Source organism: Dermacentor andersoni, chromosome 9, assembly GCF_023375885.2.
Source record: "Dermacentor andersoni chromosome 9, qqDerAnde1_hic_scaffold, whole genome shotgun sequence".
In the NCBI taxonomy this organism is placed as follows: domain Eukaryota; kingdom Metazoa; phylum Arthropoda; class Arachnida; order Ixodida; family Ixodidae; genus Dermacentor; species Dermacentor andersoni.
Window position 1 is genome coordinate 124,975,048 of NC_092822.1, and position 144,179 is coordinate 125,119,226.

General features: G+C 46.6%; 1 protein-coding gene across 1 annotated transcript; it reads right to left on the minus strand.

Annotated features, from left to right (window-relative positions):
• Positions 1 to 13,633: 13,633 nt before the first annotated feature.
• Positions 13,634 to 121,246, minus strand: Gdi (GDP dissociation inhibitor). The gene is made up of 7 exons (XM_050177240.3): positions 121,058 to 121,246; positions 85,386 to 85,927; positions 74,442 to 74,573; positions 58,578 to 58,737; positions 40,190 to 40,301; positions 23,796 to 23,995; positions 13,634 to 15,525 (listed from the first exon to the last, which is right to left on the minus strand). The coding sequence occupies exons 1-7, from the start codon at positions 121,100 to 121,102 to the stop codon at positions 15,385 to 15,387; spliced, it is 1,332 nt and encodes a 443-aa protein (XP_050033197.1). The 5' UTR covers positions 121,103 to 121,246; the 3' UTR covers positions 13,634 to 15,384.
• Between the last annotated feature and the right edge of the window lie 22,933 nt (positions 121,247 to 144,179).

The following is a 144,179-nucleotide window of genomic DNA, read 5'->3' on the forward strand; positions in this document are numbered from 1 at the left end:
CAGTGCATTGTATTGATTGCCTGACGTTTCCTGCCCACTTTATTATTCTTATTTTTGTTCTGCTTTTTACGATCTTTTCGACTTTGTTCTCTTTTGCATTGTATTGATTGCCTGACGTTTGCAGCCCACTTTGTTATTCTTATTGGTTTGCGTTCTGCTTTTTATGCCTATTTTTCTGTATGACCTACTTACACCGATGTATCCCCCCTTATGTAATGTCCTTGTTGGGATCTTTAAGGGAAAAGTACATTTTTTTAAAATATTCCGGCGTGGTGTACAAGGTCACCGTGTTCAGTGCATTGTATTGATTGCCTGACGTTTCCTGCCCACTTTATTATTCTTATTTTTGTTCTGCTTTTTACGATCTTTTCGACTTTGTTCTCTTTTGCATTGTATTGATTGCCTGACGTTTGCAGCCCACTTTGTTATTCTTATTGGTTTGCGTTCTGCTTTTTATGCCTATTTTTCTGTATGACCTACTTACACCGATGTATCCCCCCTTATGTAATGTCCTTGTTGGGATCTTTAAGGGAAAAGTACATTTTTTTAAAATATTCCGGCGTGGTGTACAAGGTCACCGTGTTCAGTGCATTGTATTGATTGCCTGACGTTTCCTGCCCACTTTATTATTCTTATTTTTGTTCTGCTTTTTACGATCTTTTCGACTTTGTTCTCTTTTGCATTGTATTGATTGCCTGACGTTTGCAGCCCACTTTGTTATTCTTATTGGTTTGCGTTCTGCTTTTTATGCCTATTTTTCTGTATGACCTACTTACACCGATGTATCCCCCCTTATGTAATGTCCTTGTTGGGATCTTTAAGGGAAAAGTACATTTTTTTAAAATATTCCGGCGTGGTGTACAAGGTCACCGTGTTCAGTGCATTGTATTGATTGCCTGACGTTTCCTGCCCACTTTATTATTCTTATTTTTGTTCTGCTTTTTACGATCTTTTCGACTTTGTTCTCTTTTGCATTGTATTGATTGTCTGACGTTTGCAGCCCACTTTGTTATTCTTATTGGTTTTCGTTCTGCTTTTTATGCCTATTTTTCTGTATGACCTACTTACACCGATGTATCCCCCCTTATGTAATGTCCTTGTTGGGATCTTTAAGGGAAAAGTACATGATGATGTTGACTTTGTCTACAAAGCGCTCCCCTTATGTAGCGCGCTTTAAGACAAAACGTGTGCATGAATCGCGAATTATACAGGGTGTCTTTTCATAAGTCAATTTTTTAAAATTCCTGTTGCAGGTACCAGCGTGCCCTTCATCTGGGTTACATTGAACAGGTGGACATTATTTTCGAAATGAGTAGTGCACAAGTTGCCAATTAACAATATCATGTCAATTATTGTTTTAATAAAAAAATTTTGTGCACATGTTGCAATGGTGTAAATGAGTATGTTAACATGCAGGGCCTATTCAGGTGGAACTGACCAGTTTCAGGGTACACGTCAAAGTATACTGCAAAAAATGCCCTTGATGTCATAGCTACTTGCTGCACAGTGAATGTGTGCAATGCTCCAGGGAAGTAATCAGGACACCAACTCACTTTGCTGACCGACTTCGTATATTTCAAAAGTGGTGCTAGTTACAAAATTGGTTCCGATTGAACAGGTCCTGCACGTTGACAGCCATTCTGCCATTACGCATGTATCCTGAAGTGATTAATTAAAGATATAGTTAGCACGATTTTTCAGTTAAATACTCCTGCACTTGCGACTTATCCATAATGTAATGACCACTTAAGGTAACCCTGGTTGTTGAAGAAGCGGAACACACTTCTACCTGCGACAAAAGGCCTTAAAAGAATTGACATAAGAAAAAGCACCTGGTATACGTGACTTAAAAAATAAAATGAAGAAAGCATAAAAATGAATATCGGCAAGAGAACGCTGGCCGCAGAAAAGCCATGCTGTGGCCGTTGTGGGGAAGTCGCCGGCCCGTGTATCGACCTAAAGCGGTCGCGATGATTTACCGGCGGTCATAACGCCGGCCCGGTTTAGTCTGCCGACAGCCAGCCGCTCGGTGGTCGGCAAACGGACAGGCCGTGTTCAAAAACCAAGCTCGGCCCGACTCAGCCGAGATCGCACCGTCTACTTTTTAAATGGCCATGGGCGTCGGCCGGCTCTTTCACCAAGATCTTTTTTTTTTGCTTGGGTTGGTGTTGGCCCGCGTGGATGGATGTTACGAGCGTCCCATTTGGAACGTAACGGTGGGTTGCGCCACCAAGCGCTTGCTATTATAATCTCTGATGTCCATAGTGTCTCCGGGGGCACTATGGACGGAATGCATGACTTCCCTGCTCAGCCCTGTCACCCTCCCTTTTTTTCTTTACTTGTCAGTATCCTTAGGTGCCGCAGCTAATCTTTCCCCTTCAATGCGTCCTTTTGCAAGTATTGCTGCTGTAACTAACCATTTTCTCCTAAAATGGTTAGTTAGTTTTCAAGCCTATTATCAGAGGTTGGCCCCGCAGGGGCGTCTGCGTCAGCAGGCGTTTGATGTGTTGCGACACCACGTACCCGAGCACACGAGGGTTGGACCCTCCCGCGTGTAGCCGTGCGAGGCTTAGCCGTGTCTGGGGAAAGGGGGATCCTGGAGGTTGAGCCGATGCTGGGTGTTTGGACCTTTAAGGCCCCCCGGCGGAGGCAACAAACCTATTTGGCATCTGCTTCACATAGACGGCAACCCCGGACTGACCCACCCGGGGGAAATCGGCAGTTGCCTTTTCCTGTCTCCTTCTACCTACAACCTTCATCTTTTCCTTACTTTCCGCCTTTCCTGTCTTCTTCTGGCTTCCTTTTCTTCCAATTTTTCCAGGCAGCAAGGGTTAACCTTGTGTGAATAGCCAACCTAGGTTATTTCATATTTGGTTATAGTGGTAATGTACAGCTGGCGTTTGCAGGCCGTTTTTCACAGGTCCTGCAGCATCCCCTTGTAGGATTCCACGGTGGGTGGCTGGCGTTACTGCCGAAATATCACATATATTTATGGATAGCTCCTTTCCTCAACTCCCTGATCGCCCTCAGAAAAGAGGGCGCACCGATGAAGTTTTTCAGTTTTTCGGGCGCCAAGTCCACAACTTCCCACGTTTCCATGTAGTTCACTCGGAAAAACCAGGCAAACCAGTGCGCACCATTTCACCTTTCCTTGTATCGAAGACTCTGACTGATGTTTTTGGAGCCGGTTATGAGCCGACCAGGATGGCAAGCGGTGATCTCCTGGAGCTCCGCGATAAGAAGCAATACGAGAAACTGCCTAAGCTAGTGTCATTTGGGGATAACCAACTAACAGTAACCCCGCACCGTACTATGAACACCACCCGCGGCGTTGTGTCGGACGATGACTTGCTGGAGCTCACTGAGGCTGAACTCTTGGAGGGCTTCAGTCAACAGAATGTAATCAATGTCAATAGAATTTAGATGAGGCGCGATGGCAAAGAAATCCAAATCAAGCACTTGATAATCACCTTCGGATCAAGTGTCCTGCCCGAGTCAATCGAGGCAGGGTACATCAAGCTCCGTGTTAGGCCATATGTGCCAAATCCGCTCAGATGTTTCAAATGCCAACGTTTCGGCCACAGTTCGCAGAGCTACCGAGGCCGTCAAAGTGCAGTGCCCATGAACATACTTCTGAAGCTTGCAAGAACACTCTCCATTGTGTAAATTGCGAAGGGGAGCACGCCGCATACGCGCGGTCGTGCCCATCCTGGAAAAAAGAAAAAGAAATTGTGACGATAAAAGTAAAAGAAAATATTAGTTTCAAGGAGGCATGCAGGCGGGTATCCTACCTGCCCAAAAACACATTTGCCGAAGTGGCGCGTCAGGGGGCAGCGCCACAAGGGTCTCTGGCGGCTGTCGGACTGACACCCAGTGAGGCGGCAGAAACGCCATACGCCCCCCCCCCCCCCCCCCCTCCGGCGGCTGCAGCTAGCGCTGCTACGCCAACCCAGCATAAGGGGCCATCTACCTCCGGGCAGGTGACCTCAAAGGCCTCGTCCAACGTGCCGAGGCCTTCACGCCAAACAAAGCGCTCGGAAGAGCGCCTGTCCAGCGCCTCGCAAGAGGCGATGGACACAACCACCAGCAAGACGGCGCCACCAGCGCCTAAGGAAGGAGCGGCGAGGCATTCTCGATCGCTCCAAAAGAGACAAAACTCCCGTCACGGGGCCTGGAAAAGGCCCGTGAGCTAACTCTTCTCTATTAAACACACAGCACCCAACACGTTTATCATAATGGAAACACAAATACTATAGTGGAATGTACGAGGACTTTTACGTAACCTCGACGACATTAACGAACTGTTACACAAACATAATCCAAGGTTGTTGTGTGTTCAAGAGACACATCTGAAACCTACAAACACTAATTTCCTTCGTAATTATTCTATCTTTCGGAATGACCACGACAAGGCTACCGCCTCTGGCGGTGTAGCAATGGTAGCCCACAGATCTGTCACTTGCCGACCCGTCGCCCTTAACACGCCCCTCGAGGCAGTGTCAGTTCGGGCCATTCTTTTTCACAAATTAGTAACAGTGTGTTCCATTTATATACCGCCAAACCAGCGTCTAGAAAAAAACAGACTTTTATAACCTCATTGACCAGCTCCCCGAGCCTTACATACTCGTGGGAGATTTTAACGCCCATAACCCCATGTGGGGAGACTCACGATGCGACGCGAGAGGTCGACTCATTGAAAATTTCCTTTTAAACTCCAGTGCGTGCCTCTTTAATAAGAAAGAACCGACCTACTACAATCCACAGCATAATTCATACTCCTCAATAGACCTGTCTATCGGTTCTGGTTCTATCTTCCCTGATTTAGAGTGGTCTGTAATTAAAAATCCATTTGGAAGTGATCACTTCCCATTAACGTTACAAATCACTTTGCTTGCTAGCTAGCAACACAATATCGTCCGCATAAAATAAACCTGGAAGCTGCTACTCTACTACTGTATACTACCTCTTTGTATGAGACTAAACCCATATTACTTCCTTCTAGCGCCTTCTCCATACTCACCGTGTACATCATATACAGCAGCGGGGATAAAGGGCACCCCTGCCTCAGTTCCTTGTTGATATCAACTTTCTGCTCGCTCCTCATCCCTTCCCATTCAACGCAAACGGTATTTTCTAGGTAAATATCTCTCAAAAGCTGTAGACAATCGTCACCTAAGCCTTCCGCTTCCAGAATATCCCACAAAATGTTGCGGTCTACGTTGTCATACGCTCCTGCAATGTCTAAAAAGGCCATAATAACAGTCTGCTTTCTGCTCTTGACATGTGAATACATTGAGTAAGAACAAATAAGTTATCATTCAAACCCCTACCTATTTTTGAAGCCATTCTGCTGAAGTTCTCCCAAAATGCCGTTATTCTCTGTTCATGCTTGCAGCTTTAAAATGTTTGCCTGCATTGCAAACCTGTATATTAACGATGTAATGGTCAAAGGTCTATACGAGTGAATGCTACCTTCCCCCATCCTTACTTTTACAAATTAAATTCATTCTACTTTGTAGCCAACTATTTGGTATTCTATCTTTTCAAGTTTTTTCCTCTGCTTTCACCAAAGCTTCCTTACTTTTTGGTCCTAGTTCATTAATCAGCCTAACGGGAACCTTGCCTAGCCCTGTGGCTGTGCGCTAACGAATTTTTTCTTCGGCTTTCTTGCAATTGAAATTTGTCAGCACCAGCTCCTCTTCCATCTCGTTCTCTTTCATGCTCTTCACATACAACCTCGTCATTGCCTTGGAAAGATTTGGCTATTATTTTTCGGATGTAATAAAGCCTTTCCTTTCTGTTCTCCATCTTCGTCTAGGATATGTTGTTGTATTGTTGATTTCCTGCCTAATAATTTTATGAGGTTCCAAAACATTCTAGGAGCGGCCTTCTTTTTCTCGCGTATTTCTGACAACCAACGTTCACTTTCATCTTTGCTTGCACCAGTATTTGAACCACAGACTTTCTCGCCCGCTATAAGTGTCATTTAGCGGCTACTTCATCCTGCGGCAACTGTGCTTTCTTTGCCTGCCTGTGCTCTCGGGATGCTTTCTGTCGTTCGGCAATCGCTTCTCAGGGTGTCTACCAAGTTGATATTTCCAAATTCCCTGAGCTTTCCAGGTTTTTCCCGAGTGCCTTTGCAAAATTACATGAGTGATGCAGAACTGTTTTATGTCAAGACGGGCTGAAACCACATCGCCCGATGCTGTCACTCTCTAGAAAGCACATGAAAAAAAAAAGAAAACGACTTAATCCAATTTGAATACTAAGGAGTAGTGCTTGTGTTATTCAAAATGAGATAAAAGGGAGGGGTTAGTAAAATGCACAGCAAGTAAAATGTCTTCGAAAAAAATTGCAAAGCGAGTCAGACATTCTCAAATACGAATAAAAAGGAGATGCTTACAGAAGCAAATATTCTCGAATGTGAGCTACTTCTATCAACTCAGTGGTACGAGGCCCGAACTTTGTCACAATTGAGATTCTCTCTCAACAGTTCGTAAGTCAACCTCAACTGTCCTGACATACTCGCAGCCTGGGCACGAAGCCTTAGTGTTGTGTTTCACAGCTTTAAAGAGTTTATTTTGGTTTGGATGAGGGGCACCTGCATCTCGGCATCAGCCAACACTTTGTTTTTTGAGCTCAAGCTCCTTCAAAACGGCGGCAGCACGCTTCCTTTCCCGTTCATTCCTCAATGCGTAGGTCCTTTCTGTTCTTGTCCTCCTTCCGCCACTCGTTAACACCACGGTCAATTTGAAGAATCTTCTTGGTCAGTTGCACAGTCCACGTCCGATTTTTCGAACTCCCTAGGGGCTGCGAAAACGTCCGAAAAATCGCCCAGTTGGAAAAAATAGATGCACGTCATTTACTGCCCTTAAGGGCTCAAACTGCCACAGGCACATTCGAAAACGCTCTGAAGGCCTGTCGATACACGTATTAGGCATATCGGTGCTCGTACTGTGACACGAGATACCGGGTGCACGTGTGTATAATTAAGGCATACTGTGTCTCGTGGCAATAGCCCCTTCCCACGCTTGTTATGCTTCACTGCAATACTTTTGCGTATGGTTCACCAAGTTACATTGTTGTACAAAGGCGAAGCTGACTTTCGGGAACCAACGTTATGCAACGCACCGTGCTTTCCAAGCTTCTCAGCCAATCGCGAGGACCACCTAGGCGGAGTACGTCGGTGCCATTGCTGAGAGCAGCGAATTCTTTCAATGAAAAACAAGGCACCCAACAGCAAGAAGCTAATAGCGAACGTCGAAGCAGTTAGGCCTAGCGTTGCCGCAGTGGTGGCTACGGCTGCCAGCGGATCTGGGTGCGAGAGCGCCGGTTCGAGGCGGCGAGGTAATCAAAACGGCAGCAGTGGTGGCTTTGATAAATGCACTTTCGGACCTGCGGTCACGGCAGAAAGTCCGGAAAAGGGACGGCGAAGGAATCTTGCGTCTGAAACTTCAGACTTTCTGATACATTGACTCTATGGCTACGTGGTGGTGCCGCGAAGCCGTCCAAATTATCGGGCATCCGGAAAGTCGGTCGTTGGCTGTACACTGGCAACTCCTCTAGCCGACTACAGGGCGTCAAAGACGATTCATTACAATTACTGTCTGTTACTCGAGCCAGCATTACCGCAACTTTCGACCCTCTCAATAAAATGACAGCTAATTTCCCCTGATAGAGGCACAAATTCCCCCCGAGTTTTCCCAGATTACTCAATATCCCTGAGAATTTCCGGTTGGTAGACACCCTGGCTTCTATCTCCCTATTCCACCAGCTTTTCGTTTTTTTTTCCTTTCCAACGAACATGTTTCTCTTTCCGTATTTCTGTCGTTATTACACTTAGAAGCTCACCATATTCCCACTCTTGGCCATCTGGCAAGTTCTTCCTTGACTCTTGAGACTATATTTGTCATTTGTTCAGCGTTCGAATTTGAACTGGCCATTTTGCACTCCTTGTTCTCTTTCCCAATACATATCCCATTTTCAAAATGATATGTTTATGGTCACCCCTATGCTGGTATACTTTTCCTCATAAATGACCATTTCTCTAAACATATCATGAATTCCTTATGTCATGAGACAGTAATCAATAGTTGATTGCCGGTTTCCCACTTCCGTGATCAGCCCTTCACACTTATGCCTTAGGTATTCAGGGTAACAAGGTTATGTTGCTAACAAAGATCTAGCATCGACTTCCCATTGTTGTCGGTATAGCAATCTAAATCCTGTATATGAGCACTCATGTCACCTAACAGGATAATTTTGGCATCATTCTCGAAACCTTTAATATCAGCACTTATGCATTCCACTAACTCTTGATTGGCTGGGAGTAACAAATACGTTACTCCCAGCCATTTTTTTTTTCATTCATTGTACCTGATAACCAAAGATGCTTTCGACATTTTGAATTTACTCTTTTCCATTTGGCTCCCTGATGGATGAGCATTCCGATTCCCCTCTTTCATACCGACTTAGTTCTGTTGCATCCTTTCCAAACATAATTCTCAATCACTGGCGGCTCTTCAGAGTCTCTAAGGTGCGTTTCTGTAACCGCATACACCCCTATTTGTTCTCTATTTAACCGTTCCTCAATCGCTGCCCACTTTTCCTTTCTTCTGCCGCCCTGCATTTCGATGAAGCCTATTGCATGGCAAGCTCTCTCGTTTTCTTCCTTTTTCTGCTACTGATGGCGATGCTATTCTGAGATTCCCCTAGGGGACCTTTATTACTACCTACTCTGGCCTCCCGTGGGCCCCTTAAAAGAGCAACAGCGCGACCAGCAAGTCGCCAACCCACTTCTCGTCCAAGCCTGTAATTGAAGCGAATCCCGTCTCGTTCAAAACCACCACACCTCACTTCGACAACCTCTCGAAACCTATCGGCTAATTTTCCATATTGCCTCATTAGCATCCATTATGGCTCTTTGTACGCGACTGTAATGAACAAGTACCTCCGGTACCGTGCACACCACGACCTGCACCCGAGGGGACAGCTCGCGCAAGTCGTCTACCGCTTCACCAAACGCTGTGCCTTTCCTGTTCGGGACGTCATTTAGCCCACCTGCTACTACGACGTGGGCATTTCCACTAGCTTTGCTTTTACTCATTCCACGACAGAACCCAGTATCCGCCCTGGAAATGTCCCTACCGCCACCCTTATCACCTTTCACCCTCTCCAGAATTGCTTCCGAGCACCTAGCCAGGTTTCAGACGCCAGCGATAACCACCATTTCCCTCTCCTTCCTCGCCTCTTTGTCCTTTTCCGCACGATTTGGACTTGACAAGCAGCAATGACCCCTGTGCTTTTTTTGCGTGGCGGCCTCAAGGTAGATGCCGCTCTTTCCAGCTACCCCCTCACCACATTGCACTCATTCCGCGGGCTCTGCTGGCACTCCTCCTGTCACGTCGGGGGACTGCATTCCATTGTCACGACCATTCCCGTTCACAATGACAGCCCTGTTCATCTTTTCCTCGGCTGCTTGAAGTCGTTTTTCCACTACCTTCCGTGGATCACGCTCCATATTTAGCTCATTTTTGAGCTCTTCGACTAGTTTGACAAGCTCATCCTGGAAAGCCTCCATTCAGCCTAGCATCAACATCAGTGTGTGCAAATCGACTCAATTCCCTCTCCATTCTCATCCGTCCTGTCTGCCCTTGAAGGACCCCCCCCACACTGCACGCTTTCTTGCCATTGCACGGCTTTTTCTAATGCAAATACTATAATAATGCACAGCACGTGCCTTCTAGCAAAAACCGATATGCACAGAATCTAACTCTTTAAAATGCCGCAAAGTAATTCTGACCAATGTTTTAAAAGCACTCAATGTCGCAGACTTAAGGTACGACATGTTTTCGCGCGTGTTCAACCATGCGGCCATGCTCTCACTTTCCTACCAAAGCAATATTCCCGATACCAAACCACACACAGTAAAACCACTGATAGCAATTAGTCTTACCACTTCCAAGCTACTATTTAAAGGTTAAAGACTTAACGTCCTGCCCGGTTGGACCAAGTGGCACAAAAGGATGCTCCGACTATCCTGCAAAACCAAACATACACGAAATACACCCGCGCAAAGGAGAAATGGAGAAAAAAAAGAGGAAATACCCAATTATTTAAAGGCTAAAAAAATCAGCAAATCAGAAACAGAAGCAAGTTCAAAGCATGCACAAAAAAAAAAAACAACTTGCGACTTTGTTGGAGCCACGGAGCCCTGGAAAAGCATGTCCATCCGCCACAAAATCTCACTGCAACATGAGCAGGTGTGGTCGACGCGCGCCCCCACTCGGGCGGGCATCGAGGCACCTCTCTTTACCAAAATGGCTGCCTCCAGAGACATGTTCTCGACCACACCATGCACTTCAAGCACGCCTTTGTGTTCGTCTGAGCAGCGCAAGCCACAGAAGGGATTTCGCATAGACCAAGATAGACTATAGACGTTTGCTAAATGGAAGTTGCAAGTGTTGGCCTATTTGTAAACCCCCCTGCGAAGGAGGATGTGGTGCGCACTGTGCAACGCGTTGGAGTGCGGAATGAAGGCTCACTGGCTATCATGTAGCATTGCTCAAGACGGCGCTTAATTTTTCGCGGCATAAAATGGACCGGTAACGCATTACAAGCACACGTCTAGATACTTCATGTTCGTTTTGCTTTATAAAAGTGACCAATGGATACTTTTAATTACCCTGAATTTGGCCAGAGGGCACTGCAACTATGAAAGGTCTGCTCCGCTATGGTAAACGCATAAATAAAACATGAGAATCACCCGCCGCTCCGCTGTGGCTTTAGCAGGGCAACTTGAAGAGGGGCGGACTGCAGACAACTAAAACACTCCAATGACAGTTTCCCTTAACTTTAGTTGTATTAGTGTTCTCGTATATCTGATTAACGGCAGTGTTTCAGAAAATGCGTTATAAATTTACCTCTTAACGTTTCATGGCAGACTCGCGTCAATTGCATAACCAACAATGTCAATCGCACACTTGGCTATCTACGAAATCTTTTCAAGGTGGCTTCCCCTCTAAAACTTTGGTAGGACATTTTCGCTGGCTGGTTGGTTCATACCTGGAGAAAGATTAAACTGCGCGGAAAAAAAAGAAAGAGGACAAGCGGAAGGAACACACACCACAAGCACGGGTAGTTCCTTCTGCTTGTCCTTGTTTTTTCCATCAGTTTTAACCTTCCTCTAAAGCTACCTAATGAAAGGGTTGAATGTTGGGTTACTTGGTATCTTGACATGACAACTATCTTGAAATAGCGTGCAACGGGATGGCACAACAGACAGATCACTCCCGTACAAATTGACTTCCTCTAAGATAATTAAGAGAGGCATTGCAACACTCCGGAAGTCGTGTATACACAATGTGGAGGCTAGTTTTGATCAGTTGGGAAGGATTTTTTCAGTTGGTTTCCCTGGGTCTGTTGTGCCAGCAGCGGAAATGCTCAAGAAAATGAAGCGTTGTGCTTGCAAGGATGCAGCGGAGACCCTGGTGGGCACTCAGAGGCTGGAAGTGTTTCTGTGCATGCACAAGGTGACACATTGCGTGAGAAAAAGTGGCTGTTTGGTTTAACGTTCCAGTGGTTTCTTCAGCCTCCAGGAAGCTTGCCCTGCTGAGCAGTCGCATCACTTATGCAGACAAAAAAGTAGGCTGTAAATAAAAAATCATGAAAAGCATCTTGTTGAGTGCAGCAACGTTGTGTCGTCTCTAGCCTGCGGAAAAGTCTACATCGGCCAGACAGGGCGATGCCTCACATGAGCGACTCGGAGAGCATGCAAGAAATCTAGCTTAACGAGAATGCACATATTGCTGAACATTGCAGTAGCTGCCCCACTTGTGAACCACACTTCCGTAGCGTGAAAACCCCAGGCAAGAGTCTGCAAAACACTGCTCCAGAAACACTGACGCACTTGCAGGTCAGGACTGTGCAAGCGAAACTTCGATTGCACTGTACAATGCCGAAATAAAACTCCCTTTTTTTGCCTGGTTTAATCACTTCCTTTTTGACAAATTCAGTTTTTCCTTGTAATGGTGAGCCTGAGTCGGGCTTAAACAAAATCGGTTGTTTGCGCCTGTGTTGGTCTTCAGTCCTGTTGCACACTATTTCAAGATGGTTCTCTTACTTTATGATGTTCGTTCAAATCTCAAGTATGCTAGTTCTGTGTGGGATCTCGGCATTGACACTCTTATCATACCTTGGAACCTGTCCAAAATCTCAGCACACATTTCATTCGAGACTATGCATGCAAATCTAGTGCATCTATCATCTATAAAAACAGCTTTAGGGCTGCCACCTCTTTATTCACGTAGGAAGCCGTCTCATTTAGTTCGTAAAATTTATCACAATCCAATTAAAACATGACCTTTCAAACATACAAAGCTGTTTTGATTCCTTTATTCCAAGTACCTCATATGACGAACCACCTGCCCACTTCTATTGCCCAACTGCCAGATGCAATTGCATTTAAAGCTGCAGTGAATATTGTTTATACTCTTAGGAGCTGCATTATTTTATTCTGTTCACTGTGTATATTCTTCCCCACTCCCTTCTGTTCTGTAATGCCTTTGGGCCTTGGAGGTATTGAAATACAGTGAATTAACCAAAATTTGCTACATAGCCTGGTGAGGGGTGCTCTTTGTCATTACGCAACTTGCTGTACTTGTGTTCCATGGGAGTGGCCCAGACAACAGGCTTTTGTTGCTCCCACACAGTTTGAGGGAATTTGAATGGCAGGAGCTCCTTCCCAAGAACTCCTAAAGAAGGCAGAGCGACGGGCTGGGGCTGCCTGTGACTACTTAAAGGGACACTAAAGCGAAACAATAAATCAGTTTAGACTAATGAAGCATTGTTAGAGAACCCTGCAGGCAGTCATTTTAAAGAAATAGTTTATTAAATGAGAAAATGAAGGTCCAAGTATCAGTATTTGAATTTCGCACCGAAACCCCAGCGTCAGCGTGACGTCAGGGATTCCAAAGTAAGTTTTCGCATTTGGCCAGCATCGGCTGAATAAAGGTTCCCGAAACTTGCCATGTTTAATATATGGTTCCTTTAGAACACAATGTGGTTGATCTGTACCGCTATATATATATTTAGTAGGCCCTAGAAGATGCGATCAAAATCCAAGACGTCACGTCACAACCCACAGTTGTGGGAACTCAAGTAGGCGTCGCCACCCGTATTTCGTTCTTGCACTTTTACTGGCTCACCAAAGGTCTTATCGTTGTAAGAGCGGTGTTTTTGATGTTGTAGAACGGTAATTTACTGATGCAGAAGAGATCATTTTTCACTTTAGTGTCCCTTTAAGCAACCAGTTGCAGCATGTTCTTGAAGTTGCATCTTCCTGCAGTCGAGGTGGTACTATCCAGTCTATTGCATCTTGCATAGCCCATGTTGTAGGCATATTGCATTTCAGCATGATGGTAAAACATGCAATGATTGAGGTGGCAGGACCTCTTAGATTATCTGTCCCAACAGTGTCTCAAGGTGGTGCTTTCAGCCAGTGAGCGTTGTATATGCAGCATCTCGGGCAGTCCAGGACTACAGATCGAAGAGGCTTAATGAAAGAGCAAAAGAAAAAAAAAAAATGTGCTGGCCGACTACCAAAATGCAGCACTTGATGGGTCCACCCTACAGGCACACAATTAAACTGCATTTTATTTTGTAGTGCCCTCTGTTCACTTTTTGAACATGGTGCAAAAAGCTGCTCAGTTGCCAGCCCTTGAGCCAACAAAGATGCTCCTCTCCATCTAATTATTACAATGGTCGAAGAAATATAATGGCCTGTTGGCTGGTTTTCTTTTGACTTCGCAACACATCATTGTCTCTAGCATCCTCAGCAATGTTACTGCTGTGCAATGAAACTACATTATAGATAGCAAAAACTTCAGTGTTGCATTCCTAGCCACAAGTTAGGCCACCTCCTCTGGATCAATCTGCATGCTTAGCATTGTGGAACAGCCCACAAACTGAACTGGCCACCATGTTTAGTGACAGGGTTCAAAAGCACTTTACACAAGCTGCAGCAAGGCCTGGTCAGCAAATATAAACAGCAGCAACAGGCAGCAAGAGGCGAAACTCGTGAGGTGAATTTTAAGCTGTATTTCACAAACCTTCAAAACATCTTGCAGGGCCCCTCAAGTTTCGTCCGGAAGCCCATGAATATTTCTACATGCACATCCAAACAGCCAATTCAACCATTCAAAGAAGGTATTTAATTAGTGGTCTTTAAGTTGCACATGCTCGCAAGCATGACATCGGTATGTGAAGCACACACAGAGTTGAAGGCATTCATGTGCCGCGTTAACCAGACCCAAACGGTACTATGTGTGACAGATGTCTGAGCGCCTGATCAAGCTGGGTGCATTCAATAAGCAGCGTTAGCACTGAAATGAGCTAAGAGCACAAACTGCATACCACCAGACGTTTTTCATGCACCACGTACTTATACGTGAAAAGTAATCGCACACACCGCTGCATACAAGAAAATCTTGCAGCAGGGCTGCAGCTTCTGCCGTGAACGAGACAAATTTATTAAGTGCTCCTTGCATTTGGGAAATGCCAATATGTGCAACTCCTCCTCAGTGCTCTAAGCCAGCTAGCGCAACACACCAGCCTCCACCATTTCTCAACCAAGCCAGACCCGAGTCCAAGGAATGTTTTTTTTTTAATCCTTCACTTCATGTTTGTTCCGCTGTCTGCAAAAAAAAAAAAAAAAAAAGGTTTCTCCGCAGGCCCATGCCAAGCCATCCAACATAGGAACTACAATCACAAGACACGAGATAATGAAAAGGGGGTGGGGGGAGCAGCAGAGATGGAAGAACAATACAGAAACTTAATTTACGGCACAAAAATAAACATGCTTGCCAGTGGGGGCAGACCCTGAAAAGACCCCGGCAAAGAGTGGCCAGCAGTAAGCAACAGGGACAGGATAACATTGTCAGACCACTGTGCCACTGACCCAAACCCTCACTTCCAGACCAGCCCAGACGCAGAGCACAGAAGAAAAAGGAAGGAAGGTCGGCAGTGCGATGAACGCTCTTCACTTTGCTTGCAACAATGGTTGCTGGTGATGCAACTGAACCGAGAATCACAGGTCATGCTGAGCGAGCACAATGCCACATTCCCTTCTGAACAAAACAGCACCCCCTAACATTTTCGCTGAGAAACAGTGGTTCAGTTTTGTCAAGGAGCAGTGCCGGCAAAAACAGCAGCAGCTGCGCAAGGGGGCATGCGCACTGCTCACCACCCAGCAAGCTACACATGCACACACTCGGGAAGCCAGTGAGTCGACGTTGGGGCAAGGGCTGGAGGCAAAACTAAGAGATGGGTCCAAGCGGTGCCTGCAGTGGTGGCGACGGCCATCTTCAGTCCTGCACACTGGTGTCTCTACTCCTGCTCATCTCCAAGGTCGTGCTTCACCTTGGAGAAGTCAAAGTCCTCGCCGGTGCCACGGCGGAAGATGTCCAGGACGTCCAGGCAGGTCGTCTCAAAGTGGGTCGTGGCATCGTACGACTGCGAGATGAAGATCTGAAACAAAAATGGCCAGACTATGTCAGCCCAGCAAGCATTGTTTCACTTCCCCTCACTTGCGGCGAGCCATCAAAATCAAATGCCTAGTACTCCTGTATGCATTGTATGCGTTCTGGCTGGTAAATCTTCACAGTCCAGTAATGATCGTGCCACAGGTTCACTCTCGGAAACCTTGTTATGACTTTTACTTTCTTTAAACAATCAAGTATTTAGATGGGTAATGTACTAGTGCAGCTCAAGTAATTTTTTTTCTTTAGTGCTAATTTAAAGAGCCCCTGAAACGGTTCGGACAAATTTTGTAGACGCGTAGGGTACAGCTTAAGTAGAATTTGCACCACCATTTAAGTGAAGCGTTACATATTAATGGAGCTACAAGCGATTACAAGTTACCCTCCTCCCTAGCCATGCTTTTCCTCCTCAACTCGTTCGCTGAGCAGTCCGGGCTAAGCTCAGCCTTCACTGCTTCTGCGTCACGATGTGACGTCACATCGTCCACTTCCGGTTGTTTTGGAGCCCGCCCCCACCCGCGCAAAACGTGTCCCCTGGCGGCTTGACCGTCAACCCCAAGCGAGAGCTATCGAAGCAGCATGCGTTGCGAGCATTCTGTTGTAGCGCCGAACGTGTCTGGTATTTCGGTAATCGCACACTATCACGACGTTTCGACGGAATGGTGAAGGCATCAACTCAAGCTGGTGAAGGAACTTTAGCGTAGACATACGTGAGCTGCCTGGTCGGTCTCCACGGTCCAGCCTTCCGTTGGCGCAGAGCTTAACCAGCCAAAGAAAGAGCTAATATTGCTCTAACTAAGTGTAAAACATTTTAAACATCTACAAAAACAATGTGTTAACGATTACACCCCTGCGAAAAATTTACACCAGCAGCAAAGAAGAATACATTTTGTTACTGCTACTGTGTGTGGTTGAGCTCTATGTCACCAGGTGGCTGCACCGTGCAGACTATTCATATTTGAGCTTCCTGTTCATCCCCTGAAATGACACGCAAGGGGACACGGCCAGGCCCTGTCCCCTTGCGCTTGCGTTTACCCCAATACCAGACTCGCGAAACGCTATTGCGTTAGTAATATTCCGGTGTAAAGTGAGGGCCAGAATCGCGAAAATCCTGGCGCCCATCGGATGGCGGCTGTCCAATGCGCTGCAGCCAGTTCACTCGTCTACTGGCTTGCAGAAGGACACGATGTCACAGCTTGAGATATTGCCAGTCGCTACGTTTGCAGTCCACAACGCAACAAAGTCTAATCATAGCACTCGCAAAAAGACAGAACGACACTGACTGCGGAGCTCTCGTCAAAGACAGAGCACTTTGTAACATAAGCAGATGACACTTGCTGTGTGCCGGAAATACTTAAGTGTACTGAAAAATTGTTCTTGTGCATTCTCTTTATGTTACTTTCTTTTTATAAAAACAAATTAACCAACATTCCAACTATTACAAACATCATTTGTTTACCATAAAGTTGGAAAAATTATCGATCACGCGCCCTGGTCTACCAATCGGATAGCTCGAACCCACTGACGTCATATGGGTGATCTCAGTCATATGGGTAGGGGCGGCTCAAAATTCCGCCAAGCAGTGTGCTGCGATCGACAGCGATGTGCATTTTTAAAACCTTATGATAAATTACACGCTTTACGCGGAGCGCTTAGATGTGTCAATGATCAGAAGGACCTACTCTAACGACACGGTACGTTTGTAGAAAATCGTCAAAATCATTTCAAGGTCCCTTTAAGGAAGGACAGCTTCGTAGGTTTGATATTCTGCACATCTAATTTTGTTTTTGAACCATAATCAGTGGTGCGAACACGTAATCTTTATTCTGCCACTTGCTCGTTTCCATTCAGCTGTCTTACCAAGAGCTTTACCAAAGACATACTACCAATGACATAGTTGACAAAGTGCATGAACTGTGGTCTAGTACCCAATCGCCACGCATCCAATGCTAAATTCAATGACCTAAAATTCTCCGTAAGAAAAAAATTTGATACGGTGAAATTAATGAAGTTGCAAACAAGTAAGAGGAATAAGTATTTAAGAGCTGTAATTTGGGCAGGTTTGCGAGACTACATACTTGACGACGTGCAAAAAAACACGAGGACAGAGGAAAGGAACACCAGACAGGATGAGCGCTCATCTTGTCTGGTGTTATTATCCTGTCCTCGTGTTACTTTGCACTTCAAGTGATGTATGGAATAAGTATGGTCACATTACTTTTGAAGTGTAAGCATTCTTTGGCAAGCTCCCCAGCCATGCCACACGAAAAGTGTAATGCCTTGTATATGCGCAAAAATGTGAAATTAGCGAAGTTAAGACATTTAATCCTTACGATAGTGTAAATGTAGATGACTGGCAGCTTTTAAGCAATAAGAAACAATGAAAAAAAAATAATATAAGAAGAGAATACCCATAGATACACAGGGCTCCGATGTAATTAGAACATGCATGGGGAAGTTATAGTAGGGGTGGGCCAACTGAAATTTGGAGTTGAGTCAATCTAAAATTTGGATGTGGGTCAACCTGAAGTTTGTGGGTGGACCAACTTGCGATTTGTGGGACAACAAAATTTGGACATAGGCCAACTTAAATTTGGGGGTGGGCCAAGTTGAAATCTGGGTGTGGGCCAACTTGAGATTTTGAGGTGGCCCAATGTCCAATTGAATACTGCTGAGTTATGACCACCTCACGGGCAAGTGAGCACGTTTTCATTGGGCCTTACCCAGGTGCAATCAGAATGCAAGGTGACAGCTTGCGTGGAGAAGGGACGCATGTATTTGTGACAGTAAGGGTGGCATGGCATGGCGCAACTTGAAACGTTGAAAAGTGAAAACGTTGAAAAGAGTATGCTAAGCAATGCTTTCAAAGTGAAAAAACAGAAGAAGATCGGCGACTATTTCTCGCGCTAATATGCTCGTGGTGCATGTATTTAGAAAGTAAAGAACACCTTTTAATGAGGTGCGTTTTGTACATTGTCAATTTCCTTAAACGTTCTATATCGAATTACACGATATGTTGAACTAATTCCAGTTTTATTTTAGAGTTCGAGATATGCGGGTTTGACTGTACTTGATCGTGTTGATAACACTGCTGCCGGGACAAACAAGATGCTGGCTACATCTGCTGAGCATTCATTTGCTGAAAACTTGCAGTGGGTGCTCAGAAGGCATCACCGTAGTGACACTAGCTAGACAGACTACATTCCTGGAGGCTACTAATGCATAGCACTTGTATATAGTCAAATATTTTATGGTGTCCCGTTATGAAAGAAGCTCATTTTGTTTCTTCAAGTTTTCTCAGAATCTCATTTTAGGTGTTTAAACTTGCCGAAGCGCTATCTTGGTCTTCAGGGCACATCGAACCATAATTTTAACAGCGGCATGTAGCTACCTTTGTGTACTACGCAATGCTAGGAGCAGATTTTTTAATTTCACTTTTGTAAATTTTAAAAACTGGCTAATAATTGGGTCACATGATTGCCATGTCTGGAGATTGAACTTTATATTGCTGTAAAACTGGTAATAGCTGCTATTTTTAAAAAGTAGTCCTACAGTTGTGTTGCTTACACTTTCTAGTATCCAGCCATATATATGTCTTTATAAACATTCTGGCTGATTTTGGCTGATAAACAGGCGATTCATTTTAATTGTATCTGGAACCACTCAGTCAATTTAAGAATTATATTCTTGAAATCAGCTTGAAAAACTGTCTGGGTGACAATTTTTTATTAAATTTAGTCAAAAAATAAAAAAAAAAATACTTCTAAACCCCTCTTGCTCCCTTAAGGAAGGGGTCCGACTAGTTTCAGGTGAGAAAAGAAAAAGCAGCCCACGGCGCCACTTCGCCACGGGATATCGGGCTGGTAGGCAGGCCGTCGACGATCAGCATGACATCGTATTGTATTTTATATGTGCAGAGTATAAATCTAAATGCGAAGTTAATAGACCTAACTGTTCGAATGGTACTTCTCATCGTCTTCATACCTGCGGATCATCACTAGCCCCTGCCGGAGCTCATGCCCCCTCATTGTCGTCTCCATGGTGAGCCCATGCTTCAGAACACACACACACACATGAACAGCTGCGTCACTTCGCTACAATAAGCGCAAAATTTAACCATGCTACAAAGCTAGCATCAGCAGTTACAATTTGGCATCACTTTGGTCCGAAAACCAGATTTTCAGAGTCATATTTATTCCTGGTGCATTCCCGCACTCAGCTGCAAACTTGCGTTAGAAACACCCATTTAAAAAACAAAATGCGGCGTCCTGTAGCTCTTTCAAAACAGCGCTTGATTCTGATTACTTGTCATTTCAAAATTGCAAGTGCAGTCATTTTTTATTCAAGAGCTTGATATATTTTACTACCAGTGGGACTAGACTGTATTCTGCACACAAGAGCGAAGCATTCTGGTTGGCCGGAAGCGGAAGCTTTGCAAATGACAGTGGCACACTGCCATTCTGCGAAGCTTGTCAGCATAGTGAGTGCACGACAGCCACAATAGAGCCATGAAATTGCGTTCGCTCTGGGTGAGAAAAAAAAAAAAAAGATGTTCGAAAGGTAAAACGTCACTGCCAACAGTTATCAGTAATCGGCAATGCATAAATGAAGCACCGCTAAACTGTCTCCCGATAACAGCCTAGTAACTGCCGGTCCTTTGCAACCTTGGGTAGCGGCAGCGTTCTCGGCGACAGGAACGCTTGAGCGGCTGTTCCCCTGGTCATAGACCCTTGTTCCACATCAGTGAAATAGGTGTAATGCACACGGTGCCGCACGCGGACAATTGTGGAAAAACGAGAGTGACGCTGTCGTGGCATCCGGTATTGCACCGCCCCACACCGTGCTGTTTATCCTGTGTGCGGCACACCTCCGTGCCTTGAAAACTCGTGACCACGCGTGACATTCTTCGCAGCTTCCAAATTCCGCACGAGACAGTTGCTCGCTCATCTTGCAGGCCGTATCATTGTCGCTGTTGGACTGGAGCAAGTCACGCATTGCCGGACACTACTACGTGCCCAATTTGGTTGCACTTCCATGCTTCGGCACTTCGCGTGTGCCTTTTTACTGTGACCGGGTTTGAAGCATTCGTTATTGCACTATGGCAATTTAGAAGACGTCATGTTTCGAACCAGCTTCCATGGGGAGGGTGGGAAAATCGTAAGTACACTGAAATGTGGTCGTTACAACCGATAGATCGTCATATCCAAGATCGTTATAAGTGGGTTCAACTGTACACCACCAAGCATGCCTTGTAATGGACCTTCGGCTCAGTCAGTGTTCGGCGCTAACATATACCCGAAATAAAAGATGAACAGCGAGAGCTTTCTGCTCTCGTTGCTGATCTTTTATTTCCAGTATATGTTAGCGCTAAAATATTGGGTCAGTTCCAGTTGAAAGTATCAGCTGCATGTGCTTTGCTGTGTCGCTTACTGAAAGCAACCGGGCTATGCTGTTGTTTTCTGTTCTCCCTTTCTATTTTTCTTATTTATACAGTGAAAGCTCGTTAATTAGACTTCTGTTAATTCGGAAAATCCGATAATTCGACCTTCGCGCCTGGTCCCTGCAATTATATATAGGAGTCTATGGGACAAAACTCTCGTTAATTCGGACGGATTCCAGCCCACCTCGGATAATTCGGACGATTTCGGGCAGCCACCGAGGCTCAAAAACGAAAGTACGGCAAACGCGGCACAAAAGTGATACCCAAACCAACGTCTCGTTGCCCAAACGCAGCATCTCCATTGACATCAAGTGGTTTAAAATTGGCCAATCCAATCCAATTGGCACGACTTGTGGCAGGATGGGTGCTTTTCCTTGTTTTTGCATGTGTTGGCTTTATCAACGGGGCCATTTTGTCGCTTTGTTGCTGTTGGTGCGCTACATCCTTGCACGCTGTTTTGCCGAGGACCGCTGGATTGAGCGCAGCTCAGTTATTGAACTTTATTGGTGCTTTTCTGTTGTGCGCCCGTGTCACTGCATTCTCCACCGATGGCAACGCCGGCGAAGCGGCCGAAATATGAGGCGAAGGACTTGGCTACCAAGGTGGAAATTTTGCGGGCCCTGAAGGACGGACTCTCGACAAGAAGCCATGAAGAAGTACGTCAAAAAAAGTAACTTGAGCACGTATGAGAAAAATGAACAGATTCTTCAGGCGTTCGAAAGCGAGAAGTTTTGAGCGTCACGAAAGCGTCTGCGAACAGCAGCTCATCCAGAGTTGGAAGAGGCTTTGCTTCGGTGGGTGGTCGACTCGTGTAATGCAAATCTGCCATTGAGTGGACCCCTCATCATGGCGCAAGCCGAGAGGTTTGCACTGATGATGCATATCGATGCATTCAAGGCATCGGAAGGGTGGTGTGCGCGCTTCAGAGAGCGACATGGCCTCGTTTTTAAGACTGTGTGCGGCGAAAGAGGCGCTGTCAACGAAGACGTTGCCAACAACGGGAAGAACGCTCAGCTGCTCGAACACATCGCCGCCTACGATCCAAATGACATATTTAATGCTGATGAAACAGCACTTTTCTTTAAGGCTTTGCCAGACAAGACTGTGACCATGAAAGGAGATCCGTGCATCGGTGGCAAAAGATCCAAGGAACGCGTCACCATTCTTTTAGCCGCCAACATGACAGGAACAGAGCGCTTGCCGCTTGTCGTCATTCGAAAGGCACAAAAGCCACGGTGCTTTAAGAACATGCCTGCTCTTCCGGTGGAATACCGAGCGAATAAAAAAGCCTGGATGGCGTCGGAAATTTTTCCTGGCTGGATGCAGAAGTTAGACCGACAGTTTTCCGCAAAGAACCGCAAAGTGTTAATGGTGCTGGACAATTGTAGTGCGCATAACAGTGTCACCGGACTTGACAACATAGAAGTTGTTTTCTTGCCGCCGAACACAACACCGGCCCTCCAACCAATGGACCAAGGCATAATTCAGTATGTCAAGACCAAATATCGCAGGCGCGTGCTGGAACGGATGCTCCTGTGCCCTAAGTCTGCAAGCAGTACGACGTGAATCTTTCGAGTGCGGTCAACATTCTTGCCTACGTTTGGCACAATACGCCCGCGCACGTCGTCGCCAACTGTTTTAGACACAGTGGCTTCGTTGTACGTGAGCCTGGCGATGATGCAGTGGCGAAAGTGTCGCTAGATGACAATGGAGATGACTGCGAGGATTTTGGAGGAGTTCTGCCGGATGCGGTGACACTCGCTGATTACATCAGCATTGATGACGGCGTTGTTACAGCCGGTTCGCTTACCGAAGAAGAAATTGTCAGGGACGTGCTGCACGGCAAAGATTCTGAGGAGGAAGTGGAGCCGCGAGAGGAGGAGCCTCGGCCCCCTCGCACTGTGAAGGAAGCCGCGGAGGCTCTCGCTGTGTTGGAAGAATTTTGTTGGGACACTGCAGACAGCATGCCAGCTGCTAAGCACCTGGAAGCACTTGAAAAAATAGTATCCGCGCGGGTTTCTGCTCGAAAGCCGACGAGCATCCTTGATTACTTTGCAGAGTAAAGGGTTGTTGATGAAAGTAGTGCATTTATTGTTTTTGTTGTCCGCTCGATAATTCGGACATTCGGTTAATTCGGACATAATTTACGGTCCCTAGAAGTCCGAATTAACGAGCTTTCACTGTATATTTATTCCATTTTTCTCCCCCACAAGCACCATTTCCTGCAGCTTCTTTTATTCTCTCTTGCAGAGAGACAATTTACTGACCTCCAGTGAAGCAGATAACCCCCCCATCGTCGTCCAGGCCCCTTCTACAAAAATCTACAGTGACACGTCAACTGGCTGACACACGGGGATTCTTCACATTCCTCCACCGACGTTCGTTGAATAGCACACCTTTCTTTTCAATTCTACACCCTCACCGCTAACACACCCTAGGTTGCACACCCACGTTACCCCTTCTCCCCTTTATAAGAACCCTGTGCCGAGGAAAGCACCTAGAAAAAGACAAGTTCACTAGTTGAAACGTTGGCTTTTGCGTTGTTCTCGGTTTGCTCATTGTTTTGACTTCCCGCCTTGTTTTTCCTGGATTACTGAAAACAATGCAGACTCGGGTGTCAGCGGCAGAACTCCTTTTGGCTCGGGGTCCTTTAACGTAATGGAAAAAGGTTTAAATCAATGGACTTAAGTTCACCCATGTAAAGGGTATAAATGAATGTCTTCCAAAAGGGACATACAGCCAATGGCAGCTCAGATGAAGTGATTAATGCCAGGGGCAACAAAAAATTGCTGGCAAGCAAGATCAGATGCCCTTCTCACCTGACTGTCAGAGCCCAGGTCAATGGGCCGGTACACATCACTGACGCTGACAAACTTCTGCGCAATGGGTCCCAAGAGGTCAAGGCCTGGCTTGATCTCGGCTTCCGGATTGTCCGTTTCCACAGTGCTGCTCACCATGGCAATGAACCAGCCCTTGGCTGCCACCTGGTGGGTGTGCGACACCAGGGACACGTAGATGTCTGCAAGACGTCAAAGATGTTTGTGCTCAGCAATTTTTCAGACCATCATCTGGACTTTCCTGTAGAGCAACTTGTCAAACAGTGAAAACAAAGAAATGCACTCATAATGTGTCACAACACTGCAGTTGGGCAATTCGTCAGCTGTTTGGATGTTGAGCCTATGAAAGGCCAACTGCAATGAAGTATCACTTGGGCTAAATTGGGTACACAGTTAAATCTCTATATAACGAACTTGAGGGGAATGCTGTGGCAAAGTGTTCGTTATTCTGAAAGGTCGTTATACAAGCTCCAAAATTAATCATTTCAGCCATCAACGCAAGAGTTTAATAGTCGTCACTGAATGAGCTACCCATGAAACACTCTCTGCTGGCTCTCTGCCTGCACTGCTGCTATTTTCCATACATTCCACTGCCACACACTAAACCATATATAGAGTGGTGCAGGCAAGAGACGCACTGATGCTGAGAAAAACGCCGACAAAGAAGAAGCTCCATGTCACCTATTAAGCGTAACATTTTCTTTTAATAAAGGGAAAATGAGACATTAACCCAAGCGTAGCTAATTGCTACAAAGGAAACCCATACGGCTTCCTCGAAAGAAAAGCCTCGCAGTTGAAAAATTTGTCCGGGACTTGAACCTGGGACCACTGCCTTTCCGGGCAGCCGCTCTACAAACGTTTTTGCTTGTTTTTCACATTTCTTGCCTTGAACACCATAACTGTCTCACTCCAGGCAGTCATCTGAACTAGTGCAAGTGCGTGCAAACGATGCCATCTGGAATGTGCAACCGTGTGGCATCCTGCGAGCACGTGCGTAGCTGGTACTGTTGAAACAGCAGAACGATGACTGCTTCGAACAAGAAAGGGTTATTGAAGAAATAAGATGTTAGTCTTCGAGCGCCTTGATGATGATACCTTACAGGCTCTCACCAGCCCAACTTGCACTGAGATAGGCTCTGGTGGGCTATTTGAAGCACCCTTCAAAAATGTTAGATGATGTTCACAGATCTTCTGAGAAATTCTTTGTTGCCTGTCTGAAGTAGACAAGCTCCTGTTATTCCGTTGCGTCCAGGGTAACCTTTTTCAATTTCGCACATTTTTCAACATGATCCCGAACCCCGGTTTTCAATTAACACAACATCACCTTTGGACAATGATATCACTTGTTGCGTCTGCTTCACAGTAGCTCCAATTTCCTTGAGATATTCGCAATGAGAGTCTGCGTCCCATGTCTGCGTGTACTTCGCCACACTTCAACGTCTGTTGTATGGCCTCGTCAGTCTTGAAGCTGTTGCCATCAACCTATTATGTCTGCAGGCGTCAGTGGCATGGGCTCATTAGGTTCGCCATACACCTAAGTTAACGGTGCATTGTTAAGCGCTCCTTTCACTGCTGCTACAATTGTGCATAGTTTCTCAATTGAAGTTGTTTTCTTCAGATGATTTTTTGCAACAATGTCTTTTGGCTTCATACGAGGCACCTTTAAAATCCTCCCCACCACAGGGCACACTCGGCTATTGTTTTCCATTGTATTTAGTGTATCCGGCACTTATTACTTCACCCGTTCAGACCCAACAGCTTCAAGCATTCCATCGATTTTCTTTTCCGCCTTCATAGAGGCCCTGGCATTGTCAGAATATATTATAGCAGCTATACCCCGTCGTGTGTTGAATCGCCGGAAAGCTTGTAAAAAAGTGGATGTTGACATGTCGAATATCTCCAAGTGTACTCCTCTCGTTACTGCGCAGGTGAATATTACTACGTATTGTTTTACAATCTCAAATTTGTTTTTCGTATAAAATGTTCCAATGAAGTCAAATCCTGTGACTTGAAACGGCCTCAATTCGTTGACGCTGTCTGCCGGCAGAAGAGACATGATTTGAGTGGCCAGTCTTCTGTTGTGCCTCTAGCAGACTACGCATTTGTTTAAAGCTCATTTACAGCTTGGTGACCTTACAATATCCAAAACTTAGGCAGCAGTTGCACTAGCGTTGCTTGAACCTCAGTGTGCAATATTATTTGATAAACGTGACCTATCAGTAGTTTCGTGAAATACCCGTCCCTCGAAAGTACAATGACATGCCGGCTTGATTCTTGGCTGTAGTGCAAGCATCCTTTCTGTCTTACAAGTCCTTTGTCGTTACAGTAGACTTCTTGTCTATTTTAAAGAAGAATTTAGTGCTTAAATTAGCATCACCACTTTTTTGCCTGAATAGTACTTGTGTTTATCGTGTCCAATATGTCTATGCAGTTATATCTTTCCCTGTTCATGACCCCTTGGGATGTTCTTGCGTTTTCTATGAATCTGAATACCTAAGCTGTTACTCTTAGAAGCCACCCGTATGATGAGTAATTTTCTATTTCCTAGTAATTTTCTATTTCCTGGATTGGTTTATTCTCTCGTTCCTGTTCAGGTGTGACATTGCACTTCGTGTTGATCGTTTATCTGTACATTCATGTGAGTCATGCTTGCGCTTTCCAGCTCCAGAGAGGTAATCTATTCGGGTCCATGCCACCATATTCTCCAGTTCGTCTTTGCACTCATACCACGTGCGAGTAATCGGCTGGTTTGTCTTCTCCTCGTATGAATGACCAGCTCATTTCTAGTGTTTTCTTTCTTATTTCAGCGACTCTGCAGGTGACAAATGTATTCCTTTTGCTTGTCCCTTTGATCCAATTAAGTAAAATCATTTGAGTCGGTCCAGCTTGCTGCTTCTTGAATTCTTTCAGTGAAGAGAGTTTTGATGTAGTTGCTTAGCTTAAGTCTTGCTAAACTTAGCTCTTTGAATGGAGCTAGACGGCTTTTCACCATCAGTAGACTTGATTATTTCGTTCCGTCGTTGTACACTACTAGTTTAACTCGTATGCTGCCAATCCGTATGTTGTTGGGACTTGTGTCGGCAAACAGATGCAGCTTGTACTATTTGATCCTTGCTTCCGACAACAGGTCCCCCCATTTGTCATTCTTTCGGGAGTGGATCACCCACGTGACGCCCACCTTCCAGTCTTCAAAAACCCATCTTTGCGCATATTGTAAAAGATGACAGCAAACCATGAGGATCAAATATCTTTGCCTGCCGCTGCTTGCAACACTGTCCGGTTGGTTAAGTACATCATTGCTGGCAAGGACACCCACTTGTCCACAGGGAAATATGCACGTTCTTTGAGTGCGTCCACACCATGCCAAGAAGCACTGCGTGTCCTTTAGATTGAATCTCCATGTGAGCTTTGTCCTTTGAGTTTTTATCTATTATTTTGTTTAATCTCTCTTCACTGGATGTCCATTTTCATTCATTTTGTACAGCTTGTTAGCACCATGAAATGTCGGTGCCCCTATCCTTGCTGTCAATTGCTTTCTGTAGCATTTCTACTGTATCTGAAAATTGCTCAGCCACTTGTTTCAAATGGTGTGCAATTGTACAAGAAGAAATGTGCTCGATGTTGTAGAGAAAGTTATTCTAGTCATGCGCCAGGTTTGTACTTCATTCAGCAGCTTTTCATCAACGTTATGCTTCCACCACAGAAATCTCATAGCATCTCTATCCTCTTTGTGGATTGAGATTTATAGGAATGCCTTTCCAACGTCTCCTACTAGGGTCACCTTTCCCTTTCGACAGTTGATTAGCAGCAACAGCATGTCTTCGGTTAAATTAGGTTCTGCCGCCAGATTGCCATTTAATGACATGCCTTTCTGCACGTGTGAGGAAGCGTCGAATACTACACGAACCTTTGTCGTGGCTTGGTCCTCTCGAATATCTGCATGACGTGGCATGTAGTAACACAGCCGTAATCACAGTGGTTTTGAGGATTCCTGAACCTCTTCCACAACTCCCAAGTGCATACATTCCGAGATTGCGTGATCGTGGCAACGCAGTATGCCTTCGTTATTCTTCAACGTTTTCGTCAAGGGTCCTTTCATTGCATTTTTCTTGGCGATTTCCAAGTTGACCTTTTCTTTCCACAGCAAGCTGACTTCATAGCGAGCGTTTAGTTGTAAAATCTCATTTTTGAATTCTACATTTTTTGCTTCTGTAGTATTCCAACTATGTTTTGTGATCCCCATTGATTTCAAGCTCCAAAACCTTCTTGCTGAAGTGTTGCTTCCGCAGCTTCAACCTTCAGAACCATGACTGCTTGATTTTGGGCTTGATTCAATTTTGTTTCGCTACAATGGACCTTGGAATACCCAACCCAGTATTGATTTGACAGCCATGAGTCTGCTTTCAATTTTTTGTGTCCTATGAGTGAATAACTGCCATTAATAATCTGAGCTGATGAGCAGTCCTATGACATCTGTTGCAGTCGTTTCGGTTCCATCATCTGCCACTCGTAGCTTTGGTTGTTTCATTTTCTCATTCCATTTCTCGTTTCCGACTTGGAGCAAGTAGACAACAGAGATATGATGTTGACTTGTAGAGCGTTGATTACCCGTGGCCGATTTGTTTTCTTACGTTGCTATAGTTACTTGCAGAGCGTTCATTAGGTAGAATTTTTAGTCTCCTCCGAACGAACCAATCGTCAGCCTTCCCTTTCGTATTATCTTCGCACCTATTTCTTTTCTAGTCCAGCTTCAATAAATTTCCGCTGACTTGCGCTGACTGCCACGGCAATGTCTGCCACCTTTTTCTCCCCCTATCCAAGCTACAGCTGTCTAGAAAAATGCAGTTATGGTTTAGATCTTCAGTTGCATTGTAGAGCAGACGTCGTCGCTTCCACTTGCCGTGTTGTGACCTGCTCAGCCTTTTCTTGCCACACCATTCTACACACTGATGTAGCATGCCATTCTTTGCAGTGCTTGCATTTCACTCTCAGTCTACAAATAGATGCAGTGTGTTTTGGCCGCGTGCATCTGAAACATGCTCTATTCTTGTCGAGAATGGCCTTTTTTTCCTTCGCTAGAATGTTCCGACGACAGTCCTCAGTTGCATGGCTGTTTCCCTTGAATTCGCAACTACCCTCTCCTGTTTGCACTCTGTTTCTTCCCAAAAGGATATTTGCTCTTGCAGAAATGACAAGTCTGTCCAGCTTTACCTCACTAGCTTTGCGCAGTTCATCTTGAGCCGACCTCTCCAGGCTGAATACCTTGTTCAACTGCAGCTCCACCGATTGTTCACAATTTCTGAACGTTGTTTGTAGCATTTTTATCACTTCATCTTAATTTTCATCTGGAGAGTACTGAAGCCCTTCTAGAGTAGACGCTGCCTTTCCGGTTAGAGATGCTAATAAAGAATTAACTTTTGTCCCTTGCTCATGTTAGGTCTGAGGTGCACTGCTGACTCTTAATGAGCCCAGAAGCATTTCCACTCCAAAGCTCTTCCGCCAAACTTTGTCATTTCCAGCTTAGGTAGTTTAACTAGTTACCTCGCGTTTTGTTCTGTACTTGATGTCGCCTGCCTTGTTCTGTTGTTTGAATCCAACTGTACAGACTCAACTTGTGAACTCTGGTGTAGACAAGATCTTCATTACTTTGATGTCATACTCCAATTCTTTCGAATTCAGTGTCAGCAATATCTTCTGTTAGAAATTTCTCTGTCGGCACTCTTGAGGTTTTTGCTTATTCCCTTAATCTGCACCTGCATTGTAAGCAACTGTTCTCCGTTAGCTCCTTCATTAAATTGCTGTTCGGCTTTGTTGAAGAGTTGTGTGGTCTGGGAGCGAAGCACTTTCCTTTTCTGTGTTACTACTTCTTGGCTCATTTCTAGGCAGGTAACAATGACGTCTTACTTGACAGTCGGCTGTTCTGATGCGTATGGTTTTCACTGCGGTGTCATTGCTCGATCCAGGTCGATCCACTGCTTCACCGCCGTTTCTTCTCTGCTGCTTCTTTGCAGGTTGATCTTTATGGGCGGGGAGGTAGTGTCCTGGTCATGGCACCTTTGTTAAAACGATTGAGACTGGTGGCTGCTTTGAGCATGAAAGGTTTATTAAGAAAAAAGTAGCATGTGCTCGTGGCAAGGAGCTATTCTCTTGCAATTGATCTTTTACAGGTACGGCTGCAGAAGTGAGAAAGAAGGAAGAGACGTGCCTCTGTTGCTATGTGACACTTGTCAGGGTGGAGCATGTGCTCACAAAACCTGATGCGTTGTCATCTCCACAATAGAAAAAACAAAAAAAAGGAAGACTTCTTGCAGTGTTTTTTTTTTCTTCGTTAATTTTCTCTAGCGCCCTCCGAGGTTTTCCAAACTCATGCACTATGGCGTCCGCTTTCTGTGCCTTGGCGTCTGCTAGCATACTGTTCCGGCTGCTATAACGGATACACGGAAATCTATGAATCCCTAGATTTCTGAATATTACAGTAGAGTGGCAAGTTAGGCTAGTTGGTGGAAGTTCATCTTGTAATACTGGGGTCACTGCGCTCAGACACAAGGACAACAGAAGTAGAAAAGAACAGGACACGCACAGACTCACAACTGAATTTTATTGGGTGAAAGATGACATATATATACAATGATCAAAATGACGTCATCATGCTGATAGGCCATTCAAAACTGCTGCCGTCACAATCTTGCATCCAGAAATTGCACCTCACAATCGGCAAGCACAATGGAAGGATCGCTAACCTATACACGTGCTTTCTTCTTTATAACGTATTTAAAGACTCAAGACTATGGCTGAATTTCACCGTTGAACACCCTCATGAGAGAGCTACAGTATTTGGATATTCGCCTGCGCTTTGAAATGGCTCATACCTTGTTTTTCTTCAGGTCATTCAAAAATAAAATGTCTTAAAAAAAATTGCAAATCGAGTAGGACATTCTCAAATACAAATAAAAAGGAGATGCATACAGAAGCAAATATTTTCGAATATGATTTATTTCTATCAACTGATAGCAAGCTCAGTGGTATGAGGCCCGAACTTTGTCACAATCGAGATTCTCTCTCAACAGCTCGTAAGTCAACCTGAACTGTCCTGACATACTCTCAGCCCACGCACGACGCCTCAGTGTTGTGTTTCACTGCTTTAAAGAGTTTATTTTGGTTTGGATGAGGGACACCTGCATCCTGGCATCAGCCAACACTTCACTTTTAGAGCTCAAAATGGCGGCAGCATGATTCCTTTCCCGTTCATTCCCCAATGCGTAGGTCCTTTCTGTTCTTGTCCTCCTTCCGCCAATCGTTCGCCCAACGCACAATTTGAAGCATCCTCTTGGTCAGCTGTACAGTCAACATGCCATTTTTCGACTCCCTAGCGGCCGAAAAAGCATCCGAAAAATCGGCCAGTTGGAAAAAATAAATGCATGTCATTTACTGCCCTTAAGAGCTCAATCCGTCACAGGCACATTCAAAAACGCTCTGCAAGCCTGTCAGTACACGTATTAGGCATATTTGTGCTCGTACTGTAACAGGAAATACTCTGTGCACGCATATATAATTAAGGAATACATACTGTATCCCGTGGCAATAGCCCCTTCCCACGCTTGTTATGCTTCACTGCAATACTTTTATATGCTTCAAGTAACATATCTGTACCGAGGCGAAGCTGATTTTCGGGAACTGGCATTACGCAACGCTCCGTGCTTTCCAAGCTTCTAAGCCAATCCCGAGGACTGCAAAGACGGAGTCCGTGCCATTGCTGACAGCAATTCTTTCAATAAAAAAAACGGCACCCAATGGCAAGAAGCTTCATAGCAAACGTCGAAGCAGCTAGGCCTAGCGTTGCTGCAGTGGTGGCTACGGCTGCCAGCGGATCTGCATGTGAGCACCAATTTGAGGCAGCGAGGTAATCATAATGGCAGCAGTAGTGGCGTTAATGCCGTTTCGGACCTGCAGTCACTGCAAAACATCCGAAAATCGGACAGCGAAGAGTTCTTGTGTCCGAAATTTAAGACGTTCTAATACATTGACTCTATGGGCTACGTGGTGGTGCCGCGAAGCCATACAAATTATTGGGAGTCCGGAAAGTCTGTCGTTGTCTGTACACTGACAATTCAACTCCTCCAGCCGATGACAGGGCGTCAAAGACGATTCATTACGATTCCTGCTTGTTACTCAAGCCAGCATTACCGCGACTTTTGACCCTTTCAATAAAATTACAGTTAATTTTCCCTGATAGAGGCACAAATTCCCTGAGTCTTTCCCCGACTACTCAAAATCACTGAGAATTCTCGGTTTTCCCGGTGGTAGACACCCTGCTCTCCGCACTCTGTGCTGTGCTTCGTAGGTTATTCCCATGTCATCTAAGATGTGTCTCAAGTCAAACTCTGTAAGCCTTTCATACTGCGCTACTCTCTGGGCCTCAATAAGTTCGTCTAGTCTGTTGTGCACACCGAGTGCCACGAACTTCTCGTTTGACGTATTTGCCGGAAGTCCTAAGGCTTGCTTATATGCCCTTCTAATAATGCATTCATCTTTGCTTTCTCCACAGTGTAGAGCTTGAGGTAAGGGACCACATATACGACTGATTACGAATGGTTCTATTGATCGGATGAGATTGGACTCTTTCATGCCATAGTGCCTGTTGGATATCCGCTTTATTAGTCCGATTGTTTGTTGAACACTATTGTCAAGTAGTCTAATGGTTTCTCCGTTATGGTTGTTTTCGAATATGCGGAGTTTGAGTATTCTCAGGCTCTCCAGTATCGGTATCGTGGTGCCTTCTACTGTGACCACAATGCCTGGCCTTTCCATAATCCTTTTTCGACCCCGGCATGTGGGTCTATAGAGGAGAAGTTATGATTTTTGCAACGAGCATCTCAGTCCTTTGTCTCTGATGTAGTCTTCGACCGTGTTTACTGCTGTCTAAAGGATCTCTTCCATATGCCCATCGCTTCCACCCGCCACCCAAAGGGTGATGTCGTCCGCGTATAGGCTGTATCCGAGTCTTATCTTCTCAAGTCTCGCAGGAAGACCGGTCATTGCCACGTTGAATAGAAAGGGAGATTAGGACTGAACCCTGCGGGGTACCACTATTACCTAGTTTGAGTACCTCTGATTTGGATTTCCCAATTTAAATCATTGCAGTATGATCCGTCAAGAAGTCTGATGTACATGTATGTTTTACGTCCTACATCCAGCTTTTGGAGATTTCGTAGTATTTCCTTGTGCGTGACGGTGTCAAAGGCCTTAGATTGAGACCTAGTATTGCCTTGGTGTCCAGAGTCTTTTCACCTGCATCTATGATCTGATGTTTTAGTTTGAGCATAATATCCTGCATCGATAACTTGGGTCGAAATCCAACCATGGTATGTGGGTAACATCCTCCATCCACGTATCTCGTGAGGCGTGTGAGAACTACATGTTCCATGAATTTACTGCACAGGATGTTAGCGATATGAGCCTTAAGTTCATCAGTTGTGGTTTCTTTCGAAGCTTCTGTATAAAAATGATTTGCGCCGATTTCCCCTGAAGCACTAGGATTCGTAAAACGCAACTTGCATAACGCTCCCCTACACAGAGCTGTTGACTTATAAAAGGATGAAGCTAGAGTATGCAGCCACCACGGAGAATCCGCATCACTTACATCTGAGATACGCTGTCGAATCTGTTCAGAACTGTGTAGCATGAGTTCAAATTGCCAAAGCCACCTCGTAAATAGCTTCAAAGGCCCGTCTGTACAATTATTTGGTGTTGCGGTGCTCGTACTGCGAAAGAAGACTGCAGGTGCATGCATGTGTAGATAACAGATTTTATGCCCCCTGACCACTTCGCAGTCTTGGCATACTTAACCTTATTACTGGCATACGCTTGACCAAGTAATAGCTGTATTGCGGCAAAGCTGACTTTCGGGAAGCGCCATTATGCAACACTTTAGGCGTCTCGGTGCTGGTACTAGGACAGGAGATGGCGGGTGCGAGCATTTTATGTCCCATGAAAGTGGCCTATTTCCACTCTTGGCATACTTCACAGGAATAAATCGTGGATGCTTGAATGCATAACGGTGCTGTATCGCAGCCAAGCTGACTTTCAGGAACTGGCCTAGCGCAATACTTTAGATGTCCGTCATGCTTCGATGCCATAGGCGAGGATGACGCAGACGTAGTCGGCACCACTGCCGACAGCAGCAAATCCTTTAAATGAAAAACACAGCGCCGAACAGCAGGCAGCTTGATAGCAAATATCAAAACAGCTAGGCCTAACAAAAGCACAAAACGACTACAGTTGCCTGCAGATTGGTGAGCGAGAGTGCTGGCGCACTCTTTCTAGGCTTCAAAATTATCAAAATGCCAGTGGTGGTGACTTCAATTAACTGCATTTCAAACCTCCAGTCATGGCAAAAAGTCAAAGATCTGACTGCGAAGGGTTTTAGCATCCTAAACTTTAGCTGTCCTTATTCATTGGCCTGAGGGCACAGGCAGTGCCGCAATGGCGTCTAAATTATCAAGCACGTTTGAACAATTGGTCGACTATAATGTGGTATATACTACCCAAAGCAATCTTGGCAGAGCTGTAGAGCTCGCAATTGTACTTTTATTACGAAAGACATGTTCCAGCAGGTAAAAATAAAAAAATGAAGATGTGCAGAGAAAAAGAACAACAGAAAAGGTAGAGTGTCCTTTTGTCGCTGCACCTTCGTGTTTCTTACGTGCTAGAGTGCATCTGTTTAAATTACAACAAGCCCAACTCTCTGCCATAAGTACCTTGTCATTAGCAGGCTTTACACAGCAGTAAAGCCTGCTAATGACTGGCACACCTGATATATTACTGCTCATATTACGACTGGTACACCTGATTGTGTGGCTGACGTCAATTATTGGGACGAGCAGAAAAAGTTAAGGAACGTGTAGTTTGCCCTAGAGGACTCTGCCCGAACATGGTTCGCTAACCACGAGCCATCCATCACCACCTGGCAAGAATTTCAACGGCAGATACGCAATACGTACAGCAGCCCCGCAAGAAAAGAGCGAGCAGAGCAAGCCCTTCAGAATAGGGTTCAAAGGCCAAACGAAAGCGTAGCCATGTTCGTAGAGGACATGTCGCGGCTTTTCAAGCATGCTGACCTTGGCATCACAGAAGCGAAGAAAGTACGCCTGTTGATGCGTGCAGTGAAAGAACAGCTCGTCAGTGAGGTGACAACAATGGAGCGAGCCCTTCAGCAACGCTCCTTGGTCTACGATCGCCAAATCAGCCTGGGATCAGCATCTTCTCTCTCGTTGCCCTATGACACCGATGCGCTTCGAGAGCTTGTACGTAGTGTCGTGCGTGAGGAGCTCGATCGACTACAGGTAGTGCGATTTCAACCGACCGTAACATCCCTCACAGATATCGTCCGCGAAGAAGTCCGCCAGGTGGCACAGCCATTCGTGCAAACCAGACCTGAAGCCACCCCCGTACTGACTTATGCGCAACCCGGGAACCATCGTAACCCGCCTTCTTCTGAAGAACCGCTGTGCCACCTCCAGGGCCAAGCTTCACGTACAAATATGTACGGGTCCACGAGCCCCAGAATCAATACGCGAAAGTCAGATGTGTGGCACACACCTGACTATCAGCCACTCTGCTTCCACTGTGGCGAAGCGGGCCACTTGTACTGTGCCTGCTACTACCGAAGAATAGGACTCCAGGGCTATCACCCTGGCGCTCGTCGCCCACGTGAGGGAGAGCGCCCGTGAGAAATCCAGCAATATCTGGCCAGTCAACCTTCGTCGCCGTACGCGCAGTTCCCACCGGTTGAACAGTCCCTGCCAACGACCCGATCTCCGTCTCCACAGAGGCGCCAGTCAAGATCACCACCTCCTCGACGATCGGCGTCACCTAGCCGTTACACTACGTTTTCCGCTTCCGTGGGTAACCGGCCCACGAGCCCAAGTCGGGGAAACTAAGAACAGCGACCTTTGGGGGTGGGGCCGCTGTCCAACGCACTTCGAAAGATCCTCCGCTGCAACACCCCGACGCCGGCGTCGACAACGACGACCACGATAACGACAACGACGACTGCGTACCTTCGACACCTTCCTTCGAAAACCGTGAACCTGTTTCAGCCGACATACTCGTTTCTGTAGATAACCACCCGGTAACTGCTCTTGTCGATACTTGTGCCGATTATTCTGTCATGAGTGGACAGCTGGTTACTGCACTTCCCAAGGTGACGACACCGTGGCCAGGACCTAAGCTCCGTACAGCCGGCGGTCATGTTCTTACGCCGATCGGCAAATGCACTGTGAGGGTACAAATTTGTGAGATCACATTTGTCGGTTCATTTATTATACTGGCAAAGTGCTCTAGGCAGGTCATACTCGGCATGGACTTTCTTCGGGAGTACGGCGCAATCATAAGCCTTCGCAAGTTGCTTGTCACTTTTTCCAGCGAACACGCAACTCATTCAAACGACTCCCACCCACAGTCCAAGGTGTTACGCGTTTTGGGTGACTGTGCTACTTTACCACCCCGGAGTACTGCGTTGATCACTGTGGAAACAGACGATGATCCTCCCCATCTCGGAATCGCTGAAGGCAATCTGTCAGTCTTGTTGGCTCTAAAGGTTTGCGTAGCCCGCGGCATCTTGCAGCTGTCGTCACGGACTGCTCAGATTTTAGTGACTAATTTCAGTCGTGAATACCAGCACTTCGCCCCACGAACTGCCATCGCCTATTTGGAGCCAGTCAGTGACTTTCCCGATTGTTTAACTGTAGGACACAATGATGGAGATTCTAACTCTGAGGTACCAGCCAACAGTGCCGAAAATTTACACCAGCAGCGAAGTAGAATAGACTTGGTTACAGCAATATTAGCTGCTTTTGTCTGTTTGTGCTTTGCGCTGCCAGTTGGATGCACCATGCAGGCCACTCCCGTTTATGGCTCCGCCCCAACGCCCCCCACTGCGTTTATCGGAATACCGGACACGCTAAACCTCTCCAATACAGTGAAACCTCGTTAAACCGTAGTCGGCCGGAGCTCGGAAAAACTACGTACTAAACGGTAGTACTGTTTAACCGAAATAGCATGAGATCGCCCACTTACCTGTTGAAAACGGAACTCAGAGAGAGTGTGATGAAAGAGTAAAAAAACATGCAGTATTTATTCACTTCGCGCGACAAAAATGTTATTTTCGTTTGATGCCGCGGCGGCCTAGCACGATGACAGCGGCCACAAACTTACTGAAGCTGCGTGCCAGCTTCTCAGCCAGCCCCCTCCTCTCGACAAACACTCGCACGGCAGATTCCTCGTTGGCGTTACGTATTCTCCGTGCACGCGCGCAGTAGTGCTGCCTAAGTCCCGGGGCACCTTTTTCATTGCCGGGTGCCGGAGTTCGCAAAACTTTTGGTTTGGAATAGTTAAGTTATCGCGCCCCTGTTCTCGTTGTGACGATTGCATTCATGAGGCTGACGTAGCGCGCAGCTTATGCCACTGTCGGGCCTGAATCGCGCGTGCTGTCGTTTTCCGCGTCGTCCTCATCACTGTCGCTAGTCGACACTTCGGCAACAACAGAGGCAACGATGGCGAAAAGTCGAACCTCGTAGCCGACATCTCTTCGCTGTCGCAGCAGCGCTGCCGAGCAACTTCGCATTCTAAATGCCACACACTGTAGTCAGCAGCAGATCCATGTGGCGGGCCAGCGCCGACTTCTTCGTGTCACGTTCGATAGCACGGACAATGTCTAATTTTTCTTCTATGCTGAGCACCCGGCGTCTTCTTTATCCGAGCTTCGGCATGAAGCGAGTCCTCGCTTGCACGACGCCACAACGCTCTCTGGCACGGCGTCGAAATGATGTTGATGTTGATGCGGCTTCACGTGCAAACGCACAGGGCGATTGGAGGCCGTTGTACCGATCTCTGAGGCTCGTTCTGCTGGGCCGCCCGATGGAGACGACGCACCGCCGTGTTTGCGCGACAAAAAGTGGAAACGCTACATTTTAACCGATGCGTGCGCAATAAGCTGGTACGGTTTATGCGGATACAAAATACATTATGTTCAATGGCCGCTGAGTCGGGGAATTTACTTTACTACTTTTAAACCGAAACTACTGTTTAAGCGGGTACGGTTTAACGAGGTTTTACTGTAAATAAAAACGACGTCTGTCGACACTTGGTGAAATATTTATTAGATTATCTACCCGCTAGCTACTCGTATGTTCTCCTACACCACGAGTCACGTGGGTACTGTGACTACTTAGGGGCAGCGATGTTTTCGGCCGTCCAAACAACCCAAGGACGCAAGTAGACGTTGTGGTCTGCGCATGCGCAGTACCATCGTCCCTAGTTCTTGCGTACGCAAGCCGCTTGCGTCCCCTAAACTAAAGCTCCCTACTATCTATGCTGCAATTCATTTTAAGGGCGGACGCGGGGATCAGATAGCGAAAATCGCAAGATCGATTTTTGGCAATGACGTGTTTCGGTATCTGCAATGCCTAATCTACATTGTATCAAAATGGTTTGGCTCAAAACGCACTAAAAGTGCCCTAAAAATATTAATTTATCAGTGCGTAGGGTGAGAAAACAGCTTTAAATTGTGTAAAATCACCGCAGTTCGCGGAGCCCTAACTCGCTTTCCCGCCACCGAACGCCACCACCTTGGTATTGTTCGAAAGCTCGAAGCTTCGCCATTCCGTTTCTGAATTCTTCGGTCGTCGCCATCTTGTAACAAACACACAAACACAAAAGAAGTGCGGGTCTGCTAGGGGTGATCACACGGGCCCTGCGACGAAAGCGGGCCTCCGATTGGTTGCAGTGCTGAAAGGCGTCTCGCCATTGGTTGCTGCTGCAGCAGCGGGCAAGCTGGCAACCGCAGCGGACCGCAGTTGTCTGCTTTGAAAACCACGCCGGCGTCTTTCTTCGTTTGACACTCGCAGAATTCGGATTTATGAAAGCTCCCAGGTCAGTGATGGATCGTCGCTCGTTCGAAAAGAAATTTGAAACGAAGCATGCCTCCGGAAAACGGAAGCGCAAGCCTCCTACAGTGAGAAAAAGAAGGCGGCCAGTGGGAGAAGCGGAGCACCTGACTGAACATGCGGATAACGTGCCACGTTATCTTGCACCGTGCAATTCTAGCAGCGAAGCCGACAATCGCCCTGTGACATCGACACTGATAACCAAGCCACTGGAAGAGGTGCCAACGGAGGCTCTCGCACCTGTGCGTACGGCCGCGTGAGTTAGCAACTGAGATCACGTTGGAGGCGATGCGGGTCGAAGGTCACCATCGCGGGCAGAGACGGTGTACTGTTCCCGACGCATCGTGCGGCAGGGACACGAAGCCTGCGGTGAGCCCAAACCGTCGACGAGCTACATACAGTATGGTGACTCGAGGCTCACCAAATGAATCATTGCCCGAACGTCGCATGATTCAGACACGCCTCGAGCTGCGTTTTGTGTCAGCGGCGACTGTAGAAGCGCAGGCATGCAGCGTTCGCTACTCCCTTCGCACAGTATCCGCAACTGAGCGGAAGTTCAGTTTGATGGATCGGAACAAATTTCAGCCCCTTGTGACTGAATTCATAGTTGTGCAGGTTTCCGCGATGAACTCTTTGATCGCTAAAACTCTGTGCCTAAGATGCCAACAGCGTTCTGTGGGTGTACACTGCAATACTAGGCTCGGTCTGGCAGTGAAAATGGTGGTCATGCACTACTCCAGAGGGCTCAAGAAAAGGATAAAGAACACTTGAAAAAGGCATCCAAAGCCCACCAAAGAGGCAAAGGTGTAAGAAGATGCCTGACAGCAATGATTTAAAATATTACAGCCCTGGTGCTTTTTAATAAATTTGCAGTGCTTTTAAAACTTTGCAGCCAGTTTTCTCAATTGCATTTTTTTTTCAATCATCTTGTTCATGGAAAGCGTAGCACAACAATGGCTGGACCGATTTTGGTCCAGTTTGTTCTGCTGCGATCCACAAGCTGTGCTGTACTTAAAGACAGTCTTGAAATGTTTCTTTATCTTTCCATTATTTAATTATTTCACAATAACTACGAGGCTCCAAGCAGTGAAGCACTGTCATGTGCATGATATGTTGAGCAAAAAATTATTAGCGCACTAAAAAAAAATTGAACACTGTCTTGGTGTAGATGAGACATTTGGGCAAACATGCAAAGTATTCCCAGCTCCCTATCGTGTTTCGTTACCGTGCCAGGCTTTCCACAAGCAAGGAACTTATAAATTCTTATAAAACAAAAACTAATGAAGATATCCCAATGAAATTTTAGATTTGTCTCTTTATTGCAATGTGCAGTGTGTGTGCCAAATTTCAGCCCTTTCTGTCAAGAAACAAAAACGTTATTTCTGATCCCCTCGTCCTCCCTTAAAAGTGGAGGTGGCTATAGTGTCTCACCCGAGTTTCGGTTGACTTGCTTTTGAGGGATGATGATCTGGCAGGAGAGCGAGTCCTTGGTGTTGGGAATGGCATGGTTCAGCAGGCAGATGCACCTCACTACCTGGCCCACCTGCACGTGTCATACAGTCTCAATCGCTGGAATGTAGCTCCCTTACCTGTCCAGGGACTTCTACTGGCGCGGCAGTTGCGTCCCTTCGAAGGAAGCATCGTCCCAATGCACAATTTAATCGGGACAACGGGGTAATGGGACACAGTACAACAGGATAGAATCGCACACACACGCAAAAGGAGGGATGCAAATGGCGCTCCGGTACTCCAATGAAGAAGACAACGCGAGTAGCCATGAGCGCATTTGCCAAGGCGCGGTGAAGAAGAAAAAGTCGCAGTTGCGCTCGGTATTAAAAAGGCAACCCGCTGCTGTGCCTCCTGAATAGCGCTCTATGACCTCTGCTTCCGACGTTGCGACAATATCGTACATGATTCTATCGGGGCCTGGTGCAGAGCTCTGACATGCTGATAAGAAAGCTTTAAGTTTGGCAATGGTAACAGGATGGTTATAAGGATCGTTTAGGGATACATTTCCGATACCATGGTTCAAGTTCCTTTATTGCGTTACGCTTCAGAAAGTTCTCCGAATTGTGAGTGGAGCTAGACATGCACTCGAAGTGTTCACCGAGAGCGTTGGCCTGGTCTCCCAACTTGTTTCCTTCTTTATCAACCAGGGGCAGTGGATGCATTTGTGGTCCCTTCAGTCTCCTTAGCCAGTCTCATACTTCTGCCTACTGTGCGTATGAGCTGAATACCCTACGACAAATGAGGCAAGAACTTAACTGTCTTGTTCGGGATTCGAGGCATAAGTTCTTAACATTACACTTAAAAAGTTTCCACAGCCGCAGAGGCAACCGTCAGGTAGGCCTATAACCCTGTCATACGGGCACCCGCGAGCTCTGTTGAGCATGAAACTCCCTTTGGAGATTTACGGCAACGGAGTTGTGGCCGTGCTGCACAGCACAGTACGAGCTATCGAGGGGCACCGCACGGGGAACGGTGCTGCTGCTGCGCTTACACGTGTTCATCCAAGTCATCATTCAAGTAATCTCTAGGTAGTTTTTTTTTTTAATGCATTATGTAGTCTAATAAAATCACAGCAAGAAAGTTCGCTGTATGTTAGTGTAAGGCTTGTTTCTCAAGGATAGTGAAGCTGAAAGTGATGCTAACCACACTTGCTTTCATGCACGCTTCAACCGGTGCGCTTCGAGTTGTAATTCTGCGCTGCCTATGCGTGTGCCTGTGTTTGCGATGAGCTCAGCTGCTTCCAGATGAGTGACAAGCAGATAAACAAACAAAATGGCAAAACGACATTTCCCGATACAGCATGGCAACCCAAGGCAAAAAAGAAATAATGCTAAAATTTGTAAGTGAGACAGTTAATGGGTTTTTTTTTCCCAGCTGTGAGTTGCCACATCTGGCAATGAGAGTACTCCATCGAGCCGTAATGGTCACTGCTGCATTTAACTTCCTTCGCGCAAGGGAGACCATGTGACACAAAGCACAACACCTTTGATGTCAAGACAAAAGAGTTAAATGGAATTCGCGAGTGTCAGTAGGACAGGGATAGTAGTGCACTTTGTTAAATATTCAGTTTTTACAACTGAACATTTAAATGTTTAATGAGAGGTGGAGGGACAGGAGATTGAAGCACAGTTTCTCGCACAATTTTTTCAAAGCCTAATACTTTGCAATACCGAAATCAGCGGGGAACGCAAAAAAATTAGCTTTCGCGATAATTTCATTGTGAAGTGAGACAGCACAAAGAGGTAATGCGTTGCAGAATGAAACTTTACTGCCAGAATTCCGTTAGCCTACTTTGGAAGTGTTGCTCCAGGATAAAGAACCGCAATGCCGACAGTACAAAATATGCCACATGCGTTGATCAGCAGTGGCAGCACTGCCATGGAGCAGTATTCTCGGTCAATTGCTTTTGGAGATACGACCACATTTGATAAATTTTGTGTAACTCTGCACCGGACGCACAGCAATAGCGCTCCACACACGCAGCTGCATTTCTCCAGCGCACGCTGTCACCCGCAGGAATAGACATGTCTGGTCTCGAGAGCGAAAGTGATCATACCTCGTACGCCTAAAGGCAATCAATCGAGACTACAGCCCCTTCATGCTAATTTACATCCAGCACCGAATCCACACGCGATGCCCATCTGGTGGCACCAAAACCAGTGTTCTTTAAGCCAGGGATGTGTATACCCGCACGATTGCTCAATCACGGCCCGATGCGTGGCACTCCATTCTGCGACCGCCATCTCAAGAGCCATAAACAATTCCACATTGGTAGGACGAGGATTTCCTTGGTTTTGTAGCATTTTTCTCATCGAGGCACAAATTAGGCACTGCGTTAGGCATGCAATGAGAGTACCACTTCAAATGGGCGATCAACAAACAAGATGGCAGCCATAACATGTTTCCAGCGCACGTGATCACTTCCGGCGCTTGGTTATTTTTGTTAAACAAATATAGCGGCACCCACGCAAGTGTAATGCAGTGCTATTTTATGCAATTTTAGTACAAAGCAATCACATTTGAGGACACTTTGGAGCCTACTAACCTTGCGCAAGTAGGTAATATGTGGGGTTACGTTGCGGCAAATTTCGTTCATGCGGGATTGTTGTACAGTCAAACCCGGCTATGTCGAACTCGCAAAAAAACGCCTATCAGTTCGATATAGAGCATAATTCGATATAAGCCTGCTAAATAATTGGATGTCATAAAAGCACATACCATTTATAAAATCACTTTATTGACGAAACAAGCTTAGTTTCGCATAAATTAGTCCTGCATTTTCTTCTGCTTGGGCAATTTCGCTGCCTGCGACGCATGTACTTCCCCACGTTGTCTAAGGAGTCCGAGCAGCTGAGGCCGCAACCTTCCGCATTCGCGCAGAAGCACCGGACTAAGGCAAGTGCACCAATCACTTTGGAGGATGTGGGCAAAGGATTGTAGTTGCTTTCCTCAACGTGCCTACTTTCATTTGTAGTCAGTACGATGTCGGCGATGTAGTCTTCGTTTCGGGATCTACCGTCGTCGCGACACCATCATCTGCACTCACAAACTCGTCCACCGTTGATTCGAATGTCCCGGAAATTTTGACAGCTCGCTCCAAACTTCGGCAACACCGGCAATGGCTTCGTCGCATTCATCAGAATTTAGTCATCACCGAGCACGCGGAAACCGGCACGTATGAAGAACGCCTCGTACACGGCCGTGTGTACGCGTCGGGCGCCATGGGCACCGGGTTGAGTCTGGCCACTTTAGCCCTAATCGTGCTGAGAGTGCTCCTCGGAATCTTGTATGCTGCGGGGATATCGCGTTTGACGCGATTTATGATTTCTATCTTCACGACGAAAGGCGAATTCTGCCGCTTCATCACGGCAACACTGCGGGAGAAGGCCCACAAGGTGCAAACACGATAAACCAGAGAAGCAGCCAGACGACTCGCACTTTCGCCATCTTGCATGAAGAGCGCGCAAGAGCCTCTGATTGGCTGTCTGAGCAAGCGCTGTAGGCAGGCCAGGATCATTTTTTGCTGGGGAGTGTCGATAGATAGTGATCTAAAGAAAGGAAAGAGAGAAGGAGATTCTTGTTGATGGGAAGGAAAGGTTGGGGCCATAGAGTTTCTCACTACATTACCTAGAGGGAAATCTGGCGCTGCTGCGCTGTGGTATGCATGGGAATGCCGGTATATTGTGGATTCGGATTGGCATCGTTTTCATAGAGACAGGACACCTTACTGCTCTCCCTACCGTGACAGCGCAGTCACGGTAGGGAGAGCGGTTGGATGGAGCCGCGCCGCCGGGTTTCCCCGCCACCGCGAGGGAAAGCCAACTTCTGGGGGCACTTTTCTGCTGCTTGACGTTCGATATATTGGGAGTCACTGCAATATTTGTTCTATGTAAGCGTAATTTTTGCTATATATACTCATTGTAACTATACCGTGACCAGAAATTGTTTGATATATAGAATAATTCGATGTAAACGGGTTCGATATAGTCGGGTTCGACTGTACTGCGATATTTCGGGGAAACCAAATCCGGGAGATTTTTTCCACAAAAGACTACTTGACTAGAATGTTATTTCCACATTTGCAAATGACCGCAATCACATGAACATCAAGGACTCACCTTTGCAAGCATTTCGTTTCAGCTGATTTCGCCTTCTTCAAATGTTCACTATATGTTTGATTATACCAAGATCCATTTCTCTGACAGTTTGCAAGAAACGTTTCCAAGAGTCTTATCACAGATGGAGAAGCATAACTGTGTTCCGTTTTTTTTTTCTTTTTCACACTACTAAACTGCTGCTAGTACTCTGCACTGCTGTGTGGTATTGACAAAATACCGAGCATCACTTGTGCAATACAGCTGAACTTTAGCATCCCATCTGGACCTCTCAGCTACAAGACAGATGTCCACTGAATGTCTGCTCTGATCGTTCAGTACATCTGCAGAAATGGTGCAAGCCTGCAGCTTTACAAACTCCCTTCCTAAAGAATCAAGAGCTTTGAAGTCACACATATGCTGCGGCAACATGGCTGGAAACTGCTCGACAAAAAAAAACAAAAAGAACACTTCTGAGAAACATGCTATCTATATGGCCTTCAGATGAGCAACCTCTGTATGTAGCAGAGTAGAGTTTTCCAATGGAAACTTGAGGCTGATGTAGTCGCGTGCTGTTGTGAAGTAATTTCGTACAGCACTGTAAAACTCCTGCTGCTCCTGCGGCTTGAAGTTTGGAATTAAACAACTAGTTTCGAGGCCAATGACTAAATCTTTGTCCTCCTGAGCTTCCCTGCTCTGGTACCCGATGCTGAGCACGTTACCCTGCTGCTTCAAAACACTACGATTCACAAATCTTTACAGGACGTCTTCGAGCAGACCAAGCAGGTGAGATCGCAACACAGGAATCCGAGGTGCCCGTGCCTGCAAACACTGGTTTACCTTTTGAAAAACACTGGCAGTGTTTTGCAGGAACAGACAGCATGCTTTATTAGGTTCCGAGCTCAAGAAAACACAAATTCTTTCCTCACGAGTCCCGCAACACCCATCAGAGCTCTCCTTTTCCGGGTTTCTTTGCTGGCGGCGGCTGGACCTGTCCAGAAGAGTGCTTTCTCTTGGACTTGCAGCCAGCATTTTTTCTGTTGTAAATCGTATTTGAGTGCAGTCTACCGCTAGGATGCAATAGCATGCAAGAAAGCCGAGTCTCTTGGTGTCCTTCTTCGCCTCACTTAGAATTCAAAAGGAGTGCCGGATGGTCAAGCAGCCTGGTCAAACATTTCAAAAGAGTGCCACCTGGTCAGGATGTGCTTCAACACTTTTCTGCACTCTTTGTTATGCATGGTGTGGAATTCTTGAAGAGAATTTTTCTAGAAGATATCCACAAGAATTTCGTAGACCTTTGAAGGCAGGCACAATCTGCCTTTTCAGCTGCAAGGTTTATAAGGTAGCACAGACATCCAATTTTAATTAGATTCCCTTGAACTTGGGTCAGCACTGCAGCAATGCCGTTCCTTCTGCGCAACGTAATGCTGGCCATTGTTCGAACAGAATGCCACACTGTTAGCAATTGGGATATCGAAAGATGCCACTGCATCCGCAATAAATTTTCCAAAGTTGCACCCAGTTGCTTATGCTTGTAGGGTACACTTTAGCAGAGCAGCCTCCTTTCAACAGGCCTGTATTTTGCACACAATATGTCACAATAGGATACGGTTGGGCCACGCTATCATTGCTGCCATCTTTTGCGATAGCGAAAACTAAGTGAGATCACAACGCATCCTGGGAATGGTAAACCATTTCGCCAATAATTGCAGTTGTCTCTGTTCGGGCACCTTTTTGCAATGTCCAAGTGGCAAAGTGGGAAACATCTTGCAGAGCGTGGTCCCACGTGGTCAGTGGCGGCCAGCAGAAGGTCGTGCTCCAGCAAAGATCTGGTGAACAAGCACTGTGCACAGACATTATCGCTGTCTTTTTTATGGAAGAATTATGCAAGCTGCTGCTTCTCTTGGCTGTGAAGGTAGACGACATGCTTCTGCGATCAGACATGGGCGACAATGTCCATCTTGCCTCCTTGCGAAATGCCGAAACCACAACTACAAACGACGCGGCCTGCATGATGCTTTGCTCGATGGCTGCGGTAATGTTTAATTGAACTGTCGCACCAAGTGACTGCCAATGCTGTATTTTTTGTGGTTTAAGAGACGAATATAGTTTGTTATATCCACTGGCACAACAATATTACTTTATTAAAATGAGTTTTTAAATGTCAGCGGCAATGAAATAAAATTCTAAACCACGTAAAAAGCCCTATTTCAGATAATTTTAACTTGCAAGTAGCCTCTGTGGGAAACTGTATGCCTGAAATGCGAGCGAACGCTCCACAACATGCTCAAAATCTATGTTCTTCATGTCGAAACTGGAAAAAATAAAAAATAATGCCGCCATTACCACTCACCAGAAGTGACATACAATTTAGACTCTTGAGAGACGCCCAGGGCGTCTGCGTCCCTTGCTTGTAGAGCAATGACCACTGTAGTGCATTTAGTGGCTGGACTGCTATATCTGTGCTATAAGAGACACTTTACGATATCAAAAAAATTTCTCGAAGACTGTGCGTGCGCAAAACATGTACACCAGGCAGCCACGCATATCGGAGAATCAAAGCATGTGACCAGGATGTCTGCGTCAGTTTAAATTGACAAATGTTGAAAGGAACGGCTGTCCGAGGGCCCGTGGTCTACGCAAAATAAAACGCGAAGTAAAAAAAATACCTACATAAAAAAAATCTGTTCGATCATTCACAATTTCTCACGGCACCGACTACCCCACAGAATTAATGTAGAATGGAGACCGAAATTTCAGATGCCATGCAGCGTCTAGCTCGATTTCTTGGACTGATTGCGTGTGAATGACATCGAAAATACAGCAACCACAGACCAAGTTCAAATGTTGTCTGGGCCACCTGTGCAGTCACTTTAGTTATTAGTCATAACAGTGGTTCCTCCACTTTTCTAAGTGCCACTGTGATGGCTTTCGTTGACCAAACTGCAACTTTGGTCATCAATTCCCAACTCGGCAAGCTTGTTTAACAAGTGGCACGGAACAAGGGGCACTACACTGCTGCAACCATACGCTGCTCACAACTGCTCTTGTTCCAGGCCACACTGTCATGGGGTTCCTGGCTTTTTCCTTACACACTTAGATGGTCCACCGCTGCTTATGCCGGTCCTGCCGCGATCCCTGTCGTGTTTGGACGCAACTGCTCCCTACGTCTGGCAACACGAACTGGGAACGAATACCAGTGATGCAAGCGCATCAAAGCATACATTTGAGCCAGCCACCGGCATTGTCAAGCACGACACTACTGTAACCATCGACACCAATCACAACTGTTCTTGTTCCAGGTAAGTTACTTCAACAGTGCCGAATGTGCCAAAACTAGCAATTGCCGTCTTATTACAGTGTCGTGCCCATTGGAGCTGCGTAGCATTAAAAAGCCGATATTCTCGTGTTTGCTGTGTGTATCTTCTTCCCTCAATAACTTGCTTCTCATGTTATCGGGAGATGTTGAGCCAAACCCTGGCTCAATGAGCAAGACGCAGTCCACTGCTTTCGAATCCACCCTGGAGGCAATTGAAAAACTGGAATCTGGGCTGAGTCAGCTTTGCTTGAATTTAAGGGTATCAAGGACGAACAAGCCACTACTAACGATGAAATCAAAAAAATTTTACCGAGAGTCACTGCACTTGAAGCTAGTGCAACCGTAACTGCTCCCACTGAAACGATTAAACCTCAGAATACTCTGCAATATATTTCAAGCCAGCTACAGCGAATAACGTACAGATGTGATGATGCAGAAAACAGATTAAGACGACCAAACTTACTTTTCGGTTTAGAGGATGACAAAAAAGATTGGCCACGTCTGACGAAAAGATTATCAAGTTTTGCAAAGAAAAATTCGAATATCCCATAACCAGTATGCAGCACAAATGGGTTCATCGCCTGGGAAAGTATTCTACTGAAAAAAAAAAAAAGCCCATAATTACAATATTGTCTTCATTCAAGGACAAGCAAAGTATCCTGTCTGCAGCACGTAAAGTTAGAGACCACATTTTCAATTGGTGAAGACTTCGTGCCATCACCACGTGTGGCATTAACACATGTGGCTGGTAGCTTTTGCCAGGCCACTTGACAAGCCTTTTAAGTTGGTGCTCGACAAGTTCTACAAAGACAAACAAGTAAGTCTATGACACTGCTAGCAACTCCGCAATACAATCTACCAGAAAGCTAGATACAAGCACAAGCTCTAAAAATAATCAGCTACCTTTCTTGCCGCAAGCCACTCTCTCGCTTTTAGTGGCCTACACTAACATTTGAAGTTTGCTACCTAAACGCGATACACTTTGTGCTTTTCTAGATGACAGTGACTCAGACACAATAGTATTGACGGAGACGTGGTTGAATCTAGGAATCGACAACAATGAGATTCTGCCAGGAAATAATCTTTAAAAAATTTATAGAAACGACCGCATCGATAAGTGCCGTGGGGGTGTATTTATCACTATTAAAAAAACCCTTCATTCATATTTTGTCGATTCCGGGGGCTGCTTTTCATGTGTTCTCCAGCGCTGTACTCACTGTGGCCTGTTACCGGGCACCAGATTTTAACCATTCCTTTTTGAATCACTTGGGGGACAGTGTTACTAAAGCGCTCCAGCTGTGTAAATCCAACCACATTTATATTCTTCACGATTTCAATTTTCTGCTTATTGACTGGGAACATATGTCATTCTTCATGTCATGCGTCTCTGGAACTAATCAATTGAATATTAGATTTTAACCTCTTCCAAATAGTGAAGGCACCTACATGCACTTCCAATATCTTGGACTTGGGTTTTCACAAACACTCCCGACGCAATAATTTCCATTTCAAATATGAGCGGCTTTAGTGATCATAACCTCATTCAAGTAGCTGTTATCATCCCGAAGCCAGTATGCCACAACAACAAAACAAATTCTTGTCTGTAACAGCATAAATTACGATGAGATTAACTCCCAACTAGAAGAATCCATTTGCCAAGTGCTACCTTCATTTAAGTGTCGATCCGTAAACGGCAACTGGGTACTCTACAGGGACAAATTAACTGCATTAGTAGACCGGTACGTCCAGATAGTCTCCATAACTAATGATAAATCCAGCCCTTGGTTCAGGAAGTCTCTTCGTAAACTAAGGAATAGAAAGAAGCGTTCGTACAACAGGCCTAAACGCATGCGCACTGCTGAGGCTTGGCAGATATACAAAGACTGTTTAAAGAATTACTGCTCAGCGAGATCTTCCACAGAAGAAACATACTATACTCAAAACCTACCATTGCTACTAACTTCCAATCCCAAAAAATTTTGGATATCTCCGAGAAGAGATACTAACACCACAACTTTAGATGGAACAGAAAACGTACCTATTTCTAGTGCCGATTGCCCCGTTGTATCCAACACTTCTTTTTCATCTGTTTTCACTCGGGAGGACTTTTCCAAGGTTGCAACTTTTCTCAAACTTCATGCCGCATACATGGAACCAATTTTTATCACTGTTGAAGGCGTTAAATTACTCATTAGTAACCTCAATGTATCCATTTCAGCCGGTATTGACAACATTAACTCCAAGATATCGAACACCATCGCTGCCTCAAGCAAGATTTTATACCATATTTTTGAACAATCCCTAGCATCTGGAAAGTTACCCACCGATTGGTTAATGGGAAAAATAATACCAATTCACAAATATCAAGATGTTAACTCGCTTGACAATTATCGGCCCATATCTTTGACCTGCATATGTTGCAAGATGCGCGAGCACATAATCGCTTTACATGTGTACAACCACCTAGAAACTCACAATTTCTTTTTTCTAATCAGCGTGGTTTTAGGAAGAGATTTTTCTGTGACCCACAATTATTTGAACTAATGACTGACTTGCACTTTAACATGGACTGCAACCTTCAAACTGACTATCTTTCTTGACTTTTCTAAAGCTTTTGACCGCCTGCCCTACTGCGGCCTAATGTATTATCTGCCCTACGACTTGACTAACATTATCCTAGATTCGTAATTTCCTTTCTTTTTGAGAACAGTTTACTGTTAATTTTTCTACCCCACCTTATTCTGTTAGCTCTGGTGTGCTGCAAGGCAGCATCCTCAGGCCCTTTCTCTTCTTAATCTACATTAATGACTTACCCACCCAGTTTGCTCCCTACATGTGCCTTTGTGCCGATGACTGCATAATCTTCCATCCTATTCACACGACTGACTAACAATCACTTACCACTTCAAGCAAATCTTTGCCTTATTGCTAACTGGTGTAACAAATGGCTCATGACACTGAACTTTACAAAGTGTGAGGTAATGTGCGTCAGCCAAAAATGTATAAATTCTAAATTTTCATATCACTTTAATAACGCTATTCTTTCCCACACTTCTTCATACAAGTACCTTGGTGTTAAAGAGAATCTTTCACAGGTCCCACACATCACTTCTACATGCACCAAAGCATCACATTCTCTTGGCTATCTACGACGCAACTTGCAAAATGCCCTCACAAACATTAGAAAACTCGCTTTCCAAACATTCATTCCGCTACAGTTGGAATTTGCCTCCTCAATTTGGTCCCCTCATCAAAATTACCTAAACAATATGACGGAAAGGATACAAAATAGAGCAGCCCTGTTCATATCACGAAACTACAGTATAAACTTGAGCATTATACAAATTAAACTAGACCTTCACTGCCGCCATTAGATAGCCGCCGCAACATCACTCTTTGTGCTTGTTACACAAGTACATTTAAACTAATAAACGAATCTGGTTACAACTACAAATACCCCACCCTTTTTTATGCAGATTACATAATCAGTTCAGTTTTATGCACATATATGGTAAAACAAATGTGTTTAATTCATCTGCACTACCTCATGCCATTCGTCTCTGGAATGGCCTCCCTGATAACATAGCCTCCATATCTAACCCTGGCACATTCCGCTGTCAATTACTCACGCTTTACCCATTTAATACTGTTCATAAATGCCCAGTCTAATGTATTTCATTGAGCATTGTTGCAATGTTGTATATTATTTTCATAAACAGTATTCCTTTTGCTCTGTTCATGGTAACAAGTGTTCGTGTGCCTTCAGATATTGCTTTGTATTCCCAGTGCCTTGAATATTGTATAATACGGCCCTCTCCTTGTACCACTGTTTCTGTTGAAAATTTGTACTTTTTATGTCCTTACCATTTGAAATGCCCCCTTGCTTTATGCCCTTGCCATAGGGCCTGTAAGGTTCTTTTGAATGAATAAATAATAATGTTAGGCCCAGCTGGTGGGAGTGTCGCCAGCATGCCGTCGGGAGATGCTTGCCTTTGGTACGTTTGTATTCACGGGCAATAACAGAGATAGGGCATGTGATCACCACCCACACTGAACTGACAGCAGCATATGAAGCGGAGTTTGGTTGCTTGGGTGATCAGCCACAGCAATTACTGTGAACACCTACCAAGATTCTGTGGCATACTGGTAAAAACAGCAGAAGCGCACATGTGGACATAAAGACTAAAAAGTCAACTAACTTTGCATACCACCACTTAAGCTACAGCAGTCAAACTCGCCCCCCCACCCCATACCTGCACTTCATAACGACACATTGCGACAGGTGCACGCAAACTAAAGTGGCATTCAGTGAGGAGCACGTGCCACTGTGAAGCAGGCAGGCAAAAGCTTCTCTGTTGCCTAGACAACTACCGCATCGCCCTTGTAAGTGGTCCAACCTGTACACCCTTCCCATGTATCAGCAAACAGGTCCCACACGTCTGCTAGCCACAGGGTTACCATACTCGGTAGCTGCTTCATGCACTGTGCCTGCACCAGTGGTGCACCCGCAATGTTCATTTATTGCGAAGCATTCTCCAAGTCTGTTTTCTACATCCGATTGTCTACATTTACAGAGCAGAGCCTCAATGTGTTGTCTCGGCTGAAAGATGAACAGCACATTGGGGTTGCAAGCTAAAGGCGCAGATTTAGTCCGGCATAATGCAGACAAGATCCACGTGCAACACTACGTCGGCGAAAACGAGATGCTTCACAGCCTAGTAGTGTGGCTGGCACTGGAATAGAATCTCGTGCTGAAGCAGAGTGCACCACGTGCGGCTGACCAGCAGCACAAACAAAGCACTTGCTTGCTGTGCACTGCAGCAGGCAGTGTTTAACGCCTTGAACTATAAGAGGGTAAAATTTTAGCGTCTAACATGGTTTACCTGACAACTTCACCAGTCGCTGCCTGGCACACTCGATATGCCATACTACCGTATTTACACGATTGTAAGTCGACTCGAATGTAACTCAACCCCCCCATATCGCGTGACAGGAAAAAAAAAAAAAAAAAAAAAAAAAGAAAGAAAGAAGAAGAGCATATCCGAGGGTGCATTCGATAACGAAAATTTATTACTAACTGGCATGGTCACTGGACTACTCGTATTCACTAGTGCTTCCATCGTCATCACTGCTACGGTCCCACAGCACGTCGTTGTCCAGCAAAATTTCACATTTGGCAAACGACTGCACCAAGACATCTTGTGGAACAGCAGCCCACACCGAATGCACCCAACTACACGCATCTGTTAGGGAGGCTCTTTTGACAGGTCCGGTTGGCGTAAGTTTGCGGTCTTCTTCCACCAGCCACTCGTACTCACGGCGGAACAGGTCCTTAAAAGGCGAAGATCCGGGCTTGTTTCATGAGCATGTTGCACTTAACTGGCAGGGACCGATCATGCATTTCAGCGACGTACGCTGCAAGCTTGGCCTACAGATCTGGAAAGCGGCCTGACTTCGGCACGTGGAAAATTCCTAATTTGCCGTCACAGGTGAAAATTTCGCCTTGACGCAGTCGCCACTCTCGCACCACCCATTCAGAAACATCGAACTTGCGGCCTGAGTGACTTGTTTCTTCGGCGTAAAGGATGGCAGCCTTCTTGAACACTGCTGTGAACCAGTGCCGAATGATTAGTGGGCCTGGAGCACTGATGACAACTGAGGAAGCATAGAAGTAGCACGTAGCCGGCAGTCAAGTAGAACGCGTCAAACCAATGCTTTGAGAAAAACCAGTGAGCGCTGTCTGCTCTTTAACTACCGATACTCCCCGCAAGCGCCGCTGTTCTAAGGGTGCCACCGCAAATGAAACAGCGGCGCTTCCATCAACTTTGCCCATGCAGCTTCCTCAAGTGCAGTTTACATGCTTTGAGTGCAGTGGCTTGACCGCATCACACTTGCCTGCTGCAAGCACAGTGCTGGGACAAGAAAGATATGGTCGGCCTTCCTCTATGCAGCATTGTGTACTGCACTATCATCGCTCATGTTCAAGCACTGACGGCCACGCTACTCATTTGCATTTTTACAACAGCTATACGTGCGCAACGAGAAAGCACACCAAAAGAAACGACCATCAGCTCGAAAATGTTGACCCAGCAATGTGCATGGGCGCAACTGAGACGTCGGCAGTCATGTACAGTTCAGAAACTTTTGCCATTTCGGCATCGCTACTGCTCACTGCCAGGTGCTCTACGTCGTTTACTTAGGCACTATCTAAAGGCTGCTAACAAAAAAGAATTGGCAAATTCCAGCCCCGAGGCTTTGCCAAGATTACACTGATAAGCATATACAGGCCATTTAGCCTTAGTGAAATTTCGTTGCAGTTGGCCTTTAAGGGGAGACGGGGGTCTTGAAACAGCAAAAAAATAGCAGTAAAGTCGGTTTTCGGAAAATTGTATTTTCACTATGTTTATACATTCAAGAATCCCTCCGCGAAATCTAGAAGGTAAACTTAATTGGAAAATAAAAAATTATCCAATAATAAAAGAAACAGCCAGGAAGCAGCAACTTTCCCTACCACGAGTAAGTTTACCCGCCGTGGTTGCTCAGTGGCTATGGTGTTAGGCTGCTGAGCACGAGGTCGCGGGATCGAATCCCGGCCACGGCGGCCGCATTTCGATGGGGGCGAAATGCGAAAACACCCGCGTACTTAGATTTAGGTGCACGTTAAAGAACCCCAGGTGGTCGAAATTTCCGGAGTCCTCCACTACGGCGTGCCTCATAATCAGAAAGTGGTTTTGGCACGTAAAACCCCATAATTCAATTTCTTTTTTTACGAGTAAGTTTGTGTTCTCAAATGTCCTGAAACAAATTTCAATGAGCACATGTATAAATGACCAATGTGTAATGAAGCCCTCAATCAAATTTGATTGTCAAGCCACACGAAGTACAACTGTTATGTAGTAAACAAAATATGTCATGCAAGCAGTCAGCAGTCTTTCTATTGAACTCTGCATCACTAGTAGAAAATAGTTACTCGTAGGTTATCAAAAATCCAAGACATCGTGTGCAGCTAAACTTTACAGCTTTAAGGCTCACACGGCAAATATGAGCATGTACAAGAAGCCAAACAGCTGTAGCAAAGCAGGAAGTTGCATCTGCATACTGACCAGACAATGAGCGAATGAACGAAGGATGTTAGGCCTGCAATGGTAAGAGACAGGAAGAAAGCACAGTGTGGATCCGAGAGCAAATGGGAAAAGCCGTTATTGTATTTGACATTAAGACAAAATAATTGAGCTGGGCAGGCCATGTAATGCATAGGGCACATAACCGGTGGACCAGTAAACGCCAAGCTATCAGTCATCCCAGAAGAAAGCATCAGTAGATGCTCTATTGCGACGCATTTTAATGAAAGCCGATTAATTAAGCTTATTAGTAGGCATGCCACATTTTCTACGTGCTTTAAAGGTTTAAGCATTGAACATGTACATAGTATCATGCTTGAATCAGCAGCACCTCTTGCTCTTCTAAAATTTCATAAAGCACGTAATGCTATGGCGCCAATGTAACACTCAAGTGGGGACACAGGTGTCGGAGACTAAAAAAATCGCGAAAAAAGAAAGGGTTTCTTGAAAGTGGTATTTTCATAATATACAAACACTGCCACATGTTCTGACCAAGTTTCCTGCGTCATGGATCAATATTTTAGCCGCAATATCAATTTATGTAACCGCCGCGAGCTATATTTTGACAGAAAGAAGCATAAAAAGGGGGCTTTTTTTCATGCCATGCCGCTGCTGAATGACTTATGCTGTCACGGCGATCTTGGTCACGTTGGAAAGAACTACTACTCCAATTTCCCGCCACATTTTAATTTATCCCCCTATTCGCTATTTAGAAATACCGTACCTAAAAAAATTCCCAGCATGCGACCCCATTTGCCCATTAAGTGCACGTGACTAATTAAAGCCCTGCGATTAGCTTACGCTGCTGGCATCGTCTGCTACGGAGCGCGGATGCGCCTGAAAAGCGAACCACGACGCAATTTTGAAAGCGTAGGGTGTAGTGATGTCAGAAGTTTGCCACTCAAAAGAAGTTTGGCAAGAAAAGAAAGTGAGCACGCTACAACTTCGAAAAGTGCTCTGACCCTACCGAAAAAACACAGCGACGACCACCAGCTGGCGGTTTCGAGCGATGGCTGCAACAGACGTAGTGAGTGCAAGCTAGGCCTAACGACGTTGCCAGCCGATAGTGATTGCAGGAGCAGCGTTCAGCACGACACAAAGATGGTGCAGCCAGCGGAATCGCTCCAACAGCAGAAGCAAGCAGGTGAAAACCTCCAACAACTGGCGGGAACTTCGGCAATGAAGCGAAAATTGGACATGTGTATGAGCGTCAACGACGGTGCGGACTGGCCGGTGGTGATGGAGTCACGCTTTGATGTTATCAGTGCGGATGCGATAAGCACTTTGGTCTCGCATTTAAAGTGCAGTCTCAGTGGCGGCTCCGTGACTTTTGACTCAGAGGAGCAAGACTACGGCCGTGCCGTCAAGCTTCTCACCATTTGTGAAAACAGCGGCGGTGTTGTTTCCGAATGGAGCGCGCCGCGCGTGATAAACAGCAAGACAGTCAACCCATTCGTAGTAAACATTCTTGCCGCTTGTGCGATGATTAGCACTGAAAATCGACAAACAGCAATGAACAGCGTCTTTGCTGCAATGAATATCTCGCACCGTGGCTTTCATAACAAAACGTGGCAAGGCTATTTCGAGCAGAAGCTGGTGCCGGCGTCGGCTGCCCAGAAGCTGATGGGCGCGTGTGCGCTATCAGTGAAGTCATTGTATAATGACTTGAAACTTGCGAACTCCAGGAATATAGCGGTATCTTACGATGGCTCATGGATGACGCGCAGCCATTCGTCGCACATCGGGGTCGGCACAGTCATCGAACTGTTCTCCGGACTTCTGCTCGACTACGTTGTCCTGAGAAACTTCTGTGTTGGGTGTGTGCGCGGCCCGAAACTTGGTGACCCGGACTACGAACATTGGAAGGCAAGCTATATGTGCCAATATAATACTGAAAAAAAAAAAAAAAAAAAAAAAAGAGCAGCGGGGATGGAAGTTGAAGCGGCATTTATACTGTTCCATAGGTCAGTTCAGCTGCACCAACAGCGGTACACCACAGAACTCTCAGATGGTGATAGTCGCGCATTTCTTGCTCTCAGGCAAGCCAAAGTGTACAGCTTTGTGCCAGTCGAGAAGGGAGATTGCTTGAATCAGGTCCAAAAAGGATGGGGACTGCTTTACGCACTCTCATTGCCAAACACAAGTGCTGTGCTTCTGAAACACTTGGTGGCAAGGGAAAATTGACGGGTGACCTGATCACCAAACTCAGTGCCTACTATGGATGGGCATTAAAATCCAACAAAGGGGATGTGTAGGCTATGATGACAACATACCACCACATCATGTTAAACGACAAGGTTTCAAACCACAGTCTTTGCCCATCTGGTCCAGTCTCTTGGTGCCATCAGAAAGCTGGGCAAGGAAAAAATGAGCCCAACCCAAAGCATCGATATAATTTGCCTGTCCATGTTTGTCAAGCTCTTCTACCAGTGTATGAGCACCTCTCAGAAGAAAAATTGCTTCAAAGGTGCCAGCGGAGCATGACGCAAAACAATAACGAATGCTTGCATTTCATGATTTGGGCATTGGCACAAGGAACAGCATGCATCGCTTTTTGCTGTTGAAGCTGCTGTGGCTAGGGCAGTAATGAAATTTAATTCGGGGAACGAGAGCATCTGCCATACTCCAGGAGCTTCATTTGAACCCGGGGCTACTGAGCAGCGCGAGAGTGGCCGAGAAAGATGACCAGCAAGCAGAAGCATCAGCCCGCAAGCGTGCATCTGCAGAAAATCTGCGACAAGCCTTCAAAAAACACCATTTGGGTAGCTGTAGACAGACAGATTACATCCCCGGTGGCTACTAACCATTTAGATATGGGATATCTCAATAGTTTTTGTTATATTTGAATAAAAATGAGCTAGTCAGTCTTTTTTTTTTTCACATGAATTTTTGAATATTTGCATCCTTCCGGGAGCGATTTCGTAGTAACTGGGGCACCTAGAATTGTAATTTTAGTTGCAGTACTGACCTACATGAATAATGCACACACTGGTAGCACCAGATTTTTATATCTCAGTTTTAGTATTTATTTTTATTGTCCGTACATAAACAACCACTTAACCCATTTTGAATAGAAAGCTTTCATGTGTTGTATAATTGTTAATAATTGTTTTACCAAAAAGCTATTCCTACTAGTGTGAAGCTTATGGTTCCCAGTATCCAGCTATGTGCCTAAAGCAAGACTTTCATGATTAGTTCTTGCTCCATTGTTTCCAGAAACAATGCTAATTAATCTTAGTTATCTTTAAAACTAATTGGCATATTTTAAAAACGATTGTATATTTGGAATCAGCATAAAAAGCTGAACAAGGCTGTGCAGTTTCAGTAAATTTGGTAAAGGGGGTCTTAATGAAGGTCAGAATACCCACTTTCCCCCTTAAACCCAAAGTTAAAATGGTCAAAAGACGTTCTTTGAACGTTTACGATGCTGTCACTTTCTCGTAGGGCTTCATCACCACACCGTGACACAAACATTGGCCCAGCATGCTATCGCCAACTTCGAGCAACAGAACGAAGGCTTTGCGGCGCACTTCCCCACTGTGGGTTGTATATATAGCAATTGCACTTGGAACAAACCCAAAACTGCAGAAAAAAAGTACCTGTAGACTAGTTCGCCAATCGACAGAATACCAATCCATAGCTTGTACTTCCCCTCTTTCCCATGACAGTTGAACGATTGCAGCGCCAGCTTTCCCTCTAGTTATGGTGGTGTGAAACTATGGCCCAAACCCACTCAGCTTGTAACCACGTCCAATTTAGCCAGAACAAATGCCTACCTTTTCCACCCTGTCTGGCACGTAGGAGGGGTCACAGTAGACTTGCTTGCAGCGTGCAGTCTCGCTGCCCGACCGCACGCCCACCACTCGACCACCGTCCAGCACAATCTCGTCTATGGGCTTGTCCAGCATGTACGTGCCCCCATAGATGGCACTCAGCCTGCACACAGGGCAAGTTCGTCACTCGCTAACCGATTCCTCATGTCGATCATCTCTTGCTCCGACACACATGCATGCTACTTCAGAGATCTCACCACCATAGGCTTAACAACAGAGGCTGCATAATGCACTTGCTTGCACACTCATTTTCCCACCCAGCTGATGCCAGAACTTGCAGCTGATCAACTGCTGCTAAACAGAAATGGCCACTGGGGAGCAAAATGTGCGTGATATGACTCAGAAAGTCATGTGGGAATGCTTTTATACCATTTATTTAAAGTTGGAGGCCAGGCAAGTGCAAGTTTCACATTCGGTGTGCTTGTACTTCTGTATTTCTACATCAAGATGATGCTCTCTGTATTCTGACACAAGATAGTGCTCTTTATTGTGCACAGCAAGACATGGTACTTGAGCATTCCCATACAGCAGCCGGAAATTAAATCCAGGAACTTGCAATCAGTAGCGCAAATACACCACACATCATATACCAGTACCATTCACAGAACAGTGCGCAACACTTTGCATACATAAAATGAGGCAGCGACACATAGCTAAGCTTCCAGGCTATGTTGTCATTGTCTTCAATGTCAAGAATATCAACTTGTACACATACAAGTGAAACCTCGTTAAACCGTAGTTGGCCGGAGCTCGGGAAAGGTACGTACTAAACGGTAGTACTGTTTAACCGAATAGCAAGAGATCGCCCACTTACCTGTCGAAAACGGAACTCAGAGAGAGTGCGATGAAAGGGGAAAAAACATGGAAGGATGCGGTCCCAGTTACCATGATCAGATGCCACGTACATCGACAGCATGTCACCAAGTGTGCGGTTAAATCGCTCTGTGAGTCCGTTAGTCTGGGGATGGTATGCCGTGCTTGTCCGATGAATAATACGGCATTCCGAGAGCAAACTTTTGACGACTTCGGAGAGGAAGGCGCGACCTCGATCGCTGAGGAGTTCTCGAGGTGCGCCGTGTCGAAGCACGAAGCGATGTAGAACGAAAAAGGCTACATCCCGTGCCATAGCACTTGGTAAAGCAGCAGTTTCGGCGTAGCGTGTCAAGTGGTCAACAGCAACTACGATCCACCGATTGCCGTCTGGCGTCATAGGAAGCGGGCCGTATAGGTCGATGCCGACGCGATCGAAGGGTGTGGCAGGGCACGGGAGCGGCTGCAAGGCACCAGACGGGCGTAAAGGCGGCGATTTGCGGCGTTGACAGTCAAGACAGCACCGAACAAACTTTTGTACAAAATTGTACATGCCGCGCCAGTAGTAGCGGTGGCGAATTCGTTCGTACGTCTTGAAGACTCCGGCGTGGCCACACTGTGGATCGTCGTGGAAAGCGGCACATATTTGTGACCTTAAGCTGCGGGGAATCACCAGAAGCCACCGACGGCCTTCAGGAGAGTAATTGCGTCGGTGGAGCAGCTGGTCACGAATGGCAAAATGAACTGCTTGGCGTCGGAGGGTTCGGGATACAGGGATGGTCGATGATCCAGAAACATAGTCGAAAAGAGAAGCGATCCACGGGTCACGACGTTGTGCGGTGGCAAAGGAGTCCATGTCGAGAGATGCGATGGAGTTTGCGGAAGTTGTTCCGCAGGCCGAGTCTGGAGGTAAAGGTGAACGAGACAGGGCGTCGGCGTCGGAGTGTGTTCGCCCACTGCGGTATACGACGCGAATATCGTACTCCTGGATGCGTAATGCCCAACGGGCTAGGCGGCCAGTGGGATCTTTCAAGTTGGCAAGCCAACAAAGCGCGTGGTGATCTGTGACCAAGTTGAATGGGCGCCCGTACAGGTATGGTCGGAACTTGCCAAGTGCCCATACTAAGGCCAAGCACTCTTTTTCGGTCACGCTGTAATTGGCCTCAGGCTTCGTCAGCGTGCGACTCGCATAGGCGACTACGTATTCGGGGTAGCCTGGCTTTCGTTGGGCGAGGACGGCGCCGAGACCGACCCCGCTGGCATCTGTGTGTACCTCAGTTGCAGCCGACGGGTCGAAATGGCGAAGAATAGGTGGGGAGGTGAGAAGACGACGCAGCGTAGCGAAGGCGGAGTCACATGCAGGGGACCAGGAGGAGAGGGTGGTGTCACCGCGCAGAAGCTGAGTCAATGGCGCCATGATCGATGCGAAATTCCGAACAAAGCGCCGGAAATATGAGCATAGGCCCACAAAGCTCCGAAGTTCTTTGATGGTCTGAGGCTTCGGAAACTCAGCGACTGCTCGAAGTTTTGCAGGATCGGGTAGAACGCCGTGCTTGGACACAACGTGGCCTAAAATGGTGAGCTCTCGCGCGGCGAAGCGGCACTTCTTGAGGTTGAGTTGGAGGCCAGCGTTCGTTAGACAGGTCAAAACAAGTCTGAGGCGGAGCAGGTGAGTCGGAAAATCAGGCGAGAAAACCACGACATCGTCGAGGTAACACAGACATATGGACCACTTGAGGCCACGCAGCGTGTTGTCCATGAGTCGTTCAAAGGTGGCAGGGGCGTTACAAAGCCCGAACGGCATTACGTTAAATTCATATAAGCCGTCAGGCGTAATGAATGCGGTTTTCTGGCGATCGGCTGCAGCCATCGGTACCTGCCAGTACCCCGAACGCAAGTCAAGGGACGAGAAGAATTCTGCTCCCTGAAGACTGTCGAGGGCGTCGTCGATGCGCGGCAAAGGATAGACGTCCTTGCGCGTTACCTTATTTAGCCGACGGTAGTCGACGCAAAAGCGAATAGACCCGTCCTTCTTGCGAACGAGAACGACAGGCGATGCCCAGGGACTGTGCGAAGGTTGAATAACGTCACGGCGCAGCATATCTTCGACTTGGGTGGTAATGACGCGACGCTCTTCGGCCGAGACGCGGTAGGGTCGTTGACGTAACGGCTGATGTGAACCGGTGTCAATGTAGTGCTGCACTTCCGACGTGCGGCCCAAGTGAGGTTGTGAAACGTCGAATGAACTTCTGAAGTGGTGCAGGAGATCAAGGAGGGCAGCTCGTTCGGCAGGTGTGAGGGTATCGGCGATGGCACTCGAGAATGCATCCTTGGACGTCTCTTCAAGCGCGGAAATCGAAGACGACTGCCCGGAGTCGACATCAAAAGAGTCTGCGGGGACGTCAACCAAAGACGAAGAGTCGAGGAGTTCCACGACGCCAAGGCATTCACCAACGAGCAATGTAATAGGCGCACAGAGGGGATTGCAGAAGTATATATTGCTACAGCCGCCAGCCATGTCAAGTGTTGCGAAGGGTAGTCTGAGAGATTTACGGCTCATGAAGACGTCGGAAGGTGTGAAGAGGACCGTTGCATCAGTGATGGCATCGCAAGAGACGGGTACGAGAGCCAAGGAGCCAGGTGGAATATCTGTGTCCTCACACACGGTAAGTTTAGAAGGGCGGTCACAATCTTCGTGCAAGGGTGCGTCACAAGGGGAAAATTCAACTTCGGCGCGTGCGCAGTCGATCACGGCTTTATGACGGGATAAGAAGTCCCATCCGAGGATGACGTCATGCAAGCAGGTGGGAAGAACAATGCACTCGACTATGTAAACAATGCCGTGAATAAGCACACGTACAGTACAGGCTGCGTGCGGAGTGACGTGCTGAGCGCTTGCCGTACGAAGCGACAGTCCAGAAAGCGGCGTGGTCACCTTGCGCAGCGAACTGCACAGTTTGGCGGCTATCACAGAAACGGCTGCGCCGGTATCCACAAGAGCGAATGCAGGAACACCTTCTACACTAATTTCGACCACGTTAGCAGGACAGGCGCGAGGACTTAGACAGTTCGAATGGGGCGCAGTTCTTGCCTCGTGAACTGCGACGTTCAGTTTTCCTGGTCAGGTGGTGCGGGTCGCCGACGCATTGGGGAGAGCGAGCGTCGGCGAGGGGATGGCGAGCGACGCGAAGGAAATTCTGGAAGGTCAGCACAAGCATACGGTTGGTGGGAAGGAGTGGCGTATTGGCGAAAGGGCTGGCTGCCGTACTGGAAGGGCCGAGAGGCGTCGCCGAACGCTTGAGGCCGACGTCGGCAATATCGGGCGACGTGTCCAGGAGTGCAGCAAGAATAGCAGATGGGACGATTATCAGGCGTCCTCCAACGATTAGCTCTCGGTGCGGTCCAAGATGCAGCATGGGCTTCCGGTGGCACCGGTTGGGAATGGGTTGCGAAAGACGCAGGCGGAGGCCTTCGTACTGCCTGCGCGTACGTAAGAGGCGCAGCCACAGGCAGGACTGGCTGCGCATAGGTGGGAGGAGTCGCGACAGGCTGCACTGCCAGAGCAGAGTTGAGATTCGTGGCTGCAGGCGGCTGATGGTGTGCGGACGGGATAACTTGAGCGACCTCTTCGGAGATGAGAGTGCGGAGCGTGTTTGGAAGACGGGAGGTGGGCTCCTGAGTGAAGGGGACTAAAGAAAGTTGGCGGGCAACTTCCTCACGCACGAAGTCCTTGACCCGTTGAAGTAATGAGCATGGGTCGTACATGCTGTCAAGGCTTGCCACCAAGTCGTCGCTGCCCAGAGCACGCCGAGTCGAAGCGCGTTGCTTCCGTAATTCATCATAACTTTGGCATAGGCTGACGACTTCGGACACAGTGCGCGGATTCCTGGCTAGAAGCATCTGGAAAGCGCCGTCATCGATGCCCTTCAGTATATGGTGAATTCGCTCAGCTTCGGGCATTGCCGCGTTGACTCGTTTACAGAGGTCCACGACGTCTTCAATGTAGCTCGTGAATGTTTCTGCCGTCTGCTGTGCTCGGGCGCGCAAGCGTTGTTCAGCGCGCAGTTTGCGAACAGCGGGTCGGCCGAACACTTCTGTAAAGGTTGTCTTGAAGATTGACCATGTGGGTAAGTCACTTTCGTGGTTGTGAAACCAGAGTTGGGCAACACCAGCCAGATAAAAGATGACGTGGGTTAACTTCGCTGGATCATCCCACTTGTTGTGCGCGCTCACCCGTTCATATGACGCCAACCAGTCTTCTACGTCTTCGTCGTCTGCACCGCTGAAGATCTTGGGGTCGCGTTGTCGTGCAACGCCGGTGCAAGTGACGGACTGTGGCGTCGGCGCCGTTTGAGATGAGCTGTCGGTCATGGCGGGCGATAGCGTTCTTGATCGCAGCTCCAGGGTTACAAGCGACGGGGATCGATACCCCGCACCTCCACCAATTGAGAAGAGGTTTATTGACTGCTCCTAAGGCAAAAGCGCAGCGACCGGGAACGGCGAGACAGCCCGAAGCACTGTCCAAAAAAGGCGACAGTAATCAACAGCGCGAGCGGAGCCGAGCCGCGCGTTGGCGATGTGTCTGTGCCGCGAGGCGCGTCTTCTTCACACAGTATTTATTCACTTCGCGCGACAAAAGCGTTATTTTCGTTTGATGCCGCGGTGGCCTAGCCCGATGACGACAGCGGCCTCAAACTTACTGAAGCTGCGTGCCAGCTTTTCAGCCAGCCCCCTCTTCTCGGCAAACAGTCGCATGGCAGATTCCTCGTTGGCGTTACGTATTCACCGTGCATGTGCGCAGGTAGTGCTGCAGAAGTCCCGGGGGCGCCTTTTTCATTGCCAGGTGCCGGAGTTTGGAATAATTTTCATTTGGAATAGAGTTACGTTATCGCACCCCTATTGTCGTAGTGACGATTGCATTCATGAGGCTGACGTAACGCGCAGCTTATGCCACTGTCGGGCCTGAATCGCCCGTGATATCGCTTTCCGTGTCGTCCTCGTCACTGTCGCTAGTCGACATTTCGGCAACACAGGCAACGATGGCGAAAAGTCGAACCTCGTAGCCGACATATCTTCGCGGTCGCAGCAGCGCTGCCGAGCAACTTCTTCGCATTCCAAATGCCACTGTAGTCAACAGCAGATCCCTGTTGCGTGTCAGCGCCGACTTCTTCGTGTCACGTTCGATAGCACGGACGATGTCTAATTTTCTTCTATGCTGAGCACCCGGTGTCTTTTTTATGCAAGCTTCGGAACCATCCAAGTCCTCGCTTGCACGACGCCATAACGCTCTCTGGCACCGCGTCGAAATGATGATGTTGATGTGGCTTCACGCGCAAACGCACAGGGCGCTTGGAGGCCGTTGTTCCGATCTCTGAGGCGTGTTGTTCTGCCGGTCCGCCCGATGGAGACGGCGCAGCGCCGTGTTTGCGCGACGAAAAGTTGAAACTCTACGTTTTAACCGATGCGTACGCAATAAGCTGGTACGGTTTATGCGGATACGAAACACATTATGTTCAATGGCCGCTGAGTCGGGGATTTGACTACTACTTTTAAAAGGAAACTACTGTTTAAGCGGGTGCGGTTTAACGAGGTTTTACTGTACTTAGCACTTACCTTTGAATATCAAGTAATTAAATATATTGAACCCTCAGATATTGACAAACGAGGCTTGTTATTAAAACTTAATCCACACTTCCCTTAATTTAAAACAAAGGAGCATTAACTGGAAATAAGTGTTTTCGGTGAGTGCACTGCCCCTGCAATAAATTTTGCATAGAAGTCCCTGACCAATTTTTCACAGCTGCTTGCACTTACCCACGACATCCACAAAACCTGGCTGTTATGTGACAAAAGCGACCTATAAGACTTCTGTTGAACGAACGCAAAATGGCAACCAAAATTTTCAACACTGCACAGCAGCCGTAACTAAGTTGCCGCAATTCAGGTTGTCACTTTCCTTCCATAAGATTTTTAGTTTGTTTATTTGTTGATTACATGCTGCCAATCGCAATGGCTACTACTGCAGGAAGGGCAAAGCAAAACGAAAAGAAAAATTAAGCATAATTACGGGATAAGGTCCCTTAAGGGGGGACCTGGGCCTTGAGCAATACCATTATTGATATTGCTGCTATAGGAATGAAATTTGTAGGTAATATGTAATTTAATGTGCTTGATGCAAATATGTAATTAGTTTTTCTCTATATAACGAGACAAATATTTTATACAATTTTTCCTGTTCCAATGTTTCGGGATGACTGGCAGAAATTTTTTTCCAGTAAGAAATGTAAAAGTTATGTGAGAGTATTCCTGAATGTTCAAGGAGTGCAGTAAGCATTGTCTCATGTTTCTACCTCTGTTCTATCCAAAGTTACAAAAGTTAGAAGTTGTAACTTCACATGCGATATATATATTTTTTTACTTTCCTCGAAGTTTCAATATGTTTCAAGGTGCAGAAATGTGGTATTATAGACTTACTGCACTCCCTGGGAGCCTAGCTATCAGATAAAGCAAAAATTATTAAATTTGGATGATTAGGCAAGTAACTATGCCTCCCGCAAAATTGCTAATTACCAAAAAAAGCATATTGAGAAAAGTGGAAAAAACTAGCCACCATGTGAAAAAAGCATTTCATTACCCTGGATGCATGAAATTGTCATAGCCAATGGCTCAGAAGGCTCTAGGGGAATAATCTGGATGGGGATTTCCTCGCTGCCTCCGCTTTGCAGCTGCTTGAAAAGCTGCCGAGGACATTCGCTTTCTCTCCACACTAACAACGGGACAACAGTCCTTTTCAGGGGGGACACTGCTATTGATATAATATTCATTTTTTCATCAATATTAATGAAACTTTGGAACCCTATTAAGATTCTTGTGATGATCTCAAATGTGTAATTATTTTTACCATAGGCCAATTACTTCTAAAGATAAATGAGATTCATTGTTCATTTGCAGAAACAAGAGAATACTACCCACACTACAAATATTCATATTGCCACATGCCTAGTACTAGAAAACATAGGAAACACAATGGTAGGAGTACCTTTTTGATATAACTAATATTAGTAACTCTATAGCAATTCAGTATCCACAGTTCCAAATGTGAGTTCCCTACTGTCTGATCTAAAGCAGAACTGAAAAAGTTTAAAGCATAAATTCAAATATCTGTTCCTACCATTGTGTACTTTGCACACTCAGCTACAAATAAACCACAACAAAAACTATGGCTCTATCTGCCTTGAAGGCACAGATATCGCTGCTGCAAATCAGTACAAATCAGCAAGTAAAAAATCGGTGTTTTGGGAAAACGAGAAAAAAAGAAGTACATGCACTTTTAACGAAAAGTGCAGAAATAATTTTGCACTACTTTGCAGTGAAAGTGGCTAAAAGCCACCAGGAACGTAGTCGCTCTGACCGCGGCCACCCAAATGTGCCAAAAACATCGTTTAGCGCCGATTCCCAGTGGCTTGCATCGCGCGCGCGGCATGGTTACCGTTCACGCGGGTCGAGCTCCACGCCGACGCGATATCGCCGCAGCACGCTCACGTGATAACGATCTTTATGGCGAGGCCATATTCCCGTTCGCTTTTGCCTACTGCGACGTTACCGCCGCACACCTTGTGCTTGAGAAACTATTAGTGCGTTCATGGGGTCCTACTGATGATAGCGTCGACTGGTGGGGCTGCAGTGCCGTCGGCGCGAGTGAGCAAATCCAACTTCCGCTTTGACGCTGGCGTTGACGCAAGAACTTGAAGTTTTTTGAGCATTCATCTCCCTCTGCAGCAAATCAACACGCTGCAACATTGCAGTGTCACGCCGAACGCGGCCGCTGTCCGGTCACTCGTAGGCGAGCTAGCTAAGCCTACTTCGGCATCGTTCGCGGCTATGACATCACTTGCGGATAGTGGCGGACGATTATCGATGGTTCTCTGAAGAAATGGAACGCATTTGAAAGTTATAAGCTGATCGCTTCTTTTTTGCCGTAGTTGTGCCTCCTGGCGAACTTTTCCGGTGGATTGGTCATCGTTCCGCATTCGTCACAAACCTACGAGACGCGCCGTCGCGTCGCCTGCGGAATGGAGCAGACGACAGGAACCTCGCGCAGCCAACCACAGCACGCGTTTCTGATCATGCGCGCTAGTCGACGAATGGGATCGCACGTTCGGACTTTTTTTCTTCGCGGATTTTAACGTCACCGGCGAGCCGACGGAGTCACTTTTGGCGGGAAATTGAAGAAGAAAGGCTCCTCTTTCCAACGAGACCAAGATGGCTGCGATCGTGCGCGTAGGAAAAGGGCTACGCGCCGCCACAAAAAGGGTCGTTTTTGCGCGGAATTCAGTTCACAGGGATGTTTTAAATTGATATTGCGGGCAAAATACTCTTCCGCAAGATGTGAAACTTGGTGAAATAAAGGAACAGTAGTTGTAGGTACTGAAAATGTTATTTTCAAAAAATCGATTTTTTTCGCGATTTTTTCGCCTCAAGACCCGTGTCCCCCCTTAAGAGCATCGGTTCTTGCTAGTTTCTTGAAGGGCCGCTACAGGCAAATAGTCAAGCTTAAGTGTTAGATTGATGCTCAAGAATGTCTAAGGCATCAATATTACCGTGAACAGAGCTTCAGTAGGAGAGGTATTCAGGTGAATGTAGGATTCCATTTGTGACACTATCAGGACATTCTTCTAGTAATTTTCTGATGAAGACACCGTGGCACATCATTATAATAGTGTCACTAGTACTAAACCACTGATAATAAAAGGATCACTGCACTGTAATTTAACGTGGAAAAAATGACACTTGCCCACTTTGATTCATAGAAAAAGCTCAATCGATGTTACCCTTGATTGGGAGTGGCCAGAAGATTACGTTTCTACTTGATGCTTTGCCATTTGCAATTCGATAGCGCTACACTGGTTTTCCTGACTCGCAGAGCTCAAACTGCAAGCAGCAGAAAATGCAGAAACAGTGGCTCACTCATGGCAGGCAACTTGAAATGCACCAGAGGAACGTGGCCCCTTCAGTTGCGATTTTCTATGGAATGATATTGTAACAATCCACACTGACGTAGTATTTGCCCTTAGGTGTCCCTTTAACAGGTCTGCTTGCTTTATTAACTACGGTGCAGCTGCCTGCAATAGTGCTGTGGCACAGTCGCTCCATAAAAATGCAGCCAGTCAGGCTTGTGTTTCACCGGCACGCACATGCAAGGGCGAGAGTGCTGTACCACATGGTGATTAGTTCGAACGCTTCCGTCCTCGCACAACATTTGATGGAGCGGCCGTCATACGCGGCAAGCTCATAGAGTGCAGCTGCTGCACCACATCATCTGAACATTTATTGCCTGCTTATGGTGTATACACATGGCTGAACCAGTGGTGACATCCCCGGCAAAAGATAAAGCAAAAGGAAGAGCACACAATACTACAGCACAGTCCACTTATAACAAGGTATAGCTTGTAACAACATGTTGACAGAGTCAATTTATGCACTGGGGCTATGAGAAAAACAACGTTATGACCGCATGCCGGATATAACTATAAAAATGTTACTTTCCACAAAGCATTTTTCATGCAATTGAGCTTGACATTCGCATTGCTAAGTTCCACTCAAACGAACAATGCCGAGACGGGGTGGAGAGTTTGCGAATGCGAATTCGTATTTGCCACCATTACCACGCTGCATGTCCCATCCGTGTGCACATTGCAAAAGCCATGGAGAGCATCGAAAGTTGGCACAGCTGGCCACAAGATGGCGCCAGCAGCTTCGCGTCCATCTGCGCCACGTACGACTAGACTCCATACTTGTCCAAGTAAGAGAAAAAATTTGAAACGTGAAAAGTGAAGCGCCATGGTGGCCTACAGCCTTCTACAACCTGTCTCAGCGAACAAGGAAATGCGCTGAGGAAGCAGCTCCGAAGCAAGCAGACAGCCCAATACTACAGTTGACGACCAATAATTTGGACTGGATGGGGAACATAAGCAAGTCCAAACTCGGATGTGTGGAAAAACGACTGTATCCAAAAAAAAAAAAAAAAAGATCGCTTTATTTACGTTGTAAGGCACCCTGTGCAAGGACCACGAGGTCGAAGCATTGCTGCACATACTTCCACTTACATGCAACCAAGTGGGCCTGCATTTCTGCCAGTATTGAGTTGCGCTGTACACTGATGCAAGGACTGCAAAGGCTTCAGTCAGATTTGTATTTGAAGGCTCCAGAGTATACACGGCACATCATCAAAGTCGGAGTCGCTATTTGACGGTGGGAGAACTTGCTCAATCATTTTGTTATTGTTTAGTTCGGCACACAACGATACCATGCTGCCGACGTCTGCAATATCTTCATATGTAACAGCAGCAGAAATCAGAACATCGCAGCCCAGAACGCCATCAATGATGTGCACATTTGAGCTTGTTGCGGTAGGCAGCAGCTCAGCCTCTTCAGTTGTGGAGTCAGGCTCATTCGGACTGCGAGGGCACTGTTGGTACCACTGACAGCCTTTCTATAACTTCACGAGAAAGACTTCTTGTAGCTAGTAGGGCACTGTCTGGAATGCAAATTAAACGAATAAGCACAGCACAGCAGAACACTGTCCATAAGGCAAGCTCAACAAACAGAATTGCAATAGTGGGCCATCTGTGGGGATGTCGGAATGAGATGTGATAACTGCAATGCTGACCTATTCTTACAATTCAGGCAAAGCCTCCAAAATCAGTAGAAGCATTTTAATCTCTGAGCCGAAGAGCAGCGACGAAGGCTAGGCCTCAAAGTCTACAACTGAGCGTGCAATCTCTGAGGCCATACTCAATGTCTCGTCAATGTTGCCAGAGGAGAAAATGGCGGCAGAGTCAGCGTATGCTACAGCCTAAGATAGTCTGGACAATAGAATGCAGGGCTGGCAGCTGCCCGAAATGTCGGTCGTCTTTACACATTAAGTCTATGGGGCCATTGGTGGTGCCACGAAGCTGTCCAAATTACCGAGTACGTCCGGATTATCAGTGTCCGATTTATTGGTCGGCAACTGTAGAAGATGGTGCAAACGAAGCACAAAACTGTCACTTTAGATGAAGCCGCAAATTTTGCAAGAATCGAGGAAGTATGAGCTCATGCAGTCGACGATTCTGAACCAGGAGCGCCACGATCATGAAGGCTGAAACCAGTGGCTATGCTTAACAGAAAGGGCTGCGGACTCTTTCCACTATAAACAACCAGTTCGGACTGGCTTTTTGCGCCAGTACAAAATCCCCCATGATATTGTCCCGCGGACTTACCTTTTTCAGGATGAGCGCTTTTCACTGTCTAACAAATGTTATCGCTCAGCGCAGGACGCACCTGCATGTATCGTAAGTTTCTGGAATGTTATCCATGGTTCTACCCGCTGTCTGTTGTCACCGAACCTTGTGTAATCTGATTGCATGTATGCACGACGCGAATGGTGTATAACTTTCTGGAAGACACGTGGGCACCAGCGATTAGACTGGAATGTTCGATGGCTCGTGTAAAAAGCTGATGCACTTGACCGGCAGAACAAATTTTCGCCGATCATCGACTGTGTTCGTCGCTGTCGCCATTCTTTAACCCTTTCAGGGTCAATGACGTAAATATACGGCGCTGCGAACAAGTCCAAAATGGTCGATGCTGTATATTGAGACCTCGTCTGTACGTTTAAAAAGCACGCCAATTTCCGAACTTTCTTTTTTGGCGTGTGCTGCCACTATGTGGGAAGACATGGAATTTTTTTCCCGCACCTCCCTCTTTCGCTTTTCGTTGCATGGTTTGTTTCAGAGCTAGTTTGCTCTGGCACATCTATATACTAACACTAGCGCATTGGCGCGGGGGCGGGCGAGCGACGGTCTGGGTTTTGTTCCGTGTGCTCACAAGGGTGCAATAGGAAGGATGCATAGGTGCATGCTTTTCCTTTTTTTTTTATTTTTTGAGACTCGAAAACTTATCACCTCTGGTTGGCAATAGATGAAGATTAGCGAAAGTTTGTCTCATGTTTTACTTTTTGGACAGGCACACAACCAGTTTTCTTGAGTGCGCTCACCTATGCAGTTCAATTACACTATGGACGTAAATATTAGTGTAAGACCAGGAACATTTTACTTTTGCAAAATATTCAAGCCTTGAACTATATGCAAAACAACGCATCAAATTTTTAATTCTTATAAGTTTATTTCCTTTTTTTATTGTTGTTCATGAATAAACAGTACATATATACCAACGCAAGATATTTTTTCTCACTTTACGGTCACCCTAGAAAAATTACGGTAATTTTTTTCTAAATAGGTCCCTCAGAAGAATTGGTATCTGCAATAAAAAAATATTGACCCTGGACAGTCGCATATGGTGAAAAAAATGGACCCTGAAAGGGTTAATTGTAACCTCTTGAGGGCCCAAGTTTCCCAATAAGGCACTAGTTTCGTCTTGAACGCTGCTATGAACGAGTGCCGAATCATCAGTGGGCCTGGAGCACTCATGACGATTGAGGAAGCATAGAAGTAGCACGTAGTCGGCAGTCAAGTGCAACGCGTCAAACCAATGCCTTTCGTCAAACTATAGAGAAAGCTAAGCGTAACAGGGAAAGAGAAACCTTGGAGCGGTGTCTACTCTTCCATGAACTACCGATACTCTCCGCAAGCGCCGCCGTTCTGAGGGTGCCGCCGCGAACGGAACAGCGGCGCTTCCATCAACTATCGACCCCCCCCCCCCCATGAGTGTTGTATGCACTGTAAAACTCTCAAAAACATTGAAAAACCCTTCCGAAAAGCAAACAAACACGCGGGATAGCGAAAAGCTACGGGTAGGGCCATAGAGCAAACAAAATTGTAACTACGTTGTAGCTCCCGTTCGTCTCGCTTTTTTGGTGGTGCCATGTTTTGGTTTCGATTGTAAGTCAACACCCCCCACTTCAGATTTTCAAATTTAAGAAAAGTGGTCGATTTAATCGTGTAAATACTGTAATTAGAGAATCCTGAATACTGAAATTTGAACCGAAGCTAACAGTGAATAGCATAACATTCTACCGAATATTCGAAAATATTGAATGTTCACCCAACTCTAGTGCTGAGGAGTGAAATGGCATTTGAGAGGACACATATTGTGCATAATTTCGTGCGTTCCAGAAGAGGATCGTTGATTTGGGAAAGAAGAAAAACCAGAAAGATTGGATTTCAGCTGCAACTAAAATCACTTTTTCATAATTTTGTGCATCTTTTAATCCCACGAATGAGACTTTACTCTGTATCTTTCATAAGTGACCCACTATTTTTTTCACCAGAAATGTGAGCCCTTGCCTGCGACATATGAAACGGATGAGGGTGTCATTAGTGACTTGGTACTCAAAATACAGCAGAGTTCCATTAGTTCAAATGCAGTTAATTTGATTCCAACCGAAGGTCCTAGCTGGTGCCCCTACATTTCCATGGGCCCAAACTTGTGCTATTTCAATCTCAAAATTAGCATACGCCAGGTTATTCGAACTTATCTGGTCATCTTTGCTGCAATACAGATGTGTTATGCGGTGAAGCATGCAAAAAATGAAAATGGGCCACTATTACATTGACATTGTACGCATTTCTTAATTATACAGACATGCACGTGCCATCTCAGCCAACGCTACAAGCACCTAGACGCCCAACGTGCATGCTGGCAGCCATTCAAAGTGGTTTCTGACAGTGCTGTGGAGATCTCAGTCCTTATTTCGCCTGCCACAAGTGTCTCGTATATGAGACTTAATGGGGTCTAGTACGTATTCCTTAATTATATGTGCGCACATGCAAAGTGTACTGAGAGGCAGAAAAACCTGGGTTTTGGGAAAGCTAGTGAAAAGGAAGGCGGTAAGATGAAAAAAACTCAACAAAGCCGAGGAGGCATTCGTTTAAAGCCAACGAAAGAGCGGAGACCTACTTAAACTATCAGGCGTCTCAGTGCTGGCAGTGTGATCAACAACAGCACGTGTAAGTGCGCAAATTAAAGGAACACATACTATGACCAGTAAAGGCACATGAACACTACTAGAGAAATGCACGCAGCAAAACACAGCTGCAGCAGAGTGGCCACACCAACTGGCAGTGAGCTGCTGCAGCAGTCACGTGACAGTATGAAAATCTCGCCTCCTCTCTAACTCTGTGTGATGGTGTGAGAGGTCCCGTGTTTTTTCTTTCATCTGCTGACAGATCTGCACCGTGTTTATGTTTTTCGTCCTTCATTCTTAATGCAAGTTATGTTCTTAATGTTACCTTCTTCGTTCTTCACAAAGTTATGTTCCTAACGTTATGTTCTTCGTTCTTAATGCAAAACAAGGAGAATGAGGTAGGGTGTCGCCTCCACGTCCCTGTATTTAGGGCCCGTCTCGTCGTACAGAATCGGAAATGGTGCAATGTCTCCAAAAGCTTTCCATCAGGACATCTCAATTTAGACTCGTCACTGTAAAAGACACTCTCAAACTATACAAAAACAAGCGCAAAGAAGACCAAACCATGCAAACCAAAACAAGCAGACGATAGTACGAATCCGGCGATCAGGTGAGTGCGCATGAAACCAGTTTCCCCTGCGCATGTCACTGAAGGGGCGACTCTCATATGTCTCAGACGTTCGTGGCTGGCTGCCGCAAATGTACGCTGCCGGCTCATCACCACCACCGAAGCACGAAATTCTAAAGCGTTCGCCGCATTGTTCCCTCGGCAATGCCCACCGAAGGATGCACTGCTCCAGAACCTACAGTGCAGCAACGGTACCCACCGTCTGCCATATCATATCACCTCCCAAATATTCAGGCACCTTCTGTGGCACAGATGACATGGACGTCCGTGTCACAAAATCACTATCAAATCTCTAGACTGGGAAATGAAAAACTTGTTACATCTTGAATTCCGTTAAATTGAGGTTCCTTATCCCAATGTTTGACTGTGTGCTTGTAACAAATATGACCTAAAACTATTTTTGTATCTGATCTGACTTGGTTATAACTTTCAAGTCTACCACAAAATGGTATACAGAACATACCTGGCGAAGCCCTGTGGCAGCTCCCCAAGGCCGTAGAGTGGGTAGAGGTAAGGAGACTTGCCATATCGAGCAAGTGAGTCACTGTACAGCTTGATCCTCCGGATCAACTCCCCACATGGCCTCTGCAGGTACCTGCACACACACATCATCTTGGCGTTTGAAAAGATATCTCAGTGCCAGTGACAAATAACCAGTAGCGACACCTCTGACGAAAGACAAGGCAAAGTGAGGAGCACACAATACTACAGTGCAGTCTACTTATAACAATACATCGCTTATAACGAGTCGACAAAGAGTCAATTTATGCACTGATGCTATGAGAAAAAAACAATGTTACGTTATGACTGCATGTTGGATACAATAAAAACTTCGCCATGTCTTCCCAAGTCGAATTTCAATGCTGCCTTCATTCTTTCATATTTTTGTTCAGTGTCCCTTTAACATGCTACTTAGAGGTGTAAATAAAGATTTTATTTTTCAAAGCTTAGTTTTTATGTCTATTGTTTAGCGCAAGTGGAAAATTTGGATTCGAACATACAAAGATATACTCTCCTGACATGCAATCTCACAGGAACACTGCAAAGGGACCTCCAAAAGCTTCTAGCAGAAGTCTTCCATTTGATGCCTAAGCACAAGTAACTTTATTACTAACTACTGCATCGTAACGGATCAGCTCCAGCTCTATTGTTCTTATGTGGCCCATTTTTTACTAAACTTGTTCACCTTTGTGCAGGCTATCCGGTTTCTTAACAGAACCATTTTGTTGCTCGTTGGATATAGCAGTACCTATGTGGGCAATTCCGGCGACTTTATTGAAAAGGTATGAGGTATTGTCGCTACTGATGATTACATCAGTCTCGTTTAAACTGCTATTCACAAGCATTTCAGTAAAACTGGCTGTAAAGGTTTGCACTGCTGCCCTCAAAACTGACGGATTGCTGCCTGACTGGTTTCCAATAATGTTCAAGACCTGTCCTGACTCTTGAGGTTCCGTCTGTTGACTTTTTATTCCAGCAGAACTTTCACCTGCAAACACATGGTATGGCAATGAGTACATGCTTTGTTTCTGCTGCCAATCTTGTCATAAAGGACCATCAAGGACGTCATGAAGGACCCCTTCTCCAAGGTCAAGGTCTGTGAGTGGTGGCGAAGGCTAACACTCGCAGGGTTCTATTAGGAAACAAATACCCAAGAAAGTGGATGGGGAAACGGCGCCGCGGTAGCTCAATTGGCAGAGCCTTGCACGCGAAATGCAAAGGTTGTGGGATCGTTCCCCACCTGCGACAAGTTGTTTTTTTTCATCCACTTTCATTTCCATTAATTTATCATTTCTTTATTTCATTTATTAAGCAAAAGTAATTTCCCCTATGTTGTCCTTGGTGTCAGTGTTTGTTGGCTTCTTATACGACTAATAAAAATCGGGGCCCTCAGTTAACCCCCTTTCTTCTCCCTTCTCCAAATGTATCTATACTTGCGGACAAGTTTTCCTGGCTATGAAGCGAAGGCTTTGGAAACTAAGTGCGCCTCTTTTACTACTGCTGGAAGTAGTCCTGTAGTTTTGGTCTCGGTTTCTTACATGGGAAATAGAAAAAAATATTCTTTAATTTTCACAGCACCTAATTTGATATGATACGTAACACTCACCAGTCAGCTATCATTATTTTATTGTAGTTTTAGTTTGCTCTTTCAAGTTTTCGCACACCTGAAACCGTCGCACGTTTTGCACATTCATCAAACGCAATATGACGACCGTGTCTTCTGGCAAGTGTTTGTCGCTTTCTGTTCTGCCAATCAACTCCTCTGAGAGGCTGTTGGCCAACTTTAGCAACAAAGGACTGTTGAAACACACAAGAAAGTGCTTGCAGCGTCTGTGCAGAAACGAAGCGAACCCATCTGGAAACCACAAACTTCAGCATGTACAAACGAGTGAGCGAGCAAGCTGACTGCTACGCCAGCTCTACCGACACCAGTCTGTTGCGTGTCCAAGTCCTAACCGACGCCACACGGCTGCTTCCGAGCTCCGATGCAGGCTGCGATGCTCACTGTTCAGAACTTAGCACATATCGGATGTGAATAAACATTCACGCCGAGTTGATTGTATCTGCCTTCACTGAAGTAAAGAAGTTTTGCAAGGTTGGCGAAACCTAAACCGGTGCCGAGCGCCCAGACTACATTATGTACAAACACAGTCATGTGCAGAAGCTCTGCCCCTGTAGCAGCTTTCACTTCATAGCCAAGGGCCAAGAGTCTGTGGGTATAACAGATGCAGATGATTGTTTCTGCATAATTCACAAGGATGCTCTCTCTCCTTGCACTGCTCATCTTAACACATGGAAAAGGCAATTCAGCTCACTGTCGAGCAAGATGGTGTCTGCCGTTTCTTTATGTTCTTGCTTAGCATGGTAATAAGGGGCTGTCATCCAACATCTACAGAAAGACTACACACACAGGTCGATACCTGCATTCCAACTCGGTACATCGGCCTTCCACAAAAGGCCTGCTGCTGCTACGCTATTTCAGAAAGCAAAAATTGTTTGCACAAGACAGGAAGACTACACGTGTGATACTGTGAGCGTTTGTGAATATTTAAAAATTAAATACCTGTGTCCTCAGTGAAGAAGAAACTGCCCCACCCTGCAAGATAGCATTGTACACCGTGTCCAAGGAAGCAAGCTGCTATTCAGTATGTCTCGGGCACAAGCGAGACCATCACTCCTATCATGCGCAGGTGCGATGTCAAAATTGTGCACATGCCGACAGGCAAACTAAGGAATCTTTTAAAAGATAAGCTGCCAGGTGAAAATCTTCCTAGTGTAGTCTACGTTATAGCTTGCGGTGACTGACAAGTACATCGGTGAAACAGGCGATTTCAAGAAACGAAAGAAATAGCATGAATATGATGTCCTAAAACAACACATGGCCTCGAGTGCCTTTGCAGAATATGTGGAGTCAAGAGGCCACGATATTGACTGGGCAAGTGCAGGTGTCTTAACATGGTCAAGATCATGTCACGCTTGCATCCGGAATCCCTGCACATTGAGCCCGCCATATGGCGCACATGCTGAATAGAAATGACTGAACACTTCTGATGTGTACTCACTACTTGCGTTATGTACTGAAACATACTTAAAGGGACACTAAAGGCAAATGCTAACTTGACTCTGTCTGTTTAAATACCATTCCAGAAACCTCGCAACACTTGTTTCTTGCCAAGAAAATACTTAGTTTATGAGAAAATTAGATCTGCAGGGTCCAAATACCTCTATCGCAATTCAAGTCTCCCACCACCCAACCGAGGAGTGGTGACATTGCATACACTATCACCACACTTTCAGGCCATCGTTGAATAAAACAGCACCCGACAGACAAAGGTATGGTGTTTAGCTCAAAATGCAAATGCCCGGCCATAGAGAAACTGAGCCATGACAGAGCAGTGGATTCGCTGCTGCAGGTCAGGTGGCTTGGATCATTTAGGTAAGCATACCGCAACATCACACAGAAGTACAACTCTCTGCTACTTGCAATTTGTGCGAGTTTTGCAAACCAGCAAAACCGGCGCAGCACTACGCAATAACGAAACTACTGGAATGCGAAAGTGCAGGCAGCACAGAGTCGAGCAAGAACAAACCCTTTTGACCGTCCGTGTCGTTGTCAAGGGTTATGTCAGTGAGTTAATAAGATAGAACTAGACACAGCACTTTCTTTCGTCCTATAATGCAATACAATGATGTTTTTATAACGAGTGGTTGAGTACTAGTGATAAAAGTTAATGAGGAGTGCCTTTGTCATCGGGCAAGTACTTGAATGCCTCAGGGGAGTCTCTAAAGCATTTCTTCACAGTAATAACAATGCCTTAGTGATTCTCAAGCACTAAGCCATCACTTTAGCTTGACTTGACATCCCTTTAGTGTCCCTATAAATAAGTTTTATTGTTAACAAAGCTCCAGTAGGGGGAGTTCAAACGTCATGAAATTTCAGTTCTTTTGATGCACAAGTGTCAAATGGCCCATTTAGCAAAAAAGCCAGCACCAGTCATCTGTAGAAGCAAAAGAGCACCTAATTTCCCATCGGCTGCAACACCACACCAGGAGCGCACCTCGGTAGATGCACCTGCTGCCGTGTTAGGGCACCAAATGTCGAGTGAGGGGAGAGGGCAATGTAGTGACCCCACGCCACCCTCGCTCTCGGAAGCCTGCGCTACCAGTACGTTCCTTGTCCGCGCAAGCTCTCGTGCCTTCCAACTCCGCCTCGGTAAGGCCAAATCAAGATGCGCCAAGTGTCTCAACGCACTCGCTTTACTGCAAAGAGTCGTAGTTCGAAGGACCACTCAGCAGCGTTCAATTGGACATTAATGCTTTTGCATTCACAACTCATAAGTGCTTAGGTGTTCTCAGATTTCTTTTGTCAGTGACGAATGCATGTTTTCTTTTTAAAGGTATGTCTGGCAGCTTTTTTTTTGTTGTTTTTTTGTTACAGCAGTTCAGATAGAGCGATGTTCAGTTATAATGACCAGACTCTTCCTTTTGATATTACTATAAGTGGACTGCACTCAAACCGAAATTCAATACAGCCGCCTACCCACAATTCAGATGCCTATACGTCCTTAACTATTTGGACAGCTCCGTGGCACCGCTCTGGCTCCATAGTGCAGGTGAACGCGAAAAACATGGACAGATGGAGGGCACAACACATGCGCTTGGTGTTGTACCAGGGTCCTTCAATACTTTCTGGTCATAAAACTTGCCGAAAGTATCATAAAGGGACAGAAGTAGACGGTGAACAATCTGCCGCACCAGATGGCCGAGCTGCATGATCATGCAAATCTTTAACGAGGAAAGGCCTCTCCCATGTTTATTTCAGGATGTTTGTAGAATGAACACGCAATGGGAACTTTGGCAAAATAGTTTCATGTGTAATGCATTTGTGTTTAAACACGACACTGTTTCACGATTGATCTCGCTTCCCTCAGCCTAGTAGCCTTTCTTGCACAAACTGTTTCGTTCAGTTGTCTCTATTTGTATTTTGTCTAGTTAGTTGGATAAGGCAGTTATATATGGTTAGCTAGCTCAGTGTGTTAGTTATTAGTTGATCAGTTAGCAAATTATTAATATTTGCTTAGTTATTAGCGAATAATTGTTATTTCAGTTAGATAACTTAGTTTTAGTTGCTTAGCTTTGTTAGTTACCTTATTTGGTAAGTTTAGTTGGTGTGCTATTATTAAGTCGAGGTTTTGACGGAAGCCCCTCTAGTCGGGAGGCACCATGGTAAGAGGTAAAAAGGACAGTGACCACTAAAAGACAAAAAAGACGTTTCGGCTCCCCTGACAGGACCCTTGTTCACAATGTAATCAAGGACGTGCGATACAATGTTTCAAAGGCTTTTAAATATGGGTGAGTGTGCTATCTGTCATTTGGCTGAGAAGGGATTCCAAGTGGTGTCCTGAAGTTAAATTTCTTTCCTTTTCTAACATTTTGGTGTTATCCCAATCTATCTTGTGGCCCAAGTCAGCTCTGCCAAAGGCGTTTGACGCAACTTTTTTTCTTGTTTACATCGTTGATATGCTGCTTCAACTGCAATTCAAGTTTGCCTGTCTCACCGATATATATGCAGTCGCAGACTTCACATGGAATATGGTAGATGACGCCAAGAAGCCTTTTTTTTTTGTTTACCTTTAATTCATTATTTGTAGCCCACAAGTGAATGCGATGAAGTGTTTCATTTGCACGAAAAGATAGGCATGCGACATCCGAACCGGTAAAAAATAGGCTAGTATCATCAGCGTATAATATATACTTGGCGATATGATCAATGTTAACAATATCGTTAATGTAAAGAACAAAGAGAAAAGGACCCAAAATGCTTCCCTGTGGAACACCTAAATTAACTGGTTTGACTAAGAAGAGTGACCATTATTCAGAACAAACTGACCAATTCTGTAGGTACGATGAAATGAGTGACAGCTTTCCCTCGAATGCCACAGTGCTCCAATTTTTTTCACAAGTATGTTGTCATTATTATGATCGAATGCTTTTGTGAAATCCAGAAAGATACCAAGGACCAAGCTCTTATTTTCAAACATTTCAAGTATTATTTCTTTTTGCATGAGCAATGCTAGCTTTACCTTTCCTGAAGCCGTACTGCGAGTAAGCATGTAGTAGCGATCAGTAAATGAAATTAAACACGTTAAAATAATTTTTGAAGACCTTTTGAAAAGACTGGTAGAATAGAGATTGGACGGTAGTTTGTAAGATCATTCCTATCACCTTTTTTGTAGATTGCTGCAATTTTTGTGCATTACATTTTATGAGGAAATACCGCACATGAGAGAATTGTTAATTATATGCATTAAGCAATGTGCGATCAGGTCAATAATGAATTTCACCGGTTTTATCTGCAGATCCATCATATCTGTGGCTGTGCTGTTTTTAAAACTCGTGTAAGTCGTAATAACTTCCGATTCAGATACTGGCCGCAGAAACATTGCATGCTCGCAGCGCAGCTGCATGTAAGACAGGCTGTTGTCACCTCCAGATGATGATGGGCGATTAGAAAGAAAGGAATAGTTAAATGCGCTTGCTAGTTCTGCTCCAGAAATTTCCACGTTGTCCTTCATCATTGTAATAGGTTCAGTACTTTTGCCAAACATTGTGTTCAGTTTGCGCCACATGTCCCCAGAGCATTGGCTCGAAATTAAGTGGTTATAATGGTACCCGTTTTTAGCAGCACTAAGTTCTTTAGTGACATGATTTCTGGTTTTTTTCTTTAAGAACCAAGCGTATGAGGACATATAGTTTGAATGAATGTTTTGTATAGCTGCTCTCGTTTTTTTATTAGATGCAAAATGTCAGTAGTTATTCATGGCTTATGAGCTTTCTTTGGCCGGGTAAATGTTCTTGGTAGAAAGCATGAATTGTAGATAGATATAAACTTTTCTAAGAACCTGTCGTAGGCGATTTCCAGATTGCGTTCACTCAAAACACCTTCTCAGCTTACCTGTGCAATAGATTCAAGAAAAGTCGTTAATGTGGGAGAGTTAATCAATCTGTAAGAAATGTGTGCCACTGGCGTAGAGTGGTCAATAATTTTAAAAGATTCATTCACAGAAATAAATATTGGAAGATGGTCGCTGAGGCAGTAATTTATAATACCAGAATCAACATTTGTAATGAAGAGATCAAGAGTTTCTGTTTACAGCTTCATTGGTGAAGTTTTACATTTTGGCAATTGTGTATATTTAAGAGAGACTCAAAGGCAGCTTTATTATGGTTATCTGCAAGTAAATTAATATTGAAATCGCTGCCTAAAATTATCTGATATTTATAATAGTTAACAAATTCCAGGAGTGAATCTAAAAAGCTAAAAGGAGGAGACATCACCATGAGGTGGGCGATAGCAGACACAGAATAAAAATTTGTGATTCGAGAACAAGTGTTTCATAATGAGGAGCAGAACAACAATATTGAGATAGTAATTAGCAATGGCACTTCATTTCAGGCCAAAATGGACACGCCTCCACCATGCTCCTGATAGCAGTTTACAAAGTAATCCATCCATTTCAAACACATCCTCTTTCGCAATAAACCACATTTCCGTAAACATCACAATATCAAAGAATTTTAACCTCACTAAAGAAACATTGAACGTGGTCGTACGTATTGTGACCGGATCTCAAGTTGAAATGGACACAGTTACAGCATTGCTGAAATTCAGTCACCGTTAAGTCACTTAGCTGCATCAGTTCTGCAGTTTCATTTGTCGACGAAGCCATCACGGACGAGAAAAACAACACTTTTGGTCTAGATTTGCTCAATGAAAACGCATTGACCAGAATGTCCCAGCCACTATTAACACGCATGAGCAACCGCGCCATGTCTGCCAATTCATGAAAAAGGTCGTCTGTATTCTCGTCAACAAAACAATAAAGAACATCCAATATCTGACTTCACAGTGTACTGACCCTCTCATTTCATTGATTATACCCGGTATCAACAACATTACAGCTTGTGAAGCTGTCCTCATGTGTTTGAGTGCATCCACGATAACAGTCGTTGCCAAGTGCCGATTTCATATCCATTGAGAATGTTTCAACAAAAGTAAATGTAAAAATATTGAGAGGTTTAAGTCTTGGTCTGCGCCTTCGTGTTTGATTTAGTACCACCTGACTGGTTTCAGCAGTTTGTTTAAATTTGCTTTTGTTACTAATGTGGTGCCGTAATCCGTTGTCTTCGCATTCCTCCATATTGAAGTGTACTTGATAAGCATGCAGAACTGTTCATTAGATCTTTTCCAGATGGTACTCCTGCCTTATGGCAAGTGTCTCCGATCCGTCCAACTTTTTCGCAAAGATCTTCCCATTACGGCACCATACGTATTTCCACCCATTTTCGTGCTTTTTAAACGAAGCCATCTCAAGGAGACGTTTCAGTGTTGGACAGAAGTGCTCATTCACGTAGGCAGGCGACACTGATTCATTGCCAAAGTCGCTGTTCTTAAGACGCAGTTTTCTTGCCTTCTCAAGTAGGGCATCCCACTTCTGTCGTCGTGTGAACTGTACAATAATGCAGCCTGGCTTATTTCTAGCATAAACACGGTGACAAGCCTCAATGTCATCTGGCGCAACACTCACTTCTGAAAACTGTCCAAGTTTGCAAACAGCCGTTACGTCCTCGTTGAGGCTTTCCGCAATACCCTTAATTTCAATATTTTTGTTCCCCGAATATTGTTCAGAATGTAAATGAGACTACGCATCTGCAAGGCGTTTCTTGATTCCATCGAGCTCAGCGTGTAGTTTACTATTTTCATCCTTCAGCTCAGTGTTTTCTGCCTTGATGGTGTCGTAATTCTGTCAAATGTCTTCGAAGACGCCATTCATGCGATCCATACTGTGCACATCACGAAGTTCTGTTCGCAGTGCTTTTATCTGCGCGCAACTTCCTCTACAGCCTCACGGACTGTCTTTAGCTCCTGCCGTAGTGCATGTCTTAAATCATTGACTTCTGCATGACTCAAGACCGTATCAGCACACACAAAAACACTAAAAAAAAAAGGCGCGAATCTTTAGTTCTCACTTTGGTATTGACTCGTCCTTGTTCTGTAATTCTTTAAATTCTGTAGCCGTTATAGTTAATCCCTTAATGGCTGTAACCTGCAATGCTGTCAGAGGTTTGGTACCACTACTTCTTGCTCGTGTTTGTACTGCAGCCTCTACGTCTGTCTCTTGCATCCCCTATTTTTGCAGTTTTTGAGTGTTCTTTCTCTACCACGTCCTTCCCTATTCTCTTCCAACTTGGTACTAGGTCATCTGCCCTCCTCACCCCAGGTACATTTTCCACAATCAAAACATAAAGGGGGTCCTCCACACATTTAGCTGTGACCAGCCCTGTAAAAAATGGTGTCAATATTTGAATCCGTGCCTCTAGCAGATATTTAACGGACTTGTCTACCAAGATTACTGGTTTAAAGTACCTGGTCGTGCTTTCTGGTGGCACTAGACTCCTTACTAAAATGGTATTGGCTGCAGTGTTTCTCAAGACTGCAGCTTTGAGTCCTTGTGACCTTTTTTTTGGCACAACTGCCAAACCACCAGTGTTTCGTGATGATTACCTCTCGCTATATGACCTAACCAGTTACAAAGAAAAACTCTCTGGGGTCTACTTTGTCTACCGATTTGCCCCCGGTTCTTCATCTCTCCTACTGCTGTCATGTGCGCATCTGTCACAATATGCGAAATTTCTCAATCCTTGTGCCTCTACGAACTGGTCTGTTTGTTCTACCATCTGCTCCACAGTTTGTGGTTTTCTTTCTTTAAGGAATACCGTATTTACTCGCATAACGATCGCACTTTTTTGTCAGAAAAATTGACGCATAATCAGGGGTGCGATCATTACGCAGGTTAAATTTCCCGCAAAAAGAAACTTTTTTTTTGTCCCGCATTTGCTGCGGGACACCAAAACAAATATGGTGGCCGGCGGAGCAAGCCAAATGCGCCAAACGGTATTTTTTTCTTCTCGTGAGTACATTAGTGCATTGAAACAGTTTCTTCCGTATCAGTAATTAATATCGAAATGGTGGCAATAGTGGCTTCGATTAATGCCATTTTGGACCTGTGGTTGTGGCAAGTATGAAAAATGGGACAGCAAAGCATCTCAGGGTCCCAAATTTCAGGCGTCCTTATGCATTAGCTTTACAGAGTACATGGCAGAGCTGCAAAAGCGTCCAAAACATCAGGCATGTGCAAAAATCAGTTGACCGAGTGTACAACCTTTTTTTGAAATAAACAGAGTTGTAAGTCGGCGCTTGTTAACTTCCTGTCTCTTTTGTGTCCATTGCAGGTTTACCATGATTTACCAGCTCCCCATCTTTCAGCCTCTTTGCAGTCCATAAGCATGGGCTATGCGACATCTCCAGCACACCACAGAAATCACATGGGCATGCAGTTCTTGCCAAGCAGGCCAACATAGGTACAGGAATTTCAACTAGGTGTGCAGCATAGTCCACTGTCAGCTTGCACATGAATTTGCCCCATGCAAGTTCATACTGTAGAGCATAAACTCACATTGTCTGCAACATAGACCCTTGCTCATGGTTGTGGCAGCTCAAATGATGCGTCCCCAATCCAGCCAAGTGAAAGCAAATGTCGCTACAGTCGAGAAGCAGGCGGTTTTGCACTATGCACTACTTGGAATATTTAGAAAAACACACAGCCTTCATAGCAGTCACAATGGCCCTTACATGCTGGAAGGCATTGCATATCGCATGCTAGTAAATGCCCGTTCTATACGTGTAAGTATGCTTTATTTACTCTGTTTAAAACGATCATGCCAAATCACCCATTACACCAGCATCACCTGGCCACTACCAGTACACAGTACATTGGAATAGCAGACATGCATGGCACTAAGAAAACACAGAAGTAGGTGACTGAAATCCTAGGAAAACGCTCACTCGTCATCCCGGTACAGGGCCAGGGCATGTCCCGTGAAGTCAGCAGTGTCCTTGTCGAGGCCAAACTTTTCGTACAGCTGGGAGGCCGCGGTGGTCTGGTGGTCAACGTCTTTCCACGTCTTGGGGTCATCAAAGGCATAGTCTTGCACAGCCACCAGGAAGTTGCGGAAGCGGCGCTTCTCAAACATGCCCATGAGACTGGATGCCAGGGCCTCCTTCTCGTCAGCTGGCACTTTGTGGATCTTGCCCGCCTTGTAGACATAGCTGCCCTCGACCGACTTGAACTCAAGGTAGCGTGTGACGCCCGTGTGGATGAGCAGCTTGACCAGCTGGCCATTGGCCATGAGAAACTTGGGCACCAGGTCAACATTCCAGTCACGTGAGCGGCCGTACTCGTCCAGCTGACTCGCTGGCAGGCTGAACTTGGTGAACAGCTCCTCCAATGGTGTGATGGAGGCCGACTCCCCCCCATAGTACTTGTTGCGGTCCATGTGCAGAACCTTCTTGCCGCTCACTGACAGCATGCCGCTCAGGATGCACTCCTGCACAGAGACAAACACCAGACTAAGGCTCATCGTGACAACTGGACAGCCACTACAGAGATTCAAGGTGCCTTAGCCAAACAAAAGCTTTGCAAGCAAGTTGGCTCGAGGGACTGTGGAAAATGAGTTACTGGGAAGGCATTTTTCAGTGGGCTGCATAAAGAGAACGATCTAGGAAGCTGTAGACTACGACTGCTAGCCACCAAGTCAGTAATCCGCATGGCTATCCAGATCAGTTGGCAACAATGTGTGCAAATGGATTGCCGGACTGCACAGAGGTTGTCGTGGTTTCATCTCGGGTACTGCGCCTGCGTGGGGAATGAGCGACAACAGCCCACTGCCTTTATGACAGCGCACTTCACCCATTGACGCATCAGAGCAGTCCAGGCAGCTGTATCGACTAAACTGCTAACCGCTGCGGGCTTTTCGTACATTATATGAATTTATTCATATTTTCTGTGGCTCCGGGACTGCTCTGAAGCGTGTTCGTGTTTCTGCTGTAAGTACCTTATATTCCTTTGTGTTGCTTTTTGTCAGTGTTTATTCACTATGGAAGGTGAAAAGATTGAAGCACTGTCTGAATACTGTAGAGCAATGAATGAAAAGTCTCCAATAGCACTAAAGGGACACTCAAATGATTTTGTACCAACATACTGAGTTGTTAGAGTAAGTCTATCTGATCATTAAGTGACACTTAAGAGCTCCGCATAAAGCATGTAATTTATTGCAGGGTGTTAAAAAGTCCAAGTTTCACCCAAAAGGCAAAGCATCAATTGCGATAGCAAATGAGTAGACAGCTATGCCCAGTAAGAACATTAGTTTTATCAGCCATATAAATTTGCGAACATTCACTTACAAGCTAAATTAACAAGCATGGTGTCACGCAGCCACAACCTAACATAACACATCTCACTCAACGACAGCGGGGATTCGCTGTCAAAACACTGGAGTAAGAAAGCGGGGCAGCAGCGAGCGAAATCTTTGTGCTACCTCTTGCTTCCACGCGAACTTCGCAGCGAGAACACAGTGCACGTGAAGCTATCAGCATTCATCGCACCCAGACTGTCTCCATCACAGATTGCTTTCAGATAGGCTCCATCCCCACTGCCTTGCACGCTACGGAACACAGCGCACTTCCTCCCTACCTTCCTCCAGTGCACGAGCGAGCTTAAGCCGCCATCGTCGGCTCACCCTAACATACAGCATACGGCGCACAGCAATGGCGATGCCAACAGCAGTGATGCACCTGGTGTGTCCATATTGTTACATGAGAATACCCAGATGAGAAGCCATACACAAGTATATTTACAAAGCCAATAGGCTGCACTTCACCAAAAGGCAACAGCTAGTGCTAACCTCCAATCGTCGTCTTCACAGCCACTGGCCTCTTCATAAATACTGGCCCACACCATTACCCCGGCAGCAAAAGTGCCGTCCTGGAGCTAAGGCCAGGCTCGGAAGCAGTGTAGTTGGCCTTGAGCCTATCGAAGTGCATGACATCACTGGATGCCAGAGTAGTGTGCGAGGTCGAACTGACAAGAGCAATTTTGTAGGTGACCTGGCGCAGCACGTGGTAAGACCCCTTGTATCAAGAAAGAACCTTCCCTGAAATTCCAACATAACGAGAGAGTGACCATAGGAGCACGAGCTCACCAGGGAAAAACTGCATCACGGTGGCGCGCATTGTACAGACACTGCTGGGCATTTGCAAGGCTGTCCGTTGTGTACAGGTAAGCTGGCGTGTACAGGTAAGCTGGCCTGCACGGCCAGCCAAGGCAACGGTACTGTGCACATGCTTGTTGGATTCGCAGAAGGGGGAAGCGTAGTATAAAGGGGCAAGGTCGGTTCGCAACTGTACAGTAGACATAATGGAGAAAATGTGGCGGTGTCATGCAGAGAAGAATTATACTGTCATGAAGATAAGATGGGCTCGCCGAAATAGAACAGCCTTCTTTTAATGATGGCCGACACTCAAAAAACCCCGTACCCACAACTGCGCCCTTCGTCATCTCTCTGGTGCTTGTAGTAGGCAGCTGATTTCTGGCAATCGGGACTCGTAGTGGGCAGCTTACTTCGCATCATTACTCCCCACGTGAAAAAGCGACCATCCTGGTCGTTGATCGAAGGCAGTAAAGGGCAACAGAGGGCACGGGATAAAGTTCATCAGAGAGACACGTCGTCGCAGGCTTAATACGGTTTGACCCATACTATGTGGACAATCTCTGCTCGTGGCAGTCGTCAGCTCAGACTCATAGCAGTACTCCAAGGAACGACCTCGTAGTTCACGTCGCTGAGTCGCCCGACAATCTTGTACAGGCAAAAGTATCTACGCAATAATTTTTCCGACAGTCCCTGACGACAGATGGGTGTCCACACCCAAACGTAGTTGCCAGGTTCATAATGGATGTTCCTTTGGCCACTGCTATAAATGACAGGCGCCAGTACTCTGCTGGAGGCAGATGCGGTTGTGAGCAAGCTGTCGAGCTTCTTCAGCCTTCCGGACGATGTCAGCATTGTTGCTTCTTGTTTTGTTGTCGACCAGGAGCATGGCATCTAAAGGTGATACGCAGCGCCCATAAACCAGTTCAAATAGTATGAATTGAGTGGTTTCCTGAACAGCCACACTGTATGCGAATGTCACGTATGGTAGAATTTGGTCCCATAACTTGTGCTCTACGTCAGCGTACATTGAGATCATAACTGCAATATTTCTATTGAGGCAGTAAGTAGCAAGTCCATTAGTTTGTCGGTGATAGGCTGTAGTTTTCCTATGATTGGTGTGGGTCAGTGTGACGATCTCCTGTATTAAGACAGCAGTAAATGCAGTCCCTTAATCGGTTATTAAGACTGAAGGGGCCCTGTGACGCGATATGATGTCATGGACGAAGAACATGGAGACTTCTGTGGAGGTTCCGTGGGGTACAGCTTTTGTTTCTGCGTACCGTGTCAGGTAGTCCGTTGCGGCTACTATAGATTTGTTGCCTGCGGACGATGTAGGGAATGGACCAAGAACATCCATTCCAACCTGTTGAAACTGTGCTAGAAGAGGGTCCAGGGGCTGCAGAAGACCAGCAGGTTTCAAAGGTGGAACCTTGCACCGCTGACAATTGCGACAGCTTCTCACATAGCTGAATGGACGAGAACAGCCATGGCCAGTAATACTTCTGGCGTATAAACGCTAACGTCCTGGCAAAGCCTAGGTGTCCGGCACACAAGCCGTCATGACACGCAACACTTCGCGCAGTGAAACTGGGATGATATGAAGGAACGTTTCTTGGCTGTTCTTGAAGTTCTTTACGCAGAGAACGTTGCAGAGGCAGTAAGAAATCAGTCCTCGTGACATCGGTCGTGAAACAACGTTGGCTCCCTGGAGGTTGTGGGGATGCGCGACTCTCACGCATCCCCTGATATGCTGTTTTCCCGCACGGCTCGCGTGGCCTGGCGCCCGCGGCGCTCTAAGTGGTACAAGCGCGGTGCGAGAGATGGCGCGACCGTCGCACCGCGGCGGGGTTACTCGGGCGCCGAGGGACAAGGCGCTGCCTCTTTCCCGGCGGGCCGGCGAACAGCGTGGACATTCCGCGCGCGCTGCGACCATGCTTCTGCGAGACCGCCTCGCGTGGCCGCCTTCGAACGCACGACCGTTGGCGTGACCGAACACGCGAACGACCAGGCGTTGGGATCCAGCATGGGGCGAACATATTCGCTCGCAATGCGGTCGCGGTAAGTCGGACTTCTAGATTTGTCGCGCGCCCATCGGCATGTTTTGGGGATAGCAACTCGGCTAGCAGGCATTAATCTATGAAAGGTGCAATAAATGCCCTTGTGATTGTTTGCACTACTGTGTTGTCGTTCCTTTGTCCCAAGAGTACGGCGGTGAACCCCGTATCGCCCACATCTGGCTGCCCAACGTGGACCTCTTGGGGCATCGGACGATAGATTTAACAGTTTTGCTTCGTTCGAGATCTTTGTTTGAACCGAAGCGTAGGGCTAGCGTGGATTTTGATCGCTAGCGTTGGCGGCGTGCTTTCTTGAGCGAGGCGGCGGTGGCTGTAGTGTGTTTGAACACGTCAACATGCTAAGCCTTTTCGCAAGTGTTTTTTTAATGACATTCGACGGTACGAGAGCCACGTGGTCTGCATCCTGGGAGAGCGAGGCTGAGCGCCCGCGGAGCAGTGGCAAGCCTGAAGCGAGTGAGTACGGAAGCCTTGTGGGTGATCCGAATTTCTTATGTAAATAGCTTCTATCTCTTTGACTCGGATGAAGTCGCGGCTCTAGGAGCCGGGTGGCCGCGGGCCACGGGTGTCACGACGGGCTGACTGGTATTGCGGCCTGGCACCGGGCGCTCCGACATCGTCTGGGACGGTGGGCGCCGTCAACTCGGATGCTGTGTGCACCGAGCGGAGTAGGACCACCTCACAGAGCTAACGTCTCCTCACGGCTGCCTGTTTTGCGCCCATTTTAGGTGTTGTTTTTGGATGCCGGTTGTTGTCAGGGTAGCGACGATTTAGGCCTAAGGCTTTACGAAGCTGCCTGTCGCACGTGGAGGGACACAACCTGGTGGACCGTGGCGTTGAGGTGTTGCAATTTGCTTCCCTCATTCTATTTAGCCTCGCACGAATTGAAATTACTCGTTCGGCTCAAGGAAGCGAGCTTCGTTCACGTGAACTTAGCATCTGAGTAGCTGCCCGATCTTTTGCTAGCCGAGTTGAACATCGCACCACGTGGGCGATGCGCATGCAGAATTCCTCTCCCTTGCACTACTGTAGTGTTTGCCGAGTGTGTTGAGTTTACGCAGCGTGATTGGAGTCACCCCTGGCTTGCTGTCACCTGCACATCGTCTGCGCTGCTGCCCCGGACTACGAACGAGCCACCCCGGGCGATGGTGATGCTGTGGCCAGTTCGGCGCAGCGACTTCGGCGGCCTCCTGTATCCAGTTCACAACCCTCGGCGGCGGACAAAAGAGCCGGCGGTCACCGACAGCTACTGCGGCTCCCGCCTGCAGGGCGCGTCGGCGCGAGCGACGCTTGCTCGTACCGACTACTGCATCGTCGTCTCCGGAGTCCTGGCCTGGGATCGTGCCGTCAAGTCGCAAGGCCGCTGTGGTGACCGGCGGACGCCAGCGGTGTACCCCAAGGACAGTCGGCTCGCATGTTATGGACAGCGTGTTTACATTTCCCCGGCGCGGCCACTGTTGCATGTACCACATTGTTCGCGAAGCACGTGTTGATGTTAGACTGTGTGAAATGTTTCGCTGGAATATGTAGTGATTTAAGGTTGGGGGGATGTGGGGATGCGCGACTCTCACGCATCCCCTGATATGCTGTTTTCCCGCACAGCTCGCGTGGCCTGGCGCCCGCGGCGCTCGGAGTGGTACAAGCGCGGTGCGAGAGATTGCGCGACCGTCGCACCGCGGCGGGGTTACTCGGGCGCCGAGGGACAAGGCGCTGCCTCTTTCCCGGCGGGCCGGCGAACAGCGTGGACATTCCGCGCGCGCTGCGACCATGCTTCTGCGAGACTGCCTCGCGTGGCCGCCTTCGAACGCACGACCGTTGGCGTGACCGAACACGCGAACGACCAGGCGTTGGGATCCAGTATGGGGCGAACATATTCGCTCGCAATGCGGTCGCGGTAAGTCGGACTTCTGGATTTGTCGCTCGCCCATCGGCATGTTTTGGGGATAGCAACTCGGCTAGCAGGCATTAATCTATGAAAGGTGCAATAAATGCCCTTGTGATTGTTTGCACTACTGTGTTGTCGTTCCTTTGTCCCAAGAGTACGGCGGTGAACCCCGTATCTCCCACAAGGTATAGGATGAAAAAAAAGCAATACTGTCTGTCCATTGTAGGTCAGCCATCTCGACAGTGTCTACTACACCAAGAGACGGGAAGTCTTGCTCTAAATCACTTTGCTTCAAAGGTATAGGTGCACGTGAGAGGCAGTCGGCGCCACAGTGTTTTGCCCTGATCAATAAACCACTGTGACCAGGGTGTCTACCAAGCTGTGTAGAAGTTGAGGAGGACGTCGGGATAAAAACTTGGGAGGTTTATTTACGTTATTTACAGTGAGAGTCAATTAACAGTCGTAGAGTCATTACGGGCCGGCAGCAACTCGAACGCTGCGGCCCGTCGCAAGAAGTTCGAGAGAGACGAATCAAGGGATGCTCTAGGTATGCTCTCCTGCTGCTCCCGGTCTGGGTCTTTTAAGCCCTTCGGTGTCACGTTCGGCCAATGGGAGAGCCCGCTCAGGTGACGCCATTTTCGGCCAATCGGCGAGCCCACTCGGGTGTCGTCATTTTCGGCCAATGGTAGGTGCCCGGGCGATGGAGTCACACCTGGCAAAGAGAGTCGCTCCTTGGTCCCCCTGCGGTCTTGCCTTGCTGACATGCAATGCGCCGTCACCATAGAGGGTAGGGGGCGACGCCGCCAGGTTGTCACGCTGCATTACAGCCGTCAGGTTGTCACAGCACATTACAGCCGTCTTGCTTCTGGACCCACGTTACCTAGAACAGTGCCAGGCTCTCTTCGCTTTCGGGAAGAGCCAAGCCGTGAATAGCTCCACCGGCTGCACACGAAGTGGGGTCCGCCAACTTGTTTGCTCGTGCCGTGCCTAGGGAATGTGGCATCAGTGCTTCTTCGCTCCTCAATTAGCTGTGGTGCGATTCGATGAGGTCTGGGGAACTCGAAGTAGGCTTAGGAAACGGTCCCGTATGTAACAGCTGACATTTCCGAATTCCCCGAGTTTTCCAGGTTTTTCGTGGGTGCCTTTGCAATATTCCCCGAGTGACACAGAACTTTGTTATGTCAAGACGGGCTCCCTACATCATGTCGCCCAATGGTGTCACTCTCTAATAAGCATGTCAAAAAATAAAAGAACAACTTAATCCAGTTTGAATTGTAAGGGGTAGTGTTTATCTTGTTCAAAAAGAAAACAGAAGGGAGGGTTAGTAGAATGCAAAGCGAATAATATATCTTCGAAAGAAATATAAGACCCACTACAAATTGAGTCGAACATTCTCAAATACGAATAAAAAAGATGCATAAAGAATATTTTCGAATGTGAGCTATTTCTATCAACTGATAGCAAGCTAATTGGTTTGGGGCCCGAACTTTATCACAAGTGAGATTCTCTTTGAACAGCTGGTAAGTCAACCTCAACTGTCCTGACATACTCTCAGCCCGCGCACAACGCCTCAGTGTTGAGTTTCACTGTATTAAATAGTTTTTTTTGCTTGGATGAGGGACACCTGCATTTCGGTGTCAGCCAACACTGCTTTTAGAGTGCAAGCTCCTTCAAAAATGCGGCGGCGTGGTTCCTTCTCCGTTCATTTCTCAATTCGTAGGTCCTTTGTCTTCTTGTTCACCTTAGGCTGCGCGGTCGCCACACGGACTATTTGAAGCATCCTTTTGGTCAGTTCTACAATCAAGTCCCATTTTTCGGACTCCCTATGGGCCGCGAAAACGTCCAAAAAAAATGAATGCATGTCTTTTACTGCCCTTAAGGGCTCAAATCGACACAGGCACGGCCAAAAAAGTTTTGAAGGCCTGCCAGTATACTTATTAGGCATATCGGTGCTCGTACTGTGACATAATATGGTGGGTGCACGCGTGTATAATTAAAGAATACATACTGTGCCCCGTGACAGTTGCCCTTTCCACAGTTATGCTTCACAGCGTAACATTGCTGCAATGAGGTGAAGCTGACTTTCTGGAACCGGCATTATGCAACGCACCGTGCTTTCTGAAATTCGAAGCCAATCAGGATGACCACAAAGGCGGTGTCGGTGCCACTGCTGACAGCGGTGAATTCTTTCAATGAAAAACACGGCACAGAACGGCAAGAAGCTTAAGTTAGGCCTTGCATTGCAGCGGTGGCGGCTACGGCTGCCAGCGGATCTGCGTGTGAGTGTGCCGATTCGAGGCGGCGAGGTTATAAAAATGGCGGCGGTTGTGGCTTTTATTAATGCCGTTTCGGACCTGTGGTCACGGCAAGAAGTCCGGAAAATCGGACGGCGAAGGTTTCTCGCGTCCGAAATTTCAGGCATTCTTATACATTGACCCTATGGGGTATGTACTAGTGCCGCGAAGCTGTCCGAATTATCTGGCACCCAGAAAGTCGCTCGTTGACTGTACTCTGGCAACTCCTCCAGCACACGACGCGGCGCCAAAGACTATTTGTTACGATTCCTCTGTTTACTCAAGCCAGCAATACCGTGACTTTGGGTTCCCCTTCAATAAATTTACAGCAAATTTTCCCTGATAGAAGCACAAATTCCCCGAGTTTTCCCTGAGTTTTTCCAGACTACTCGATATCCCTGGGAATTCCCGGTTTTCCCGGTTGGTAGATACCCTGGTGACGTACTCCTGAAGGCGAAGGCTCCAACGAGCAAGGCGGCCTGAAGGGTCCCTAAGACTCGCAAGCCAGCACAGCGAGTGGTGGTCACTTGCTACTCGAAAAGCTCAGCCGTACAGGTAGGGTCGGAACTTTCTGATGGCCCAAACGACAGCGAGACACTACTTTTCAGTCGTGGAATAGTTGGCCTCCGCCTTTGTCAAACTGCAGCTCACGTAAGCTACTACTCGTTTGCTGCCGTCTTGCCACTGGACGACTATGGCACCAAGCCCCACATTGCTGGCATCTGTGTGGATTTCTGTGTCAGTCTCGTCGTAGAAATGCGTGAGTACAGGCGCTGTTTGCAGTCGCTTCCACAATTCTGTAAAGGCTGCTTGTTGCTCGTCCATCCACTCGAAGTGTACACCTTGGCGTGTTATTTTTGTTAATGGTTCAGCGATCCTTGAAAATCCTTCGACAAAACTACGATAGTAAGCGCAGAGACCTAAGAAGCGTTGTACAGCCTGCTTGTCAGTTAGACGCGGGAGCTCTGCAACAGCAGCCAGCTTCTCGGGATCTGGCGGAACATGCAGGGGCCAACTACGTGTCCGAGAAACTTGAGCTCCTGAAAGCCAAAATGCCATTTCTCAGGATTGATAGATTTGCTTTGCTGATTGCGATGAGTATGTGCTCGAGTCATTCTAGATGTTCATCATACATCCTCGAAAACACCACAATGCCGTCAAAGTAGACTAAGCACATCTACCATTTCAGTCCAGAGAGAACAGTGTCCCTCATCCGCTGAAATGTGGCAGGTGTGGAACACAGGCTGAATGGGAGGACTTTAAATTCATATAATCCATCAGGCATCAGAAATGCAGTTTTTTCATGGTCACGCTCATCTACTTCAATCTGCCAGTACCCTAGCTTAAGATCCAAAAAGGTGAATAATTGGGCACGGCGTAGACAGTCCAGAGCGTCATCGATCCATGGCAGGGGATAAAAGCCGCGTTTGGTGACACGGTTAAGCCATCGATAGTCTACACAGAAGCATAGTGTATTGTCCTTGTTAACTAACACGACGGGGGACGCCCATGGACTTATGGATAGCTGAATCACGCCATCATTGATCACATTCTCGTGAAGCCTGCGGCAAAAACACCGTTCCACGTCCGGCGCCAAGGTCTGTGAGTGGTGACGCTGGCTAGCACTCCCAGGGTTCTACTAGGGAACATAAATACTCAAGAAAGTGAATGGGGAAACAGCGCCACGGTAGCTCAACTGGTAAAGCATCGCATGCGAAATCCGAAGGTTGTGGGATCGTTCCCGACCTGCGGCAAGTTGTTTTTTCATACACTTTCATTTCCATTAATTTATAGTTTATTTCATTTATTAAGCACAAGTAATTTCCCCTATGTTGTCCTTGTTGTCAGTGTTTGTTGCCTTCTTATCATATGACTAATAAAAATCAGGTCCCTAGGTTACCTCCCTTTCTTCTCGTCTGTCGACAGACGAGAAGGCTGTCGTTCAACATCTTGCATCTTAAACGACAGCCTTGTTGAACAAATTTCCAGCTACAAATATCTTGGCGTACACCCAACCCCAAACTTGACGTGGAATAATCACATTAACCATATCTTCGCTTCTGCAAACCTTCACTTGGATTCCTTAAACATAACCTCAAACATGCTCCCGTACACTTACGCAAATTGGCATACACGGCACTAATACGCCCTAAAATAGAGTATGCGTCAGCCATATGGGATCCCCATCAGGCATACCTAATAACTGACTTAGAAGCCCTGCAGAACCGTGCTGTACGCTTCATCTTTTCAGATTATTCACGAGAATACCAGTGTAACAACATTAAAAAATCGCACCGAGCTTGCAGCCTTGTCACTTTGCCGTAATATCTCGTTTAACACTATTCCATAAGCTCTACTATCACGTATCTCTTCATAACGAGTTCATGTGTGAACCCTCAGCCATTTTTCCGCGTCGGGATCATTCTTGCAAAGTCAAATGCATAATGTGACATTCCTTCGCATTTGGTCAGTCATTTATACCTCGCACCGCGAAAGAATGGAATAATCTGCCATCGTACATTGTCACTGAAACAAATGCCTCGAAATTTACAGACGCTCTACGCAGTACCATGCATATCACGTTTCACTCTCCGATTTGTAAACAGATTTTTTTTTTAATGCGCGGTGTTACGTATTCGATGGCTAGACGCCGAGGGCGGCAGGACGACCGGCCCAGGGAACAGGCGACCAACGCAGCGCCAGGAAGACAATCACGTTTATTCAGTCGGCGACGCGCTTTTTGAGCGCTAAGCAGCCAATCAGGGAGTGGCAAAAGAAAAGAAGATATCGTGGCAAGCGGGGCAATCTGATCTGTAGATTGCAACGGAGAATGCGACCAGCACCGCGAATGTTACAGCGGGTAACCAGAGCCTCCACGACAGTGTCATAGTTTGTACAAATCATTCAGAGTTGCTGTACTGATAACTATAATTATATTTTATTTTTTTGTGTTTGTACGTTGATGCACTGTAATTAATTTTGTCCCAGTTTTGTTTTTCCATTGTATTTACATTTACGCACTGTTCACCTCACCGATGTAACCTATACCCTATGTAATACCCTCCCTAGAGGGCCTTTAGGGTTATTGTGAAATAAATAAAATAAATAAATTACACAATGAGTCTCAAATCCGGCAACATTGATGCCCTCAGGTAGTATGTGTGGGTTTAATGACCGGTTGCCTTCACCCAAAAAGATCACATTCTCGTGACGCCTGCGGCAAAAAGATGTTCCACGTCCGCCACCAATGTCTGAGTGGCGACGCTGGCTGACCCTCCCAGAGTTCTGCTAGGGAACATAAATACTAAAGAAAGTGGATGGGGAAACAGCGCAGCGGTAGCTCAATTGGTGGAGCATCGCACACGAAATTCAAAGCTTGTGGGATCGTTCCCCACCTGGGGCAAGTTGTTTTTTCATCCACTTTCATTTCCATTAATTTATCGATTTTCATTTATTAAGCACAAGTAATTTCCCCTATGTTGTCCTTGGTGTCAGTGTTTGTTGGCTTCTTATGCCAACAGTATAGTGTATTTTGTTTCGACTTTACCCATCGCCAATTCCTCATCTTCATAGAAGCTTTAGACTTGCTGGTCATGACTGGATGTAGGCGCATAGACCTGCAAGACCTTCAATTTGTACCTCTAATTAAGTTTCACAACAAGACCTGCCACCCTCTCGTTAATGCTATAGAATTCCTGTATGTTACCAGCTATATCCTTATTAATCAGGAATCCGACTCCTAGTTCTAGACTCTCCGCTAATCCCTGGTAGCACAGGATGTGCCCGCTTTTTAGCACTGTACATGCTTCATTTGTCCTAACGTCGCTGAGCCCTATTAAATCCCATTTAATGCCCGCTAGTTCCTCCAATAGCACTGCTAGACTCGCCTCACTAGATGACATTCTAGCGTTAAACGTTGCCAGGTTCAGATTCCAATGGCGGCCTGTCCGGATCCAGAGATTCTTAGCACCCTGTGCTGCGTCACAGGTCTGACCGCCACCGTGGTCAGTTGCTTCGCAGCTGCTGGGGACTGAGGGCCGGGTTTGATTGTTGTATTCATATAGGAGGTTGTGGCCAAGTACTGCAGCAGGGTGGCCAATCCTGCTCTGGTGAAGAAGTGCGTTACCGGTTCTGGTCACTGGGTACACCGGTCAACAGGTAGAAAGGAGAAAAGCCAGCAGTGTTGTGGCGGGAGGAGTTGCGCCTGAATGTGACTAAAGGCAAAGGGCTGTCCCAATCACAACGATCTCTGGAAACGTACATAGAGAGCATCGTGGTCAGCATGCAATTAAGACGTTCAGTAAGTCTGTTTGTGGATGGTAGGCTGTGGTTAGCTTGTGACGTGTGTAACACGAACAAAGGATGTTGTCAACAACTTTAGAAAGAAATGAACGACCGCAATCCGTCAGCAGCTGTTGTGGCACGCCATGATGGAGAGTGACATCGTGAAGCAGAGAATCCGCGACGTCCGTGGCACAGTTTGTCGGCAGCACCATGGTGATGACAGTGCTCAGGTGATGGCATACCGTGTGGTGTAGTCAGTGGCCACACCAGTCCACTTGTTCCCCGTAAAACAAGTCAGGAATGGTCTAACCAAATCTAGGCCCACGCGGTAGAACGGGACCAGTTGGGATCTCGATAGGCGCTAAAGTGGGCAGGCAGGCAACACGGATGGGTGCTTGCGGCGCTGGGACGACTTGCTAGCAGCAACATACTGTCACGTGGTGGTGACGTAGAAGAACACAGTAGCAATACTGTGAACGAGAAAACTAACTTTTATTGGGCGAACTTGTGCCCACAAAACAGGCTACACTTATAGCACAACGAAAGCGGCGAACACAGTCGGCGATCGTCGGAAAATCTGCCCAGCGAGTCAAGCGCGTCGGCTTTTATACAGCAGTCGTCGAATGTTCCCGACTAATCGCTGGGACCCGCGCGTATTCCACAATGTTCTACGCCATTCGCGTCAGGCGATGAAATCAGATAACATAAGGTTCGGCGACAACAGACAGCCGGGTAGAATCATCGATAACTTTCCAGAAACGTCGGATACATGCAGGCGCGTCCGTCGCTGTGCGATTACAGTTGTTAAGCGGCGAAACGTGGTCGCCCGATAAAGATAAGTACACGTGTCAATACTGATGTAAAAAATGGTGAAGGCCTGGCCAGGAAAACAGCCTCCATACCCAATCGTATGTACAGGACACTCGGAGATGTCCAACGGTAGGGGCATCGTGTAGCTGTTGGAGCAGTGCAACAAGGAGATGTAGGAATTACAAGGAGAAAGTCTCCGCCGTCAGAGTCAGTGCGTCGGAAGAGAATACGATCATGGAGCACAAACAGGTGGAGAGATGGGTCGGATTGGCGAGACTGTAGCTGGTGGATTATGGAGCGCAAGTCTGGATCGTTCAGCTGTGCCTTCTGGATATCGCTAAAGTCAGAGATGGCGAAGACTCACACATCGGCATCATGGGAAGCAGAGTCAGATGTGGCACATACGCCTACAATATAAACAGATGGGTCTATCATCATGTGTACGCCATTCGGCCGAGTTGCGATAGCTCAGGTAGTGACCATACTGGCTCTAGGGAAACGGGCAGAGCCAGCAGACGAAGCAAAGTCAAGATGGTTGGCGGAGCAGATGGACAGCAGACACAACGTGGCAAGCTTTTGGAGAATTAACGATTGAATGAAAGACACGAGCGGCTGGGAATAGTCAAAGCACTGCATCACTGGCATGGCAAGAGACACTGCTTCAATTTCTCGCTGGACGATACATCCGACGTTCTCGAAGAAGGGCTCAAGCAGTAGACAAATGTCTGCACGTCTATGAAGCTGCAGTGTAGGGTAGACGCATGAACTGCAGAACTATGCGGCAGCTCTTCAAGTCTTCAATGCGCTGACATTTGTTCTTGATCTCATTGACCGTTGTTAAAACAAGATTAAACGCGTTGTCCACGATGCCTTTTAACCCTTTCGCTGTCACGGACGTACCGGTACGTCATCGCGCTTTCCCCCCACAGAGTCACTGACGTACCGGTACGTTCTCTATCGTGCGTTCAAAATTTCGCGCCGGCGCGCAAAGCTGGCGCTCCTGGATTGGCCACGCCATCTGTTGACTCTTTCTACAAGTTCGTATATTCGCCCCACCTATGTTAGTCCATGTATAGAAGAGTACGGTGCGACTGCTACTCCCCACTTTCTCTTTGCTGAGTGGCGCGGTGGCTCCGCGTTCGCTGGATCATGCGTCGCGCGCGTGTGGTTATGGGTTCAAGGGTTGTTCTGCGATCTCCGCTGGTTTGAAGGTTTTTATTTTTCTTCTGTTGGTGTGCCTGCTACGGTGCGTCAAGTTCAGGCGCACGTGCCGTTGCCTCCCCAAAAAGGGAGACTCTATTGCTGCTTTCGCTCTCTCGCCGTACCCTCGCTTCCGACTTGCAGCAGTAAACGTAAAGCCCTTCGAACTTTGTTTAGCCTTTTTCCATCTCCCTCTGTCTTCTTGATCACGCAACGTCCCATTTCTCTCCGTTGTGCGGGCGACTGAAAGCGCATCCTCCCTGCGCGCGGTGGTTACTTTCGGATGGCTCGGCGCGCGGGCCCTTCGTCTGGTCATTGGAGCGGTGGCTGAATTCAGATTCAGAATACGAGCCGAGCTAGGATTCAGACTCGGTCAGAGTCGCATGCGAGGAAGAGCGTTCCGCATCGTCAGATTCGGATGTTGAACGGATTTTATAGTCAGGCTGATGATGATGATGATGTTTACTAACAACAGCTGCAGAACACTGAAATGTGCATATTGCATTGACTATGTTATTTGTATACCAATCATAATCAAAAATAAATTGCTATGTTCATTCCCTGTTATGCTCGTTCCCTGAAACCAAGCCGACACTGGGGGTGCGTCACGGCCAGAAAGGTCCGACAGCGAAAGGGTTAAAAATGTGCCTGACCTTGTATGCCTCTGCCATATTATCCACCTTGTGGCAAAGAGCTACGATGTCCTGTACATATGCCACGCAAGATTCAGTTGACGTCTGCACCAGTCCCAAGGTCCTTAGCAGCCAATTGGGGGCCGATGGGCTTGCCGAACAAGTCTCAAAAAGCTTTTGCATGCACTGGTTCCAACTTGTAATCACTTCCTCATGCGTCTTGAACCAGACCCAAAGTGTTTTCTTTAGGAAGAATATTATATTAGCCAGCATAAGCATGTTACCCCACCTGTTTAGTGCGCTGACCTGTTCCTAATTCTGCAGCCAGTCATTAATATCAATGTTGTCAATCCTAGAAAACATGCCAGGGCCGCAAAGCTGAGACACGATGACCGTCGGTGGTGTCGATGGGGCAGCAGTTGACTGTCCTTCGGATGATATGGTGGCTAGGTTAAGTCTGCTACGGAGGTCCAACTCACGCAAGTGACTGCACCACACATCCACCAATAATGGTACAGGAAGGAAGTGTGTGTCTATTTACAGATGGCTTTTAATGGCAGAGCCAATATGCAAAGCGATAGCCCGAAATCTCCCATCGTCTCCAAGGCTGCCATCCATGTCCTCTTCCAACATCACAGACCACACAGACCACACACACACACACACGCGCGCGCACGCACATATATATGGAGGTTGTACACCACGCAAAGACAAACTCCTAGCACTCCCCGGACAAGAATAATTGAACGAGGATGCACATTCTTGCGTTGCCGACACAACACTTTGCAAAAAAAATTATGGGGTTTTATGTGCCAAAACCACGATCTGATTATGAGGCACACCGTAGTGGGGGACTCCGGAAATTTGGACCACCTAGGGTTCTTTAACGTGCATCTAAATCTAGGTACACGGGTGTTCTCACATTTCGCCTCCATCGAAATGTGGCCGCCATGGCTGCGATGCAATCCAGCGACCTTGTGCTTAGCAGCCCAACACCATAGACACTAAGCAACTATGGTGGGTAACACTTTGCTTAACTTCAGACATTTTTTCATTGCTAAGGCGTGCAGCCCTTTACATCAAATTATGCCATCATCCTTACGCTATCTTTAAATATGACATTAAAAAGGAAAAAAAATTTCGCTTGCGAATTCGTGCAACAGGGTATCCCAACATCATGCACCAAGATTTTAAAGTATGCAAATGTTATTTAGCTGGCCTGAACCAAGGTAACATTCACTGCCGTCCCTTGGAGATACCCAGATGACTTCTTGCATTCTGCATAATTCACCTCAAGTCAACCTCAACTGTCCCGAGATACTCTCAGCCCGCGCACAAAGCCTATGTTGTATTTCACTGCTTTAAAGAGTTTATTTTGGTTTGGATGAGAGACACCTGCATCTCGGCATCAGCCAACACTTTTTTGAGCTCAAGCTCCTTGAAAGAAGCGATGGCACGCTTCCTTTCCCGTTCGTTCCTCAATGTGTCGGTCCTTTCTGGTCTCGTCCACCTTCTGCCGTGCGTTGGCCCCATGGACAATTTGAAGCATCCTCTTGGTCAGTTGTACAGTCAACATCCGATTTTTCGAACTCCCTAGCGGCCGCGAGAACGTCTGGAAAATTGGTCAGTTTGAAGAAAAGAATGCAAGTCTTATTTTCCTTATGGGTTTAAATCGCCACAGGCACATCCGAAAAAACTGAATGCCTGCCAGTACACTTATTAGGCGTATCGGTGTTCCTACTGTGACAGATGACGGTGCATGCGTGTATAATTAAGGAATACATAATGTGTTCAAGAGAACAGACTGGTAGGCTACTTGCTACTACATAACTAGCGCTGCGTCATTTTCCTTCCCTTGTTCTCGTAGTTTTTTTTGCGCTTTGTCTCAACATAATGTGTCCCGTAAGAATTGCCCCTTCCCACACTTGTTATGCTTCACCGCAATACATATGCGCATGCTTCAATGCGTGGCACAATTGTACTAAGCCAAAACTAACTTTCAGAAACCGGCTTTATGCAATGCATTGTACTTTCCGAGCATCGAAGCCACGGAATCGCTATGACCACAAAGGCAGAGTCGGTGCCATTGCTGACAGCGGCAATTATTTCAGTGAAAAACACTGCACCGAACGGCAAGAAGCTTAACAGCGAAGTCGAAGCAGCTAGGCCTAGCGTTGCGGCAGTGGTGGCTACGGCTGCCATCGGATCTGCGTGCGAGAGCGCCAGTGGCTTTAATGCTGTTTCGGACCTTCAGTCACAACAAAAAGTCTGGAAGATCGGACAGCGAAGGGTTCTTGTGTCAAAAATTTCAGATACATTTTCAGAGACGTTCTATGGGGTACGTGGTGGGGCCGCGAAGTCGTCCTAATTATCAGGCATCCGGAAAGTCGGCTGTTGACTGTGCACTGGCAACTCCTCCAGCCAATGACGTGGCGTCAAAAAATTTGTTGCGATTCCTCTCTCTTACTTGAGCCAGCATTACACTTAGTTAATTCGGGTTTAATGGCGCAAAAGCGACTAAGGCCATGCTGCGCCAGCCACAAGGTATTAAGAATTCAAATGTTAATGCAGCGGAAGCTGCGTTACTTTAGAGTCCGTGTAAAAAACCGGTTTCTTCTAGAAAGCTGAACAAGTCAGTGAAGGGCACTAGCGGTTCATCTCCGAGTATTGAGGCGGGGTGTAAAGGTATGTGTAAGTTAGAGATTCTGTAAAAGCTTTTGTGTCTGTGTTTCAATATTTGGACATGTCATAATAATGTGCATTACTGTGAGTGGTTCATGGCACTTCTCGCAAGTTGGCGGATTTTCGTTTTGAAGTAGAAAATTGTGTGTCAGGTGTGTATACCCGATTCAGAGTCTACATAGGATCACCTCATAGAAGCGTTGCTGGTGACTGCACGACTTCCATTTGCTAAGCAGGGGTTTTATTGTGTGTAACTTGTTATTTGTGCAAGAGTCATTCTAGTTGCCACTTTGATGTCAGGGCCTTATGAATCGCTCGGATACTGTCTTTGTATGGAAGTGTTTGCGTTATACCTTTGTGTGCTGCCATGAACGCGCATCTATCTGCTGCTTCATTCCCTGGTATCCCAACATGGCTTGGGACCCAGCAGAATCGTAAGGTTCTTCCGTGTTCGTTATAGGACAACATGTTTAGGATATCACCAAGTAGGGGTTCAGACACGGAGTTAGGTTTAGAGCTCTGAGCACGCTTAACGAATCAGTATATAGGATAGCACTCATCTGCTTGTCGCTGGTCATTTTTTTTACTGCCGTCTATATCGCAAAAACTTCGGCGGTAAACACTGAAGAAAAATTATCCGAATGCTATTTTGCCAATTTTTCGTTATTATACCGACACCTACGTATTCTTGTGTTTTGGAGCCGTCAGTGTAAAATTCCGCGTAATTTTTGTATTTTTCTTGAATAGCTCGGAACTTTTGTATTATGTGTTCTTGTGGAATGTCTTTTTCGTTTAGATGTGTTAGTGTCCAGTCACATAGGTGTGAAAAGTTGTACCATGGTGGCAATCTTGGTGGCCTTTCAGCAACCTGCAGAGCTTCATTACAGCTACTTTTGTTTCCTTTCAATAAAATTACATTTCCCTGATAGAAGCACAAATTCCAGATGGGTTTTTCCAGACTACTCAAAATCCCTGAGCATTCCTGGTTTTCCCAGTTGGTAGACACCCTCCTTGTTGCAGCCCAGGGGCCCTATAACAACTATTCCAATCAGTTTTTATCCCAAATCTGCCATTATCCCTCCGCGATAGGTGAAAATGGGTCGGGCTCTGCCCATATGGGCTGGACCCAAACAATTCCTACCTATCAGGGAGGGCTAGTGACCAATTTGGTATAATAACAGATGGGAAGTTTTACGTGACACCTGCCTAGGTAACAGCAGAGATAACCACCATTTTCCAGCCAAATGTTCTAGTGAGTGGTACGGCCATGGCTACGTACGGAAGAGGGTGGGCACTGTTTTGCAAGTCACCTACCACTACATCGCACTTTCAGCATTGTGGGCTTGTTATACTATTATAGATTTAAAAATACAGGAACGAAGCTTCACACCACAACTTTCATAGTATCTTATCATGCAAGTCACACAATCTTGGTGACCTGCTGTCTGACTTGTTTGAAGAGATGTTTAGAAGCAACTTGCAATCATGGTATTGCAGTCATCATACGATGCGTATTGTTATTTGATTGCACTCGGGAACTGATCAGGCAGACAGTACGAAGCAGGGCTGCTTCATGTTAGGAAGCCTTTGTAAAAATTACAGCATACGTAGTTTGCCGTGAAATAAGGGACAGTAGCTCCGAGAGATTTGAAGGTGTCTCCCGACACCCACCTGTTCTGAAAATTGCAGATACATTTAGTTAGGATGGGCTCTTGGCAGCAAGCAGCACGTGTTACGCAGGATAGGTGAGCGTCAGTTAAGCAACTAGCCTTGGCTGTCTGGTGTTGGGAGATTGGGCATTGACGAGACACTGTCTCTATGTCCATAATTATCCGTATTCCGCCAACTTCCTTCTCAACACCTTTTATGCGTGTCCCCCTCTCATATCCGCCACCCCACTCCCATTCTTAAAATTCTTTTCCGTTAGCCACTGCCGCACTCAACATTCACCGGGTTGTTGAATGGCGCAGCGACCCCTAACATTCCTATATTCCCACCCGTTTATTGTGGTGGTTTCTTGGCTTCCCTGGCCCAGCACCTGTCCTTGAAGCATTTTGCCATGCGCAAATAAGCGCGCTGTAGGCCTTTCTTTCTTTTTCCATTTTATGCCGTTTTCATTCCTAACAGCCGGTAAAAACTAGCCTACTAGTGAGCTCTTCTCAAGTTTATTAACATAACGAAAGTCAGAGACATGGGAAAGAAAAATAATTTTAAAAGAAAAAGAGGGGGTGCTTATAATGCATTTCATAGACAAGGAAGTCTCAATACTTTCGAAATGCTTTTCTTCCGAATGTTTAACGATTGGGTCAAGTACCAAGAATGAGAGGCTCTTCCACAACATGAGAGCCTGGTTGGGAGCAAGAATGTATGCATGCGCTCGTCCCATCTTTATCTGTGTGTGGAATTTTTAGCATTGACCCCCCCTCGGCAGTTATGGTTGACAAGATGTGGAATGAGAGGCGCACCATGAGTGGGGCCGCAATGTTCTGTGCATGGGAGAGGCGATCGCCTCCATGACAACCCCCCCTTCCAAACACCACTAGTCCTCGCCTTGCTTTGGCATTCAAGCTTTCCCTTTCATCCAAGTCGCTTTTCCGAAATCCGCCTCAAACTTTCTCTTCTGTGAGAAAGGGGGAGGGGTTCGTCAGAAAATTTCAGGTGGGGGGGGGTTATACCTCCCAACTAGGGGGGGCCCCTGGCTATGCCTATGGCGGGAACACAATTTTTTACACTGGTACATTATTGGCTATGTACGTGCTAGCAAATCTGCCCAGGTCCTCCCCAGCTTTGCATACTCCAAGGTATTGCACTGACTCCACACCACAATAACACCAAAAATCCAAAATGCAGCCCCTTACAGAGAGCCCTTATCAGCTCAATTTTTTGCATTACCAAGGGTTAAATATGTTTTTATTGTAATGGCTTATTAGTATTGCCAATGTAACCGTAATGTTCTATCATGTTAAAAACCCTAATAAATGCCTCTACAAATCATTTGATATCGTAAGTTAGTCTTCATATTCAATGTTTACTAGGAAAGTTCATAGACCGTTACCTCAAACCAATTATGGTAAATTCACAACTACCTTTGCTGTTACTTTCTTCTGGAACCTACTGCTACCAAATATTCTACAATTCATTTCTTTCCAGTTCATCAAATGACTGTCATGGCACAGAGTCTGTTGCTCACAGGCGCAAAGTTCACCATTTCTGACACTCACTGCTCTTGCGGAAGGCTCAACACGAATGGATACAACAATGACGATACTGGTCAGATTACTTTTGCAATATCTTACGATGACGCCTTAGATGAAACCAACCACGAATTTTTGCCAACACCATCACCCCATCAGCCAAGACTATCTCTTGTTTTAACAAGACAATGTGCGGCAATGTCCTTGGTCCAATTTGTTCATTTTCATTCATGATTGTTGAGTTGCTGGCCCCATAGCATCTGGCATTATTATCTGCAACGTCACTGGTAACAGCCCTTTCACTCAAACAGTTTAAACAGGGTGTCTACCAAGTTGACATTTCCAAATTCACAGAGTTTTCCAGGTTTTCCCCGAGTACCTTTGCAATATTCCCCGAGTGACACAGAACTTTGTATTATGTCAAGATGGGCTCCCTAAATCATGTCACCCAATGGTGTCACTATAGTAAGCATGTTAAAAAATAACTTAATCCCGTTTGCATAGTAAGGGGCAGTATTTATTTTATTCAAAAAGAAAACGCAAGGGAGCGGTTATGTAAAATTCACAGTGAATAAAATATCTTCGAAATAGTAAAACCCACTGCTAATCGAGTTGAACATTCTCAAATACGAATAGGAAAGAGATGCACACAGAATATCTTTGAATATGAGCTATTTCTATCAACTGATAGCAAGCTAATTCGTTTGAGGCCCCAACTTTATCAGAAGTGAGATTCTCTCAACAGCTGACAAGTCAACCTCAACTGTCCTGGCATACTCTCAGCCCGCGCACAACGCCTCAGTGTTTCGTTTCACTGTTTTAGAGTTTTTTTGCTTGGATGACGGACACCTACATCTCGGCGTCAGCCAACACTGCTTTTAGAGTGCAAGCTCCTTCAAAAAAGTGGTGGCATGCTTCCTTTCCAATTCATTTCTCAATGCGTACGTCCTTTTGTATTGTTCACCTTCAGCTGCGCATTTGCCACACGGACCATTTGAAGCATCCTCTTGGACAGTTGTACAGTCAGCGTCCGATTTGTCAGACTCCCTAGGGGCCGCGAAAGCATCTAAAAAAATGAATGCCTGTCTTTTACAGCCCTTGAGGGCTCAAATCGCCACAGGCACGTCCAAAAAACCTTTGAAGGCCTGCCAGTACACTTATTAGGTATATCAGTACTCGTACTGTCACACGAAATAGCAGGTTCATGCGTGCATAATTAAGGGATACATACTGTGTCCCGTGACAGTTGCCCTTTCCCACACTAATACCCCTGACACACGGGCACCCTAAAGTCCTTTAGGTAAGGGGACATCTACCGGAAAGGCGTTCAAGTGCAGTGACACACGACAAAGGAGTATCTCCTTTACGGCAAAGTTCCTTTTCGGGAAAGGAGATCGCGCAACTACTTTGCGAGCGGAAAAGGAGTTACTCTCGCACACAGCGTGCACCACTCATCAATAGAAGGAAACCTGCCACACAACTACGGTGCCCACAGGTATTTCTTTTACCTTGCGAAAATGTTTTAATTGCTAGCGGTAATACAATTTGTCGAATAGTGAAGATTTCCTCTAGCTATACTCTCAAACGCTCACATAACGTCGCTAGTGCCGCCATGTTGAATTCCGGCAGTGTCGTCGTCGTTTGCTGCGCGCATGTGGTGTGATCACGTCGCGAGATGAAGACTGCACAATCAGCGCCCGCAGGAAATACCCAGAAGAAACCACAGTCGTTGGAATAACATATTGAATAAATCGCGTTACGCCTGCGCGCACAAAGGAAGGGACGACAAAGACGAAAAAGGACGACAGAAACGTGGGCATCACCAGAATAAACAGCACGCACAGCAAAACACCGGCTACACATAGTTGCTGGACCAAGTTAGATGGCTGCTAACAACGCAAGAACTGGAATAAAATAAACGACTATAAGCATTATTAGCCATCAACAATAAAAAAAAATATGTTTTTAGGTTCTACAATAGCTAAGTGTAATTAAATACGCAGCTTTTTAAGAATGTTTTCTCTTTTGTGGCCTTAACAGCCAGCGCTATTTTTCTTGCGGCGTTCATCTGAGGAACTACCTAAAGAAGTTCAGTGCGGTGCTGTGTGCCAACGGCGCAACTCCTTTCTGCAAAGGGTCCTTCAGAGTAGCAAAAGGGGTTTACCTGGAAAGGACTTTAGTTTTGCCCGTGTGTCAGGGGTATTATTCTTCGCAGCGCAACATTACTGTAATGAGGCAAAGCTAACTTTTGGAAACCAGCATTATGCAACACGCCGTGCTTTTCAAACTTCGAAGCCAACCGCAATAACCACAAAGGTAGTGTCGGTGCCATTGCTGACAGCGGTGAAATCTTTCAATTAAAAACATGGCACAGAACAGCAAGAAGCTTAATACTGAACCTCGAAGCAGCTAGGCCTAGCATTGCCGCGGTGGTGGCTACGGCTGCCAGCGGATCTGCGTGCGAGTGTGCCGGTTTGAGGCGGCGAGGTTATCAAAATGGTGGTGGTTGCGACTTTTATTAATGCCGTTTCGGACCTGCGGTCACCGCAAAAAGTCCGGAAAATCGAACGGCGAAGGGTTCTTGTGTCCGAAATTTAAGGTGTGCTTACACATTGACCCTATGGGGTACGTAATGGTGCCGCGAAGCTGTCCGTCCGGAAAGTCGCTCGTTGACTGCACTCCGGCAACTCCTCCAGCCAACAACGCAACGTCAAAGACCATTACAATTCCTCTCTGTTACTCGAGCCAGCATTACCGCGACTTTCGTTCCCTTTCAAGAAAATTACAGCTGATTTTCCCTGACAGAAGCACAAATTCCCCGAGTTTTTCCAGACTACAGTGGAACCCCGTTCATACGTTTTTCAACGGACCGGGGGAAAAAACATAACAGCCGGGAAAACCAACAGTGAGGAAAGCTCCGAAAATGAATGAAAAAAGCGCAGCTTCAACTATAGACGATTTATTTCCACAGAGTGCGCTTAGGACTTAAAAAAGTCTAGAATGGTGGCTTGCCGTTTCTTTCGCTCGCTAGAAATCACCACACGTTTCTCAATAGCCTGGAAGGCCACATTGCTGTCAGCGTCGCTGTGAGGTGCGACGTACCTGCGGAGGAGGTCCAGAGCCGCGACGGCTTCTCCAAAGCTAGGATTTGGCAATTCCCCGGCATCATGCGGCTCGTGCTCCTCGTCGTCACCGCGCCACGGCAATGGCAACAGACGAAGGAATATCCGCGGGAAATTTTGCCCTCTTTGGCGTAATTATGCTAACGTGCTAACGATTGTTTAGTATTGCTGCGGAGCGCGCGCTTCCGAGCAGCTCGGTCGCGCGCGGCGCTGCGTGGTTTCACGAGTAATGTAAACGAGAGGAGAGCTGGCCCGATAGGCGGAGCAACGCCAACTTCCGGCTTCACTTTAGCTTCACAAAGAGTGACATCGGGGCCTCTCCCGAGTTTCCCTCCTCCGCGAGTCGACCCGTCCAAAAACCATGCGGTGACCGTAATCACAGTGATGATAGTGAGAGCATTTTTCACGAATGGCCACTTAGTGGCGGCCTCTCGAACTGGCGTGCGGCTTCTTGCAGCCAGTTCTATAGCCAATCCCGGCCAAAACTCGTCAAAAGCCAAATGGCGGTTGGAGCGCGTTGCCTACTTTAGCCCAGGCAGGTTCGGAGTGCTAAGTTGCGACGTATCATGCGGGAACGTTTTCACAGCTACTACGTAACAGCGGGGTTCCTTATACATTGGATCCTATGGAAGCTTTGCCGGGACCAGATGAAAACGACGTAGCAGCCGGGAAAACACAGCAGTAAGGAACGTAACAGCGGGGTTCTACTGTACTCATAATCCCTGAGAATTCCTGGTCAGTAGACACCCTGTTAAACACAGAATGAAAAAGCTACTGTCTGCAGACCCTAGGTCCTTTCAACTTGCTTCACCTCCAAGCTTTCCATACTACTGCTTTGTCTGTATGTTGCTCTCCATAAAGTGATTCTTGCAAATAGTCATGAGATGCGAGCTCCCAATCTTTCCTCAAAATAATCCGAGCCGATGCTTTTCAATAGCAACTTGCAGGATGTGCAACCCCTGTTACAGTTCTGAAACGCGCATTTACACACATCCTCGAATTGTATTAACACAAAGCACTCAATTTTGCTCTCACGGAGATGCTGATCTATTGGTCACAACAGTGCAGGAAGCCTGCTGAAAGTAGCACTAATACATGAGCAACCACAAAAGTGCTTGAAAACTAGCAAGGCTGAAAGCTACGAAGAAAAATGCCAGCCAGTGCGAGCCACGGAAAGACTGCACAGCTCATCATGCACTGCCCAAGTCAAACCGATCACAGCATCGCTTTCTAAGGACATCTGCCCATGCAACCAAAAACATTTATTCACGTTAACCGTAAAGGCCCTCACGAGGAGGGTATTACATGCAGGGAAGGCAATACAATCATTAATAATGCTGTACATATTAGAAAGAGCAACAACAATACAGAGAGCAACAATAAAGAACAGCAATGAAAACAAAGCATAATATGAATGGAAAAGATGAACAAAATAACAAAATATTACACATTTCCATCACAGCGAAGTAAATCTTGGAATCTTTTGGTGTCAGTTTCTGTGGTGATGTGCGATGGCAAATTGTTCCACTGAATGATTGTGTGAGGAATGGCATGAAAGGATGAATGGCCCTTTACGCATTTAACTTTGAAAGAATGATCACATCGTGGGAAGGTGACATGGGGTGACAAAGAAATTGTTGTGAAGGGATGGATGTTGATAAAGCTTATGGGAAAGTACTAAACGAGCAAGTTTACGGCGATACGATATGTATTCCAGTTCGGCACATTTTTTTAGTTCGGAGACAGTTGTATAGGATGAGTAGTCTGAAAAAATAAAACTAACAGCATGGCTTTGCAAGGACTCAATGTTAGTGATAACATAGGCCTGATCAGGGTCCCAAATTGACGCAGCATATTCAATTTTATGGCATATTAGAGTAGAATAAGCAAGCTTTTTTACATGAATAGGGCATGTTTGAGGTTATCTTTAAGACGAAGTGAGCAGTTAGCAGATGCAAGGGTGAGGTCTATATGGTGATGCCATGTCACACTGAAGGAGCACCCCAAGGTACTTGTTAGTTCTACAGTATTGCTATTAAGAATATAAGTGGTTGGAATATGAGACGTATGACAAGTGAAACATATGTTTTGTTTTAGAAATGGTAAGGGTCATTAACCAGGATGAGCACCATTGAGGTCACTTTGTAGGGATTTGCAGTCAGTGTCATTGGTAATGTTACAGTGAATTACGCAATCAGTGAAGCCAAACTCTGCACCCTGCACAGGCAGGCAAATACTAATGATGTTACGGTGAAAGGAAGGAAGAAGTTGGATTGGACGAGAGCAAGACGAAGTCTGGCAGTTGCCTGAACGCCATTAACCTCAGTCGTAAATATACATTTTACACTTGTGGGCCTGCTTTCTTTTTACAACATTTTGGTGGAGGTGCGGGGTGCCAACGGTCATCCTCACTCATCCGCGGGACCCAGGGACATTTCGTGGCACAGACAACGCCGACGTCGAGGACTGGCTTACGATGTACGAGCGAGTGTGCGACAACAGGTGGGATCCAACAATGATGCTAGCAAACGTGATATTTTATCTAAGAGGAACTGCGAAGCAATGGTACGACACACACGAAGCTGACCTAACGAGCTGGGACGTCTGCAAAGAAAAAATGCGAGACCTGTTTGGCAGACCTGTCGGTCGTCAGCTGGCAGCAAAAAAAGAACTTGCGTGCCGCGCTCAGACGTCCACAGAATCCTATGTCATGTACATACAGGTTGTGCTGGCCCTCTGTCACAAGGCTGATGACAACATGACCAAGGCCGACAAGATTGGTCACATACTGAAAGGTATTGCAGACAATGCCTTCAATCTCCTGATGCGTAAGGATTGTGCCACTGTGGATGCAATTGTAAAGGAGTGCCGCCGCGTCGCTCAAACTTTCGACCGATTGCCCAATACCGCCGCGATATCTTGCGAAGACCCGCCGCGGTTCGTTCAGCCCGCAGGACCGGAAGATATCACGCGCATTGTTCGCCGTGAGCTTGAGGCCATGGCTCCGGCTCCAGTTCGTCCCGACTGTCGGGAAAGCGTGCCCGCTATCTCCCTTACACAAGCGGTCGTTCGGGAGGAAATAGCAAGTTTGGGCATTCCATCTCTCTGCTCGGTCCGTCATACAAACACCTACCAGATTTTTCTGGCCACTCGCTCCCAGACGCAAAGCTTTCCGCCACAACCCAGCTGACTGGCGCACAGCGGATGATAAACCCATCTGCTTTAATTGTTCCGGTATTGGACACATCACCCGTCACTGCCGCAACCACTGGTCGTCGCCTCCACGGTAGTGGTCTCCGAGTCACTACCGCGAAGTACCAGACAATCGCACTTTCTCGCCCTATACGCCAACAGTGCTCCACCAAGATCTATCCGCTTCTCCTCTCCACAAGGTCTTAGGTCCCGTTCGCCTCTCATTCACCGCTCTTCGTCCCCTTCTGCAACCGGTCGCTTCGCTTCGGGAAACTAGGCGGTGCAGCTCCCGGAGGTGAAGCTGCAACTATGACCCGGCCCACAAATCCTCTGTTGACCCTGCCTACATGTGGAAAGCTACTGGACATTGAAGTTGACGACGTTCCTGTTAGATCTCTCGTTGATACAGGAGCGCAGCTTTCAGTTATGAGCGCAGCTCTCCACCGAAGGCTCAAGAAGGTTCTGAAACCCACCGTACTGGGCACTGTGCGAGTCGCCGATGGGAGTACTTCACCTGTCCTTGGAATGTGCACAGCACGTGTGACCATTGGGAGCCATTATACCGTTGTTCTATTTATCGTCCTTGAACATTGTCCGCACGACCTGATTCTCGGCCTCGACTTCCTTTCGAAACACTCTGCCCAAATTGACTGCTCCGCAGGTGTTGTACAGTTGGATCTGCCGCTTCCTGCCGACGCAACAACTTGTGCTTCACACCGCTTATGTTCTGCTGAGTTTGCAAGGCTGTCTCTACAAGCAGCTACAAATGTCCTCCTGACGCCCTGTCCTCCCGTACCTGATGGCGAGTAAGTCGTGTCGCCGCTTACTGACGTGGTTTTGTCGCGCAATATTACCCTGCCAAGCGCCTTAGTCCGGATCCGCGAAAACTGCACTCGCGTGCTCATCCTCAATTTTGGATTTTCGTCGCATGTGCTGCCACATGGTATTGCCATAGTGCATGTCACTCCTTTGTAAGAATTTGAGGTTCCTTCTTTGACCCCTGAATCCTTCAGTACTAACTGTCCCCTTTGTCACCCACTCCTCCGTACTCGACGCCTACGGACGATGTTTCTAAGATGATCGCCCCTGACCTTCTTTCCGAGCAAACAGCAGCTCTTCGTTGCCTCCTGTCATCTTATCGAGACATCTTTGATTTTGACGACCGTCCACTTGGCCAGACATCTGTTGTCACGCATCGCATCAACACCGGTGACGCCAGCCCCATTCATAGGCGGCCATATCGTGTCTCCACAACAGAAAGGGCCATCATACAGAAAGAGGATGACAGGATGATGGACAAGGACATCATTGAACCTTCAAGTAGCCCGTGGGCATCACCAGTTGTCTTAGTAAAGAAGAAAGACAACACGTGGCGCTTCTGCGTTGACTACCATCACCTTAACAGGATAACAAAGAAGGATGTTTATCCCCTGCCTCGCATTGACAACGCTCTCGACTGCCTTCACGGATCCCAATACTTTTCATCAATTGACCTCCGCTCCGGCTATTGGCAGATTAGCGTCGATGAGATGGACCGTGAGAAAACCACCTTCGTCACACCGGACGGTCTGTACCAATTTAAAGTCATGCCCTTTGGATTATGCAATGCGCCAGCTACATTCGAGCGCATGATGGACTCTCTCTTGCGCGGCTTGACGTGGTCTACATGCCTCTGTTACCTCGACGATGTGATTGTGTTTTCGCCGAACTTTGAGAGCCATCTGCGGCGCCTCATAACCATACTCTCCGTGTTTCGCAGGGCTGGCCTTCAGCTAAACTCCTCTAAGTGCCACTTTGGTCACCGTGAAATTAACATGCTCGGCCATCTCGTAAACGCCGCCGGAATCCAACCTGATCCACAGAAAGTTCACGCCGTGCGGAATTTTCCTGTACCTTGTTCAACAAACGATGTCCGTAGTTTTCTGGGCTTATGCTCTTATTTCCGGCGATTTATGAAAAATTTTGCCAACATAGCTCACCCTCTCACTGACCTTCTTAAGAAAGACGTCTCTTTCTCTTGGGGACCACTGCAGGAGAAAGCGTTCTCTACCCTGATTGAGCGGCTTACAACTTCTCCAATTCTGTCACACTGACCCTTCTGCGCCCACTGAAGTACGAACTGACGCGAGTGGTCATGGCATCGGCGCTGTCCTCGCTCAGCGTCAACAGGGCCATGACCGTGTCATTGCTTACGCTAGCCGCCTTCTTTCCACGCCCGAGCGAAATTACTCCATTACTGAGAGAGAATGTCTCGCGCTCGTATGCGCGGTCGCAAAATTTTGGCCGTACCTTTTCGGTCAGAGCTTCTGCGTCGTAACTGATCATCACGCCCTCTGCTGGCTCTCCTCTTTTAAGGACCCAACTGGACGACTTGCCCGTTGGGCCTTGCGTCTACAAGAATATACATTTTCTCTTATGTATAAGTCAGGGCGCCTGCATAAAGACGCTGACTGCCTGTCCCGCAATCCTGTGGATCAACCGGACGATACCAATGCAGACTCGGACATCAGTGTTCTCTCACTCTCCGGCTTCCTCCATATTGGCGACAAGCAGCGCAAAGATCCCGTTCTTCGAACACTTATGGAACGCCTAAGCTACTCGCCCAATGACCCGTCCCTCCGGATGTTCACCTTGCTCGATGGAACTTTATACCATCGTAGCGTTCATCCTGACGGCCCGAAGCTCCTCCTAGTCGTTCCCAAGCACCTTCGACTAGCCGTGCTCCAGCAACTTCACGACACTCCTACTGCTGGACATCTGGGCATCACTCGTACATACGACCGCCTGCGGCGACGCTTCTTCTGGCCCGGCATTTATCGCTCTGTGTGCCATTATGTCGCTTCTTGCGGCCTGTGTCAGCGCCGGAAGACGCCTGCTATGCCTCCCGCTGGTTTGCTACAACCAATCGATATCCCTACAGAGCCCTTCTTCCGTGTGGGCCTAGACCTCCTTGGCCCCTTTCCAATTTCCATCAAAGGAAACAAATGGATTGCTGTAGCAACCGATTATGCCACGAGATATGCCATCGCACGAGTGCTACCAACCAGCTGCGCTACAGATGTCGCCGACTTCTTACTATACAACATCATCCTGTACCACGGCGCCCCTCACCAGTTGCAGACGGATCCAGCCGCTACTTTCTATCGAAGGTCGTCGACAATCTGCTCCGCTCCTGTTCTACAGAACACTAGATTGCTACCGCGTACCACCCTCAAACGAACGGCCTCACCGAGCGACTCAACCGCACGCTAACTGAAATGCTGGCCATGTACGTTTCCGACGACCACCGCGACTGGGACGTCGCTTTACCATACATCACTTTCGCATACGACTCGTCCTGTCACGACACTGCCGGATTTTCACCATTTTACCTGCCGTATGGCTGCGACCCCACCTTGCCCTTTGACACGTTGCTACCTTCCGCAGTACAATCACCCAGCACTGGTTACGCTCGTGATGCTATTGACTTAGCCGCCCAGGCCCGAGAAGTCGCCCGTCATCGTCTCAGTCTCGCAAGCTTCTCAAAAGCGACGCTACGACCTTCAGCACCGAGACTCCAATTTTTCACCTGGTTCCCTTGTCCTTCTCTGGACGCCTTCACATCGCGTCGGCTTGTCGGAAAAACTACTTTCTCGTTATTCTGGTCCGTACCAAATCTTTCGCCAACTGTCCGACGTGACATACGAGATCGCCCCAGTTGGTCAGCCTTCAGTGCCTCCCAACGTCACCAGCGATGTTCACGTCGCCAGGCTGAAGCCCTATGTCCCCCCATTAAGTGAGGCTCTATAACTTGCACCGGGACGGAGCTACTCCGCCGGGAGGGTAATGTTACGGTGAAGGGAAGGAAGTTGGATTGGACGAGAGGAAGTCTGGCAGTTGCCTGAACGCCATTAACCTCAGTTGTAAATATATATTATTTTACACTCGTGGGCCTGGTTTCTTCCTGCAACAATATAGATAAGAAAAAGTAGGGGGCTGAGCACGCTTCCTTCGAGTGCTCCAGATGCCACATGAGCAGAAAATGAGAATTTTTAATAGAGGCATCAGCAGTCGCCTGCTCACGAGTTGTGGCTAGCAGTTAATTTACGAGGCTTTGCGGCCCGTAATTGCAGCAGTATATAGAAATAACTGCCCTTAAGTGATCCATCACATGCTTCTTCACATATATGTACATTTTGCTAAATTTGCTAAATATGAAACTCTAGCACAGTTTTCTTGTGCCACTTCCATTGAAGAGTATGCAAGCATTGGGAACACGCCTGTCATGGTGTGCCAGAAATCTTGCCCAAGGGAGCGTGTTGGTGCAGGTATCCTAATTTTTGCTCCAGAAGCCAATTATGCTTTGCTCCTAGTTTACAGCGATAGCTGTTACGGACCTCTGGTCATCCACTGGTGGTGTTGCTGGAATCCAAAAATTCACCAGGAGAAAATTACAAAGAATAAAAAACTCCCATTGTGCTGCGAGGATTCCAACACATGACAGGTAGTCCAAGATTGTACCTCTCAGCCACTCTGCTGATGCTCAAGCAGTTGAGATCCTGGACAGCACAACTGCATCTGCAGCTATTGGCCAACGCCAGTTCATCTTTGTAATTAACAGAGCAGGTGCCTGTTTCCTGTTCTGGCACATCACCTTCCCTGTTGTGGAGGCAGTGGTAAAGTAACTTTTCTTCTTTGATATGTATTAAGAAATGATTCATCTTAAGAGGAAGCTTTATTTCAGGCCCGGCACCGAGGCTGCCTATTCAAATGCATATAAATCTCAGAAATGCTTTTCTGAGATAACCCCTGGGCCAACTTTAATCAAATTTGTTCCATTTTAGAGAAAAAGCTCAATTCTAGTGACTGTTGAAGTAAAATTTTGATTTAGGGCCTACATTCCTTTACGAAGATTTTCATATATTGCAAGTTTAATATAAACAGAAGCTTGTAGTTTACAAATTTGTCCCTATGCATCAATGACATATCACCATTCTGTAAACTGCCTCCAATGGAGTATCTAAAGTGGGCAAATTTGATGTATAAACTTGCAGCTAATGTGAATTTGTTACAATGTTTACAAGGGTTTTGCAAAAGTCGTACTCACATAAAAATTCTATATTGCAGATTGGCAAGCAATACATTACTTTTGTCCACTTTAGATGTAATATTAGATGCAGTTTGCAGAATTGTTCTCTTTCTTTTTATTACCAAGTTTGGAGTTGTGAACCTTACTTTCATTCTCTGAAAATGTGCTAACTGAAAGTCCGCTTCCATCAGTCACTATCACTAGATTTGAACATTTTCTTTTAAATACAATAAACCTCACCAAATCTGGTGCACAGGTTGCTGAGATAAATGATTTCTTTCTGATGTATAGGTCTTCTAGCACTTTGCTTATGATGGCCCTGACCCGTTTTCTTCAAGGATTGCAAAAGGCCTACTAGTGCGAAAATATAGGTTGGAGAATGAATCCAGCAGTACAAGGGGGAGCAAAAGCAGAGCTCCCACACAACACGTGATTAACTTTTTTTTCGCTTCTCCAAAGGCAACTAACGGCTCACTTAAACCTGCATAAGTTCCCTCGAACAAACACTGCACGAGATAGTAAGGCTTACTGCACATATTCTGAAAGCTATCACACCAGTGGTTCATGCTATGAGCAAAACTAATTTGTTAACTTCGTGTGCACTCAAATGCTGGTTATGCATTTGCATTTGTGCTTTACACTGTAGACACATGCTCTTGTTAGCATAATAATTTCTGCAGCATGACCACTTTGGAGCTGAGTGTTTTTTGCTTTTGGCTTGCAGAAAATAGCAGCTGTCATTACTGAGGCACAGTCTGCTGTAAGAAATGCAAGTGAGCCCAAAGGCGTTCGTGGCAAAATGGCATGCAAAAAAAATTTCACTGACCACGCAAAAAATATGAATTAAACCAAAATGCTGCTCAAGCATATAAATTGTAACGAAAAGTAGATACCAACCATACAATTAAACCATTAAATGAGAACAAATGAGACAGTTCGACCAAAACTTCTCATTTGCTTTCATTTTAATGTTTAATTATGCAGTCAGTGCCTGCTTTTCTTTACTATGATCATCCCCAACGAGACGAGTTTTCCACAAACCCTCCATTTCAAGCGTAGCAATAGTTACAAACACTGGATACTCTGATGCTGGCAACACCACAATCCTTTCGAAACTAAAAATTCTAAAACACCATACTTTCTGGACTATAGCCCTCCTGTGGTGCATAGTCTGCAGGGGCCAGTTTGCATCTAAAATAAGCATTTTTTAGATAGTCTGCAGAGACGAAAAAGTACACTGTGGAGAAGCAGAGATTTTCTTGTTGATCTGTAAAAGTCTGGGAAGTAGTCCATCAATATAGTATTAGTCAAAGTAATCCTGAAAACCATCAATATCGCTCTGGTGCTGGCAGAACAAAAACAAGTCAAGCATGTCGAATTCAATGAATGCCTCGTCAATGTCTTCATTGTTTTCAGAATGAAATCTGTTAGGGCATTTCTTCGGCCAGGATGTGAAACCATTGACAATAACTTGAGATAGGATGGCATGCCACGAATCAGCAGTGCAATTGTACACTTTGCACAAGATGCCCTATGCATTCATCCAACGATGTTTTGTGCATGCGTTCCCTAGTTGAAGTACTCAAACATGTATGACATATAGCCTGTAACGAAAATGCATGGAACTATCAAACAACCTTCAATGCCTGATGTAATGGAGTTGCAAGGCTCTTAGAAGGGCACAAACACACGTAAAAAGGTGTGTGACAGGTGTGTGAAACATACCTACTAAGAGAGATGTTTCGCCAACAAGAAGCTTCAAATACAGCCCACAAGTGCTGGCAATCAAAATACTGTTGAACAAGCAAAGCCATGCCAGCCATGTGGTTTAGAAAGAGTGCACACTGCTGGGCCACAAAGCAACTGAATGCCATGTTAGCATCACTGCAAAGCTTTGTTGAAACTGACGCACAATCATCCACCCAATTTCATTGTGCAATAGTGCCTCATACACCATAAATCGGCATGTGCCAGTACTGGAGCTCACTTTGGTTGACAGAAGGATCAAGGTGCTCAAAATTCCCGGCAAAATATTCCTTGTCAAGTGGATTTTCAGTAAAGCCGACAACTGAAGCAGCATACATAAAGAAACTTACCAAACTATAGCCAAACAAGTTTGAAGTAGCAGCAGGCCAAGAAAACCACCTAGAATCCCCACCAAGTGCTGACGGCCATGCGAGAGCCACAACATCCTAGGCATTGCGCCCTCCGAGTCTATACTGTGGCCAGTATGTGCAATGACCATTGAAAAGCAAAGAACCTTGCAAGTCAAAGCTCGTAGGCATCCCAGACAGCAAGCATGGTAACTGTACCCCACACCAGGAAACAGGGGGTTAGCATGCAATGCCGTTTGAAAGGCGGTGCAATTTCCCGCCAAGCGTCACGTACCAACATGCGGTCACTGGCTAAATTAACTAAACAGCCAGATCTTTTGCAAACGCGTGACGTCACAACACTCGACGCAGCGGCAAATGCTCGGCCGAGGTGGCTTCGCATTGTTCGACAACCGTGGAGAGAGAGGAGGAGCCAAAACGACCCGTTTTGCGTTGCTCATTTTCGAAGGCAAGCCAAACGCGTGGCTGAGTTGGCCACTTTGTAGAAACCACCAATAATGGCTGCTCAGGTAGATTTTGTCGAAGCAGCTGTCATAGGGCCCGTCGGTGATCACGCTAGGCCTACGCACTCGCAGCTGCCACTCCGCAGACGGGCTTTAAGTCGGTGGACCGGCACATTTCAGAATCTCGGTCAAGCTACGTGGAGCCGATGAACTTACCAAAAATAAAAAACGAAATTGGTCTGCAGTAGTTTAGGTCGGGCCTGTCAAACATACGGCTTGGCCGCGTAAGACAACATCGATGCGAATTTCAGGGCAGACATCTGCATAGAGGCAGCATTTCGATCTATTCTCACGGTTCCCTGTACCGAGTGGCTAGGTTTGCCAAGCGGTGTAGTGAGCAGCCTAAGCCTAACGAGGGGAGCCGGCAACGACAGGAAAACACCCCACCCACCGATTCAACATCAAACGGCGCTCACCTTAAGCCCGGTGCCTAGCACGATAGCGTCGTACTCTTCATCCATGGCTACCACAAGGGCCGGCGGCACGCGCTGCACGAGCAATTAAATAAAATTGGTCACACGCTAAACGTCGAACCCGACTGTGTAGCAGCTCCTCGGACACGACGAGGGAGGCGGCAGACGCTCGTAGGCCAACAGCTGCAAAGAGATTCATCCGCGCGCTTCAGGAAAGTAGTCCGCAGTTTCACTTTTACTCGGCCCAGCATCAACAAAGAGCGCTTATAAAGAAAAAAAAAAACAATGTGGTTACACAATATTTTTCTTACTCATGCACAAAGAAAGAAATTGCAGCCGAAACAGCTTTTTATTATTAAATGTATTACATTATTACCAGCTGGCTGTGAACAGCGGTCTTGTAGCACTGCGCTGAAACAGCATCACGACGTCACTAACGTCGCGTCATGAGTTTTTATTACTTATTGGACTACAATACACGTTCTCATAAAATCATCACGAAAGCATTACGGTATCAAATTAACTCGTATCCTGAATGCAGCTCAGGGGCACGTCATAGAGAAAGAAATATAACAAGAGGCATCATGACAAGAGGGCATAAAGTTCCTCAGTATAACACCTAGAGGGAAATCTGGTGCCACCGTTTATGGGCGTCTTGCGCTGGAGTTTGAGGTATAGTAGCGGCGCCTGGTGGTGGCGCGCGAAACGTTATCTGGGTAGTACCGGCTGGGGTAGTATTGAGCCCTGGCTGTGGCGAAGAACATTTCTAGCCCGAGTTTTGTGTCGATTCGCACTTTTTTTCTGCCCTGTTGCGAGTGCGAAAAGGCTCGTCACTTCTCACTGACCACGCCGACCGCGCTGCGAGCTAACCGCAGCCTATAGTTAAACGAAAACGGACTCTCCGTGAGACGTAATGCTGGAAGAAGAAGGAATCGGCGACACCGATCCGGAGAGACCTAGCTCAGCCTCGAAAAAGCGTCACCGTCCTTACTTCTGCGTCGTGGGCTGACATGAACATGTAAGAAGGCCTGAATCCCAACATCAGATTCTACCGTTTTCCTTCAAGGCCTCATGAAGCGAAGCGTCGGGCGCGCTGGATTGCCGCAGTTCGTCGCGCTGGGTAAGCGAAACTTCGCGCCATGCTGACTGCTTCGCCTGTCTTGAAGCTTGCTTGATTATCTGTGTTCTAAAATTCGGTCTTTTGCACCTACAATCCCGACAGCAGACCGACATAGCAGCAGGCATGGCTGGTGATTCATGATTCGAGACCCGGCCACAGCGACAATAAACAATTCGAATAGTGCGAAGTGGTGAAGTGACAGGTGTGTGCAAATGACCACAAATGGTCGGGCTGATTCGGTGACAATTCACTACCCTACTACGAGCAGTACAGGTTACAGAGTTAAATGTGATCATCCTTGACCTCACGCCAGCACGAGCACGTTGAGGCAGCGCAGCAAGGTAGTAATGATTGCAGCACATCGATGTTCGAGTGCTGTCATTAAAAGCTACATCAAGCGAGCAGCGCACGAGCTCGCGCTGCAGTGCGATTCGCACGTACGTTACTGCGAGCTCATATGCATTGCATCAATTAATTATCAGTTGCTAAAGGGAGATGGCCGCTACTACAGTGCAGGCATAACTACTTGTCTAGCGGCATGCAGTCAACAAAAATTGCAGGAGGCCCGCCGTTTCACGGCATGCTGAAAGTTAGCTGTCGTCGCGGCGCCTACCGTCGTGCGCTCGATCAGTTCCGTACACATATGTCTGCTTATCGCTGCTGTGAATTCATTTATAGCAAGCATTTACTCGTGTTTGTGCGCCTGAATCTAGCAGCGTGAAGCCTTACTTGAAGTTCAACTTCGTACGCGACTCGCTTCACTTGCGATTGACACTGCGCTAAAACTTCGCCGCTTGTTTCTTGAACGGCGTACACGTATTCGGCTTTGCATAATTCATTCCCTTTACGCAGCGTGCCACCCCTGAAAAAATCGGCGCCCGATATTCGCTGCAAGCCGTGGTACAACAAACTCGAAAGTGGCGGGTCCATATTGCAATCGTGCTTTCCGAAGCAGACGACCGAGCTTGGCACTACCCAGTTCAGGACAGAGGGCGTTTTTTAGCACCATTTTCGCAGCGCCCACTGGGCAATGCAAGAGCCCCATAGGAGTTTCTTATTAGGCGCTGCGCCGTCGTGGGAATGACGGTATGGGTATAGAAGGGGAGGTGGGAGCATCGCCCACCGCGGAGTTATGGTGGCTAGAGGGGGAGTGTAGCAAGCACTGAGCTCCACTATAATTCCTATGGGGCTCCTGCGTTGCCCAGGGGGCGCTGCGAAAATGGTGCTAAAAAGCGCCCTTTGTCCTGAGCTGGGTAGTACACGAGCTACTGTACTACCCCACGGCCCCTTATACAGTAGGTCGTGGGGTAGTACCAAGCTCGGTCGTCTGCTTCGGAAAGCACGTTTACAATATGGACCCGCCACTTTCGGTTGTGTTGTACCATGGCTTGCAGCGAATATCGGGCGCCGAATATTTTTTCAGGGGTGGCACGCTGCGTAAAAGCAAGAAATTATACAACGCCGAATACGTGTACGCCGTTCAAGAAATAAGCGGCGAAGTTTTAGCGCGGTGTCAATCGCATCTGAAGCGAGTCGCGTACGAAGTTGAACTTCAGGTAAGGCTTGCACGCTGCTAGATTCAGGCGCACAAACGCGAGGAAATGATTGCTATAAATAAATTCCCAGCAGCGATAAGCAAACATCATGTGTACGGAACTGCTCAAGCGCACGATCGTACGCGTCGCGACGGCAGCGGTCTTTCGACATGCCGCGAAACGGCGGGCTTCCTGCAATCTTTGTTAACTGTATACATGCCACTAGACAAGTAGTTATGCCTGCACTGTAGTAGCGGCCATCTGTCCCTTTTGCAAATGATAAATAATTACTGCATGATGCAATGCATGTGTGCTCGCAGTAACCTACGTGCGGATCGCGCTGCAGCGCGAGCTCGTGCGCTGCTCGCTGGATGTAGCTTTTAATGAGAGCGCTCGAACATCGATGTGCTGCAATCAATACTACATTGCTGCGCTGCCTCAACGTGCTGGCTTGAGGTCAAGGGTGAGCACATTTAACTCTGTAACCTGTACTGCTCGCAGAGGGGTAGTGAGTTGTCACCGAATCAGCCCGACCATTTGTGGTCATTTGCAGACACCTGGTCACTTCACCACTTCGCACCGGTCGACTTGTTAATTGTGGCTGTGGCCGGGTCTCGAATAGTGAATCACCAGCCATGCCTGCTGCTATGTCGGTCTGCCGTCGGGACTGTAGGTGCAAAAGACCGAATTTCAGAATGCAGATAATCAAGCAAGTTTCAAGACAGGCGAAGCAGTCAGCATGGCGCGAAGTTTCGCTTACCCAGCGCGACGAACTGCAGCTATTCAGCGCGCCCGACGCTCCGCTTCGTGAGGCCTTATTGTTCATGGCAGCCCACGACGCAGCAGTAATGACGGTGACGCTTTCTCGAGGCTGAGGCAGGTCTCTCCGCAACGGCATCGCCGATTCCTTCTGCTTCCAGCATTGCGTCCCACGGAGAGTCCGTTTTCCTCAAACTATAGGCTGCGGCTAGTTCGCAGCGTGGTCTGTGAGAAGTGACGAGCCTTTTCACACTCGCAACAGGGCAGAAAAAATGCGAATCGACGCAAAACTCGGGCTAGAAACGTTCTTCGATACAGCCAGGGCATAGAATAAAGAACGCCAGGACTCAATACTACCCAAGCAGGTACTACCCAGATAACATTTCGCGCGCCGCCACCAGGCGCCACTACTATACCTCAAGTTCCAGCGCAAGACGCCCATAGTACAGTGTACTAGAATAGGCAGTGGAACGACCGCGCTCCTTGGGCGACTAAAGCCTGTTTCACATGATGCGATTTTCGTCGCACCGGAAGTGCGATTTCCGTCGTTTGCGATGAAAATCGCAGTCGCAGTGCCGACCCGCCGATTTTCGGCTGCGACCAACCGGTTGGTCGCACAGTCGCAGCGATCGCTGTGATTTTCCGCCGAAATTGCGCGGAAAGCTATCGCGGAGCTATTTCGCCGGTTTGTTTTGGAAAATGGCGTCTCACACAACAAGTGCAATGCGCGGAGACGTGGATTGCCGAATTCGGTACGTACGGGAAGGGAGAATAAAAAACTTGTACTGCAGATTCCATCCTCCCGTTTCTATGCGTTTGTTGACACGCTACACAGCAAATGAAGTACACTTTAACGTTTGCTTCGTACGCCTCTGCGAGTTGTCAGTAGTAGGAGGTGTTCGATCCCCACCAGACGACGAGGTCGTCACAACTTTCTTTTGTTCAGTAGCATGCAAAAATCGCGCTTACGGAACAGCTTGAATTATTTCAACCTCGGTAAGGGCAAATGACAAGACAGCAAAGTGCCCCGAAGTTTAACGTTGTGCTGAACGCGGTACCGTTCAGTTGCATTTTCTTGTCGGTTTTCAAGCGCGAATTTCCCGATGCGTCTTGAAAGCTTATCTTACCTCTTATTAAATTTGACAGAGCAAAAGTGTAGGCTATCGTAATGAATTTGCTACGATAGCATTAAATCCGTGGCTTGAATAAAATATTACATGCACGTTAAGTTGCACCTCTTCTCTGGAGAATTTTTTTTCTTGCACAGAAACCAATAAACATTCACTCTGTTGCAGACTTTGTATCCTTACTGCATCTGTATTAACACTTGCTTTGAAAAGTAATTAACTCTACAGCTAGTAGATTAAGTAAATTACTTGCTTGCTATATTGGCACAGTGACAACGTACCCTCCGGCACCGTCATGTAAAACTCGTGCAACAATGCGAAAAGCAGGCAAACGGCCTGTTCTTGTGGGGATAAAACAGTATAAAAAGACACGCTGAAGAAAGGTAAATCAAAACTGTGCAGTGAAGTCAGCCAGTACAAGCAATTCTTGCACGTTCACAGCTGATCAAGTGTGCAGAAACATTCATGCCTTACATGTTTCTAATAAGTTCGTGATCACATATATTAGTGTGTAAACCTATATAACAATATCTGCTGTGATTACTCTTTATAAATAATGAAATACCATGCTACTTGCGAGAACATAACACCCAAGGATTTTAGAAGAAATTTCTGCATTTCAACTATACACAATATGTGATTTATTCAATAAAGGACCACAAACTGGGCTTTTTTGCAAAGACAAACTTATTCAAAATTTTACTTACATACAGGCAAGAAAAAATCTATAGACAAAAATATTGTTCAATTTATTCACCTGCCACTGTGGCTATAGCATTCTGCTGCTAACACAAGGCGAGGGGTTGATTTGCCAGCCATGGAAGTCGCATTTCGATGGGAGTCATAGGTAAAAGAAAGCTCTTGCACTTAGATTTAGTTCATCACCTTTTATTGAACCCTTAAACTTCAAAATATTATTGCATAGGGGGGCATGCTTATGCAAAATCTAACACCAATAGAAAGCAAAGGGCAGAATTGTAAAACAACCATCTTTCATGATAATTCGAGTGTCTAAATATTCATTGCATCAATATGTATTGTTCAACAGCACTGCACAAGTAAGCATAATCAGGTATAGCAAGTACTCTGTCAGGAAGCTGGTTCTACAGATGTATAAATGTCAAGACATGAATGCTCCTACTATGTTGCACACATAGCACAAAGAAAACCTTTTTCAAGAGTTGTCCCTTCTGGCAAATATGAGTGGGCCATAAGCAGCAGAAACTTTATTGCAGGACATAGTGTAATACCGCTTATGAAAGAATGAAGAGAGTGAAGAGGCTTTTAACAGCAGTACCTCATGGTACTCTAATAAGAGGAACGATGAGCAAAAAAATTTCTTGCAGATCACTTAAGTTATACAGTTACTTTGTGAAAACAGAAAATTCCAGGTGAGAGTTGGAGGTACATTTGGCCCACCCACACCAACACAGGAATACTACAAGAAACACTACAGCCTGTGGTGTATTACAGTCTATGGGAAAGCTATCTTATACAGAAATCAAGAATGATGCAACAAGCCCTCGACAACACTGCAGACTTTCTTGGCCAGTCTGGCCTCTCGCTTTCTGATAAGTCGGCTTACATCGACGCCGGAAAAAAGGGTAGAATCAAGAACTACTCCAGATTGCCCATTGTGCTTCCAATAGCTGGAGAAACATACCCGCAAGTCAACATCCACAAATCCTCAGCTAGTGTAAGACCATGACAGCAGAGCCAGCATGTGGGTGAAACAATTATGCCATGCCTGGATGTAAACTCTACACCTGGTGAAAAGAATAATCTTGAAATCATGGGGGGTGGACGAGTGGATACTATGAAAAATTGCAGATGCTGTGCTTGTGTCCAAAGTATGGTACGGTATGAATTACCAGCCGCACACAAAAAAGACAACTCATCGAATACAGGCATCGGGTAACAACAGGTATTTCCGACTTTACCATGCTTGAAATTCTATGAGAAAGAGCAAACGAACAAGCACCTAGACAGAGTAGAGTTGCAGCCTGCAGCATAAATTCTTTGCCTCAAGAGCTCAGGACCTGGTCCCAAGATACTATGCCAGCTAGCATGTGAGATGCAAGGACGAATACCCCTCCCTTCAGAAACAACCTCGGGAGCACCTGAACTTGAAACATAACAGGCCCATACCGTGGAATATGGGGGCAAACAATTAGGCCAGGAGACTGTATGCAACTTCCAAACACATAGAGGAGGTTGCTAATCATGAAGATGCAAGGAAACATCAGGCACATATAGTACACTGATGTGGCAATAGCAGTGTAACAGTAGAACGACACTACATAAAATTAAACCCCATATAAGTGAGTACCATTCCAGGTCATCCTACACCTAGAAAAGCTGAAATGAATGCAATTAAAGCAGCACTTGTAGTGTAAATTACACCCTGCACAACACCGTGCACACCTGCATGGATTCATCAGAAAATATCTGGGCCTGCACATCACACGAGATTGTCAGGAAAATCAGGAGATTGACACGCGACTTGTAAACACATGGCCAGAAATTAAATTACAGGATAATACATAGCCATGCAGATATTCCAGGACACAACCGGGCTTATAAGGCCGACCTAATATCTGAAAACTGGATGAGTTTTTGTGTATTCATTATTAACTTAAGTGCAACAGATAGACAACAGACAAGAACGAAGCGCTCTGTGTGTTCACTTCGTTCTTGTCCATCGTATTTCTGTTGCACTATAGTTAATGAATTCATAAGGCTGCACAGGAGAAGAATGATACCTCTGCCCCAGGGCCCGATTTCACATCCAAATCCACGCACGCGCGCGCGCGCACACACACACACACACACACACACACACACACACACACACACACACGCACGCACGCACGCACGCACACACACACACACACACACACAAATGTTGCAAGAGTGCATAGCATGAAGCAGTATCAACAGGATGACAACAGGATGAGGACTAACTTTCAACTGAGGTTCATTTGTAAAAATGTAGCGAAAACGTTGGCTCCTACTTTCACCTTGTTCTCATGTTGCTCATCGTCTTGAATTTCCATCTCCCGCCTTCCCCGTGTATTCCCCAGAAAAAAGAATGACATCTTTGAAGGCTAGATAAAAATTGGTGCTTGATGCAGAGAGAGAGAGAGTAAACTTTAATGAACACCAGCAGTTCTGTCGGCGGGGCCTAGGCCTCCCACGATGGGACGTCGAGGTCTTGCCTCTTCGCCGCTTCGTAGGCCTGCTGGGTCGCCCAGAGTTGGTCGTCGAGATGGGAGCTGCGCAGGGCGGCGTGCCATCTCGACGAGAGGGTCACGGGATTAAGCTCTTGGTATTGATCTCTGCACTCCCATAGCATGTGGGGGAGTGTTGCCGATTCAGTTTTACAGACCTAGTGTGATAGCGTGTGAGGGAGGGGTATGTATTCGTCTGTAGCAGGCGAAGGGTGGTTGCCTGTGCCCTGTTTAACTTGCGGTGAGGGGTGGGGAAGGTTCTTCTTGCGAGGTAAAATGACTTTACAAGGTCGTTGTATCTCGTAAGGCGGTCGCGCCCTGCGGGTGCACCTGCACCGTCTCCGGCACGGTTGACTAGTCCTCGTGCTACGGGGTGTGTAACCTCGTTGAGGTTGGTGAGGTTCGGGTGGACAACGCCGCCGTGTGCTGGGATCCAGACGAGGGTGATTTGATATTCAGACGAATGCGGGGCTTGTCGTAAGATACGGAGTGATTGATGAGAAATACGACCTTTGATGTAGTTGTTGACTGCTGCGCGAGAATCGCTCAGTATGGCGTGACAGAAAGAAAATACAGAAAAATTCCAAGTGCAGGAAAAAAAATCATTACAATTGCCAATCCTGCATGCCAGCACCTTTGAAGAAACACTGTTGTTATTCTAATAGACAGACTGACAGCTTGCTTATGCAAGCACTCTCTTCCAGTTCCATGTCATTGGAAAAAAAATTAGTTTCCTGGAAGGTAGCCACATGCACACTTGGTGATCAGAAAGCTTTCCTTTCCCTGGACTTGTATATCTATATGTATTTTCTCCCTTTCCCACTTTTATGTTTGGTTTCATCAAGCACTAGTCTTTATCAGGTTTTATTGCTGTACAACTTTCTGGTAACCTTTATAGATCACTGCATTTTTCACAATAAACCTTTTAATTAGAAGTTAGCGTACCCTGTTCTTACTGCTTCACACTATACATTCTTGCTACATTGGCCAAATAAAATATTTTATAAGGTACACAGAAGCATCATAAGGGCCATTAAAGTGAATTGTTGCAGTCTAAAAAAAAATAATGGATAACCTGGCTGCAAATGGCACCAGAGAACACATAGGACGAACAAGAAAACCGAGATGATCTAACAACCAAAAGTTTAATGTACACACCGAGTAAATTCTCGCTGACAAGCAATAGACTGAACATACACAAATAGGAGAAGCAAAAATTCATCTGCGTTTCCTGACAGGCAATGCATCCATTTCTAATGGAGGCCGTGCTTACAAGATTCTCCCAGCATTTTTAGATCTACAGCTTCCGTAATTTCTCTAGGCAGCCGATCTGCACAGAATGCTAGCTTCTTCCTCTACGATGCACGCTCAGATGTGGAGAGTGCATTGTAAAGGAAGAAGCTAGCATTCTGTGGAGATCGGCTGCCTAGAGAAATCATGGAAGCTGTAGATGCATAGACACTGGGAGAATCTTGTCAGCATGGCCTCTGTTACACTTTCAGAGATGGATGCGTTTTCTGTTGGGATCTGTATGAACACACATCGGTCTTTGATCCTGCTTTTTGTGTAACTTCGATTTATTGCTTGTCAACCAGCATTTACTCGGCATGTTCAATAAATTTTCATTTGTTAGTACGCCTTGGTCTCTAGCAGAAAGGTGTTCATTCTTCTTACAGTGATGCTGTATATGCCTAGGCGAAACACTCATGGCCCGATCCCAAAAACCTTAGTGTAGGGGTATGAGCCATTGTTTAAGGGGGTGTGAGCCATTGCATTCGTTTTGCATGATGTACGGAGAAATTTTTTCTTGGGTAGACATAGAAATGCTTGTGCATTTGAAACAGACATTTATCTACGTATTATTGCAGGGAAGGAACACAGAAGGGGATGGGGTTAAGATAAGATCATGATGTCATTATTATCTCGATGCAAAGGTGGGGTGGGCCATTAGCTAGACCGATAGTGACGCCGTTTCTCTCTAGCAGCAGAGCGCGCATGCAGCAGTCTCTCTTCGACTTCCCAATAGGTTCAAGAATGTGTCCCTGTATTTAATTAAATGAAATGTGCAACCCTGGTGTGTCACTTGGTAACTACAGTGCATAACAGAATCATAAACAATATGATTAACGCATTACAAAACACAAATGCGTAACATAATTCAGAAAGTCTTTGATGGACCCGCTGGATTAACAGAATGAACCACTCATTGCACTTTCCATGATGGTGATCTTGCAAAGCGCGATGTGTGGCATTCCAAATAAACAATGTGAGAAACCCAAGCCAACCGTGTGCATAACCTCATTAAGAAACACAGACATAACCAATAATATAGAAATACTTGAATAAACCATTGGAATTAACCCAGTGATAAAGACCGGGGCCGCACATTCCAGCTTCGCTGGTTTACCGTCTGTACAGGGTGCACGGGCAGTAATTTTTTGTTATTGTTTGTTAAGTATTGTAGAATGTTGTGCCAGTAAAACGCGTTGGGCTAGTTGGTGCAATGTATTGGTACTGCTTTTTTTGCTGGTTTATTTCTTAATGATCCCTTCCTTAATGAGCCCTTCCTTTTGCAACAGCTTTTTTATTCCCCCTCACCTAATACTCCAACCTTGCAGCCTGCGAGGTATATAAATAAATAAGTACATAAGCACGTCATTCATTCATCTGCATACACCTCGCACCATTCCTTGCTCAACAAACGTCACTGTGTTGATGTCTCGCACCGTGCATCTACATTAACTGCCGTTTGCGTTTCGTTATGGTTTGTGAACAGTGAATGCATAAAGATTACATGACATTAAGGTTGTGACCTATGCGGTGCGTAAGCAAACCTTGCAAACGATGACATGTTGCATTGTTGAAAATAAGACAAATTGTATATATCGCAGTTACTTTAACAGCATTTAATCGACCACTTGACAAAAACTTCACTTCGCATAGATTCCAACACGTACACTGAATCTGCAGTTTTTTTTGCTTATTAATGTAGTCGTTACTGCATGGCCACATTGTAGATTTGAAAACAAAGTTTAATAAATTTGTTTGTTGCAATATAACAACATGTGTATATCATTGCGATTGTAACACCAAACTTGATACAAACATGTACACTATAGGATGCAGACAAATGCTCAGGACAAACTCCAGAATGTTTGCATCCTGATACTTACCTATGAAAGTGAACGGTTTCATTCCATGGCTGTCAATGAGAGGGAGAGAGAAAACTTAATTGTGTTCGTGGAACAAAAACGCATTGATAAGTGTGGTATCCGTAACTTCTGGTTTCGGTTTTCGGTCTTTACACCAGGGCGCCACTCAGCGCCAACCACTGTAAGGTGCCTCCTGTAAGTTGCCTTCTCAGAAATAAACATCGATTCTTTGTCTGGTCCCCGACAGAAGCAGTCCGTCTCTTTCTTGCGGCGCTGCGCGTCCCGGCCGTTTAGGCCTCATGCTGTAAACCTTTCGTCCGGCCGCCCCGTCGAAGCTACAACAATAAGCTTAGAGATATAGTCATTGCTTAACGCTTTCGAAATGAATAATTATAGCTTGCTATCGACATTGACGCAGCCTTTCGACAGCAAGAAAAGGAATCAGTTTTTCCAGCTCTGAACAGTGAATTGCAGGAAATGCAAGCAGGCATAAAATTCTGCCAATACAATTTGTTTAGGAATACTAAATTGGAATAAACATTGAGACTTGCATTTGTACTTTCTCTGGCTGAGCAGTCTAGTTTGAAATGACTCCCATAAGCATGTCGTAACAATGTTGATCTAATATAGGTTAAATGCGTGACTAGCTTAAGAAATCTGGATGACTGCTATGAATTACAGTGAAGAAACTATAATATTTAATAACATTAATAATATAATAATATCTATTTCCACAAAACAGGCTAACCGTGAGCGGCGTGCGAGGCTGAGCACAAAGCTGAAAAATTCTACGGCAAGTGCGCCTGCCGTGGGCCTACGATCCTGCATTATGGATAGCGCATATTGATATGGTCTTCTTGTTAGAACTTCCGAGTATACTACCAGTGCGAGACACAGGACAACAAAGTGGACGAGAAGCGTGTCTTTTAGAATGATATTGTTACGTGTAGCTGACGTACGAGTCTATTTACAATATATTTACACGTAGCAAACGGTGGCAATGATGGCGACGCTATATCAAGCGGTGGCCACGTCGTCTTCCTTCTCCTCAGTGCAGCCACACTGTGGAGGCTGTTCCGTAGCATCTCCCCCGGCAGTAGAAGCGCCGTCCCGGTGCTTAATCTACACATCCGCGGCGAAATGTGTGTGATATGGCTTTAGTCTCGCCACGTGAACGATGTCACTTGCAGCCGACGATGACGCTGAGAGGCTGGGGGGGATGACTTCATACGTGACATCGGTCACTTGTCGCACCACACGGTATGGGCCAGTGTAGCGCGACAGCAGCTTTTCGGAAAGGCCCACACGTCGAATGGGGGACCAGAGAAGCACCAGAGAACCCGGAGTAAATTGTACGTCGCGATGGTGGCAATCATAGAGGCGTCTCTGATGCTCCTGCGAGGCCTCGAGACGGGTGCGGGCGAGCTAGCGCGCGTGGTCGGCGTGTGCGATCGCGTCGCGGGCGTATTCAGTGGTTGAACGTGTGGCCGAGGGCAACAAAGTGTCCAAGGGCAACGCGGGTTCTCGGCCATATAGGAGATAGAATGGTGAATAGCCGGCGGTGTCGTGACGCGATGAATTATACGCGAACGTCACATATGGTAAGTGAAGATCCCAGTCGTGGTGGTCGGTCGCGACGTACTTGGATAGCATGTCGGTGATGGTCCGGTTGAGGCGCTCCGTGAGGCCGTTGGTCTGTGGGTGGTAGGACGTGCTGAACTTGTCCTTAGTCGAGCAGGAGCGGAGGATGTCCTCGACGACTGCCGACAGAAAGCTGCGGCCACGGTAAGTGAGTAATTGGCGCGGGGCACCGTGCACTAAAATGATGTCATAGAGCAGAAAGTTAGCAACGTCAGTAGCACAACTTGTCGGGAGGGCTCTGGTGATTGCGTACCGCGTAGCATAATCAGTAGCGTCGGCGACCCATTTATTTCCGGAGCCCGAGAGAGGAAACGGTCCAAGGAGGTCTAGACCAACACGGAAAAAGGGTTCCGGTGGGATGTCGATCTGCTGAAGACATCCAGCTGGAGGTGTGGAGGGCTTCTTCCGGCGCTGACAGGGCTCACAAGCGGCAACGTAGCGCCGCACGGAGCGGGCGAGACCCGGCCAAAAGAATCGACGGCGTACACGGTCGCATGTGCGCGAGACGCCCAAGTGTCCAGCCACGGGAGCGTCGTGAAGTTGTTGGAGGACAGTCGAACGCAGGTGTGATGGAATTACGAGCAGAAGGTCATGGCCGTGTGGATCGAGATTGCGGCGGTATAGTGTCCCTTCCTTAAGGAGAAACATCCGGAGAGAGGCGTCGCCAGGCGTTGACTCCAGACGGTCGATGAGGGCTCGTAATGAAGGATCGCGGCGTTGCTCATTGCCGATTTCGAGCAACTGGGACACAGAGAAAACGCAAGTGATGGTGTCCGCATCAGCCGGGTCGTCGACGGGGTAGCGGGACAAACAATCGGCATCCTGGTGCAAGCGTCCCGTCTTGTATACCACGGAGAAGGTATACTCTTGCAGGCGTAACGCCCAGCGAGCGAGTCGTCCCGTGGGGTCCTTGAGCGAGGATAGCCAGCAGAGTGCGTGGTGATCAGTGATGACACAGAAGGGGCGTCCGTACAAGTATGGTCGAAACTTGGCAACAGCCCACACAAGAGCGAGGCACTCGCGCTCTGTGATTGTATAATTGCGCTCGGCGGGTGATAGAAGTCGGCTGGCATAGGCTATAACGCGATCATGTCCACGCTGGTGTTGTGCTAATACTGTTCTTATGCCGTGACCACTGGCATCAGTTCGAACTTACGTTGAAGCAGACGGGTCAAAATGGGCCAGGATTGGAGGCGTGGTAAGGAGAGTCGTGAGCTGCGAAAAAGATGCGGCATGGTCAGGTTCCCAAGAAAATAGGGCGTCTTTCTTCAAGAGGTCGGTAAGGGGACGGGCGATGGTCGCAAAATCCTTCACAAAGCGTCGGAAATATGAGCACAGCCCTACGAAACTACGAACGTCCTTGGTAGACTTCGGAACAGGAAAGTTCGTAACGGCGCGAATTTTGTCCGGGTCAGGTCGCACGCCTCTGGCGTCCACGAGGTGTCCAAGGACGGTGATTTGGCGGCGAGCGAAGTGACATTTTGACGAGTTCAACTGGAGACCGGCGCGGCGGAACACGTCAAGAATCGCTGAAAGGCGGTCTAGATGCGTGTCAAATGTGGGTGAATAAACGATGACGTCGTCCAGATAGCACAAACACGTGGACCACTTGAACCCCTGAAGTAAAGAGTCCATCATTCGTTCGAAGGTGGGAGGCGCGTTACAGAGACCGAAAGGCATCAGCTTGAACTGATAAAGGCCGTCAGGGGTAACAAATACAGTCTTCTCTCGGTCCATGTCGTCGACGGATATCTGCCAGTATCCGGACCGTAAGTCGATAGAAGAAAAATAAGTGGCACCGTACAGACAGTCTAGAGCGTCATCAATACGTGGAAAAGCGTACACGTCCTTTTTTGTGATTTTGTTCAGGTGGCAATAATCTACACTAAAACGCCACGTTGCATCCTTCTTTTTGACAAGTACGACGGGAGAAGCCCAAGGACTACAGGAAGGCTCGATAATGTCCTTTGCAGTGGCGTAGCCAGAAATTTCGTTCGGGGGGGGGGGGGGGGGGGGGCTCATATTAAGCTCGGCCTCCTCCTAAGAGGAAACATTAGGTCGGGTGCTCCTATCTAAATACATGTAGAAAGAGAATTCGTTTTTCTCGGCAACCACTGCGCCAAATTTGATCAGGTTTGTAGCATTTAAAAGAAAAACTCATATTCTAGTGACTGCTTGTTTTAAATTATCGATTTAGGTCGTCGATATTTTATTAAAAAGTGGCAAAAATCGAAAATTTTCAGAAAATGACACAATGAAGGTTACAACTCTGGAAATCAGCAATGAAAATTGATATCACAATTCTGTGAATTGCACATTATAGTACATCTACAGCGGACAAATTTGATATGTTACACATGAGCCTAAGAAAATGAAGTATTATGGAAATACGGCTCTTACAGAACCCTTGTACATAAAATAACCAATTCACGTAATATACAAAAGGACATATCGAATTTGTCTACTTTGAATGGCGTAATGGATGCCGTTTACAGAACCGCGATCTCTGTTCTTGATGCAGAGCTATTAGTTTGTGAACTTCGTCCTTATATTTTTTTTGAAGTTTCGAATTTTTCTAAATATATTAAACAATGTTCCGACCCTAAATCGAAATTCCGCTTCCAACAGACACTAGAATTTAACTTACTCTCTCAAATGCAACAAATTTCACTAAGAGCGATTCAGGAGTTATCTCAGAAAAGCGTTTCTGCGTTTTACTTGTATCTGAATAGGCCGCGTCGGAGTGGGGCCAAGCTAAAGCTTCCTCTTAAACAATTTGCCTAGGGATCAAATACATGAATAATAACTGCATTGCCATTGCAAAAGATGCTGCAAACGAATTCTTGAACGCTACGCACTGTCAATACAAGTAAAATATGTATTTTTTCATAAAATATTATACTCGTATGTGCCAAAAGTTGTGCCCAACACAACTGATGTCAATGCTTCCATGTTTTTGTCTATTTAATAAGTGAATAAAATATCACACGAGCTTTAGAACTACATCAGTTAGATACCAACAAAGCAGTGCATGCCGCTGATATGAACAATGTAAAGACCATAAAATGAACAAGTTGAGCACAAATATGTTAATGAAACTTTGTCATTCAAGATCCTTGTTTACATTCTTGTACATATGCAACGGCCAGTGAAAAATCTCAATGACGCTGTCATTTGTTCCACTGTATTAAGCAGGAGCAGCTGTCACCGGTCTTGTATCGTGAGTAATTGCACCGAAAGTATAGTCGCAGCAGAGAGCACGTATAAAAAGCAGGAGTTCTGGAGAATATACGAGGGCGAGTCAAACGAAAGTGAGGCAATGCGAATATATGACAAACGGGGTACTTTATTTAAAAGTAGCCTCCATGAGCATTTAAACATTTGTCCCATTGACTCATAAAGCTCCTTGGGTTGCTGCTTCAAAACGTCTGCAACTGACTTTCACGTCATCGTCCGAGACGAATCTGGTTCCCTTGAGCTGTTTCTCCGGTTGCCCCAAAATGTGGAAGTCGCAAGGCGACAGATCTGAGCTGTATGGCGCATATTGCAGCGTTTCCCACTTGAACTTCGCCAGTTTTGTACTAACCACATCAGCGACGTTGGGACGGGCATTGTCGTGGAACAAGATGACCCCATTCGTCAATTTTTCACGTAGTTTGTTCTTGATTGAGACACGCAGCCGATCCGGCGTTTCACAATATGGGAAAGAATTGATAGTCTTTCAAGATTTAGCAAGTTCTATCAGCAATGGCCCCTGACGATCGAAAAATAAAAGTGAACAACACCTTTCCGGCGGAAATGATAGCCTTTGCTTTCTTGGGGGGTGGTGAATTCGAATGTTTCCATTGTAAGATTTGCCGTCGTGTTTCAGGCTCGTAGTAGTGGCACCATGGTTCGTCCCCGATCACAATTGCAGACAAGAAATCGTCACCCTCATTGTGATACCGGATCAGATGAGTAAAGGCAGTACCGAACTTATCCGTATTCTGGCGGTGGTTCAAAATCTTGGGCATCCATTGGGCACACAAGAGCCGATAACCGAGATGTTCATGAATGATGGCGTGAACGGTGACGGTGAACAAAACCGTGACTGATGTTCACACGCTCTGCCAGTTCATCGATGCTTATCCTCCGTTCTTGTGTCATCAGTTTATCAACTACTGCAATTTCGTTAGGGGTGATTGCACGATGGCTTTGGCCCGGTCTGGGATCGTCTTTGCGACTTTCACGTCCTTCTTTGAACCGTTTGTTCAAACGCTTCACAGTAGCCAATGAAATGCAATGTTCAATGTACATGGCAGCCATACGGTGACTAATTTCTTTTTGGGAAACCCCCCACCTTCAGCTGACAAAAACCTCACGGCACCACGCTGCTCAACTTCTGGAGCGTCCATTACGTCACGCAACCATGTTCAACCCAGTGTACGAGCGCATTAAAGAACATTTATCCTCATACCTGCGAGCCACCTTTGTAAATGAGAGTTGCCTGCGTGCTACGCGCAGGCCTTGCAGATAATGAACAGAACCATAACTGCGCGGGGTGGGTAGGCTCACTGTCATTTGACTCGCCCTCGTACATTACAAATGCGAAGATACAATGGAATATACAAATGCGAAGATACAGCTTGATAAATGGCAAAAAATTGCCACTGGAGACAAAGTTCACTGCACGTATACACAAAACCTCGCAACAAGATATCCAAACATACGTATAAGTCTCCTATAAATCTACGTTATCTAAGAAAAAGTCATGGCATATAATGGGTCAAACAAGGCAAATAAACCATGTTGGGCAATCACAGGTTCACAGAATCCTAGATCCCGCCCCAATACCATCCACTCCCCCCGGTGCATTGCGCGCGACGGAAGGCGGCGCGCTTGCTCCCCGCTTTTCCCCTTTGCGCACAAAAGACTAAGCCACCATCGTTGACTCACCCATTCCCCCCCCCCACGCTTTCACTCGCACATACAGCATGCGGCGCGCGGTGACGATGTTATCGCCCTTGGACTTTATGCGGAACATGAGGGCGACGGCGACGGCAGGAATGCGCCTAGAGTCTCCATCGTCCATCGGGCCTCGCTGTGGGCTTTGACAACCTGTCTGATAGTGTGTTGTAGCTTGTCTCATTGTATGGCCCGTTGTACGACTTCGGAAAAGTTAATGCACCTTTGGCATCAAATATTTATGGGAACATTAAACTTACAAAGTTCCGCAATTGAAAATCTAAAGCACACGTTTGGAAATGTCAATGCACCTTTCACATCAAAAGTTTATGAGAACTTTATACCCATAATGTTTCGGAATTGACATCCACGCGCTTCGTAGATTCCATGATAGAGTGTAGATTCCGCGGCCTCCGCGAGAGGCCACGGCGAGCCCCTTTGTCATCAAAACGCCACTGAAACTTTGTGCTCGGATGGGGCTGCTTGCGTTATGTGACTCCCGGTGCATGGACGTTGCCGCGAAATCCAACCCGAGTTCGCAATTTTCGCGGTGAAATGGCTTTTCGAGCGTGAAAAAGACATTCTAGACCAAATCCAGAATGATTTCCTGCGCCTGGGGTTGCTTTGGTCGGCGGTGCATGGACAGCACGAAAAAATTTCGGGGGAGGCTGAAGCCCCATAAGCCCCCCCCGCCCCTGGCTACGCCCCTGGCAGTAGCAGATCCAGCGAAAGGCATGGGCATCGCAGTGGCGTGAATATAATGGTCACAATTCATCATTACCTCCCTACATTAGCTTGAGAAGCGGCTACTCATTTTGAGCACGCTAAGGTAAACAAGAATTGAGGGCTCACTATAGCGTCGAAGCAGTGCCACGAAAGAGCGAGCTTCTCGAATACCAAGCCGAGTCATGCTCGCAGACTCTCTTGAATTGCTATCTCAAAGCATAAATTCATAAACGGTGTGACAATGTAAAAAAAAAAACTATTTTTGTGTGTTTCCATCGCTATGAATGTTGTCACTCCAGCAAAAAAGACCCGTTCTTTAACGCCGGAAATGTGTGCAGTGGTGTACAACATTTGATGTACAGCACTTTAGAGGTAACCTGTTAGAGGTAACACTGCGTGCGTGGCCGCGCTCCTCGGACCACCAAGCGGGCGCCGCGAGAAGTATTGCGGCGCAAGCGCAGTCAGCGCTAGAGGCGGAGTTAGCTGCGCGTCATCTGCTACGGTTCCTCTCACTTAGCCACATGCGCTCTGCTACAAAAGACTGTAGCCATGGTGCTCGAAAGGAAGGAGGCCTTCATCTAAGCTTCATGTGCAGCCGTGGTCTGGGCTTCTTCGTATTTACCATATAATAAATCTGCAGCATAGATTTAAAAATATGCCTTGTTTGTCGTGCGATATTTTTAATTCCTTAGTAAGCGAATTCTGAATACGACCCTCTGAGACAAAATGAACCTTTTAGATGTAAAAGGCGCATTTAAAATTTCAGGTGTACAGCATGCCTGCATGCTTTGATAACTGATTTAGAATACTACCTGCTGACGCACCATTGGTACAGGGTTTGTGTACTCCAAAGCGCGCGCCTAATATAGGTTTCGCTGCTCGCAGTGAAGTGTGGGGAACCGTAGCAGACGACGCGCAGCTAACTCCGCCTCTGGCACTGATTGCGCTTGCGTCACAATACTTCGCGCAGCGCCCGTCGTGGCGCTCCGCGAAGCGCGGCCACCCACTCCGTATTACCTCTAACAGTGGCCGCGCCTGTACATGAAAGCGAATAATTTTGCTATTGGCTTCAAGCAGCAAAGCAAAATTCGCTGCATTTCTGTTGCTCTAAGCAAGAGCGTGCATTCAGTTTCGATATTAGCACAATAGCAGACCAGTCCCACTCAACTCGACTGACTCAACTTGTCACGCAAAGCACTGACAGTTCTTGCTCCAGTTCTTGCCTGGGCAGTGCCAGAAGCCTGTACGCTATTGTGAAGAGAGACATTTGTTTTTTGAACGTTACTCTTAATGAATTGGCACACGGTTATTTTGTACAATGTTAAAACAAAGAAAACTGAATACACATGTTCCCCTCAACCTAAGGATTTTAAAATCCAAATTTCTGCAGGTAAGGTGCCAGCGTCCATGTTTTGAGACCAAAAAAGAGATTACCTTGACCATATGTAAGTGGGTGCTTGGGTGCTACAGTAACAGCAGTGAATTATTTATCGCTGATGACAAAATGAGGCAGATCAGATCCACAGGCTTTTAAAAGCAGGTTTACCCTATAGGCCGTGCGTGCCACGGCCGAATCAATTCCGTGAAAGCTGAAGTCCATTGCGTTCTCCCAATTAGCCCAATTGTGTTCTCGTACCATGAGACAAGGGTATATGAAAAATCATGCCAACCATCTTGTGCATTGTCCTGTGGGTTGTTCTATGAGATACCTCTCAGCTGTGGCAAGTTCCTTGTGGACCAAATATCCCAATGCCTAAATGGCTATTTGAGAGGGCATTCAAGCAATTATAAACCGGATGGTGCAGCGCACATTGCAAAGCGTGCTCGTGTGAGCTGCGCTTTCGCACATTACGATTCTGGGCAGCAGTAGCAACAAAACAGCACATGAGCTCACGAAGGTATATTTTATCAGAAAGATCGTGCACATGTTAGTAACACTTCAATTGCCTTAATTCCCCAGACGTGCACTTGTTTAAGGTGAATTTGTAGCATTACTAGACAAACGAGCACTGTCACAACATTTGCCTCTTGCGTGTGCGCAGAATTTGTACCCTATGATCCATCCTTTGAATCATTACATCAGTTGGTAGTTTGCACTTTCATGTGTCCTTACTCTGTAAATATCTGCTTGCTCACAAAAAAATGTGTAGCAGACTTCAACAACTTGCCCAAGAGGAAGTCCTGGTGAGTCTAAAAAATCTCCTTCACAGATTTTCTTATTGTGATGAGAAATTATGTCACTGCACGGCACTCTGTTCGAACAAGTCAAAAGTGGTTGACAACTTCACTGATAAAGATGGGAGAAAAGGAAGGTTATAGAGGCAACAGTTGTCACAATGTCACTCAGATATATTCCCTAGTGCAATGCCTAAAAGTTTTTTTTGTTGGACAAGAGGATCAGGGTAAGGCTCAAGACCTATCAGCATTATATTGTACAGATCAAGGGATTAACCAATCAAGCTCTGTGAAGTGCAGCAAGGTGAAGGAAGATTCATACAATGGAAACTTGGCATTTGCTTGAGAGTGGCATGCATGGACCTGCAAAACCTACACTGGTCATATTCGCGTGCATCTTACATCTATGATAACACAGGTTCCTGCAATGCACTTACGTCGTGCTTGCAAACAAGTTGCGAGGTACATTTGTGCAAACATGGTACCTCGCATAGCACCATCAAAAGAAGCAATACTAAATAGCAGCTTAGCAAACTAGCTGGAAGAAATTAAAGAAAATTTTTTGGTCTTCAAGACAGCCAAGTTTTTTTACAACAAAATTGAGCCAGAGTAGAACTATGAGCGGCTGGGCCACGTTCTTCAATATAATTGTCTTCATAGTTTACATTCGGGTTGCTCAATATGTGCCTTTTGAACTATGGCGAGCAGGTGCTCAAGCAAGTCGTCATTCGCTAGCCTCCAAAATCCGAAATAAACGGAACCAGTATGAACATGCAGGACAACAGTAGAGGTAAATGCTACATCGAGTGCCATAAAAAAATTTGCAACAGCTCACTTACTCGGGCAGTATCTGCAACAACAATCCCACGAAGGATGAAAACATTTTTTTGCGATCGATGCACAACACTAAGCGGCAACTGCAGCAACAAGCGTTTAGAACGAGTTTAAACGTTTTCGCCATAAGAGAAAAAAGTGCTGCCAAGCTGAGAGCACGCATGTGCCCTATTCACAACGGCAAATCCAGCAAACAAGAGCAACATCACTAATACGCTGAAGGCACGGTGCGCGGCGTTCGCAGTCACGATAGTTTACGGCGCGCGCATATAATAAAGAACCAACTCGGCTTGCTTGCTTGCTTGAAAGCCTTTATTGAAAAAAAAGAGAGGTGGAGCCCTTAAAGGGCTCCACAATGAGTGGAGTTCCTATTCCGGGACCCCATTGGTACGAGCCGCCAGCTTAGCCCTCTGGACCAAGGCCTTTCGGGCCTGAAGGTCCGAGCAACCGAGCATCGTCGCCTCCCACTCCTGTCGACTTGAGTTAGGATTGAGGGAAAGAGCTGAATTAAGCTTACAAATCCAAACCATGTGGTATGTGTCAGCCGTAGCTCCCCACAGTATTGGCACTTGCCAGTGAAGGAACAATCGAAATGTTTCAAGATTGCCGGGCCCAATAAACTGTTCGTAAAAAGTCGGATCAAGATGCGTTCATTAGCCTTGCCAGGCCCTTTTGCAGGAGTTGGGTATTGGCGATGCCTATCTTTGTAAAAGGTTGTGACATTTTTGAATGTAACAATATAGCTGCCTTCGAATTGCAGGTACTCATGATCTAACTGGGACGCCCGGTAGATGAGTGCTCGGGCCGCCGTGTTCGCGGCTTCATTCCCTGCTAGGCCCTGGTTGCTCGGAGTCCCGACGAGGCAATGGGGGGTAGGATCAATTCCCCCGTTGCTATAGTTCTCCAATATTCGTTCCACTAGCGGCATGACCCAACCAGCTTCATAATTTCGACAAGCCCCGCGCTAGTTGTTTATGATATATTGAGACCGGGGGTCAGAGGCAGCTAGCGCAATAGCTACTTCCTCTGCATGTGTTGAGCCCGAGGCTTTGAAAGTGAGCCCATCTACTTGCTTTTCGTCGTGGATGATTGCTACCGTATACTGCCCCCCCCCCCCGTGGCATGGACCGGCCACATCCACCTAGAAGACTCCGCGTTTGTTGCCATAGTGGCGTTTCAAGGCGTCCGCCCTCGCCTGGCGACGACCACTGTGGTCCTACCTATCCATCTTTGGGGGGAGGAGGAACTCTGATGGCGCGTCTTCAGAGTAAGGGCACTCGGACCCCCTCCTGAATGTGAAAGCTGTGTTTCAAGTGGAGCCGGTCCAGCAAATGCCGTCCCGTCTTTGTCTGAGCTAGACGTGTGTATTGGCTGGTAAGGTGGGCTTCCTTGAGCTCCTGAAAGGTGTTCACTACTCCCAAAGCGAGGTCTCGTGTTCTAAGTTGCGACAGGGAGGTCAAGGGCCCTCTTCATCACTTCGCCGAGAATTACCTCGAGTTTGGCTTCATCATGTTTCCGCAGATGGAGATAGGGAACCAAATATAGAATTCGGCTGGTTACGAAAGCATGAGCTAGCCGCACAGCGTCCCTGCTTCGTAATCCCCCTCTCTTGTTGGAGACACGCCGGACCATTCGGCCCACTTGGTCCCCAACCTTGCGGAACTTTTCTAGCGTTTTGTCGACTCTGACTGTGGATAAAGAGTCCGAGAATTCGGAGCTCCTTGGCCTCGTGTATGGGACCACTAGCCAAAGAGAGACGTATTTATGTAGTGTCCTTAGGTGTTGGTCTAAGGTGCACAAATTCTGATTTGTTTGGTGCACACTGGAGTCCACAACGCTCCGCGTATCGATCCACTACGTGGGCGGCTGCTTGCAGGTTTTC

Coding starts and splice junctions, on each gene's coding strand:
- Gdi (XM_050177240.3), bottom strand. CDS start 121,102: ATGGATGAAGAGTACGACGCTATCGTGCTAGGCACCGGGCTTAAG. Junction 23,996..40,189: donor GCAAGTCAACCGAAACTCGG/GTGAGACACTAT, acceptor GACGTCTTGCAG/ACATCTACGTGTCCCTGGTG. Junction 15,526..23,795: donor ACCTGGGCTCTGACAGTCAG/GTGAGAAGGGCA, acceptor TTTTTGTTTCAG/ATCTTCATCTCGCAGTCGTA.